We start from the raw sequence: 138,212 nt of genomic DNA, 5'->3' as shown, positions 1-138,212 counted from the left end.
AGGGGAAGACGGGGCAGGAGCTGGGGAGAAGGAGATAGGAGCAGAAGGGGACAGGGAGAGGTGTGGTAGGGGGGAAGGTCTGTAACCACTAGAGAAAACTTCCCTACAAAACCTGGAATAGAACCTAGCATTCCCGAATCTCAGCGGTCTCTGCTGTCCAGCAAACAGCTGTGAAAACAACTGGTAAAGTGTTTGTCTCCATGCTCACAGGCACCGACTTTCTCATTTCCGCAGTGGTCCTCAACCCCCACTCTACTCCACTCCTTCCCCCAAAGCCCCACCCCACCCAGCCTCTTCCCGCCCCATTCTGCCCACTCCCCAAAGCAAGCCCCACCCTCACTCCACCTCTTTCTGCCCCTGCTCCTCCTTCTGCCTGCTGCTGAACAGCAGATCATCAGCAGGTGGGAGGCGCTGGGGGCAGGGGAGGAGCTGATCAGTGGTGCCCGCCGGGGGGGGGGGGTGAGTTGTCACCTATGTCCATGCTCTTCTAGTGGTAGGTCCATGTAGAACAGGCCTGCACAACATGCGGCCCCTGCATGCGGCCCGTGTGGGCTCACTGTGCGGCCCGCGGGGGGTGAATAGGTGGGCTCACTGTGCGGCCCGCGGGGGGTGAGTAGGCAAGCGGCGGGTGAGGGAGGGGGGCTGAGGAGGCGAGCGGGCAGGCAGTGGCGGGGGGGTGAGTAGGCGAGCCGGGAGGGTGGGGGGCTGAGGAGGCGAGCAGGCAGGCAGTGGCGGGGGGTGAGTAGGCGAGCTGGGGGGCTGAGGAGGTGAGCGGGCGGGCAGTAGCAGGGGGCAGGTGAGCCGGCGGCGTGGGAGGGGGGCTGAGGAGGCGAGCGGTGAGTTGGTGGCTGACCTGGTCTACTGATCTGGTTTGGCTCCCATCCCCTCTCCAAGGGTTGCAGCTGTCTGGAGGTGCCTGCCTTCCACGCCTTCCTCATTCACACCTCGTTCATTCAACAGGGCAATTGATTACAAAGTGGGGGGAAGATCTTATTCTACTTCTAGCAAAAAGACATCTTTCTTTTACCTTAATTATACTACCTTAGGGGCCCGCTATAACATATTACAAAGGTTCAATACCGCTGTTTTGGTGGGGCGGCGCTGGGGAAGGAGAGTTTGTTTCGGCGGGCGGCACTGGGGGGGGGTGTTTCGGGGGGGCTGGGCGGCGCTGGGGGGGTGGTGTTTTGGCGGCGTTGGGGGGGGGGTTGTTTCCACAGGGAGGGCGGCGCTGGATGTGTGTGTTGTGTTTCGGGGGGGCTGGGCGGCGCTGGGGGGGCGGTTTCGGCGGGGCCGGGGGGTTTCGGCCCTCAGCTGTTTTCTTTGGAGTAATATGGCCCTCGCCGCTTTACGAGTTGTGCAGGCCTGAATTGTAGAAGATAACAGCTGTCCACTGCTACTGGTTACTCCATTAGCTCACGTGGAAGAAGACTGTGCTGTGGATCTAAAGAGCCCACCCCTGCAGATGACCTGTGTGCGGCGTCAGTATGGTTCCATGTGCTGAAATTTTTGGCTTTTAAATTTTTGTAAGATTTTGTTACAAAATTAGGAAGTTATATCCAAAACATTCTGGGAAAAGACCATGAAGGTTGCAAAGTCCAGCACTCCAACACTAGGAAATAGCAGAATTGAAGATGCCCATTAAACCTTCGTTTGGCCCCTTTGTGTGTCATGCATTATGAAACAGTCTTTAATTACATGAAGAACAGGAGTACTTGTGGCACCTTAGAGACTAACAAATTTATTAGAGCATAAGCTTTCGTGGGCTACAACCCACTTCTTCGGATGCATCCGAAGAAGTGGGTTGTAGCCCACGAAAGCTTATGCTCTAATAAATTTGTTAGTCTCTAAGGTGCCACAAGTACTCCTGTTCTTTTTGCGGATACAGACTAACACAGCTGCTACTCTGAAACCTTTAATTACATGATCACATACTGTTTTTTCCTTAGGAGCCTGCCTCATTCAGTGCACAGGATGGATGGTGCTCCAGGGATGAATCAAGGCTGTGTAGTGAAGGAGGCTGTTGTCTATAGGAGCTCTGCCTCATTTGCTGAGTGGGTTGGAAGGTGTGCCTTGAACGAGGCAGGGGCTGCAGGAAAAGGCAGGATAGTCTCATGGCTAAGGCAGCTGAGTGACACCCTGGGGACGTGGATTATCTCCCTGCTTTTGCCTCTGAGTTCCTGTGGGACACGGGGTGAGTCCCATAAACTAACATTTTCCCAGGAAGCTGCTGTGTGTTTCTCATTTTCTGGGCACCCAACCTGGGACACCTGGGTCTGATTTGCAGAAGTGCTGGGCACTCACAGAAGTCAATGGGAGTTCCTCTCTGAATAAAGTGCTGTACATGCTAAGTACCCTGAACAAGCCCATTGACAGGAATTCCGGGCTCCAGGACCAGGGTCATCCTTGGGGGGAGGTGCGGGGTGGACGTGACGAATCCATCACTTCTGGGACCGACCCCGTGCCAGCCCACAGGGCCCCTCAAAGTGTGGGGCCCGGGCCCAGAGCAGTTGCACGCACCTAGGAGCCCTGCGGCCCACCCAGGAGATTTAAAAGGGCCCGGGGCTCCTTGCCGCCGCTACCACAGCAGCAGCTGAGGGCCCCTGAGCAATTGCCCCCTCCCCGTCGGCGGGCCTGGCCCTGAATAATCAGGCCCTAGGCATTTCAAATTGGGCACCCAAAATTAATTGACACGACCATTTTGGCCTAAACCTCCATGCCTCATTTCCCCTGGTGTAAAACGAGGCTAATCATACCACCTCATGGGGGTGCTGTATAAATAGTACTTTACAGACCTGAATGAACTTAAGGCCCATATCCACAAAGGGACAGGCGCTGCTGTGCTGAGCATGGCGGCGCCTGACTTTTAGGCACCTAGAAAATGCCAGGAACAGCACTGCAATCCACAAAGCCTGAGTTAGGCACCAGGGCTCTTCTACAATGAATGGGGAGAGGCAGGTGCCTAGAATGTGATCCTCAAAAGAGTCAGCATGTTAGGTGGGGAGCTGCCCAAGCTAGCCAACAGGAGATGCCGAGGAGAGGGGGGTGTGCTAAGCCCCACCCCTCTCTTGGAGATAGGCACCTAAATCCAGGCTGTGGGGAGGTGCCTCGCTCACAATCCACAAGTGGGAACCTGCCTCTTGGAGTCAGGTGGTGTAGGGACCTAAGCCGTTCCTTGCAGGAATGGGTTAGGTGCCTGCCTTGCTCCACACAAAATGGCCAGAGAAGGAAGTGATGCTGGTGCCAATGCCCACCTTATACCTTTTAGCTTAGTGGGTAGAGCACTCATCTGGGATGGGGAAGACCCAAGTTCCCCCTCTGCCTGATGGGGGGGGTAAGGATTTGATCATGGGTCTCCCCTCTCAGGTGTGGGCTCTAACCCCAGAGCTATGGGATATTGTGATGTGGGGGTTCCCGCAGTGAGTCCTGGTGAAGCCGTTCCACTGTGGACAGAGGTGAAAGTAAGCCAGTACGGTACAGTACGGCGTACCGGTAAGAGCCAGTACGCCGTGCCGGACTGGACTGGCTTCCCCAGGCTGGCGATTTAAAGGGCCCGGGGCTCCCTGCAACAGCCGGAGCCCCAGGCCCTTTAAATCGCCTCCTGAGCCCCGCTGCCAGAGCCCTGGGTTAGCGGTGGCAAGGCTCCGGTGGTTATTTAAAGGGCCCGGGGGTCCAGCCACTGCGGGGAGCCCCGGGCCCCCGCCGGACACTACCCTGGGGCTCCGGCAGCGGGGCTCGGGCGGCGCTTTAAAGGGCCCGGGGCTCCCCGCAGCGGCCGGAGCCCAAGGCCCTTTAAATCGCCCCAGGGCTCCCAGCCACCTCTGCAGCTGGTAGCTCCAGGGGCGATTTAAAGGCCCTGGGGCTCCCAGCCGCAGCCGGAGCCCCAGGGCCTTTAAATCTTGATTTAAAGGGCCCGGGTATTTAAAGGCCCCACCTCTTCTGGTTGAGGCCACGCCCCCTGCTCAGGACTTCGGAGTACCGGTAAGTCCTTTAAGTTACTTTCACCCCTGACTGTGGATAACTAATAAGAGAATGACTGGAGTAGGGGGACTGGATGCCAGGTCTCCCATGGGGGTGCCCTGACCACTGGGCTACAGAATCTCTCATTATATATATATTAATGCCATTAAAATAATATACATACACACACACACACACACACACAATTGCATAACAGGCAAGGTGACAGCAAATCAAGCCCACAGAATTTAGCACAAATCCAGATTGCACACTAACTGCAGACTGCAACAGATCAAAGATGACATTGTCATACATTATTAACATAGTAGCATTGTCAACTGTTCTGTGTACAGTCCCTTTTTTATGGCCCAACTTTCACCTAACTGGCTTTCCTCTAGTCAAGTCAAATCAGCCCAGTCGATCAACTTAACATAAAACAAATCAATCCGACCTTAAATTCCAGAGTTTGCAATCCACCTCCCTATTGGCTTCCTGGAGATAGCCTGACATGGGGCTGTTTCCACACTATCATCCCAGTCCTTCCTTTCTGCCTTCCTTCCTTGTTCAGTTCTCCTCCTTTTCTAGTTGGGCTTGTTCTCCTTATTGGTCCTAGCTGAGGGTGCTTGTCTCTATAAATGGCGGTTCTGGCAGCTGTGCTGAGGTGTCAGCCTGGTTGCCTATAAGCAGGGAAGGTGTTGGTCTGTGTGTGGTTTGTAATCCCTACTACAAGCAGTATCCCCTCAAACTTCCATGCTTGTTTAGTAGTACTCTTCTGTTGCAGGCTACAGCCACTAGAGGGTAACATGGCCATATCAACTTGTGCAAACCAGATGTTCCAGGCAGTGGTATGCAACATTATGGAAAGACAGACATACAAATGTAGTTTGTAATTTCTCCCCCTAGAAAACAACTTTGAGCTAGATTTAAGGTTGTGGGTAAATGAATATTAATGTCATTAAAATAATATCACCATAGAACATTGTAGTTATAAAATACAAATATTTGAAAGTGAGAACATTCACAACTAAGGTCCCCCAACCTAAACTCTGATGCCCGTAAACTTCCTAATAGATACAGGAATATCGTTACTAGTCCAACAACTTTAGATATGTTTCCTATCATTGATTTCAATGGAGCTACGCTGATTCACACCAGCTGAGGATCTGACCCATTAGCTACAGATGAAAAGGGATGTTCTACAGATGCTGGCTCCCATCTCTCCTCCATGGGAACTAAGAAAGGCCTATCTCTCGGAATAGGATTCTCTGGTGTCTGCAGCCAATCCATGTAGAATGAATGGGAGAAAGGCACATATCGGACCCATATCCAGAGGGAGGGAGTCTCAAAGCCACACTGGGAGGGTGAATGAGAGGGATACCACAGTGGTTACTAGTCCATACACAGAGAAAGCAGCCTTGGCTCTCTAGCTCATTGCTGGATGGTGGGTGGCCTAGGATGTAATTTCTGGACCTTTTAGGAAGGGTATGGCCACTTGCCCATAGCAGCAGCAGCAGCAGACTGGGACTGCAGGAAGATCAAGTCAGGTCTCCAGCCTGCAAATTGAAGGTAAGACAGAGTACAAGAGCTCATAACAGGCGGGCAGACTAGAGGTGGAAGAAAGAATATATTCTGATAGATTTGATTAATAAGTGTGTGTTACAAAACTCTCTGGTCTCGAGCACCTCCTTACAACACAGTAGGGCAGCGGAGCACCTCTGCTTTCATTTCCCCTTGGTCTTCCTGAACTCCACCCAGCCACCAACACCTTTCAGTTGCTTTGGTCACTCCAGCTAAGCCACACTTAGTCCCATCCCTTCCAGGACGCTAGTGTCCACAGGCCTTACACTCAGGCCTGTAAATACTTTTTCCAAGGCACAGCACCTTCCTTCTTCCCCTTGACTTCAGCAGTCAGAGTGTCAGCTTTCCATCTTGGCTGAAAGACAGCACCTCCAGCAGAACAGCATCTCCCCATTTCAAGGCTCTGCTCAGGCACTGGGTCAATACCTAGTGTGAGGGAAGAGCACTGCCTACTGAGCAACTGACACCACTGCCTGAAGATAGCTAGGTTTTATTTGGTGGAGTTTCATCTGAGTACAGATCAAGCCTCCGCCTAACTTAATGGCTGAGAGCTGAGCCCCAATGGAGGTGCAGCGGGGCTCGGGCAGCACTTTAAAGGACCCGGGGCTCAGGCTGCTGGGGGAGCCCCAGGCCCTTTAAAGTGCCACCCAAGCCCCACTGCCGGAACCCCAGGGTAGCGTCCATCGGGGGCCCGGGGCTCCCTGCAGCGGCCGGAGCCCTGGGCCCTTTAAATCACCACCGGAGCCCTGCCGCCGCTAACCCAGGGCTCTGGCAGTGGGGCTTGGGAGGCGATTTAAAGGGCCTGGGGCACCGGCCGTTGCAGGGAGCCCCGGGCCCTTTAAATCGCCAGCCTGGGGAAGCCAGTCCGGTCCGGCACGGCGTACTGGCTCTTGCCGGTACGCCGTACCGTACCATGCCAGCTTACTTTCACCTCTGTCCATAGTGGAACAGCTTCACCAGGACTCACTGAGGGAACCCCCACATCAGACTATCCCATAGCTCTGGGTAGAGGTGCAAGTATGAATAGAGAAGATAACCGGTAACTCAGCCTCCTCACATGGTGTGTCAGCTCTCAGGTTTTGGAGATCTGGCTCCCAAGGTTTTTGTCAGTCCCTCTAATGCAAACTCCTGCTCATGGCCACTCAAGACAGGTTCATGACCCGCTGGTGCCGTTTTGAGATTGGTGATGAAACTGGACACACCGGTTGCACAAAGCCCTCGTATAAATGCTCCCAAATCTTGCTCGAGTGTCACAGTGTTAACAAAAAAATTCAATTTGCTGAAAAAGGAATTTGCTCATATAAGTTCTACGGCTGTGGAAATGTATCTTGCTAAATGTATACGTGGGGCCATTGAAGATCCCACAGTTAGCCCCTGGTCTCGTGATCATAAGAGGAGACATTACTCCTGGTGTCCTGCTCCCCGAACACACAGGCGTCTGGCAGGAGAGTCTCTGTTAACTCTGTAACTGTAGTCACAGCAGAGGCTATAGCTGCCACAAGTTGCAGCCACTAGAGGGTGACGTGATCACAGCACCTGAGCAGGTCAGGCAGCCCATCCAGAAGAGGACAGTATACATGCCCATTACAGCCTATAGCATGTTTCCCTCAAGAGTTTAGGGCTGCAAGCCCAGGGTCTGAGCAGTGAGGCTGGTAAACCCACGTCAGAGACACACCTAGCCCTGCTGTGCTGCAACAGGAGAAGAGGAAGGAGCAGGCACCCGTCCACTCTCCCAAAGCTGCCCAACCCTCCCACATGTACCTTGCTGACTCCCCACCTGAACTCTCACCCAGGTGCCCCTCCACCCCCACCTCCCTGTAGCATGGGCTATGTTTTTGCACTTGGAAAATCTGGTCACCCTAGAGAGGTGGGAGATGCAGCTTCAGGGGAGGGCAGGAGTATCAAGACTCCGCTATGGCACACACGGAAAGGCACAAAGGGGAGAGCGACCTGCCCTCTTTGTGCCAGAGCTCAAACTACCCATGATACAGATGGGGTAAAGCCAAATCTCCTGCCTAGGATGTAAGGCACTGTCTGCAATTAGCCATGGGGTGGACCCCAATCTGCTCTCTCTGAAGAGATCAAAGGGAGCCTACACAATAAACATCTGCACTGCCACCACCGAGCCACAGGGTGGTGTCACCCTCACTCTGCCAGGCACGCGGACAGGAAGGGAGGAGGGAGTGTCCCGCAGGGATGTTGGCTGGCTTGCTGCTAAGTGGCATGGGGAGTTCATGGAGCTGTAGGCAAAAAGGGGAAAGCCTGTGGCAAGCAACGGCTGGTGCAATAGCTTGTGATCTTCGAAGGGAAGAATTTGGATTGCTCATGAAAGCCAGGGCTGGAAAGTGCAGCCTAGTGCTGTGCAAGAGTCTGCCAGTGCCTCTCACTCCTGACCTGCAAAGCCCCCTGTTATTCCAGCCTTGGGCTCTGCATGTGCACACTCACCCACTCCTGACCAGCATCCCTTGCTATCTCTAGGCCCCTCCAGAGGACTGTGTGGCAACTTGTGGAGCCCTAGGCTGAGACCCATCAAACTCATTACACTGCTGACATAAGCCAGAATTGGGGCTCAGGTCTTTCAAGGGGATAAGCCAGTGATTTCACCCCTTACATCCATCTTCCCAGGCCCCCTCCCAACTGGCCCTTGGGAAGTGACCCTAGATAATGCAGGGGTTCTTGAAGCTCTTCTGTCGGCCGCAGAGGCTTAGCTTTGGCGTCCTCATTGCTAACTCGCTGTTATTTGTACAATTCCTTTAAAAATTCTACTCCCACATTCCTGACCATTCCCAAGGTTTCTCATTCCTGTGTCCGGAGCCAATCTATCCACCCCCACCCCGGCCATCCCACAGAGACCAACACCAGCCAAGGACAGAGACAAGATCGCATTCAGCACAGACAAACAAAACGAGACAAATCAAAGCCCCAGCCCCCGGTGTGGCTCCCAAGAATCTAACCCCAAATTCCCCGCATGGGGAGGATTTATGCTCAGCCCCTGGGAATCTAACCCCAGTCTCTGGTGCAGTCAGATCTATGCCACAGTCCCTGGGAAACTAACCCCAGCTTCCCTGCCCCAGTAGGATCTATGCTGAGCCCTGGGCAAGCTAACCCCAGACTCGCTGGCACAGTCAGGTTCATGGCCTTACAAACCAAAGCCCAGTCTCAGCAGTGCAGGACTGCAGCCCTACCCCAGGGATGCAAGCCCCAGTCTGTCTTCCTAGCCACAGACATACCGACAAACCAAGAGCTGTGAGCGCTCCTCCCCTGGCTCCCTCCCTTTTGGGGGGGTCCGTTAGTCACATAAACAGGAAGAGCCTGGCCCTCCCCTCCCCCCCTTCAGAGCTAAACAAGTCCCTGTATTCTGTGTGCATGGCCTCCTGGGGGAGGGCTGTTGGCTGCCCCGACCTCAGTCTCTGCATTTCCCGTGGCTGCTTCAGAGGGAGACTAAGCCCCTTATTCTCGACACAGAGCATGTCTCAGTGTAAAAGAGCCTACGTGAGACAGATGCAGGGAGAAAGGAGGTCACCCCAGGCTCTCCCAACCCATCTCTGTCACCCCCAGCGACCTAGGGGAGAAGGGGGGGCCCTACAACAGTGCATGTGGCCATGGCTGTCCCCAGCCCTGGGGGCAGCATGCCCCGAGCCTCACTTGGGTGCTCCGCCTTAGGAACGGAGGTTGCTGACGCGTAGTGAAAGGGAGCGCGGAGCACAAAAGGGCAAGGGCTCCTCTCCAGCCCCGGGGCCAGAGTCGACTCCAAAGAGCCTCATTTGCTCCCAGGCTTATTTTTAAAAGCTCTGTGGTGTTCCCTCCCAAAACCAAAGGCGTCCGGGCCAGTGCCAGGCCTGGCAGCTGCCGAGGAGGGCGTGCACGGCAGGGCCTGGAGAGCTGCAGAGGGTGCCCTCAAGGGAGGGGCTCGTTTCCTCCTGCTGCCAAGCTGGAGCTGGATTGTCCTTGGCTCTCGCAGACCAAAACTTTTAACCCTTGGCTCGCTGCACCGTGGCGCAGGCAAAGGATTCAGGACTGGGACCAGAAGCTGGGTCTCCTGCATGGCAGCACAGAGTGTTGTCCCTGAAGGTACTAGCCCACACAGCTTCTCCCAGCCCCTGCCAAGCCCCTGCAGAGTGAGACTAGCCTGGGCCCCAGCCCTGGGGAGTAAGACACAAGACTGTGGGTGGAACCTGGGTCTCCCAGTGTGTTAAGGAGGGGGGAGGGATAGCTCAGTGGTTTGAGCATTGGCCTGCTAAACCCAGGGTTGTGAGTTCAATCCTTGAGGGGGCCACTTAGGGAGCTGGGGCAAAAAAAAATCAGTACTTGGTCCTGCTAGTGAAGGCAGGGGGCTGGACTCGATGACCTTTCAAGGTCCCTTCCAGTTCTAGGAGATATAAATATAAAAAAAATTAATTCTTTGGGCACCAGGCCCAATACCCCCACAGGACTCCGAGAGTTGGACTGGGATCTGGGTCTCTCACATGGCAGTGCAGGGCAGAGCACTAACCCTGAGCGGGAAGGAGCAAGCACAGCCCAACCCACCTTGCTGTAGTAACTTCAGCTCATAAGGCAGGGCTCAGTTGAGCCCCCAGCTCTGCAGGTCCAGGGTACCACTCCACAGGTACCATCCCCCCTCCCACAGTGCTCTGTGCCACCCCCAGGGGCTGTGGTGCTCCTCCCTGCCTGTCTGGTGTGGGAAGCAAAGGGGTGGGTCCCTGATCGAAGCCCCCTTGCATTCCTCTCTCCACCCCTTCCCACTCTCCCCAGGAATGCAGCAGCAAGCTGCACGTGGGAAACTGGAATCAGCAGAGACCTTGGATGTGTCAGCTCCCAGCTAAGTAAACAAGAGGCGCTTTGGCGGGCATTCAGCCCCACAGTCAGAGACCTCATGGAGGGGTGGAGAGGGGTTCCCCCCCTGCACATAAGTCTACAAACCTCTCTCCAGGCTCAGGCACTAGCCCCGCACCCTTTTAACCTCATGAGGTCAGGCCCTGAAAGGAGCTGCCAGGGACATATGCTGCACACCCCTGCCATGGCTGGGGGCTGGGGGCCATTTGGCCATTCCAGCTAAGGCCTCTGGGATCTGACCTGGCACAGCCCAGCTCGGGGGACCCCAGTGAGGCCCAGAAGGAAATGCCGAGCAGGATTCTGGGAGAGACTCTGCCACAAGCTGGGGTTAGGGTGCACATGGGGAGAGGAATCCCCGGGACTGGGCATTAGAAGAGAATTTATTGTGCCACCCACCCCCCTGCCCTCCCCAGGGGGCAGTCTGACCAGGCTGTATCGGAGGGAGAAGAACCTGAGCCACCACTCAGCAGAAGAGAAGAACGGACATTTGCCTATGGCTCCAGCCAGGGGCATGCTCAATAGATGTTGGGTACAGGACAGCTTAAGGGGAGTGGAGTCGTCAGCTCTGAGTCTACACAGACTGGAATGGTCTCCTGAGTAGCACTAGGGGGCGCACAGTTTGGGGGAAAGGCTCTATCATCCCCTTACAGACAGTCCTGTTGGGTCCATTCCCATAGGAGAGCTCCCTCTCCCCCCTCACTACATTTCCCACCTTCTGCAGGTGCAGGGAAAGGGGCACCATGTGCCACGGCCCCGCTTGAGGCACTTTCTTGAGCGCCACTGACTGGCCCTGTATGTCGTAACGAGCTGTTTGCCCCTCCCAGAACACTGTCTGGTTTGGGGGCGCCCCTTGGGGGCGGCGGGGTCCAGCGCAGCGTTGCACAAGGCCCTAGGGCAGCTGTTCGTTCATTCCCCCCTTCCCCCCACCGCAGCCCGTGTCCGCCTGCCGGAGAGGCGGTCAAAGGCAGTGCCCGCCTACTGGCCGCCCGCCCGCATCCCTATCGCTGCACCGCAGGCACCGACTGCAGGAGAATGAGCCATTGTTTCCCAGCCTCACGGCCTCTTCCTGTCCTCGTAGGCCTGAGACACAAACAAAGGCAGAGCCAGACAGTTCGGGGAGGAGACCGGGCCTGCTCCTCTCCTCTAGACCCTGCAGCATCCCCGCAGGCAGGCAGACGCCGCCTCGGGGGGTGGGTGGGGAGACCCCTATTTTTAGCTGCCTCCCCCCTTCCCCAGGCCAAAAATACCCAAGCAGGAGGGACAGGCAGAGCAATTAGGATAAAATAGCTGTCCAGTCCCCCGTAGCTGCCTGCCTCCCAGCCTCTTCTGCCTCCTGCACTTCTGCTCCTGTGCCCGTCCCCACACACATCTCCCCCCTCCATCTCACTGCCTTACCTACAGGCGCGCGCTGCCAACCCCACATCTTCCCTTCTGGCACTTTCCCCATAGTCTACCTCCCTTTCACTACCTCTCTCCTCCCCTCCAGTCTTCCGGCTTGGTCTCCCCTTTTCCCCCTTCCTCCCCACTCCCAGGCAGTCTCCTTCTCCCCGCTCTCATCCGCCCCTTAATCTCCCCCTCCCCCCCAAGTCTCCCTCATTCTCTCCCCCTCTCCCCTATCCTTGCAGTCTCCCCCTGCCCCCCCAGCCGTCTCCCCCCCCCCCGCCCCAATCTTCTGCTCAGGGAATGCATGCAGGGGAGGGGAAGTGGACCCAGAAGTGCCCCCCCTCGCTCTGTTGCTACACAGGCTCCTGCAGGAAAGAAAGCTGATATCTGAGCCCCCCTCTGCCCCTCCTGGCCCCCGAAGGGCCTGTGAACAGGAACCGGAGAATTAAGAGGGATTTTTTTGAGGGGGGGGGTTGAGAAGAAGACGAAGAAAAAAATCCTTTCCTGGCGCCTGGAATTCCAGAGGCGTTTCCAGGCCCCCGGCAGCTGTTCCTGATCTCCACTTACTGTCTCTAGTTTATAGTACAGTCCCCCACCCCATGGACACAACCCCACCCTCCCCTCTAGAGGGGGCAAGCAGAGAGTGCCCCTACCCAGGGCTTTCCATTGCCCCTTCCTCTGCACCCCACTCCCTCCAGCCCTCTGAGCCCACCTCTGCCCTCACCACACCCATGCCCAGCCCCCACAGCAGGCACGCCAGCATTGCAGCGCATTCCCCTCCGCCATACAACCAGGGCTGGTAGGAAGCAAGAAGGACGGGTGGGAGAGGAAGAGACAGAGATATAAAGGTTGGGGGAGGGGGGGGGACAGTGAGAGAGGGAGCCTGGGAACTCAGCCCTCCCCTGGCATCTGGCAGACAGCGATGCCTGAGCTCTCAGCGTCTCTCCCCAACTCCCAGGGGAAAGGCGCCTCCTCCCCCACTAACCCCCTGGCCACAAGAGGAACGTGGCCAAAAACTCCGATCACTGGGAAGAGGAAGATGGGGGAATAAAGCCCTGGAATTCCTCTAGCTTCTGCTATTCAATGGCCCCGTGATCTAGAAGCTGAGGGGGTGGGGGGAAGAAGGTCAGAAGTCACCTTCTCCCCCACACAAAAAAAAGCCCTACTGTCACTCAGTGAGACACACAGAGAGGGGGCAAGTGCCCAGTGCCAGAGGCTTAGGATAGGGCCTGACAGACTGGCCCCGGGGGCAGGGGGAGAAGGAAGCTGGATAACCCTAGGCAGGGTGTGGGGAGGAAGGCCCCCTCCCCTCCACTTGTGGCAGGGGACTGTCTCTGCCCAGATGCCTGCAGTTATTCCCAGACCGTGTGGTATGCAACCTCACAGCCGCTGCGAGGAGAATGGAAACATCTGGAAGTCACCCGCAAATGAACGTCGCTCCCAGTTAATGAGGAAACATGAGCCAAGGAGCCTGGGCAGCAACAGGATATCTGCTTCTCGTGTGCTGAACCAGATGCCTGCCCCTGCCCCCACCATCTCTCTTCCTCCCTCCCAAATAACCGTTCAGGGCCCAAGCGCTCAGAGACCCCACTCCGCCTCTGTGTGGATGGAGCCCTGGAGCCCCCAGCACGGCCTGCCCTCAAAGCAGCCAATGAGAGCGGCAAGCCCAAAGATAGGGCATCGCTCGCAGGGAAGGGAAATCCCCTCCAGCCCTGGCCATGCAGAGAGCACTGTCACAACGCCCACTGTCACCTACAGGTGGGCTCCTGGCACACTCCCACAGCCCTCCTTGGCTCACAGATGTGGGTCAGGGAAGGGCCACTGGCCAGACATGGAGAGAGGAAAGGAGACCAGGTGGAAAGACAAGGGGCATCCCAGAGAGGCCAAAGGCCACTAATGAATGAATTTTTCTCTATCATTGGAGAGCACCTTCCAGTGGCCGGGAGCCCAAAGCACTTTACAGACCGCACTGTGGATGGAGAGCAGGCGGATACCCAGCCATTGAAAGGCAATTACCCTTAAGCTGGGCTTCAGCAGCCATCCTGCACCCAGCAGCTCTCTGTGACAGGGAAGAGAAGAATAACTGGAATCTCCTTCCTGATCAGGCCCAGCACCCTGGCCTCCTTCAAAGCCCATCTTGCAACAAGCCCCTCCACCAAACCCTAGGCGCGCGGACACGGCAGACACGAGGAGAGGGAGGAGACGTAGGGCAACAACAACTCAAAGTCAGACGGGGATCTAGCAAGACACACTCTGAGTTCTGCTGCCCAGTCACTTGGCTTTTCATTGCATCCCCACCCCTCACCTGTGCATTAGGTTGTAAACTCCTTGGGGCAGGGACCGTGTCTCCTGGTTTTCTCCATGCTTTCGATGCCACAGAAATCAGAGCTAATAATGACATCTCCTGCTGAAACTGTGGGGTCACTTGGACATCACAATGAGAGACAGGGTAGAAATGCCTATTGATTATTAATTATTAATTAATATTATTATTTATTTGTATTATAGGCGTGCCTGGAGGTGCCAGCTGTGATCAGGGCTCCATTGTGCTAGGTGCTGCACATATCACAGTGAGAGACTGTCCCCACTCCAAAGAGCTTACAGTCTAAATAGGCAAGACAGACAAAGGCAGAGGAAAGGAAGGATTATGTCCGCATTTTCCAGGTGTCTAGAGGTGGAGGGAGGACTGTATGGAGTAAGTAATTACCTACTTTGGAATGGGGCTACCCGGGCTAACACCCCTGTGCTTGTGCCAGGGATCAAATGTCCTGGCTCCCTTTTAAGGCACTTTCCACAGCACAGCACAACACCCCTTCCACTGTGCTGGGCTTGGGTTCAGTTCTGATTCAGAGTGACCCCACTGAATGGCCAGTGCCTGCGTGTTCCTTGGAGGTCTCCTAGCCCAGTTGCACCCCAACCAAATCCTGCTCAGTTGAAGGGATATGAGAATCACAATTCCTGGTCGTTTGTTTGGTTGCAAAACTACCAGCTGGATTTCCACCCACTTTCCTGGAAACATAGTGGATCCTGCTGCCCTGGAACTCAGAGATGCTTAGAGAGTGATGGAGGAGGGGACAGAGAGCAGGAGGAAGAGAGAGTGGACTCCCTGCAGCCCCTCCCTGTGGAGAGTGTTGCCCCCACCCCCATCTGGAAGAGATTTGTTCTGCATTCCCAAGCAGGGATGATTGCCACTCATCTGGAATCAGTGCTCCCCAGCACAGCCAGCACTGGGGAGAGTGGGGGGCCCTTGAGACTACAATGGAGGCACGGAGGTACCCATCCAGCCAAAGCCAACTTTGGCTGAGTGGCTCCAGCTTGGGAGAGATGCAGACTGAAGGGGATGCACCATGACAGGGAATAGGATTCCCAGATCCCTCTGGGGATGAATGAGATCTGATGAAAGGGCCTATCCTGCCCCTCTCCCCACTTCAGATGGCTTCCTTTAGTGGGGCAGCTCCTCTGCCAGGGAGAAAGGGGTGTTTCAGACATCACCTCCTACCCCTCAAATCTGTAGGGCTGGCAGGTTTGCTACCCCAGTAATAAGTATTCCAGGAATGCAGGCTTTGCTTGTTAATATGTTGCCCTAATGAATCTGATCTCCCCTCACCCCCATGAGACAGAAAAAATTATCCTTGTTTTACAGATGGGAAAACTGAGGCTGATTTACCCAGGTCTGTGGCAGAACCAGGAATGGAATCTAACTCTCCACACTGTGTTTTAGCCCCAAGGCTATCCTCCCCCACTAACGCAGGTCTCACTGCCTGTGAGCGTGTACTCACACACAGTGCTATTAGTAGGACTCTCCATCCCATCCCTGGCCCACGATATTACATGGGGCCACAAGTAGCCTATCCAGACTTCATCAAAACCAGCCATAACAGTGAAACTCCCCAGAATCCTATCAATTTTGTGCTGCTGCTTGGAAAAATTCAGAGCAGCTGTAGAGGAATTCTGAGCAGTCTGCAGACTCTGGAAGGTGACACAGCTCCTAACTTCCCCAAGCAGCACTAGCTACTCATGCATTGGAGCTAGTCATGTGGAAAGGGGAACCAAAGAGCAGAGGCCCGGGAAGGGGTGGAGAAGTGGTAGCAGCAGAGGCTCTGGAGGGTGTAAAAGAGATAGACATCTTCCCCTACCAGGAGCTAGAAGAGGATAGAGCTTCAAACTGATCAGACACTTTGTAGACAGAGGCCCATATCAAAGATGGAGTTTCCCAAGCAGAGTCCAGGGACAGCACCCTGGCATAATCTCAGCAGCACCCAGGTGGAGATGCCAAGGGTCTGAGCTTCATTCCCATCTTCCATTTCTCCCTCTGGCTAGCAGCTGTGTAGCAATTTTTTCATGCCTGGCCTACTCAGTGCCAGAGAGCCCCATCTCCCCTCCTCTACCCAAAGGCCCCGCATTGTGCCACCAGTGGGACCCTCCATTCCTTTCTGGCCCAGAGCTCCCACACAGAGCCACAGGATCTCATCCCACCTCTACCTTGTACCTCCTATCAACCAGACACTCCGCCCTACCTCTCCCAGGAGACTCCCCTCATGATAACATTACTGCAACATTCCCTCCCGCAGGATTTTTCACCACACTCCTGTAAAGGGACAAACCCCTGGCGATACCATGTAGCTGATCCATACAGGTGCAGAAACCCTACGCAGTAACCCCAGTAGGATCCTCCATCCCCACCCTACACAGTGCCACCAATGAGACCCTCCAGCCTTACCCTGCACAGGGCCACTAATGAGACCCTCTGTGATGTCCCAGGTCTTGAACTCAGGCCTGGGCCACCCCAGACAGCTGCCACGTCCTGGCCTCCCAAGGTCTGTCAAAACCTGGTGGACTGAGAAGCTAGTAGGACTATAGCCTCAGCCAAGGCACCACCCACAGGGGCCCTGAGTGGAGGATCCCCCGGCTCCACCGATTGGTCCAACCACACTTTTCAAGCCAGAAGGAGGCACAGGAAGTTTGTCTGAGTGACAAGGTGATTTCCTGTTGTGGCAACATTGGACCCTATTTGTGCCTGCCTCTTGCACCCAACCCTGTTCCTGATTCCTGCTTGGTCCTGCCTTTGCTACTGTTTCCACGGTGCTCCTGCTCTGTGCTTGATCCTTGTCTCTTCTCCTATTCCTGCCCTTATGCCTCACCTCCAGCCATCAGTTACCAGTCCTAGCTCTGACTTCTGACTCAACTCTGACTTGGCCCCAGCTCTGGTAACTGGCAGTTGACTCTCATGCAGACTCTTGGCTTTGTTCCCCAACCTGGACTCCTGCTCTGACTACTAGGCAAGATTGCCTACATCCCGCTCCGTAACACCATCTTTCCTGACCCTGCACACTGCTGCCAGTGAAACCCTCCGCCCCCACCCTGATCAGTGCTCCTAAGAGGACCTTCCTTCCAACTCTACCCAGAGACCCTGCCCAATTCTACTAATGGGACCCACCCTCCAAGCCAGCCGGAGCTCTCCCCATCCCTTGCTGGTAAGAAGGGGATGTGTGTGGCAGGGGCAATCCTGGAGTAAAAGTATAGTGGGGGAGGTGAATCTCAGAGCTCTCAAGGACTGGGACACCCTCAGACATGTTCTTAGTGAGGTGTGCATCACACGGCAATTCTTAGCCTTGCTGGCCACACCCAGTCACCTGTGGGCAGTGCTGTCCCACAGCACATACAGGCTGGGGCAAGGGACCGCCGACCCAACTATGGCTTCCTGACAGACAGACTCAACTAGATGTAGGCGTTCTCTGAGGCTGTTCTCTTGATGAGGGTGAAATGCTGCCGACCCAGGCAGAAGGGGTAGTGGGGAGGGAGGGGGCAGAACAGGCGGTCCTGCAATCTTTTCTCCTGGACAGTTGGACTAACTCCCTCTTTTTCTCTGGCCTCCTTTCCCAGACAGCTGGGGATTGGTCAGTAAATGTGGAGATCCCACCCACTGCTCCCACATCCCCTCCCCATTCCCTTCTCCCTCCCTCCACTGGCACCCGTGCTCCTGCACAGCCGCCAAGGAACAGCGCAGAGAAGGGGGAGACTGCTGAGGAGCCAGCCCCCAAGCAGTGGGAAAAGGGGGTCACCTCCCCTGGGAGCGGCAGCAATTTACCAAGAGCCATGGGGAACGTTTGAAACCTCGGAGAACTTTTCTTTTTTAAAACCTATTTTTTTTTCAAAAAGGTAAAAGCTAAAGTTAAGACTTGACGGGCATGGGGGAAAGTTCAGTGGAGCAGAGGGCAAGCAAAGGAAGGCGCGTGTGGGGGGTGTTGGAGAACAGGGGGTTTGAAGGAGGGGGTAGGGAATGGGGGAAAGGGAAATATGGCAGAAGAAGGGGAAGGGAAATGGGGAATGTGGAAGGAGGGGGAGGAGAGGAAGGGGGATATGGCAGAAGAGAGAGGATGGGGGGGTGGAGGAAGGGACGCAGAAGAAGAGGGGGAAGAAGGGGCACTGAGGCAGCAGGAGAGCTGGGAGGGTTGTAGGGTTCCCTCTGCCTTCCTACGCTCAGCTGTGGCCACCCATTCCTGCAGGGTCTGAGAGAGACTTTTTTTTTTTTCCCTAACAGGAAAGGGAGTAGTTTTTTGTTTTGTTTTGTTTTGTTTTGGGGGGGGGAGGGGAATGGCCAAAAAGTGCTGCGTTTGGAATTCCAGCCTCAGCCTCAAAGTGGGTCTGTTCGGAAAAACCCCTACGTGATCTATATATATAGCAGCAGGCGGCCCGGGAGCTGAGCGTTGCTTTATTCCAGCACATGCAGTCTGCATTTCTCCTGCACTCAGAGGAGATGGAGATGGTCCTGTCTAGGCCATTCAGCACTGGGCCGTCCCCTATAGCATCCCCTATAGCATGCTTCAGTCTGGCTCTACATGACCCAAGCAATGGGGCTGCTGTTTCCTCTGGGAGACTCTTCCACAGCTTGATAGACCCTCCCGGCTAGGAATGTTCTCCCAATTTCCAGCCCAAATTTCCCTTCGCTCCTCCCCATCCCGGTGCTCCACAGACCACCCTGGACATCTCTTCTCTCTCCTGGGCCTTTACGCCCTTGGGGCGGGCATGTGGTGGGGGAGTCTGCGTTTGGCAGTCCTGCCCGTCTGGATCACTTTTCCCCTCTCTGCTTTCCTCCCATCCCAGCGGAGACAAATCAATGGAAACCAGCTGAAGTTAGGGAGAGGGGAGGCTGGAGAGGGGGAGAGATGTTGGCAGTCTGATTGTGGCTTGCCTTTTGGGGCCCCTTGGGGAAAGGGGAGACGAGGGGAGGATTAAGGAGAAGGGGAGCTGTTGGAGAGGGAGAGGGCCCAGCCGTTGCAGTGATGGGCTGTAACACAGACACAGTAGGAGGAATAGAACGTCCGCCCTGGCTGACCCTTTGCTCAGAGAATCACGAGTTTCACTTGGATGAAAGAATAACTGGAGTGGAGCTGAAAATGAGAGAGACCAGGTGGGAAGGCAGGGTTCTGAGTGCCTCTGTTGATTTTGGATGGCCACACACCAGCGGGGGCTGACGGGCAAGAAGGAAAGGGGTGACAGGGACAGGCCGGAGACAGAAGGCCTGCCCTGCAGCCTGGGTTTGGCATTGCAGGGGAGGGCAGTGCCAGCTAGAGGCAGTGGGGGCTGCTGAAATCCAGACTGTGGCTGTGGGCTAGTCATTTTTGTGGTAGTGAGGGAAAGAACGAAGGGGAAAAAAGTACCCACCTCCTCCTCCACGGATCCCGCCAAGCAGGGAATGGGCCCACAACCCCTAGCCCGATGGGCCTTTTGCTGAACACCACCTCTCTCCTGCCCCCTTTCCCTCTTCTTTCTGATCTGACCCCTCTGTAGCCGTGAGAATCTGGGCCCCATGTGCCCCAAGTAGCGGGAGACTCCTGGGGGGGGGGGGAATGCAGGGGCACAGCTCATCCCCTCTCCCTGTTCTCTGAGCCTGGCCCAAGGCCAGGGGAGCTGGAGTGCTGGGAACTGTCTCAACCGCCCCATTGCCTGCTCTGCACGGGGGCTTGGCTCTTCCTGGCCCCCGGATAGCTCAGCGAGGCTGCAGGGGGCGGGCAGGGCCCCAGCAAATTCCCCTGCTCTCCCCACCCCCGTCCTTTTCTTGCCTGGCCCAGTGGGTGGAAGCTGTGGATGGGGTGAGGGGTCTTCATGGGGGGAGGGGTGGAGCCAACCCCCCAGCTGGAGGAGGTGGGGAATTCACAAAGCCCAGCCCAGTAGGAGCCCAGCCCAGAGGGGAATCCTGGATCCCCATTGTAGCCAGGCCTGGCTGATCCCCAACCCCCCCCCCCCCCCCCCCCGCCGCACACACACAGACACCACATGCCTGGCAGGTCTCAGCTGGGAAGGGAGAGCTCCCCCAGTTTCTCCATCAGCAAGGAGGCGGGGCCCTGGGAACCATGGGGATAGAGGACCCAGGGAAACAGGCTCCCTGCCCCCCCATCCCCAGGGAAACAGCCAATGGTTGCAGTGGATTTCAAGGGGAGTTTTGTTTTCCATTTGCCTACCTCTACCCCCTGGCAGATAAGAGGGGCCCTGGGTGAGCAAACAAGGCTGGGGTGGGGAAGGACACGTGGCGCCAGTGGTGACGGAGACTCGTGGCCAGCGTTCCCGGAGCATAGCCCTCCCTGGCACCTGCTCCCTGTCAAGGTGACTTGCAGGCGGCAGCACAGGGGCACGTGGCGGGGAGAGGAGCACAGAGCGGGAGGCTGAAATGGGCTAGAAGCGCGGCTGGGGACAGGACAAAGGGTGGCTCTGTTGGGGACAGAGGCCAAGGAGCACTGGAAATGCCACTGGTGGGGGGTATCAGCTGGGTTTATCATTGATCTCCTGGAGTCTATTCTGGCATTCCTCCTCCTCCCCCACCCTACTTCCTCCGCACCATCAACCCCCCTAGTCCCGTGCACACACAGCCACAGAGGGTATCTATGCTCTCCAGCTGCAAGGCAGAACCTCAGGGGCTGGGCTGTAGGTAATCTCACCCCCAGCCCTCCAAGAGTCCTCCAGACCCCAGCCCGGCCAGCAGCCTGTCTGGCTCACTCCTCAAGGCAGCGTGATCTCCCTGCCACTAATCCTGCTGAAAGGACCCAGCCCTGCCCCTCAGTGTAGGAACCAAGGTGTCTTCAGCCTCTGGCCCCAGGGCTGATCTTACCTGGGCAGAGGGGACATGCCAAGGTGCCAGCGGCCTTTGGCCCATTGATTATTCGCCTGCTGTATTGGCAAAGGACTGCTCAGTGGAGGCCTGGAGTGGAGCAGCCTCCAGGGGATTCTGAAATGGCAACACTCCACAGTGCAAAGCTGATCTGAACAGCTACCCTGACCCATTCAGAGCTGGAAAGCAAGACTGGGAGTCTGCTAGGAGAGAAACTTGGCTTAACCTGGGAGTCTGCCTACTTATTTCCAGCATGCCTATCGCTATAATATTTAGGGACAGATCTGTGCACAGACTGAGAGCTGGCTTCCAATCCCAGCTTGGCCAGTGGCTGGTTTGCTGACCTTGGACAAGTCACATTACCTCTCTGTGACTCAGTTTCCCTGCCTCCAGAATGGGGGGGTGCAGGAGCTGATGTTTAATACGGTAGCATTGGTGAAGTGCTTTGTGAACCTTGGAGAGAAGTTGCCATAGAAATGCAAACAACTTCCCTAGTAATCATAATACTTAATGTATTTCTTTCCCCTTCTAGCTACCCCCAGGTTGGGCTCGGGAACAGGTCTGGGGGATACAAGTTCAGCAGTGGGGTCGGACATAGGTCAGGCGCAGGTGCGGGGGTGGGCGGGCATAGGGTCGGGGGTGGGTACAGGTTCAGAGGTGGGGTCAGGGGTGGGGTCGGGTGCAGGTTTGAAGGCAGGTGCAGGGGCGGGGGCGGGCGCAGGTTCGGGGTTGAGCACAGGTTCAGAGGTAAGTGCAGTTGCAGGGGTGGTATCGGGCACAGATCCGGAGTGTCCATTCTTATTTCACCTGGCCCATCCCTCCCAGGCGTTGGCATTACCCATTCCTGGCAGGAACCCCGCGGAGCAACCCGGTAACTCATTCCTGCAGCCAGAACAGTCAGAAAATCTCAGCCTGGGCCATTACCTTTGCTGTTGTCATTTTTAGGCCATCTTACATCAGGATCAAGGAGTTTGCCCTGAGATCCCCCCTTCGGCTGTGACCTGCTGCCCCGTCTGCCAGCCGCTCCCACGCTAGCAGGCGGCGGGGGCGGAAGTGGGGAGACGGAGGATGGCGGATTAACATTAATCCCCAGCTTTGCTTACTTCCAGCCACACGAGAGCTCCAGCGGCAGCAGCCAGGGTGACGACTGACTCCTTGGAGATATCTTTGCCCCAGCCTTGCTGTCCTACCTGCCCAGGGCCAAGCAGGACTCCCCGCACCCACCCTGGGGCTCTTCCTGGAGATATGAGGATCCAGAGGCCTGCACTCAATAGCAGAAGCTGCCAGGGGTGAGCCGTTTTGGAAAAGCCTCCCCTGGGCAGTTTAATGAGTGCTGTGGAGAGCAATTATCCAGAAGGAGTGCCGAACCGGAGAAAAGACAGTCCCACGCTCCCCCCGGCAGCTCTAAGGCATCTCCAAAGATCGGGAGCAGGGGCTGGTCCCGGGAGCAGCTCCCCGGCCCAGGACACGACACGGCTGAAAGGAGGGGATAGCATGAGTGATGGGGAGTCCGGGGGCGTGACAAGCCACTGTGACCCCTCTGGAATTTGTGGCCCCCCACACTGAAGGCCAGTTTCCTGTGTTTTTGGGGAGAGGGTGTGGAGTAACAACGGGGTGTGACATGAGTCTTGGGAAGCTACCGGTGCTCGGCTGGGTGTCGGGCTCCCATGGCAAACGGCGGTTGAAATCGGAGCTGACGCCGGACATGATCAGCCCACCGCTGGGGGATTTCCGGCACACCATGCACGTGGGGCGTGGCGGGGACGTCTTCGGGGACACCTCCTTCCTCAGCAACCACGGCGGCACCGAGACGGCCAAAGCCAACAACTTCTTCACCCGGACCCTGCGGCACGTGCGGAGGACGCCGCTGAGGAACCGGGGCAGCGGGAGCAAGGCCGAAGCCTCGCCCGCCCCCCCAGACATCTCGCCCATCATCAAGAACGCTGTGTCGCTGCCGCAGCTCAACGAGGGGACCTATGGGGGCGGCAGCCCGGCTGGGAAGTTCGCCTTCAAGAGCACTCTAAACAACGTATCCGATGCACACTATGCTTATGGTGAGTAGTCCTGTAGCGGGGGCATGGGCTTCCGAGACTTCAGTGCTATTCCCAGCTGTGTCGCTGAAACCAGGGCAAGTCCCTGCCCCCCCTCCCATGCCTCAGTTTCCCCATCTGTGCAATCTCCATCTCTGGATGGACCGGACTATTGAAGAGCTATGATCAAGGGAGTTCCTGGTCCCGGTGAATCCCAGAATTATCCTTTTCTGAGTTATGCCCTTAGCCCCCAGTTGTTCCTCCCCTGCACCCACTTCCCCTTCGACTTCACCTGTTAAAGGCCCTGCAGAGCTCAGGCCATTATGGGTGGGATATAGTTTCTCACCTCTGATCCACCAGCTCCAGTCCAGTGCTGGGATGGTAGTAACACTAGGTTATTCCCATCCGATGGCCAATTGGTGGCCTGTGGGAAATGAGTCGGGGGGGAGGGGGAGCAGGTCTCGAGCCACCTCCTATGAGAGAAACTTGTTCACAGACAGCAAGGGAGACTCACTGTCCCCCTGGCAGCTTCAGGGTGCGAATGGGCCACAGAGCCTGCGTGCCCCACTGGGAATGGTCCATCCAGTGTGGAGGCGAAGCACCGCGGGAGAGGCTGTGCTGCTGGCGTTCACACAGAAGGGCCGTCTCCAGCCCCACAGTGAAGAAAGGAGTGGGGGGTGATTTAGGTGAACTTCACTGCTCCCGGGAGTAGGCAGCAGGCGATGCCCCCACAGCCAGCCAGCCAGCTCTGCTGACACAGCCCAGTGGGAGGCAGTGGCCTAATGGTTAAAGCACCGGATTGGGAGTCAGGAGACCTGGGCTCTGTCCCTCCCAGCTCTGTCCCTGGCCTGCTGGGTGACCTTGGGCAAGTCACTTCCCTGTCCCGTGCCTCATTTCCCCATCTGTAAAATGGGGAGGATGTAAAACGCTTTAACATCTGCTGAGGAAATGCACTGCATAAGAGCTGGGCATTGTTACTATTTCTGGGCCTGCAGCCCCCCCCGCTTATCCAGTGCCCCCCCTCCATGCCCCCAATGGCTCTGCTGATGCTCCTCCCGGTTGCCCTGTTCCAGCCCTGGCTCCCTGCCCAGGCCCCTCAGTCCTGGCTACGTCTGAGCGACGCTCTGGCGGGTGCCGGGGGCTGGGTTCTTTAGCACAAAGGCCGCGTTCTCCAAACGCAGTGGCCCAGCTCAGCATTTCCCGTGGCGCTAATTCTCAGGTCAGTGTGACCCGTGTGGGAGTGGCTGGGCCTGGGCCAGGGACGGGCAGCGAAGGTGGCATGGTGCAATGCTGCCACCTGCTGGTCACAGGTTATACAGCCATTCCAGTGGAAATAGTTTCCCAGGGCTGATCACCCGTCACCCTCTCGACTCTTGGCAGAGACCAGTTCCAGCACCGTGCTGTTATCTTCCGATTTGGCTGGGCCATGGGTGTCCGGCACCGAGCCGTCCTTAAACAGCGGGACTGATTCCCATCTTCCCTAGCACCGGCTAGTCACGTTACAGTGGAGTGTAACTGGTGCTAGTTTTCACTAGTACAAGCCAGACTTTCCCAATATTGAGCAGGCACTAGATGGTGAAATTGCTCCTAGGCTGTCTAGCAAAGTGATCCATATGAGAGTGATTGATCCCAATATCGCCCAGCTGACATGAGTGTGACTTGTCTATCCCCGTTCACATACAGTCACTGGTCCCAGGCTCCCATAGTACAGCCCAGTCCGTCACCACCCAGTGTGACAGTCGCTGCCTCCCCCTGGCTCTTGCACAGTGCCAGAGGCTTCCCACTCACCAGAGGCTCCTTGTCCTTTCAGGGCTGGAGTCCGGGTTCTGCACCATCCCGCGTGCTCCGCGCTCAGAGAAGGCCCGGGAGAGCTCCTTCCCCGCAGAAGCAGAGCTCCAGCGCTCGGACTCCCTGCTGTCCTTCCGCCTGGACCTCGGGCCCTCCCTCATGAGCGAGCTCCTCCAGGTCATCAGCTTCACAGAAGCCATGGACAGCAGTGACAAGAGGGAGGAAGCCAGGGCCCTGGCTGGCGGCCAGGCTGCGTCGCCCTTTGCCCTGCATGGCGAGTGGGTTGAGGCCGGGGTCCCTCGGGGATCAGGGACACCCAATGCCAGGTGTATAGAGGGCGACATGGCAGAAAGCCTCTGGGGCCGCTCCAGGCAGGGGGCCAGCTCCCCATCGGGACACTTGGTGCATGCCAATGGAGATGCTCGTGCCCTAGAGCATGCTGAGGAGGGGCCTGCCTATGCTGGGAGCAGGCACCAGAGCCCTGCCTGGGGCTCAGCACCTGCAGAGGAGCCGGGGGCGCTCCCGAAAGACAGCCTGTGGCAGGGGCACTGGAATGACTGCAGCATGGAGGCGGGAGAGTTCCACCGGGCTGCCCAGGTCCTGGCTCGCCACTACAGCGCGAGAGGTGCACATGGCAGCCTGGAGGAAGAGGAGGAGGGGCCCCGGGAGAGCCCGGTTGTCGGCTCGTGCGGGGCGGATGAGGCTGGGTGGAGTCACAGCGAGGAGGAGGAGGAGGAGGAGGAGGAAGAGGAGGCTGCGCTCTCAGCTGTGCGGGAGGGGGAGGCCACGGCTGCGGAGGGCCGCAGCGACTCCTTTGAGTACGCCGACGAGGAGGAAGAGGATGATGAAGTGAAGGTCTGAACAGCCACTGTCTCCTGTGGCCTTGGGACTCCCCAGCCCTCCCCCAGAGATGTCAGCTGTCCGGGGGCCAGCACCCCTTGGGAGCTGTGAACCCTCCTGCGGCAGAGGGTTGGTGGGGATGGAGGCAGGGGAAGCAGCTCTTTGATCCGCCCAGCGCCCTGGGCAGGCCCCGCCTTCCCCAAAGAGCAGGTCATGCTAATAGGGAAATTGCAGTGATCGCATGCTCCTTCCCCCCACTCCTTGCTGTCATTGGAAATGAGGCGCCCGCCCCCTGGGAGGCTGGGCTGGTAAGGGAATGCTCCTGTCAGGTCACCGAGCCCCCAGCAAGCACCAAACAGGAGCGGATCAGAGAAAGCACTCCAGCCGCACGGCTCGCTCCCCCACGACCCCCTGAGCTTGAGGCCTGGGGCAGGCTTGCTTTCTGAGCCGGCCACCCCAGGCTGGAGCAACACAGCATTCGCATTCTCCCTCTCCCTCTCCCTGGGGCCTGAGCGCTCTTGGCTGGGGATTGAACCGGGTTCTGCCATGCAGCACCACACAGCACTGTTCGCGAACGGGCTGGGCTACTCTCACACAGCTCCTACCAGCCCTCGCCAGTTCTTTTGCCTTCAGCCAGCGGCCATGCCAGCTGGGCTAGCTAATTCCTGGTTCCCTCCTGCCGAGGCCTGCCCTAGCAAGCCAGTTCAGGGGCCTCCCCTCCCCCCTGAGGCCATTCCAAGGGCACAGCAATCTGGTTCCTCTCCCCATGGAACAGGCAGCAGAGTGGGGAGTCCTTCCACCTGAGTGGGGTGGCCCTCCTTCCTTGAGCTGATGCAGGGCTGGGCTCAGGGAGAAAGGCAGGTGTGGCTCCTATCCTCCAGCAGTACCCTGAGCTGGAGGCTCTGAGGCTGGCTCCAGAGAGCCAGCTGCTCCACTCTACAGATTTGGGGAGGAGCTCCCCCTGCCCCACCCCCCAAGTTCCTGCCACACTGTCCTCAGGGAGGTGCTCAGAGCAGCAATACAGGAGTCTCGGTGGGGGTGGGGGTGCAGCCAGCAATGACTTGGTATCCGAATGCAGCACAGCCGGGGAAATCATGCCATGGCCCTTAACCTGGGCACCAAGGAGCCCTGCCGGAGTCAGGCGCCAAAATTCATGAGATTTTTCAAAGCTGTAACTGGTGGGTTCTTTCCATTTGCCCTCCGGTGCTGGACTGCGCAGAGGGGCCGTTTTCAAGGTTTCCCCCACAACCAGGAGAGCTAGAAACACCCTGTTGTGTAATGAAAGCTGGGAGGCTCAGGCAGTAACTGGCTTTGGCAGCTGGGCCTTCAGGGGAAATACCAAATAGCGCTAGAGTTGGCAATGCTGCGATTCCAGTAATCAGGCAGAATAAAGACGATGCCGGGGTCCCGCTGCCCTTGCCCCGGTAGACCCCTCCATACCCCAGAGGGGACACCCCCAAACTCCAATACTCCCTTTCACCCCCTCTTAGAACAAGAACATTTTCTCTGTGCTATAGCATTCATCCCAGGCAGTTGAAAGGGGGGCTGCCCTTGGTCTGGGCAGCGGTTCCAGGGATGGGTTCCCACTGACACTATTTAGAGGGGTCTAAACTCGCCCCCCTCCAACACACTTCCCCTTTCCGGTGTCCTTTTGCCGGCGGGGGATGGGGGCTGCTCACTGTGCTCCTTGTGTCTCTGGGCAACGCGGCCTCTTTGGAAGGAGCCGCTCCCCACGCTGTCCCGCGTGCGGACACGCTCACACAGAGGGGGTTTTGTGCCACGGCCCGGAGCAGGAATGACTGGGGGGTGAGGTCATTCCACTGGCCCGCACAGCATGCCCATTGTTCGCCCAGGGCCCGTGAGCCTGTGGCCGGAGGGATCCCGTGCCCACGCTCCCGCTGCCCAGTCGCCCCGGGGGGCTGTGTCTGTCAGGGAGCACATGAGAGTATAATAACCAGGCTTTGACGCCGGGGGGGGAGGGGGGCAAGCGTCCTAGGAGCCCGTTCTGCTCCCCACACAGGCCCTGGAGCTGCCAGCTGACTGATCTCATCACACTGCAGGCAGCTGCTCAGCCATGGGGGGAGAGAGGGCTGAAGTGAACGGGAGCTACAAGTGCCCAGCAGGGCTCTAGAGTGTAGAGTCCAGAGCCTGCAACCATTGCTACCCATCACTGCCCCCACCCTGGGAGCCAGGGTCTTTCTCAGGCTCACCCTGCTCATTCAAGCTTGTCACAGAAGCTCCATACCAAAGATCCACCCCCAAGGAACATCCCAGCTGTCTCCCTCCGCAGCCTGTGCACTTATTATTGATCTTATTAAAACAGTTTTTGATACTATTCTCTCCTGTGGTGGTTCTTCCCCATGCCCCAGCCAGCCCCAGGATTTCAGCCTGCAGAACAGCAGCAAATCAGTCCACTCCCTCTGCACTTTCAGACTCCAGGGAGTCATCTCCTCCCAGCTCCAAGTGCCTGAACCCCCTCCCTGCATTGGTATTCTCTGCACTTCCAGTCCTGGGCCTCCTGGGAAAATAGGATTTGCTACCCCATCTCAGATCACTGGACCAGCCATTCTGGTCCCTACGCTCCTGCTGTAACCCATACATGTTGCATCAGAGGAAAGCAAAACCCCAATAATGCTGGCCAGGGTGAGGAGATTCCACCTTGACCTCAGCAGAGATCCATTTACACTTCGCATCTAGAGCCCTGATTACCCTGCTCATAGCCAGCCTGGCTACAAATGTTATCAACCAGCCCTAGCACTTGAGCCTGTAGCAGTGAGTTCCACAGGCCGACAACATATTTTATGAAAGTTATTTGTTCTGCATTTTACTGAATGACCCTCTCAGACACTGGAGCAGGGTGGAAGTAGAAGGGAAGGAGCAGTGTGTGCTCCTTCAGTGGAGTCTCTCTAAATATCAGTCTCTTCCATGCTTGGCCTTTGTCGACTAAATAACCCTAACATTTGCTATCCTTATATCCTGAGCATAGCGTTAGCCATATGCATTGCCAGACTGGATCCAACCTGAGGGCCGTGTAGCCCAGTATCCTATCTCTGACCATGGCCAGCAGCAGATGCTGGAGAGGAAGGGGTAAGAACCCTGCACTAGTCAGCTATGGATGAGCCGTCCCAGTTCTTCCTCACCCCCACTTGTTAGAAGTTGGCTCTTCTCTGAAGCCACTTTAAACCTGGTGAGGCATGTTCCTTTGTGGGGCTGTGGGGGGGTCACATCTAATGTCTGTTTTCCCTCTGCTGGGAACCCCTTGTCCTGTACTGTCAGAGGGTAAGACTGCCCCCTGCTGGTACCAAAGACTGTTCCTATATTTCAGATGTATGGGGTGGAGAGGAGTTACCCATAATGCTTCAAGCCAGTTTTTCTCCAGAGCCATTCCCCCCGTGGCATGTGAACCTCTGGAGTGAGTCACTGTAACTTTAACCAGAGCGGTTTCACCAGACATTAGGTAGTGCCGGCCCATGTGAAGGACTCAAGCTGACACAGGTTTCATTCCCTTGCAATTCCAAAGGGAATTGAGCTGCCCACACTGACTGAGATAAGATATGAGAAAGGCTGGGTAATGGATAACTTGGCTGGAATTTCCCAGCCGATAAGAGACACAGCGATAAGAATGAAGGAGATAGAGGAATATTCTCCTTATCTCTTGCTGGATACAAGCGCTTATTAACACCTGTGCAGTTGCATCCTCAATGCTGTGCCTGGTGCCAGGGGGAGGGTCAAGCCACCTCTCACACCAGCTGGTGGGGAAATTCCATGTTTAGGGACAGCATCCCCTATTAGTACTAAGGAGAGACAATCTCCCCCTGCACTGGTAGTGTTCCCCAGCCTGGAGACAGAGCGCTCTGCAGGTGCAGGACATTACCATCCTCCTACTGAGATAAGCCCTGGGCTTTGTCTCCCACCTGGCCATCAGTTCATCCCAGCCTGCTGAAAGCACAACCCGCAACCTAGCCTTACCAAAGAATCATTTCCTTCCTTTGCACACTCAGGCTTGGGAACTCCTCTGCACTCTGTCAGTGCACCCCAGGGCAGCGCCCCCTTCTGGTGCCCTGGAGACACTTTCATCCCAGCCACTGTCTCCCGCTCCACTAATCACACCCATAGGTGCCTAGAGAAGACGTCCTACCAGAATAGCGGACATCTGCCTCTTCCCAGCAGATGGTGAGCCCGGTTTGGAGCGTTCCCATGAGAACCTTTCCTGTATTGGGTGCTGAAAGGTCATGGCCAAGGACATCACAGGAGCCAGCACAGTTGGGACAAAATGGCCCCTCACCAGGGGTCTTTATTAGAGCAGGGAAGCGGGGCCCATCATTCTTGTTTGAAGGAGAGGACTTTGAACCCGCCCTGCACACTCAGGTAGCTGATCTTGTCGTAGCCGTGCCGGTTGGGGAATTCCACCTCATGCCCGTCCGGCAGCTTCACCTTGAACTTGTCTCCCAGGAAGCTGACGATAAACTGCGAGAGCGGGGAGCAAGGAAAGGACAGGAACGGGGAGGGGAGTTAGCATCAAAAGCAAACAACTGGCTGGCAACAGCAAGCACCTGTCCCTACTGCCTGGGCGGAGAGGCCCCGATTCTGCTGGCCTTAGGCAAGGTGCTGGGAGCTGAGCTCACTAAACGCGTTGCAGGGTTGGGTGCCAGAGGCCCAGATCCTCAAAGGTATTTAGGCACCTAACTCCCATTGAAATCAGAGCAATCAGCTTGTCTCAGGAAGTTGAGCTCTTGCCTAAACCGGGAGACTGGGGGCAACGTCTCCCCCACCGCTGCTAATGCTGGTTCAGCTGCACTGGCGGTGGCAACACAGGGAGCCCTAGTGTAGACATGGCTCCTGCGCCCACCACTGTTTTAAAGCACTGCGTTGCTTAGGCCTGCTCTGGACCGGGTGGGACAGCACATGAAATACCAGTGGCTGCGGGAGCCTTGCCCCACTGGCTCTCCCACTGTTACCCCACCAGTGGATCTGACTTGAGGTTAGCAACAGTGGGGAAATGCCACTTCTAGCCCACAGCGCAGACAGTGCGAGGGGACAGGATGGACCCGAGACTCTTCAAAGAACAAAACTAATAACTGATCACTGGAAATGAATCGTCTCCTTCCCGTGGGCGCTCCCCTGCCCCACCCAGCCCAGCCCGGGGAGCGCTGGGCAAGGAGAAAGAACCGTTTCCAAGCCACAGAGAAACCGGGTGATCTAACTGTGCAATGCTAAGAGGCAAACAAAGAGCTGCCCAAGGAGAAGGGAGCAGGGAGGCCCAAGAATCTCATTCTACAAAGCACTGGAGGGAAGAAAATAAGGGGTGGGAGCAGGGAGAGAATGATGGAGACAGATCCGAGGGGGAAGAGGGATCTGCTCCCTACAGCCCTCTCCCTCCCCCAGTGAAGGCGTGAGCACCTGCTGGGCAGAGGCACGGGGGCTCTCGAAGGCAGGTCACAGGCAGCCTTTAGGAGGCCTCCAGCATGGGCAGGGTTAAATGGCGAGAGAACAGGGTCTGTGGGGATTGGGACTCTGAGCAGGCTGATGAGGAGGGTTCAGGGTCGCAGGAGCCAGGGACGCCGGCAGGGAGAAACAACGCCAGCCAGGAGGGGAAGAAAGGGGGCAGAGTAAGAGCTTGGCAGCTCATCCAGCCACCCCCCCACCCCCCGCGGCCTGCTTTCCCAGGAGCTACCTCACCTTGACCTCCGAGCCCCGGGAGAACGGCAGGTGGTTGTCGCGGTGCTCCGACTGCCAGCAGTTGGCACATCTGGAGTTGCAGATGATGGTGGATTCATTGAAGCGAGGGTTGAAGTGCAGCCCCAGCTCACTAGGGCTCTTGCCAAGGTTAATCACAAAGCTGCGGGGTGGGAGCAGAGTGGGCATTAGAGACTCCCCCCACGGAGCCAGCATTGCTGCTACAGGAGCCCCACCCCTGCCTGAAGGAGGGCAGTTGAATTAGTTACACCCACCTCTCCTTTTACCAATTTCAGGGGGGGCAGAGGGCTCCACCCTGCCAGTTTTAGGGAGAGCTGGGGCTTCCGGCCCAAGCGCCATTTTCTCTGGAGGAAAGTCAGGCCTGTGGCTCAGGCACCGGCCTGGGACTCAGGAGACCTGGCCTCAGCTCCCAGCTCTGCTGCAGACACCTTTGCTGACCACAGGCAAGTCGCTTTAACCTCCGTGCCTCAGTTTCCCCATCCACGCACAGGGCCAGGACATTTGCAGAGCATTCAATTACAAGGTGATGGGGACTATATAAGTACCAAGCCAGAGAGACGGACTAAAGGACTGATCTCTGCATCAGACACGGAAACTGGGGTGCTGCCCCCATCTCTGCAGCCCATGCCCCCCTCGTCTGAGACCGCTCTCTCACACTCACTTCTCAGCATCATTGGCGACCTTGCCCTTTATCTTCAGGGTGCTCCCTGCTTTCACGTCCAGGTTCAAGATTTCAAATTTCTCCTGCGGCAGAGAGACCTGACGTCATGAGACTCCCTGGGTGACCCATGCCCGCCCCCTGCCCCAAATGAAAAGGAACGAAGCTCAGCAATTCCACCTGAGCCGGGAGAGAGGCCAGGAGCAGGTCCCCTGCCCTCCAGTTGTTACCTCATGGCCCTGAGCCAGGACCATCCTGGTACCCCGCACTCCTTCCTTGGCATAGGAGAGGAGTGGAAACCAGAGAGCTGGCAAGGGGAGGGGGAATGAACGACTGAGCAGGTGTGATGACAGCAGACACAAAGGCAGAAAGTGAGAGCCCACCGATACAGGAGACTAGCTGAGAGCAAGAAAAGGAAAGAGCTCACGGCGAAACACCGCAATCCTTACAGACATCCTCCTTGCTGGTGCTGGATAGCCGCGGCTGGGAGCTGCTGAGGATCTGGCGCAGGTACACCTCCCGCAGGAGATCTTATAGGCCTAGCGTCAGAGTTACACATTAACAGCTCTCTCCCACCTCTCCAGGCCATTGAGGAAGGCTGTAAATCAGGAAACTTTGACCCAAAGAATTATCTGCTCCCCAACTTCCTCTGACCAAAGAATTGACGTATCTTGATCAATACCCAGCCCCAGCCCGGTTCCCTGATAAGGGATCAGCACTCTAATGACTCAGGAAAGTTCCTCCAGCTGCCTGTCCCCGAGGGGGTTTAATCACTAAGGGACCTTATCATGGGGGTGCACTCACCACTAGAGGCGCCTCCTCCTGGCCACTCTGGGGATTAGCACTTCCCAGGTGCTGTGCCCTCCTCTGGCAGTCTTTCCACTCATCTATTTCTCTCACCCTGCAGCCCCTCTTGCTCCAGGAGCTGCAGCTTCCTGTTTGTGACTTGGCCCTGCGGCTAGGCCACTACGGTCCTCCACTTCTGGGGTATCAAAGACTTCTGGGGCAAACTGTTCCAGGCAGCCTGCTTTGCACTACCTCATCGGAGCCATTTCCCCCGTGCCTGGGAGGGGAACCCAGGCCTGCCCTCTAGTCCAGGTTCCAGCTCAGGGGCCCTCTCACCAGCAGCCAAGGTCTGACCTATCCCAGACCTTGCTGCCTTTCCCCCAAGCCTCTCCTACCTTGCTGGCTTTCCCCACCTCCCTGGCTTTGCCAGCCCAAACTCCCACCTCCCCGGGAGTAACTGTGGACTACCCTCTGTATTCCCATCCATGCCTCCCTTCTTCCAGGCCGTGACTGCAGCCTACTGCCTTGCAGCCCCTTTCTGCTCCCCACTCTTGGGCTTTATACAGGTGCCTCCTGTTCCTGCCCAGCGGAGTCTCATCTAATTAATCCCTGCTCCCTGGCACCTCCTGCAGGTGCAGCCTGGGGAGTTCATTGGCCCAACTGCCATCTTAACCCCTCCAAGTCTTGTGAGGGGATGGAGACCCCCATGGGCGGCGTGTATAAGAGGCCAGGGGAGGTTAAACCTCCCCCCAAAAAGCTGGCCATGCATAGGGGAAGTGCCACGGCAGCGGGGGTCACCCCTCCGAAGGCACGCTGGCCTGCCACCGCCGTTGGACCACCAGAAGCGAAGCTCCATAGAAGTGGGGAGGAGGCACCGGCACCCGAACCATGACCCCGCCTGCACTCCACCCCGCCCTCACTCCGCCTCTTCCCCCAAGGCCCCGCCCTCACTCCGCCTCTTCCCCCAACCGCCGCTCGCTCATCTCCGCCCCCTCCCCTCCAACGCTCCCCTAAGGCAGGACTCCCATTCTGGGAAGGGGGCAGAGAGGAGCGAGTGGCGGGTGGGAGACCTTGGGGGAAGGGGCGGAGAGGAGCGAGCAGCGGGGGCGGTCTCAGGGGAAGAGGCGGAGAGGAACAAGTGGCAGTGGGCAGGGCCTCAGGGGGAGGGGCAGGAAAAGGCGGAGCGAGGATGGGGCTTCGGGAGGGAGAGGCCAAGCGGAGGTGGGGCCTTGTGGGCAGGGCCACAGTCCAGGTGCCGGTGGCCCCCCACACTTCTAGAGAGCTCCCAATCCCTCACACCAAAAATCACAATATTCAGGTTATTCCCAGTCCCAAAGGACCAGTCACTTACCCCAGGTCAACTGCACTTAAGATCTTATACCAAAGATCACATTTTAATAAATTAACCTATAATAAACTAATTACAAATGTATTAACTAAGAAAAAAGTAGTAAGGGAGTTATTGACAAGGTTAAAGCAGGTAAACACACACGAGTGAATAACGTAGCTGAAGTCGACATACTTAGACCTACTCTCCGCGGAGTCTTCACTGCGATGAGTCAACTGCTGCCGCTCCCCTGTCGACTCTGCCTGCGCCTCTCATGGTGGTGGAGTACAGGAGTCCACGGGAGAGCGCTCGGGGGTCAATTTATCACGTCCAGACTAGACGTGATAAATCGACCCCCCGCTGGATCGATCGCTGCCCACCGATCCGGCAGGTAGTGTAGACGTACCCTAAGATGCAGGGTGTAGTCTCACCTTTAGCTGGAGATCAGGCTGGTGGAGGATCAAGTCTCTGGCCCCAAAAGAAGTCCCAGCACATGATAATCTCGTTCTGGTTCTTTCTGGGTTTGTGAAGGTGAGTCACAGAGGAATTGCCACTGAAGGGCATCTGCAAAGGAGGAAGATGGTCTGTGCAATGAGCGGGGGGGGGGGAAAGAAGGGAGGATGCGAGTGTGTGGGGGAAAGGAGGAAGCAGCTCTAAGGGAAGGGAGGAGGATACCAATTGAGGGTGACCATGTCGGCCACCACAAACCAGGCTGCAGCCCCCAATGGTGGGGATCCAGCAACCCGAGCTGCCCATACACCTATCTCCTGGGCAGCCTCCTCCAGGCCACACCCTTTTGGATGCCTGGTGGAGGGCAATGGGCCTACCACTGGCTGCCCCCTCCTGGTGGTAGGGGGCGTGAATGCCCCCTCCCTGGACACAGAGTGTGCATGCAAACTGCACCCAGGTGCGGGTGAATCCAGCCCCACCCTGTGGGAATCGTGCCTGGAAGGAGGCCCCATGAATGGCAGGAAGCGTTTAACCCACTTGAGCCACAGGAAGCCTATCCTAACCAAATGTGCGCTTTGCAGCTGCAGGTATGGTCACGGACAGCAGAGGGCGCTGTGCAGCGCCATGCAGAGCCCTCGCCCCAGAATGACTAACTGTCACGAGCCGCCAGACACGCCTAGCGAGGATGAGCCAGGCTTTCAACAGGATGTGAGTCTGCAATTCAGCGCAGCTAAAATGGGACAATCAGATGAGAGGTGGGGGACCTAACTGTCATATGGAAAAGAGCATGGGCGTTAATACCATACTAATGACCACAATTTACATTTATAAGTGTTCATCCCAAAGGGCTTTACAAACTGTACATAGGAATCACAACACTGAAAGGCAGCCACCTCTGGGATGGAACAGGGCAGCTGATTAACAATGAATGGCAGCAATAGTTCTGGACAGGAAGGGGAGGAGAATACCATTTCTAAAGAGAAAAGCAGAGAATGCATTTACTAAATTGGAATTTGACCTGGGAACTGAGATTAACATCCCTATAAGATTACCTAACCTCTAGCTTTGAGGAGATCTCTTAGGCCCTTGGGAATGCTGGGGACTGGTTCAGTGCAGACTCAGAGGGAAGAGCGCCCCCTAGTAAATCACCAGCACCATTTCCTCTGCACGGCCTGGTCTACAAACAAACTTGCACTGAAATCACAAAAGTTGTAACTGAAACCTGGTTCCATTATTTCTGTGCCAGGCTGTGTGTGGACCAGGCCTAAGTGCCTGTTCAAGATACTAAAAGAGCTGGAGAGAAGACACACTCTTGCTTGGAGTCGCAGCCATTCATATGACGTTATTTCCTAGTACTTAAAATAATGTTTACTCCATGACAAGATGCTACCCTTTACCCAGCAACTGTTTATTTCCCTGAATAGGCTCTTGGGAAGGATTTCAGCAAGTGATTTTTAAAAGCCCAAATAAAAATCAAGAAGCCACATGATTTAAGCAAGGCCTGGGAGCAAGAAGTCCTCAGCTCTGAGCCTGGCACTAACAGTGATTCCCCGTGATGGCCTTGGGCAAGTCACTTCTCTTCTCCGCAGGAACGGATCTCCACTTAAAATTTAGGTCAACATAGCTTTGGTGTTCAGGGGTGTGAAAAATCCACCCCAACCCCACCCTGAGCACTGTAGCTAAGCCGACCTAACCCCTGGTGTAGACACTGTTAGGTCAGTGGAAGAATGTTTCCATCAACCTAGCTACCATCACTCAGGCTAGGTCTACACTACAGCGGGGGTCCGACCTAAGATACGCAACTTCAGCTACGTGAATACCGTAGCTGAAGTTGCGTATTTTAGGTCGGCTTACCTAGCGGTGAGGACGCGGGAAAGTCGACCGCTGCCGCGCTGCCGCCGACTCCGCTGCCGCCTCCTGCCGAGGTGGATTTCCGGAGTCGACGGCAGAGCGATCAGGGATCGATTTTACCGCGTCTTCACTAGACGCGGTAAGCCGATCCCCGATAAACCGATTGCTACCCGCCGGATCGGCGGGTAGTGAAGACAAAGCCTTAGGGAGGTGAAGTCCCTACTGCAACAGAAAAACCCCTTCCGTCACTGGAGTCCATGTCTACGCTATGGGGTTATCGCGCAATAGCTATGCCGCTATAGCACCCATAGCACAGATGCGGCCTCAGTTTCCCCTAGTATAAAACCGGGACAGTATTGCTCCCTTGTCTCACCAGGGCGTGGTGAGGATTTCAGTGAGGGAGTCCCGGTTTTCAGAAGGGCTAAGCATGCACCACTGCAGCTGAGATCGACGGGAGACGCGTTCAGTCCCTACTAGTCTGTCTAGAATAGATCCTTTCAGGCCGTACTATCTGAGCGCCTGTGCATTAGAATGGGTGAAGCTGGGAAGAGGAAAGGTGCTCTGCAAAGGCTAAAGACAATGCGATTATCTCCCCACCTCATCTAAGATTGTCGTAAGTTCCCCCCCGCCCCCCTTTCACAAAACCTCCCCGAACAGGTAAGACGGGAACAATTTTCCCTTTGCAGAGCAGTATAGGTTTGATTCCAATCAGATTAGATTCCTACCTTCACCCAGCCCAGCCCTAAACCCTACAGATCAGCCAATTTGCTAAAGGAGGGAGGGACGGACAGGGGAGGGCTAGAAGCAAAAAACGTATTTAGATAAGCCAAATGATGGCACGAGCGGGTTGGCTTATCTAAATATATTTGGTTGGCTAACCAGGCCCATGCATCTGGGGGGTGGAGGGGTGAACACCAAGGACAGAAGGGGATCATGCAGGGTGGTAGAACAAGGCCAGGAAACAGCTCTTGCAGGGGAGATTTGTCAGGCTGTGGACCTCAGGGAAGGGGTGCTGGTCCCGTCACCTGGATCATTGGACTAGACAAGGCACTGGAGAGCAGAGTGTAACTGCCAGCCCACCCCCCTCATTCACATTGGCCCTGCTGCTGGGGTGGTACAAGGCCTCTCCAGGGACCGGGTGCAATGGCACGCACGCTGCGAGGTTGGAGGAAAGGGCTGCAGGTGCTCGTCAGCCCCATCCGTGGCCCCACGAAGTCGCGAGACCTCCTCGTCAACCTCCTCCTGGCCCTGGCCAAACTCTCCATCTACACTACCAGGAGGAGGATGCTAGACAAAGGGGTGCTCTGCGACTGTGGGGCCTGTTTCCGTTCCTCCCTAGTTTCACGCATCCGGGCAGAGTTCCACTGGGCAGCATCCGCTGGCTCCCTCGACACCTTTGAGGAGCAGTGGGCGCTGTCCGGGGTTCTCTGCTCGGTGTCCCCATCCGGTACCCTCGTTTTGAACCTATGACCTTCACCTCAGTCCCTGTTTTTCTCATTTGTTGTCCCCCGTACTCATTTGGTCCCTGGGTCCAGTGGTCCCTCCCGCTAGGCTGGGGGAGGGGCCTTTAGAAGTGGGCGGGCGCAAGGGTTTTCCAATAAGACTAGCACCGGGTAGGTTCTCAACAAGGCCCCTCCCAAGGGCCTGGTAAGAGGAATGCTTGTCCTCAGGCCTTCCCACAGGCAAAGGGGAGAATGCACAGGTTGCTCCCTGGCTCTCCGGCTCTGCCTCAGACGGGATGCGACACTGCCAGGCAAAAGGAGGGGAGAAGAAACCTATTCACAGTGCTCCGGGAGGAGGGGAAGCCTTGAGATACCCTGCACTTCCCTAGCACCTTTCATCAGATCTCTGTACAAAAGTAAAGGCACTGTCACCGCAGCCCTGGTGGAAGGGAAATATTAGCCTCCTCTTTAGCAGATGTGGAAACTGAGGCACATGACAACATCAGGCCTACAGTCTGAAAAGTGCCCAGGGATTTTGGGTGTTCCACCTGAGACACACTGGGCCAGATTTTCCAAAGAGCTCAGCCCCCAGCATCTCCCACGTGCTGAGCGGTCTGGTTTTGCAAATCTGCCCTAGGAGCCTAAATGGGAGCCAAACTCTTTGAAAATCTGGCCCAGACAAGCTGGCGTTCAGAGTAGCCGACCACTCCCAACTCCAGTTGAGGCCAACAGGAATTGGAGATGCTCAGTGCCTCTGAAGATCAGTCCCTTGGTGTCTCAAACTGGGCCTCCAAAAACAGAGGCATTCAAAGTTAGTGGCCACTCTTCAAAATTGAGGCCAGGGTCTCAGAGGCCAAACTTCCACTGACTTTGAGGGGAGCATCTCCCGTAGCAAGGACTGCGTAAGGCTGCACGACTGAGCTCAATGCAGTAAAAACAAACCTGCAATTACTGCTTGCTGACGACATTGCTGAGGGGGCTGTGGATTGGACCCCGCCCTAGTGTCCAACCACCTCCACATCCTTCACACTCACCCGAAACGCGATGGTGGTGACAGACAAATCACTGCACGCACATTACATCCAGCCAGATGCGGCCAATGCTGATAGCACATTATCAGTGACTGTGGCTATTCATCACAATGGGACAGCAATGATCCAAGGCAGCCTGGTCAAATCGGAAGTCTCCCAGAAATCCCTAAGACAGGCAGAAAGTGTCTGTCTGAGTCACACATGTGACGGAAATGCCAATGATGTCTCATCAACTGGAAAAAAAGGAGAAGCTTCTAAAGTTCAAATAACACGTTGAGAGAAGCCACAAGAATTCGTAGCTCATGAGCCACCAAGAGGGAGAGCAAACAATGTCTGTTCCCTAGTCATCAAATCGCCAAAGTCCAAGGGGATGGATCCTGCAAGGTGCTGAGAGCATGCAGGAAATTGCCAAGTATCCTTAATTCCCACCAGCTTCAATGGGGTCTGAAGGCACTCAGCGCCTGGCAGGATCCGGGCCTAAATGATGGCTTAGAGAGGATGTCAAGTTTAAACCATATGTTGCTATGAAATTAACTAGAACAAATTCCCTTTGATTGCCTACATAATGAAATGGCAACACCAAACCGGATGGAAACTGAAAATAAAAGCCTCTAGAAAAGGGAACTGAAATCCCCAAATAACTGAGTTTAGTGCTGGGAAACCAGCCTCTAAAAAAGGGAACCTCAATAGCCAAAAGAGAACTAAGAGAAGCCCAGGTCGATGCAATGAGCGTGCTGCCAAGAGAAACGCCAAAAATAAATGAAGCTACTGGGAACAGAGCTGAACCTGAGCTGCAAACACCAGGGGAGAACTAAGGGCTTGTCTACACTTAAAGCACTCTAGTGGCACAGCTGTAGCGCTTCAGTGTAGACTCTACCTACGCTGACAGCAGGGATTCTCCTCTTGGCATAGTTAATCCACCTCCCCGAGAGGCAGTAGCTAGGTCGACGGAAGAATTCTTGCATTGCCTAGCACTGCGTACACCGGGACTTCGGTTGGCTTAACAGCGCTGCTCAGAGATGTGGATTTTTCACACCCCGACCGACATAGTTAACCCGACCTAATTTTCTAGTGCAGACCAGGCCTCAGACGACAACCATATAGTTATCGCAGATTGGAGGGGTGCATATGGCAGATTGCATTCATTACATCCTTCCTGCTCCCCAAGGAAGGACAGGTGACAGCAACTCCCGGTGCACTCCCCCAGGGTTTCCACCAGGGCAGGGCAGCTTTCGAATCCACCAGCAGTCAGTTGGGCCAGGAAACTGCCTAACTGTTCTGACAAGAGCCCTTGTCAGAGCTGCCCCATGCCAGCCTCCCTACAGCAGAGGGATTGGGGCTGCTTTGGCCTGCCACAATTCCCCCCTTCAGTGGGCTTTCTGCCCTACGTGTTACACTGGCGGGAGCCGCTCTGCGCCCCTGGCTGAATCCGGCCTTCCGTCTACGCCTGCCCCCAGGTTTCTTGGGAGAGACAAGCCCCCACAAGCGATCCGTTCCTTCTATTGGATTCAGATTGCTGGCTGGGAAACACTCGTTCTCACAAGAGGGAAAGAGTAATACAAGTTAAATGCCTGAATGCAGATCAGGCCAGACAAGTTTTATCCAGTGCCAGGCTGAACAAGCCAAAACATATTGTCATCCACCCAGGAACAAACAAACTCGCCCAGCCAGGAGATCTGATAAAAGCAGTGGGACAGCTGGCAACACTAACTGCAAGACAGTACCCGTCAGTGCAGAGATAGCCTTATCTCCTCAGCTGCCAAGAAGGGACACGCATCCCCATCTACTATGCAACAGCAGTGCAAGGCCTGTGGAGGCCTGTTGTCTGGTCCTGAGCCTGCTTGGAGCACCTTAGTACAGCACAATTTCTAAGGGGTGTCTCTAGGACTCGCTGCATCTCGTTAAAACAGGGGCGTGAATAGTCACTGAACAGCTCCATGGTACCATCTCCCCGTGGATCAGGGACCAGAAATTACTAAAACACGGTGCCATCTAATCTGGACACAGAGCTAAATGACATCAGCTTACCCCGCTGCAGGAACAGAGCACAGTGGCTACAATAGATTGAAACAGCAGAGGGAGCTCTTGCTGCACCAGCCAAAGGGCAGGGGGAGAGGTGGGGGGAGCCCCTCTGTTTTTAGCAAGGGAGGGGGCTGTGCTGCTCCACTGGCACGCCCCTCATTTTAACCCCTGCCGTAGCACCACCAAGGAAAGGCCCCAGTGGGAAGAAACAAAGCACAAGCTGCAGGGCCTGTTGGGAAAGGAATAAATAGCCCCTGAGCTACTTAGATTGTCAGCTCCTTGGGGCAGGGCCCATCTCTTTGTGCTGTGTTTGCACAGCGCCTGGCACAGTGGGGTTCTGGCCCAGGGCTGGGGCTCCTAGGTGATACAGATAACAAATCAGAACAGGAAGCGTACGGGCTGAAATGATTGCGAGGCTGTGCACAGTACGGTGTCATGGAGATTTTGTGGTGTGAGGGTTTAATTGGCGCAGGGACCATGTTCGTACAGCACCTTGCACAATGGGGTGCAGGCTAGGAGTGGGGCTGCTAGTGACCATGGCAATAAAAATAAATAATAATATTAATCATGGGCCAGATCCTCATCGGCTGTGAACCAGTGTGGCTCCACTGACGGCAGCAGAGTTATGGTACTTTAGCCCAGCTGCGGATCTGGCCCCATGTTTGTGTCTAGGGAGGATTTAGAGTTTGTCATGCTCTTGGGGATCCCCCAGCTTTAGGTGTCACCTGAGATAAAAACCAACGGATTCCATCACTCTCGACCCAACCCCATGCCCAACTCACGGGGGGTACCCCACTATTCATAGTGTCATAGGGCTTAAGGCCAGAAGGGACCACCAGTCATCTAGTGCAACCTCAGCCCACCACCACCACCCAGCACCCGCACACTAGACCCAACAATTATTCACCGATCCCCACTCACCCAGAGTGACCCTTCTGGGGGATTGCTAGGGCAGGTAGGAACAGACACCCCCATGGCACAGCTCACATGGGAGCAGCTGAAGGAATAGCAGCTTACTTGCTGGGAAATACAAAGGGCTTCTAGTTCTGATTGGGCCAGCTGCCAGAGAGCCTACGCAGCAAACACCAGGCACATGGGCACACAAACTACAGCTGCCCCAGAAGGCCTCCACGCGGGATTCACTCAAAGTCCTGCCTGGGGGGTGGAGGGGTCTAGGATTAATATGGCCTACAACAGTTCTCCAAAGGCAGGAAGCTGGGGGCCACCGAACCCCACCTGGAGAGAAGTGTGCACCTATGCAGGTACATTTCAGGTATCTCCTCCTTTAAGGCTTCTCTGCCTTTTTTTTGTGCCCCACGCCCAGCTCTCTTGCATCTCCCAGCTGCTGGGCTGCTTCCTCTTCAGTCAGCAGCCACACCCCCGCTGTCCCTTAGCAGCAGGCAGCTGGGGCTGAAGCTGGCAGCATGTGGCCAATGGAAGGGGGCGAGGCTCTAGCGCAGCCAGGATAGATAGTGCTGACAGCAGTGGAACAGCCTCCTCCAGCTGCTTCCCAGTCCTGACTTAGGCCAGGACTGAAGTTTCTCAGGGAGCCTCGGGCAGGATAGCAGGGATGGGATTTTCAGCTGGGGCCAAGGACTGCCAGTCAAACTCAAACTAGATCGATGCACAGCTCAGACCGTATTCGAGCAATGGGGCATTTAGAGGCGGTAACTCCTAGGACCTCCCTTAGCTCCATGTAAAAGCCAGACTGCATAGGTCTGACTTTCTGAGCTTCCCAGACGGTCGTGGGACTAAGCGTCCCCAAGAGTAGCTCTGCTATTTCACACGTGATTGCCACCGTGACCTACAGAGGTATTTACCATCCAGACCTGGTGATTCGCTGCGCTTGGTTTTCTTATGCTGCTCCGTAACTTCCACCTTGGAGGCTGTACTCTGTGCTAGGGGCAGACTTTGCTCATGAAATATGCTTTTGCAATAGGAATTCCAGCCCCGCCATCATCCTTTATGGTAAAAATGGATAGCAATAAATCAAAGAAATGCATTTAACCTCTCTTCTACTTACCCCGCTCCCCCAATCCCTCCCTCCCCTCTCTGGCAGTGGCATGACTCAAGCCATCTGGTTTCTAACAGAGAATCCATTTACCTTTTCAATAGCCTCCCTCTGCCTTTATCATTTGCAGTGGGCACTTCACCAGCAGAGCATTTGTCCCAACCTGGGCCTCCAATCCTGCAAACTGCTCCATGCTTCAGCAACTTCAGTGAGGCTCCCCCAGCCAGATCCGGGCCTGGCTTTGTACACAGGATTTCCACTCTTAAAAGAGGCTCACTTAGCCCTAATGAACTCCCACGCTTAACCTGACAGAGTTTCACTCTCCCCGTTTCATTTCTGGTTTAGAGGAACACAACCCATCCCTGCTCCTCAGTCTCCAGGCCGAGTCTGTGAGCTGGGCTTTCAACAAGTCTCCTTGCTGTACTCTTCAGCCTGTTACTGGGTATCTTCGTTGCCATGTTAAAGTCTTCCATCCTTCGTAAAGCTCACTAACTCCCGCCCCTCTGCAAGAGCAAATTCAATTGTCCTCTTTCCCACTGTATGCACCATCTTCTCCTAGCGTCCGCGGCTGAGAGGCAGACAGAAAGAGGGGGATTGCCAGGGATTCTTCAAAGGCACCAGGGGACCCCTTGGGCGGATGACTCGGCGGGAGGGTTTGCACAGGAGAGGGGGAGAACGGATGCTGATGTTCACCTCCAAATGCCCATAACATTCACTTCCTCTGCTTCCCTGTCTCCCTGGCCCATCTGCTACTAGATACTACTCTGAAAAGGTTTTCAATCCGGAGAGCTGAAAGCACTTTAAGAAAGGCAGTAAGTGTCATTATCCCATCTAGGCACAGAGAGGGGAAATGGCTTGCCCAAAGTCACCCAGCAGGACAGTGGCAACTCCGGATTCCCAGTCCAGTTCCCCAGCTACTCAGCAGACTCACGCTAGCATGACTGCAGCATGGTTTCCCTGATCACAAGGGACCCATCATCCTACAGTAAAAGAAACCTGCTGCATTAAGAATTTACAGTGTGGAAGAAAAGGGACTGGACAGCTCGTGAACATGCTCCTTATTGCACATCAGTCCCCTAGGAACTGCTGACAGAAACTCCTATTAGACGAACGGGGAAAAGCCTGAAACCTTCAACTCTGTCCCTGGCTCTTAAATAGCAACCCTCCATGGGGGAAAGCATTGAAAACTCTTCCAGAGGTGGGGGATAGCCGAGGTCAGGGAATAGTGAGGCTTCAAATCCAGAAGACTGTGTAAGACGCATGGACAGAGGTGATGTCAGGAGAAGAGATGCTGGCTCTGTTTCAAGGGAAAGTAGCAGCAGCAATTCAGCCAAAAATCCAGGAACTGTCTGCTGCAGTCAGCTAAAGGAGGCACATGGGAAGAGAACAAAGGCACTGCAGTACAGAGTCTGCAAAAGTGAGTGGTACAGCATAACGCATCACAGATCAAGCAGTAACCTAGCTGGGGAAACAGAACCCACCCTTACAGGCTACATCTGAAGATCTAGCACCCAGTATGGTGAAATGCTCGGTAGGAGGTGTCAGAAGATGGCGACAAGCAATACTGCTTGGATCATACATAGACAATTATTCAAAACCAAAAGAGCCTGTGGTGGGGCAGGGTGAGAGGAAGGACTGATGTTCCTGGGGAGATGCACAGAGAACCACAGCTGAGCCCTGGCTGCTAGAACTTTCTTCCACATGATCTTTGGAGTCAGCTGAGGCAATCCCAGATGCAAACATTCTTTCTTTCTGATTACTGTGCATGTAATTCTGTGCGTCTGTGATTCAAGTGCACAGCTTCATAGATCTTTCGAAACTGACGAATATTCAATAGCCTTTCTCCTGCCTTCCCACCACTGCCCTCTGCTGGATGGAAAGCATCAGAGCTGCTCAAACGTGTGCGCACGCCTCCCTCTCTCAGTCCTAACTCTGAAGTATATTCTCTGTTACTAGTAGTGCACAAACAATGAAGTGCTCCAGTTTGCGTGTGGTGACATCCTCAGCTAGCAACCGCAAGCCAATGGTTATACTTGATAATATTAGTATGTAAGAGGGAATGTTTTCTAGGTTGGAGTTAGTAATAATATGGAGCTTTTCAGCTCATCATCAGTTCAAATCTGGTCCAGGAGAGTGTTGGCTGAGAGGCATGGCCGTCCTCCTAACTACCTGTGTAGAGTCAAGTCAGGTTTTCATCCCAGAGGACAATGTCCCACATGACATAAACCACCACTGTAAGCACAGCACAAATGAGCTCCCAGCTGCAAACCAAAGCTCTCTTCATTTTACTGAAGCACATTGATGGGGATAGCATCAGTGTGACGTGGAATGGATTCAAAAGGGGTACAGAGGAAAGGCCCTGTGTTAGGTTTGCGGGAAGGAACAGAAGGTGTTCAGTAGGAGGCCATACGTATAGGTGCTGTGTCTGGGTTCATCCAGCATCTTCACTGGTGATCCAGAAGAAGGCCCAGACAGTGTTATAATTCAATTTGCACATGCTACTAAATTGGGAGGAGCTGCAAACCCTAGGGAGGACAGAAAAAGAACACAACGGGACTCAGAATGACAAGAAATAGGAGCTGAAGTTCAGTGATCCAATCAGGACAATGCAACTGACAATATCTGGTGTGGGGAAGGGAGACAATCTAAACTGGTATTTAATGGGAGATACTTGAGAAAAGCAGTAATGCCAAAATGCTAAAGCTAGAGCCGATCAACAGCTTATTAGATATGGGCTTGAACTGATGTGGTGCCCACACCAAGAGTGTCAGTAAATTTGAGCTGCATACACAGAAGCATCACCTCATGGAGCGGGGAAAGGATACACCCTTTCTATAAAGCTCCAGTGTGACTGTACCTAGAATACCAGGTTCCACTCTGGGTACCATGAAGATGTTAAAGATTCTCAGAAATGCAACAAGAGGCATAAGGGGCCAAAAAGACTGACTCATAAGGAAAGATGTCCATGTGTTTGCATTTGGAAAGGAAGATGATGTCTGTCTGTATCTGTACGAGTTTTTTCATGAAGTTGATGGATTTCCACTCCATACAGCTAAATGCAGTGCCTTGCATCAGACTAACATGGCTGCTACTCTGAAACCTGTCATAAGGAAAGATTACACTAGCTAATGTATAATGTACTGGAACCCAGTTGGGGGAGGATATGGCAGCTGTCACGTATCTGAGAAGGGCATAATAAGGGAGAAAGGGAAATGGCCAGACATGGTACAATGGAGTAATGGGATAAAAGTAAGAAAAGAAATATGAAGGTTGAACACCAAGAACTATTTCCCAGCAATAAGGCAGATTAGTCTCTTTCATGGCTAGAGGCATTTAAGATCAGCCTGACAGAATGTGAGAGAACACACATTGGACAGTGGGGTGAGACACACTAGATGTGACCTAATAGGTCATTTCCCTTTTTTACACCCATGGGCCCAATTCTGCAGGCACTTACACGTGAATAACTCTACCCATCTGTAATCCCATACACATGAGTTCCGTGTGAGCCTGCGGGATTGGACTTTTATGACCGAATGGACCCTGTAGGATTACTGGATTCTTCTTAGTGCTACAGCTGGTCCTTCAAGTCAAGACATGCTGGTGGGCAGAGATGATGCTTGGAGTGCCCCAGCCCATACTGTGCAGTATCCGTTCTACAAATAAGCAGAGGTCTTTAGTTTCCAAAGTTGTCAAGTTGGCACCTTTCACCAGCATTACATTTTTTTTTAAAAGGAACTGTGTAGAGAACACATAATGTTCCCTCCAAGACCACTAGAGCACAGAAAATACAACCAGGGCTTACTAAGTGTCATAATTAGAGCCAGACTGGATTATTGAAGCAGTAAGGAGAAAAAGGACACAATGAATTTGATTTTTTTCCAGGATATTTTCCAGCAGCTGTTCAAATAAGGAGGAAAAGTACATTCCAAATTAAAAGAGAAAGGAATGCTGTTTAATGATGTATCCGGCCACTTTAAAGTAAGGCAGGACGGGAAGCAGCTCACATTCTGGTTTTTATATTTTTAAACCTTCATTTCCTATAACGAGCTCTTACTCTTTACAGTAAATTAAATGCAAGAGAACTGCAGTAAGATTGAAGACCTCACAAAATTCAAAGGGAAAGGGAAACTATCCACTTAAAAAACTGTCTGAAAATCTCATACTTAATATTGTTACAAATAATTTTTGTTAAGGGTAAAGGGGAGGAGAAAAGAATTTCTCCCTCAGTCTGCTTCTTTTACATATTTGGCAGCACTTTGTGGGCAGTCAGTTTCAGTTTTCCCTCTCTATATTCAATCAGTTGTGGATTTAACTTACTTGTGTCTCCACAGCAACAGAAGAAAAACACTGAGATAGGAAAATGTCCTCAGAAAGCCAGTTTCCAGGGGAACTCAGGCAAGTTTAGTAGCTAAAATTACTGCTGACTCATTTTAAATTGATTAGATTTCAGGTTAGTATCCCTTTAAGGTTCCAGCAGCATCTGTGACTCAGCCCCTTGCACATACATTACAGTAGATGTCATTTTACAGCCCTGCCGATGGTGTGAACTTTAATATCTTAATATACAGGCTCAGTGTGGTCAAGCTGGCATTGCTGCTGGAGCGTGTACTTTAAATAAATCAGACGAAGGAAATGCTAAAGTTGCACCTGCATCATTTCAGATCTGTGCAATAAGTAACACAGAATGTTATTGAGCCCAAGAGAGAGGAGGGGGTGCATTAGCTATGAGTGGTTCAACTGGCAGCCTATGGTCCAAATCCAGCCCATGGGATGATTCTGTCCAGCCCCACACGATTTTGCTCTACAGGATGGGATCCTCCATGCAGCATGACCTCACACACACACTGTACTGCATGATTATGCTGTATGGAGGACACCATTTTGTAAACCAAAATGGCATCCTCTGCAAAGCATGACCTCGCACCTTAAGTGTGAGGTCAAGCCACATGGAGGATGCCATTTTGCTTCTCTATGTTGCCTGTGGAAGTGCCACACAACTACGCCTGCGGCCCACATCAGTGAAAAGATTGGCCCACTGGTAGGGTGACCAGACAGCAAGTGCGAAAAATCGGGACAGGGAGTAATAGGAGCCTATATAAAAAAAAAAGACCCAAAAATCAGGACTGTCCCTATAAAATCGGGACATCTGGTCACCCTACCCACCGGCAACCAGAGATATTGAAAACAAATGTTGGAATTGCCCTACAGGATCAAACATGATGTCAAACCACACCAATACCTTGTCTCTAAAATGTCTACCAGAATTCTTAATGAAGCAGTGAAAAAAGGAGAACCAGTTGTCAATTTATTTAGATTTCAGCAAGAGGCCACTAAAGAAGCAAAGCAGTCATGATGTAAGGGGTAAAATATAGTCCTGGTTAAAAAACTGGCTAAGAGCCAGAAAGCAAGGATTAGGATTAAATGATCAGTTTTCATCATGGCAGAAGGTTAGCCATGGGGGCACCTCAAGATTCTGTACTAGGTTCTTTATTGTTTAATATATTTATTGATGGTCTAGAAAGGGGGTGAGTAGTGAGGTAGCAACACTGGCAGATGACAACGTTATTTCAGTTACTCAGGACCAGAGACACCTAACCAAGCTAGATGAACGAGCAAACAAACTCTGGTGTTAAAAGGCACACATTGCAGGGGAAATATACCTCACAGGGTTCTAAATTCACTTATCAACCCAAGAAAGAGACTGGGCATTATCACAGACAACTCAGTGAAAACTTCTGCCTAATGCATAACTGTGGTCAAAAACAGCTAACAGGGTTAATAAGGAATGGGATGGAAAGTATTACCAAAAATCCATTATGATGCCTTTATATAAGTCAATCTCACCTTGACTAGTGCCTGCAGTGCTGGTCACCTTATCTCACAAAGGATAATGCAAAACTAGAAGGGTTTCAGGGAAGAGCAATGAGAATGATCAAAGGCCTGGACAAATTCCATATACAGAGAATGAAAAGCTTCAGGATGTTCTCCTTAGAAAGGAGACATGACAGAAGTATATCAAATAATGAATGGCATAGCAAAGGTATCATCCCTGTTTTATAACACAAGAACAAGGGGCCACTCACTGAAATTAAAACATGGGACATTCAAATGGAAAAGGCAAATACTGATTATCTTTTTTTTTTTTTTTTTTTTTTTTTTTTTTTTTTAAGTACAACCATAGCTTGTGGAACTCACTGCCACATGGCATCACGGAGATCCAAGAACATCATACGAGTCAAGGAGGGGGAGGATATTTATAAGGCGAGCAGGAACATCCTGGTAAAGATGCGAGGCCCTTCCCTGCAGGCAGGGATGGGGCCCCTACCCCCCAACAGCCACAGTCCAGCTAGACCCCAAAGCACAAGAACGTGCAGCCCTATCACCCCGTTGTTTCAGTGTTGGCTCTGGCCAACCCCAGCGCTTGACTCGGATCCGCCTTGCGGCGGGTAGTTCCGCAGACTGGCTCTTCCCGCGGGGGGGGGGGGGGAGTTGCCTTTCACCAGCTCAGAATTCCCCAAGAGCCGCCACCCCCACGCCTGGCCCAGACAGCGCAGGGAGGGGGCGGGAGGAGAAGGAGGGAGGGTCCATTCCCCGACGAGGTTGGGCGGATGGTACCAAGGGCACCCACGGCGCTACAGCACCAGCCCCTACCCCCCAAACGCCCTTTTAAAGGACACGCGCCCCGAGGCGGAAATTCCCCTTCCTCTCCAGTTTCTCGCCACCGGAAATGCCCTTCCTGCCCCAATCACAGGCAGCCAGCCACCCACCGGGACAAAGGCCCTCCCGGAAGTTGGCTCTATGGCGCTGCCCTGTTCCCGACGCTCTAGCGCTGCTACATGATCTCTATGGCACATACGCAACGGCTTCTAGATAGTTCTTCCGCTTCGTCTCTTCTGTTGGCCCGTGCCGCGGCGGACTTGACCCGTCCTGAACTCTATGGTTTTCGGCGCTGACGCGCTAGGGGAGGTGGCAACTCTATTGTTCAGGCGGTGGCGCTCTAGCGGAAGGCTGAGCTGCTTTGTGATTCCCGAGACGCTCTACGCGGACGTGCGGAGCTCCATGGTCTCCGTAGCGGCCCTCTAGACGGTTCTCCCCGATCTCGATGGCTCCGCGCCGCCGGGCCGGGAGGGCGGAAGGGACGTTGCCCTTTTAAGCCAAGGGGCGGCGGGGGCCGCACGAGCCGCCATGGAGCCGGACGCGCTGGAGTCGTGGATCAGTGAGTGAGGCTGGGGGGCAACGGGGCCCTCCGCGCGGACACCCGGATCAACCCCCCACGTCCTCCCGTCAGCGCCACAGTGTGATCCGGATCAACCCCCCCTCACCATCCGTCAGCGCTACAGTGTGATCCGGATCAAACCCCTCCCCCATCCGTCAGCGCCACAGTATGATCCGGATCAACCCCCCTCACCATCCGTCAGCGCCACAGTGTGATCCGGATCAAACCCCCCCCCCATCCGTCAGCGCCACAGTATGATCCGGATCAACCCCCCTCACCATCCGTCAGCGCCACAGTGTGATCCGAATCAACCCCCCTCGTCCTTCCGTCAGCGCCACAGTGTGATCCGGATCAACCCCCCCTCACCATCCGTCAGCGCCACAGTGTGATCCGAATCAACCCCCCTCGTCCTCCCGTCAGCGCCACAGTGTGTTCCGGATCAACCCCCCCTCACCATCCGTCAGCGCTACAGTGTGATCCGGATCAACCCCCCCCCCATCCGTCAGCGCCACAGTATGATCCGGATCAACCCCCCTCACCATCCGTCAGCGCTACAGTGTGATCCGGATCAAACCCCTCCCCCATCCGTCAGCGCCACAGTATGATCCGGATCAACCCCCCTCACCATCCGTCAGCGCCACAGTGTGATCCGGATCAACCCCCCTCACCATCCGTCAGCGCCACAGTGTGATCCGGATCAACCCCCCTCACCATCCGTCAGCGCCACAGTGTGATCCGGATCAACCCCCCCTCACCATCCGTCAGCGCCACAGTGTGATCCGGATCAACCCCCCCTCACCATCCGTCAGCGCCACAGTGTGATCCGAATCTACCCCCCTCGTCCTCCCGTCAGCGCCACAGTGTGTTCCGGATCAACCCCCCTCACCATCCGTCAGCGCCAGTGTGATCCGAATCTACCCCCCTCGTCCTCCCGTCAGCGCCACAGTGTGTTCCGGATCAACCCCCCTCACCATCCGTCAGCGCCACAGTGTGATCCGGATCAACCCCCCCTCACCATCCGTCAGCGCCACAGTGTGATCCGAATCTACCCCCCTCGTCCTCCCGTCAGCGCCACAGTGTGTTCCGGATCTCACTGTGGCGCTGACGGAGGGATGGTGAGGGGGGTGATGCGGATCAAGTCCCCTCATCACTCCCTCGTCAGCGCCAGTGTGATCCGAATCAACCCCCTCCCCTCCCTGATCGCTTCCACAGCACGTTCCAGATCAGCTGGGCCATCCACACCTGGGGATCACCCCTGCCAGACCAGAGAGCCCACCTCACCGCCTGGCCCCCACCCCCCAAATGCACCCACCCCTGCCGTGACCAGTTCCACCCCCAACTCTGATCTGTGGGGTGTCAGTGTCTCTCTCTTTTAGGCTTGTTCTCAAGCCACTGCACCTTCAGATACACAGTTTGTTATCCTGTTGATGTTAACTTGTGCTCCCCCGTCTCTTTGTTGTGTGCACCTGTCGTCTCTCAATCATACATTTTAGATTATAAACTCTTTGGGGCAGGGACTCTCCTTTCATATGTGTGTGCAGTGCCTAGTGCAGTGGGGCCTTGATGTCTGGTTGGGGCCTCAGTACTGCCACAATACAGATCCACCTGCCACCCACACTCTGATCCAGCTCCAGTCCCATCATTCATTTATGCTCTCCTGACAAGTCATTAATGAAGGATAATGGAGTGGACAGTATGCTTATAACATTTGTGGATTACGCCAAACTGGGAGGGGTTCCAAGCACGTTGCAGGACAAGATTAGAATTCAAAAGGACCTTGGCAAAGTAGAGAATTGGTCTGAAATCAACAAGATGAAATACCATAAAGACAAATGCAAAGTACCTCAGGAAGGAAAAATCAAATGCACAACTACAAAATAGGGAGAAACTGACTAGGTGGTAGCACTACTGAAGAGGATCTGGGGGGCTTTAGTGGATCACAAATTGAATATGAGTCAACAATGTGATGCAGTTGTGAAAAGAGCTAATGTCATTTGGGGTGTATGAATAGGAGTGTCGTATGTAAGGCCTTGTCTACGCTACCAGGGGGAGATCGATCTAAGTTACATGAATAACGTAGCTGCAGTTGACGTATTTAGATCTACTTACCACGGGGTCCACGCTACACGATGTCGATGGGAGACACTCTCCCGTCGACTCCCCTTGCGCTTCTTGTTCACTAGACCCGCTAAATTGACCGCTGATGCATCGATCGCCACACATCAGTAAGTGTAGACAAGCCCTTAGACACAGGAGGTAATTGTACTGCTGTACTCTGCACAGGTGAGGCCTCAGCTGGAGTACTGTGTCCAATTTTGGGTGCCATACTTTAGGAAGGATGTAGACCAATTGGATAGCCCCCGGAGGACAGCAACAAAAATTATAAAAGGTTCTGAAAACCTGACCTGTGAGGAAAGGTTAAAAAAACTGGGCATGTTTATACTTGAGAAAAGAAGACTGAGGGAGGACCTGATAATAGTCTTCCAATATATTAAGGGATGTTATAAAGCGGATGGTGACCAATTGTTCTCCATGTCCACTGAAGGTAGGACATGAAGTAATGGGGCTAATCTGCAGCCAGGGAGATTTAGGTTAGATATTAGGAAAAACTTTCTAACTGGAAAGGTAATTAAGCTCTGGAACAGGCCTCCAAGGGTGGTTGTGAAATCCCCACTATTGGAGGTTTAAGCACAGGCTGCACAAACACCTGTCAGGGATGGTCTAGGTTTACTTGGGCCTGCCTCAGTGCAGGGGGCTGAAGTTGATGACTTCTCAAGGTTCCTTCTAGCCCTACATTTCAGTGATTCTCTGTGGGGTGGCTCTGATCCCCTGCCCGACTTCACCTGCAGGTAATGTTTGCAAACTTCCTGCCATGGTATTTCACTAACTTCCATCTCAGTTCCAGTTTTGACTCCTTCGGGGGAGGCATGTGGAGGGTCTGCTCTCCCCCCAGTGTGAACCTCTGTTAATGCAGCTTGTGAAAGGCCAGACTCCCGAGTTAGTGGGTGGTGTTGGTATTACACCCCACCCTTACAATCTGTGTAGCTGATCCTCGCTGGGTGGGAGATTCTCTTTCTGACAGGATACTCTTTTTTCTTCTCTCTCACATCCAGACAGGGCTACGAATCCTCTCAACAAGGATCTGGACTGGGACAGCATCAATGCTTTCTGTGAGCAGCTGAATAAGGAGCTAGAAGGGTGAGTACACTCCTTCTCCTTCCTCCCTCTAATACAGTGGCTCTCAACCTTTCCAGACCACTGTACCCCTTTCAGGAGTCTGATTTGTCTTGGGTACCCACAAGTTACACCTCACTTAAAAACTACTTGCTTACAGAATCAGACATAAAAATACAAAAGTGTCACAGCCACTATTACTGAAAAATTGCTCACTTTCTCATGTTTACCATGTAATTATAAAATAAATCAATTGGAATATAAATGTTGTACTTACATTTCAGTGTATAGTAGATAGAGCAGTATAAACAAGTCATTGTCTGTATGAAATTTTAGTTTGTACTGACTTTGCTAGTGCTCTCTACAGAGCCATCCCTTGGGTATGGCGAATCAGGGCAACCGCTTTGGGGGGCTCCGCGGTCCGGTGCAATTGGCCGGAGTGGTCGGTCCCGGAAGTGACAGATTCGTCACTTCCGCCCCAGGCCCCGTACCGCCCTAGGAAAGGCCCTAGCTCTCTGTGTAGCCTGTTGTAAAACTAGACAAATATCTAGATGAGTTGATGTACCCCTGAAAGATTTCTACGTACCCCTGGTTGAGAAGCACTGCTCTAACAGCTCCAGGTTACACACCTGGATTCCAAATGCACAAACTTGTAAGCTAAGCAGGGTCATTCTGAGTCTGTGCTTGGATCGAGGAGAACCTCTCAGGGAAAAGTCCTTCTGCTTCAGGAAATGGCATAAAAGCCCAGTGGGTGGCATTCTTTCTTCTCTCTGATGCAGTACTGTGCCCTGCTCCTCTTCGGTGATCCTTCAATGCCAAGGGGGTTCATTGGTGGGTTTTTAGGTGGCTCTGGAGCCCAAGTGGTGCCCTGCAGATTTTCCCACAGAAGTGACGGGTGTAATTTTGGAGGAGACATAGTTGTTCTTTCCTCCTTTGTCACTTCTCCGTCTCATGAGTACGTCTGTTCTCCTCAAAGTGAGCTGTGGCTTGGAGTATGGTGTGGCGCCGCTGTGTTCTTTTCTGCGCCGAGTCCTCCCAGTTTGTTGGGTTGATGCCTCCCTTTTTAAGGTGTACTTTCAGTATGTCTTTCAAGCGCTTCCGCTGCCCTCACGTGGTGTTTGGGGGAGGAGAGGGAGGATGTTGCTACTCAAGGAGATGTAAAACTGAGGTCCTGGTTGCTTCTGACCCATGGCTCTTTTTGCGAGAACAGGAGTCCTGGCCAAATTCCTACAAGGATAGTTACATTCTGCCAACCTGAAAGAGCCTTTAAAGTTTCACACTGGGAGATCACTCTTCTCTTCCCCCCCCCCCCCCCTTATGACTTTGCTGTGTAGCTTTGCTTGTGCATTCCACCCCAGAGGCAGCTGCATTAGTGGGGCAGTGAAGGATTCCTACAGAGATTTGTACAGGACTTTGAGATCCTTTGGGATTGGAGATGCTCTAAGGTCCCATCAGTTAATTAATGAAGTTGCCGTGTGCTATTGAAACTAGCCCCTTTGCCCCAAGCACATTGAGGGGCCCCTTAAGGACTTTGTGCATACCCAGTGGTATGAGCAAGAGCTGTGTCCCCTGGAGAGATGCCGGTCCATTTCTCAATAATACCTAGCCCTTGTATAGAGGTATTTCATCAATAGATCTCAAAGTGCTTTACGATGGAAATCAGTATTATTGTCCCCATTTTACAGATGGGGAAACTGAGGCACAGACTGAGGAAGTGACTTCCCCCAAGGTCACCTAGCAGTCCAGTGGCACAACCAGGAAATTAACCCAATCTCCTGAGTCCCGGTCCAGTGCTGTATCCTTTAGGTCACACTGTCTCCCTACAACCACTGTGCTTTTTCCCCTTCCAGTCCCCCGCTTGCCACCCGACTTTTAGCTCACAAGATCCAGTCTCCGCAGGAATGGGAAGCCATCCAGGCCTTAACGGTAAGGGAGAGGCTCTCCAGACGGGTTAGACAGATTAAAGGCCAGGGCGGGGAGTGTCCTGTTTTGCTCTTTGGGCTGTGGGGACTCTCCCGTATTGCTCAGCTAAAGCCCTGGTGCACTCAGGCTGTCGGGAAGGGCTGGTAGAGCGCTGCCCATGGGCTGAAGGTTGTTCCATCTGAGTGAAGTGGGGGATCTTACCCCGGAGGGGATCAGTGGGAGTGGCTTGAATGGGCCTTGGATCAGGCCCCTCATAATCTAGTCCGAGCTAGTGCTGTGAATGCCTCTGCTGTGAGCTCCTGTGTTTTCTGTGTCTCTGATGGATTCTCCTCCCCCCCCCCCCCCCCCCACACACACACTAACGTGAGCACGGGGATTCACTGCCTGTCTCTGGGGTGGGGGAGGGAACCCAGAGGACATTCCCACCAGCTGTTTCTCCCTCCCTGTGGTCTGCTGTGTGTTTCAGGCAACCACTTCTGCCTCTGCACCCACCCTTTGTGGGGACAGGTTGTTCCCCTTAGTCAGAAGGCTGGCACCTGTGATATGGAATAGAAGGGGGGAACCAGCCTGGCTGCAACAGAGGCACCCAGGGGTCCCTCCCCAGTGACCCTGACCCCACGAGCCAGGATGTGGGGCCTGCTCTCCCTTTCCCTCGTGCTGCGGGGTCAGTCCTGCCAAGGGGAGCCAGCTCCTCCGCCTGCTGACCCTGACTCAGCCTCTGCTCTCTCAGGTGCTAGAGACCTGCATGAAGAACTGCGGCAAGCGCTTCCACGACGAGGTGGGCAAGTTCCGCTTCCTCAACGAGCTCATCAAGGTGGTGTCGCCCAAGGTGGGTGCCAGCGCCCCGTTGGCAGGGCGGGGCATCAGGCTGGGAGCAGCCAGTGAGGGACATAGAGAGAGGTGGAGCTGGGGTAGGGATTTCCCCACCCCCCTCCCCAACCTGTGCAGATCTACGTTACCTGCTCTCTGTGTGCTCCCAAAGGAGGCCATTGCTGGGAGTGAATGTACTGGGGGAGGAGGACTCGGTTTGCCTCCCTCTGTGTTCCATTGGGACATAGCAAGGCAGCTTCTTGTTGGCCACTATAAACTCCTCTCTACAGAGGAATCTCCCCATATGCACCTTCCCCCTGCCGGGCAAATGGGACTTAAACTGGCCCTTCATCTCACTGTGTCTGAGGCAGGGCCGGCTCCAGGCACCAGCTTGCCAAGCAGGTGCTTGGGGCGGCCACTCTGGAGAGGGGCGGCACGTCCAGCTATTCGGCGGCAATTCAGCGGACGGTCCCTCACTCCAACTTGGAGCGAAGGACCTCCCGCCGAATAGCCACCGCAGATCGCGATCGCGGCTTTTTTTTTTTTTTTTTTTTTTTTTGCCACTTGGGGCGGCAAAAACCCTGGAGCCGGCCCTGGTCTGAGGGCTGCCCCACACTGGCTGGTACTGCCTGGGATCTCATGTAAACTCTGGCCCTCAGGGCCTCACCCACCCTCCCAGCCCCCCTATGCTGGAGGCCAACCACAGTAAGGGGCATGTTGCAAGGGCCGTTACTCACTTCCTCCTTCCCTTCCATTGTCCGTTGGGAGCCATCTCACTTCTCCCTGAGAAGTTGGCCGTGTGTGGATCAGCTCTGCCCATCTCTCCCCTCAGTATCTAGGCAGCCGGACTCCTGAGAAGGTGAAGTTGAAAATCCTGGAGCTGATGTACAGCTGGACGCTGGGGCTCCCTCAGGAAGTGAAGATCACAGAGGCCTATCAGATGCTGAAGAAACAAGGTGAGAGCCAGGTATCTCCTTTGGGGAAGGGCCTTCCTCTGCTGTGGCAGAAGCTGGGTCCAGGCTGGATTCTGGCCTTCTCTGTGCTCGGGCCTGGTCTAGCAACTTGAACTGTGCAGCCCATACGAGGCTGGAGGGAGCAAATGGGAACTTTAGCAATCCAAGAAAGATGGGGAGAGTCACTGGTGGTCTGACCTCTGTGTGGGGTGAAGGGGGATGTGACATCTGTCTTCCTCACCAACCCCAAGATGTGGCTTCATAAGAGGTGGTGCCATAGGAATAATACGGTTATGGCAGACCAGGACATGTGATGCATGGAATGACTGGGATGATTTCCTGCTAGTGGGGACTTGGAGATGCTGCAGACGATGCACGGCTGGAGCAGGGGGTGGGTGGAGCATGCCCCCCAACCCTGACGCAGAGCTGAATTGGACCAGCCAGAGGGAAAGAAGATGTCCATTGTGTGAGGCCTAGATCAGGGCTTCCTGGAGCGGGGTTAGCAGAAGAGCCCTCTGGTAACCCCAGCACCGCCCCAGTGAGATGAGGGCTGGGCCCGGTGATGTCTCTGCTCCTCTCCCCCGCAGGAATCGTGAAGTGCGACCCGAAGCTGCCGGACGAGGCTCCCTTGCCCCTGCCTCCCCCCCGGCCCAAGAACATCATCTTTGATGACGAGGAGAAGTCCAAGGTGAGGGCTCTGTGGGAGGAGGAGCAGAAGGCCAGGCCTTCCTGCGTCTGTGCTCACTCATCTCCGTCCGTGGGGCTGGCTGGCGCAGCAACAAGACCTGGAGCTCGTTCGCCTGCTGTGTGCTGTGCTCAGGAAGGGGACATGCTTAGGGCGTGATCCAAAGCAAACCACTAGAGAGATTCCCACCGATTTCAGTGGGCTCTGAAGCAGGCCCTTAGAAAGAGAGAGACTTGCTCTTTGACCTATTGAACTAGATGCTGCTGGATACTGATTAGGGCGATAGCATGGGGACTAGTATGACCTAGCATTGACACTCGTTTGAATGAATAGCAGCTGCCATAATATTACCGAGGCGATGGCTCCTCTTGCCACGTGGCATAAACTGATTGCAGCTCAGAGCGCAGGCACTCTTCCTCTCCCTCCCCCCAGGACACGTATGGCCCAATTGGTTAACCCTTCCTTGAACCATCCAGCATCGGCCTCCCTCACAGCTGGGATACCAGACGGATAAGCCACCGCTCTGGCAGTGCTGATGCTCTTAAAATGGGGAAAGCTGGAATGAGGCGTCTCTGGCAGCAACTCCATAGTCAAGGCTGTCCAGCTGTTTCCAGTGGCAGCCAGGTCGGGATCCCAGCTCTTCACTGTGCAGCGCCCTGCACATGAGACTTGGCGGGAGGGTCCAGTGTTGATCGGACAAAGTGTTTGTAGAGAAGCTTCTGGAAAAGTGGCCTTCCCCTTTTCCTGACAGTCTCACCCCTTGTTGAAACAACTCTTTGGTGATGACTCCAAAGGGTGGGTGTGGCTGTGAGGGTGAGTGGATGGGTGTGCGAGGAGCTTTCAGAGTCCCTATAGGAAGGGCACTGGGTCTGAAGCTAACAGAGAGAGCTTTACTCCCAGGGAGTTATTCATTGGCACTAACGAAGGCAACGCATTAACGAGTCTGGGGCATGGCTAAACACACGAGTTGTGGCACTTTGACGATACTGGTAGAATTAAAGCTGAACCCCACCCTCCAGCGTGGACCTAGTTCTACCAGCGTAACTGTGATGTGTGCTGACCTGTATAGCTGTTCTCGTAGGGAATGGGGAATAAGGTAGGCCGGTGTAAGCGCCTTTATCATGGTATAAATGCAACCACTCTAGGGGATTGTGCTGCCATTCCTGGTAGTAGGGAAAAGTCACTCCCCCAGCCAACACAGCTGTACTAGGACCAAAAACTGTGTGTAGACTGGGCCTCAGGGAAAATCCCTTCTGTCAGGTGTCGCTTTTCTCTGTTTAAATTTATGGAGATATCCTGTCTCCTAGATCTGGAAGGGACCTTGAAAGGTCATCGAGTCCAGCCCCTGCCTTCACTAGCAGGACCAAGTACTGATTTTGCTCCAGAGCCCTAAGTGGCCCCCTCAAGGATTGAACTCACAACCCTGGGTTTAGCAGGCCAATGCTCAAACCACTGAGCTATCCCTCCTCCCAATCAGGTTTCACTTCCTCTGTGCCAGGGAAGTCGTTCTCCAGCTCCCCATACCGTCAGACAAGGCCGGAATTTCTAATGTAATAAAACAAGCCGGGAAAAAACGTGTTTGTGTGGAGTGTTGGGGGACCTTTGAGGTTCTTTAGTATGTATCAGAAAGAAGCACACAAACAAAGGCACACGCCCAGTTATGTTTCCCTTTGCCGCTCGCCTTTGAGGTCATTTGTGGCCCTTTAACTGTCCTCTCAAACGTTCAGGGTCTTCCCTGTGCTGAGGGCGGGGATGTTCCGTTTACCAGCGATGCCCCAGCCTTAGTTCTGTGTTAACAGAACAGTCTGCCTGGGAACCATCTGCTTTAGAGTGACCCCTGCTGCCAGCGACCCAGGCTTGGAATTGCCTCCTCTGCCCCAGTCCACGTGCTTCCCTGTCTCTCTTGCAGATGCTGGCTCGCCTGCTGAAAAGCTCCCATTCTGAGGACCTCCGGGCTGCCAACAAGCTCATCAAGGAAATGGTTCAGGAGGTGAATTTCCTCATACAGGCTGTCACCAGGGAAGGGGCGCTGAGGATTTATCCACTGCCACCCCCCAGGGAGGAGAAGCCTGGCACAAGATGCAGAGAGGTCCTGGGATGGGGTGGAGCATATGGCCAGTGTGCTTGCATCCTCGTATTGACCTGGCAAGCAAGGGAGCCCACTTCCCATGACATCACGGGAGGGGCCAATAGGGGGGTGAGGAGAGAGATCCCTGGGATTTGGAAGTAAATTCTGCTCTCCCCAGTCAGGTGGAGGTGGAGGGGGACATGGGACATGGGCACAGAGGGCGTTCTTGGAGCACATACCCTGCTGTGGCGCCCTCTGCTGGTGCAATCCCAGCCCCTGTGCCATGCAGTGGGTGCTGGATGGTCACCAGTGTAAACTGAATCTCTCCACCCAAGCTGCAACCATTCCAGGAGAAGCCCCTCCCTGCCCTGCTCTCTCCAGATGTCATTCGAAGGGGGAAGCCGCTCTGTGCCCGCTGTCGTAGCCGTCCCAGTCCCAACTTGTGGGGAGGGAGGACATCAGACCCCCCTCACCCATCTGCTCCTCCCGCTCCAGGACCAGAAGCGAATGGAGAAGATCTCCAAGCGTACGAACGCCATTGAGGAGGTGAACAACAACGTGAAGCTGCTGACGGAGATGGTAACCAGCTACAGCAAGGGGGAGACGACGGAGAGCAGTGAGGACCTCATGAAGGTGAGGGCGGGGACTGCCCCAGAGTCACTTCCCTCTGTCTCACACACCAGGGTGAGGTAGAGAGGCCCTAGGGTGAAGTGGGTTTTTACTCTGCAGCTCCTGCCATCTCCCTTTCCCCGTCCCCTCCTGAGCGCTTCCCCGCCGCCCACCTCCGCCCCCTTTCTCTCCCCCAGGAGCTGTACCAGCGCTGCGAGCGCATGAGGCCCATGCTCTTCCGGCTCGCCAGCGACACCGAGGACAACGACGAGGCGCTAGGTAAGCTGAGCCGCCCGCCAGCGCAGCACAGCCCCCCTCGCTAACCCCTCTGCCTCCCCTTCAGCTGTGTCCGACGTTGCATTGCTCTGCACCCCGTCCCCACCCTGCCCGCTGTGCCATCCCCCTGGGATGAGGGGGGCTGAGCTGCAAGCGGGTGCTGGGGAAAGCCCAGCTGTGCGTCGTGCGTTGCCAGACAGTGAATCGGGGGAACCTATGTTCACCCCTTAGGAACATGCCATTGAAAGTGCAATGGTGGAGGGGGGTGTGGCAGATTGGAGGAGAACCCGGGCAATGGGCGATTGCTCTGGGGCACGGGGCTGCGATAACAAAGATGTCTTTGCCAAAGCAAAGAGTCAGTTCCCTGGCTCTCCTCTGCCCCAATCTATAGAGGGACAGGGAACGCCAGGGCCTGCACAGGGCACATGGCCAGGCTGCCACTTGACACCCCACCTCCTCTTCTGCCTTCGAATCCCCTGCCCCTTCTATTGCAGCGGAAATCCTGCAGGCTAATGACAACCTGACCCAGGTGATCAACCTGTACAAGCAGCTCGTGAGAGGAGAGGAGATCAATGGAGAGACTGTGGCTGGCCCCCTCCGAGGTGAGGAGCCCTCAAGGGAGGAGGGGAGTTAAGGGGGAGATCCAGCCAGGGGAGGTGGCAGTCAGGTGGGGAGGTGGAAGGGTGCGATTGGGGCCTGGAGCAGGGTAACTGGGAGGCTGAGATGAGGAAGACACTTGATGAGCCAGACGACATGCCGGAGGTGCTTTGGGAGGGGGAGATCAGAGACTGTGGGTGAGGCTGAAGCCAGAAGGGGGAGCAGAGAGGGGCGTGGGGGTAAGAAGGTGGATTGGTGACCGAGCCAGCTCCCAGCAGAGTGAGAAGATTAGGGGAGGGATTCTCTCTTTACAGCTGCTCAGTGATCAAAGCCTCTGTGTCTTCCCTACAGGCAGCACCTCAGCACTCCTGGACCTGTCGGGACTGGACATGCCAGCGCCGGGCCCCTCCTACCCAGCCTTACCCACCCTGTCGGGTGGCTCCATGCTCCCTGTGCCTGACCCAGCCAGTGCCGTCTCCCTGCTGGATGACGAGCTCATGTCTCTCGGTGAGGAGGGAGAAAACGCTCAGCTGTTACTGCGTGGTTTGCAGGCGAGCGGCGCCTTGAGGGGGGATAGCTGCTGGTGGGAGAGGCTGATGGTGTCTTGACGGGGGTATGTCTGCACTGCAGCTGGCAGTGAGCCACCCCACCTGGGCAGGACAGTCAGACTGGCGCTAGCGGGGCTCAAACTATCATGCTGAAAATAGCAGTGGGGACGTTGCGGCTCCGGCGAAGACTCAGGCTGGTGCCCCGAGCTGAGACCCAGGGATCACGTGGGTGTGAGAGCCTGAGCGGCAACATCCACACCGCTACTGTTAGCGCCCGAGCTCGGCCCCACTAGCGCCAGTCTGTCTACCCAGGCTGGGAGTGTAGACACGTCCTGGCAGGCCGAGAGGTTACTGCTCCGTACTGCCCCATGGGAAACCCCCGTTCGCCTCTGAGTCTTCGTGCCTTGCGAGCACCTGGGCCCTTCGCAAGCCGCTCTCGTTTCCTAGAGTGCAATAAACCTCTAGTGCGCAGACACAACATAGCACAGGAGCTAATGGTTATGAGCCCAGAGGGGTGGGGATCTCCGCCCTGGGGCCCCCCACTCCGTCGCTGGGGCTGCTGACGTTGCCCCGGGGAGCTGCCTTGTACAGATATGTTGCCAACAGACGCTGCGGGCTGCCGATGCAGAGTAGATCCCAGGGAATGCAGCTCCCAAGGAGGCTGCTATGGGACATAGGCTCCTAAATCACTTAGGGGCTTTGGAAGATGTTCCCTTTAGTGATTGTCCTCTGTCTGCCTCGGGGGTAGGATTGCTAAGTGACGTTAGCGCTCTCCTTTTGTGGGGCCAGCTTGTGCCATTGACTCTCTTGGGTCCCTGCCTGTCCCCTCTGTGCTGAAGGGCAACTGAGTAGCCTGGAACCAGAGAAAGAAGCTGATGGAGAGTGGGGAGTGACCAGACCTGATGGGGTGGAAACTAGGGGCACTTTGCTTTCTTCCCGGCCCGCCATCCCTGCATGTCTTCTCCACCCCACCTAGCTCCGTTTAGCAGCTGCCCACCTCTCAGGCTGTCAGCCCCCGCTTCAGTTACCCGCAGGGCTCTTTGCTCATGTCGACTCTTTTCTTCTCACAGGGCTGAATGACCCAACCCCCCAGGCTGGGGACAGCAGTGGCTGGAACAGTTTCCAGGTAACGGTCTTAGAGCAGAGGGGCAGTAGTTTGTGAGAGGGAGGAAGAGACTGAAGATGAGGCATCATGGTTACATGGGGCGGTGGTGTATACGCACTGGGAATGGTGGGGCAGCGCGTGGGATAGAGGGGGTGGTGCTGCATGTGTGATGGGGACAGCAGGAGTGTGTGTGACGGGGACGGCACTGTGTGGGGACAAAAGGGGGATGGCGGCGTGTGTGACAGGGACGGCCATGTGGGGGGCAAAAGGGGGATGGGGGTGTGTGGGGCAGAGGGGAGTGCGGCATGTGTGATGGGGACGGCGGTGTGTGGGGCAAAAGGGGGATGGCGGCATGTGTGACGGGGACGGCGGTGTGTGGGGCAAAAGGGGGATGACGGCATGTGTGACGGGGACGGCGGTGTGGGGGGCAAAAGGGGGATGGTGGCGTGTGACGGGGACGGCGGTGTGTGGGGCAAAAGGGGGATGGTGGCGTGTGTCGGGGACGGCGGTGTGGGGGGCAAAAGGGGGATGGCGGGGTGTGTGTCGGGGACGGCGGTGTGTGGGGCAGAGGACCTCTGCAGGGAGCAGAGACCCACAGAGTGCTGGGGAGCAGTGTTGTACAAACCCCAGGCACAGGCTGGCTGTTGAGCCAGGCGTGTCCCTTGCTGTAGTGCCCTCTGGCTGTCATTGCAGGATAGCAATGAGCCCAGCCTGCCCTCCATCCCAGCTGCTCCAGCACTTAAAGCAGAGGCAGGAACACCCGCCCCGGGCCCTTCCCCTGTCACCAGTGGCCTGGATGACCTGGATCTGCTGGGGAAGACTCTGTTACAACAGTCCCTGCCTCCAGAGTCGCAGCAAGTCCGATGGTAAGAGCCAGGGCCAGGATCAGGGGTGAGGAACGGACGGGATCAGCCGGACTTTCCTTTGCCCTCTTCCAAGCATCATGCGCTTGTTCCAATGGCCTGTTCCCTTATCTCTTCCACCCCCAGGGAGAAGCAGCCGGCCCCCCGGCTCACGTTACGGGACCTCCAGAACAAGACAAGCTCTGGCACCTCAGTGACTGCCACCAGCAGCACCCCCACCCTGCTCCGGAACATCTCCTCGAGCCCTGCGGCCCCCCTACCGCCTCCTTTGGAGCAGCCTGCCCCTGCCACGCTTCCGAGAACCACTCCCACGCCAGCCGGAGCTATGCTGCCCCCTCTGGGGCTCCCCGCTCCCACGTCCCCCCAGGAGATCTCGCTGGCGAACATCACAGTGCCTCTGGAGTCCATCAAACCGAGTGAGTGAGGGGGAAGAGACCGCTGGCTGGGGGCAGCCGGGTTATAAGGAATCCTCACCTGACTGGGTGTAGGAGAGGGCCCAGGGGATTGGTTGTCCCGTCTGGGGGTTTCCATCAATCCCATGTCTGTGTAGCATGATAGGCTCCAGCCAGTGCCCATCTCTCTGCTCCTACTGACGCTGTTCTCTGGCCTCCCCTCCCTGCAGGCAGCATCCTGCCGGTGACGGTCTACGACCAGCATGGCTTCCGGGTCCTCTTCCACTTCGCCCGAGACTCTCTGCCCGAGCGGCCTGACGTGCTGGTGGTGGTGATCTCCATGCTCAGCACAGCCCCGCTGCCCATCCGCAACATCGTCTTTCAGTCTGCCGTCCCCAAGGTAGCGAAGGCTGGATCCTCTTGGGGGGTGGGATGGGGGAGGTTCTTACTGCTCCTGACCCAATCTCGGGAGCTTGCAAAGGCTGTGTTTCTGCTTCTCCCCGCCCCTCCCACAGCAATGGGAATGGTCCACATGCTGCTCGTGGTCAGTGAATCAGCCTGTATCTCTCAGAAAGGAGGCTGGACAGGTCACCAACCAAGTGATCTCAGGGCTTGGCTGCTCCAGGGTGGGTGGGCACAAACCCCAGATCCTCCGTCTATTTATGCACGCTGCAGTGAAGGCAGATTTGGGGTGGGGAGGGCTCCAAGCTGGGGGCTGAGTTCATTCCTTCTCTTCTCCCCACCCCACTGCTAATAGCTGTGTTTCTCCGCGCCCAATGGATGGAAATCTCTGGTCCAGGGGCCGAGCATGATCCAGTGAAGAGGGCTAGGAGATCCAGGCTCTAATCCCAGCTCTGCCACTGACCTGCTGGGTGACCTTGGCAAGTCACTTCCCCTCAGCATCTCTCCGTAAAGCAGGGTGACGATGTGTCACTGTCCCCTGGGAAGCGCTTGGAGATCAGCGGGCAGGGAGGGCTGTGGGAGAGCTAGGGCTGGGAATGACTGAGCGCCCTCTGGGGAGTTTCTGACTGGGGTGGCTGGCGTGGGGGTGCCTTCCCTCATGGGGCACAGTCTACGCTCGGGTTTAGACAGCCGGGCCCTATCACCCTCCTCTGGGGGTATCGGACGGTGACGCCCCCGGCCTCTCACCACAGGTGATGAAGGTCAAGTTACAGCCGCCCTCGGGGACAGAGCTCCCGGCGTTTAACCCCATCGTCCACCCGACTGCCATCACCCAAGTCCTGCTGCTCGCCAACCCGCAGAAGGTAAGGGCACCTCGCCTGCTGCACAGAGCCCCCTGGGGCGAGCGTCTCCCTGTGCCGGGTAGCGCTGCTCCGGGATGGGGCTGGCACCTCTCTCCCTGACCTGCAGCTCCCTCTCTCATTCCCATGCTCATGCCAGCTCTCCCGAGCCCCTTCCGCCTTCCTGTGTGTGGGTCTCTCAGACCACATTCCCCAGCCCCACCTCCTGACCACGTTTCCCTTCTCTTCCCAGGAGAAAGTGAGACTACGATACAAGCTGACCTTCACCATGGGGGAGCAAACCTACAATGAAATGGGGGACGTGGACCAGTTCCCCCCTCCAGAGTCCTGGGGCAGCCTCTAGGGCCATGGCTAGGGTGCTTTTCCCGAATCCCAAGGACTCCGCATGCCTGCAGGACTGGAGTCCCCTGGGGCCGGCGCGTGGACTCTGGAACTAGCCACTGTGGGCCAGGGGGCAGCGGCAGTGTGTGTGTGAAGGCTTGTGGATGAGAGCAGAGCCAAGAGAAGGAGGGTGTCGGCTCAGTACAGGGTGGGGGACCGGGATGGAGCAAGAAGCTGCTCTGACCGTCTTCCCTGCTCTTGTAATCCAGCCTCCCCTCCTGCTCCTCTTCTAACCCTGCTTCCCCTTCAGCAGTAGGTATAGTGATCAGCTGAGAGCAACACTAACAAACCCTGGCCTGGGGGCAGAATCCGGGGATCCTCCTTCCTCTTCTGATGTAGGGCCTTTGTTGCTCCTGACCCCCGATCTGCTTCAGACTCCCCATCCAGTCCCTACTCCTAGCAAACTCTGCTCTGGGACCTCTGGGGGTAACTCTTTGGGGGCTCCCCCTTTGCAGCCAGGCCCCAAATCGTCTCTTCTCACCCCGTCATGATTCCCTACCCACAGTGGGATCACCCCGAGATACCGTGTGGAGCAAGGCTGAACGGGCTGGGCGAGGGGCTCTGACCTCCCTTCACCGCAGAGCAGGCATCCGTCCCTGCTGGGGGCAGATTTCCCAGAGTCCTTGGCTCTCGCCCAGGGGCAGAGCAGTGCTGGGGAGGCTGGCTGCTCTGTGACACGGAGGCTGTGAAATGCCAGCAGGGAGGTCTTCAGTTCCATGGCACCCAGGCTGCATCCTGGCTCCCAGCCGCTGACTCAAGCAGGGGGAGGGGGTTCTGGAACTGGCCATGCCCCGTCAGACCATGTCCCATTGCAGCAAGCAGTCAGGGTCATGGTGAGGGCGGGGGCAACATGCCGTATGCGAGAAGGACTAGCAAGAAAGCAGGATGGCCTTGGGCAGCGGTGAGGAAGAGGAGCAGGTATTAAGCATGTCTCCACCCCTGGACTTGAATGAGGCTGTTCCGACCCGCAGGCTCCCCTCCCCTCCCCACCTGTTGCAGGAGCCTGGGGTGAGAAGCAGCTAAAAGCCCTTCCATCGCGCCGTTTGAACTCCTTGGTTTGGGGGGTTTATTCCCTTCCTCTTGTGAGGATGGGCCAGCAGGGGATTCCCCCCCACCTACCCCGCTCACCACCCGGGAGAGTGCAGGCAGCTGCCTGAGGACTTCAAAGGGGGACCCTGCTGGTAGAGCCCCACATGTTGGTACGGGGGAAAGGGAAGGGGGCATTTCTCAGCACTGTTCCGGGAGGAGCTGACTCAGTGCAGGTTAGTGATGAGGGAGCCCAGATTCCAGAGGGCTCTTTGGAGGGAGATGGGAAACCCCTGATGCTCCGTCTGACTGACATAAGGGGCAGGTCTTTCTCCGTGCATCTGGGATTCCAGCAGTTCAATCACTGTGACGCAAAACTGGTATCTGCTGGACCATGATGCTGGTACAGAGGGAAACGGATGGATTAATAGTTGAGCTGCAAGCTACGTCCTTCCCCACTACACCCTCATCTTGCTGATCAGCTTGCAGGCTGCACTAACCCCTCTTCCCCTGCCCACCCCCAGGCAGGTTTCAGGCTCTGTGCTAAGAGGGCTCTGTCTATTTGCAACTGACCTGCATGTCATAGGCAAAACCTCTCCCTGGAGATGCCTTGGAGAGAGGGTGCCGGCATAGGGACCTTGCCCATGAGTGAGGGCTCGATCCAAGTGTCGGAGCCAACCAGTGGGGCTATGCTCCTGTCTTGGGGGAATCAGAATTGCTCTGGGGGGGTAGAGCATGGAGTGGGAGGATGGATTGGAGGGAAGGCCTCTGTGAGGTGGGGCTCTGCTGCGTCTTATTTTCTTTTCTGGTCTCTTTCAGGGTTTTTGTATGGATTTTCTTTGCAGATCTTGTTGGTTCTCGAACAGACTTGTATATATTTTCAGTGCAAATTCTGTACATGGAAAAGGATTTTAAAAACCGCCCGGCGCGAAATCTGCTGTATTTATGGGAAATAAAGAGTGTTCTTTCCTGATGTCTGTGTTTCCTGAGTCAGACTTGGGCAGAGCGCCCCCTGCTGTCACCAGCAAGCCCCACACCTGTAAGCCATGGGAACTCCGCCCCCTGCACTGTCAGTGTCCCTACACCCTCCCAGCTAAGGTGAGTGCCCCCTGTTGGTGCCGGGGAGACACTTCCATCCCTGATGTGGGGATTCTGCTCAGTGCAGCCGGACCTGGGGAGAATGCTGTGCTGGAAGTGTCCCCATTCCCTCTGCCCATGTCAGCACACTGCAGCCTAGACAAATACAGCATGGATCCCCAGTAACGGGGGAGGCAGGGGCTGGATAGTGCCCTCCACCCGCTTTGAGCTCTGTCTACGACAGCCAAACCTGCGTTCACACCCAAACCTGGCCTTGACGCTCACCCTAGCTCAGTTAGCCTCGCCATGAAACTCAGGAGCCTCCCTGGACTTCGTTCACTGCCCTGCGGGAACCAAGTGCCAGTGCAAACGAGAGCAGCGAATCCGCTTGCTGGCTAGTTGGAGCTGTTCTGGATTTCATGGTCTTGGCTCACTGGACTGGGAGCAGCACCTGCTCCTGTTTGGGGCTGGAATGCCCCTCCCTGGTTTCTCAATTCCTTTTTCTGTGCAAGGCTGATGTCAGGAAGAGCTCCCTCCCACTCCTGCTGCTCCCCAGGTTGGAGGAGGATGGAGGGAGGGGACTGCTCTGCAGGGCTGAGCATTTCCACCCTGGAGGGGATTGCTAGGAACTCCTGGCACCGGGGTTAACCCTGACTGTCGAGCCCCCTGACTGAACAGTCTTGGGCCAGGTTCAAGTGCTGTTTGCAGCCAAGCGGCTCGGCTGGCTGCTAGTAACTGTCCCCACTTCCTCTTCCCCTGGGGTTTTCTGTGGGAGCCTCTGCAGCAGCTGCCGCAGCGCGTCTTGTCACACGGTGTGCTGTGAGGCCCCGCTGGCCTCCCAGGGGGCTGGGAAAGATGGTTGGTTTTGGGAAGTAGCAGTAACGGTCGGCTGTAACTTGAGGGTGGGGTTTTCCCATCCCCATCCCTGCTGTAGCCCTGTGTCTCTGAGATAGTGGGGCTGGCCCGAGGGCTGTGTCCCTCCTGCCATCTCCCACCATTAAATGCCAGCTAGGGTGGCTACCAAAGTCCATGGTGCACAGGTGGTTTGGATCCTCATTCCCAGGCCAGGAGTGGCAGGGAGGCCTTGTTAAATGGATCCCATAGCAGGCAGGAGTGCCCCCTGCTGGAGGTTTCCACCCTCTGTGCAACGGCTTCCCCTACTGCCCCTACACCTAGGGCCTCTGAGTGCAGAAGCTCAGCAAGCAGCTTCTTGGGCTTTGGGTTTGATCTCTGTGGAGTCTGGCTAAGGAGTCAGGGGAGGGAAGGGGCAGTCACGATGGTACCACACAGCCACCTCTTGGGGTTGCCTTGCCTTGGTGTCTTTGGCCACTGTTGCCCATAAACCTCACTCTTGCTTGCCTATATTCTAATCCCTGTGGATCAAGTATGGTCTGGGCTCTAGGGCACTGGATTGCAAGCGAGGAACCCTGGGTTCTGCTCCTAGCTCCGCTTTGGGGTACTAAGTGACCACCCCTCAGTTTTCTCATCTGGGAAATGGGGATGACGACACTACTTCAATGAGATCTCTGGGTGCAGAGTACCATATAAGGGCTCAGGGGCGCTGTTTATTTTAGCCCTGGGCCATGCATGGGGATGGTGTCAGATGGGCCACTTCTTCCTGCCTCTCTCCCTCCTTGACAATTATACAGTGTATTTCTTTATATATACACACACACTCTGACCACTTCCCGTCCCAGCTTTTGTGCTTTCTCACTGACCGTGCAGGCTGGCCACAGCTCCTCCCTAGTTCTCTTTCTGGCCAGGCTGCTCCTGGCTGTGGGGGGCTTGGGGATGATCTCGCAGCAGGGAAAGAAATCTCCGGTCTAACAGATTTTATTCGCATGCTAGAGGGAGACAGTCAATGGGAGGGTAAGAGCTGGGCCCGGTTGCCGCAAGTCCTAAAGCCCTGCAGCTGCGGGCTGTGGCTAGGGAGGCTGGGCTCTGCAGAGGAAGGCACCAAGGGAGTTTGCAAAGTTGACAGCTTAAGTGCTGAGCTGCCCACTGCGCTTGGAGCAGGGCGTTTGCAACACTGCGGTCCCCTGGCATTGGTTTGCTGCAGACGTGAGTGGGAGGTGCTGCAGTGCACCTTACAGATAAAGCGGTGGTGAGCCCACTGCCACAGCCTCTCTACAGGGTGCACATGCAACACCTAGGGACCCAGCCTAAGCCTGCAGCACCACTCTTACCACCCTGGGGGTGCAGAATAGAGTCCCCTTGCTGCAATGGCAAGGGGCTTGCAGATCAGGACTGGGGTGGGGGTCTCAGGACAGGAATAGCAGCAGGAGCTAGGGTGACCAGATGTCCTGATTTTATAAGGACAGTCCTGATTTTTGGGTCTTTTTCTTATATAGGCTCCTATTACCCCCCACCCCCTGTCCCGATTTTCCACACTTGCTGTCTGGTCACCCTAGCAGGAGCTGCAGATCAGGCATGAGGTACACTGACATGTGTTGGTAGATCTCCCAGGACTGCAATGGGCTATCATTTATTACTACAGCCGCACCTAGCTGGTGCCTCATTGTGCAAGGTGCTGTACATAGAAAATGACCATCCTTGCCTTGTTAGAGGGGCCGTACAACAGGAGTGAGGAGGGGAGGAGATCATGGCTGCAACAGAAAGGACTGCTGCTGGCCAGGGCGGGGGCGTGTTGGCAGAGTGGGGGTGCTGCAAGGGCAGGACAGGAATAGCAGCTAGTTCAGGGCAGGAGGGCGACGCACCGAAAGACCTGTGGGTGCGGTGTGGGGCTGGACTGGACTAGCAGGAAGTGCAGCAGGTCAGGAGTGGAGCTGGGTGCATAACTGATGTGCTGGTTTGCTGATAGTTTCAGGGGAAATGATGGTTTGGCTTGAATCAAATCTGAAAATTGCAATCACAGGAAAAAGTCAGCAAATTGAAAAATCCATTTGGGGTGAACGACGCACGGTGTTGGACCCAACACGTTTTGGTTCAGGCCTTTAGAAAGCTTCACAAAACAGGAGAAGAAAGTGCACTCCTTATAACTTTCACCCATTTATAACGTTCAGGGATGAGGGCATTTACCTGGGAGGTGAGAAAGCCAGGTTCAATTCCCCCCTCTCCCTAATGTGGAGAAGGGATTTGAATTTGGGTCTCCCATATCCTGCGGGAAGACCCTAACCACCAGATTACAGAGTCATCCTCGCTTGGTATGGCTAGTCATTGTCATTATGAATGACCATGAGTTGACATAATGAATAACAATGGATAGCCATCATGGGGGAGGGAAGAGTGTGGGGGTTAGGGCGCTCATCTAGGTAATGAGAGAACCAAGTCCCTGCTCCGATGGCTAATTATTTATACAAAGTAGAACAGCTTCAATAGGAGAGCTGGAGCAGAGACTACCCCAGATTATCCCATAGCCCTGCAGCAAGGGTGTTCACTTACAGGCTGGGAGCGCTAAGTTTGAATCCTTTCTTCACCTCAGGCTGAGGGGGGGTTGAACCTCCCACATCCCAGGGGAACACCTTGCCCACAGGGCTAGAAGAGGCTGGGGTTCCCCCATTTTATTAATAGCACCTCAGTCTCCAAAAAAAAATGGCCAAAACGATTTGGTGAATTTGTGTCAAATTCACAAATGGTTTGGGGTCAACCAAAACTGCATTTTTTGGCAAATAAACTCTTTGTCTGACCAAAAGCCAGGAACGAAGGGCATTGGCAGAGCTGGCCAGGGATTCCACGGCAGGTACAGCAGGGAGGCTGCGGGTCACGACTGAGGGGCGTTGGCAGAGCTGCTGGGAAGCTAGCGTGCCTCCTGCCCACTCCATCCCTGCCTCTAGCTAGTGGGATCAATCGCCTGTGTCCCCGAGTGCGTTGGACAAGGCGTAGGGAAGGCAGAGTAAGCGCCGGTGGAGAGAGCGTGTGGGAAACGAGAGGGAGAGCGTGTGGGCCCTGCGCTCTGGTTAGGCGGTGGCGGATGCTTGTTCTGCCTTGTTACGTGTTTGCTGTAAAAATATTTCCCCTTTAAGGCTTGGCTGAAGTTATTTATACTTGCGGGGTGGTGACAGGAACAGAGAGCAGCAACAGGAGCACTGACTGTTCTTACCTGCTCAGCAATGACAGGGTGAGGGTGAGGGTGGGAACCAGACCAGAGAGGAAACCGAGGAGAGAATGAGAAGGAAGGAGAAGTGAGAGAAGGAGCTAGAGGAGAAAAGGGAGGCAGGACACCCATGAGCAAGAAGGAGTGAGAGAACCGGAGGAGGGAGGAGAGAAAAGGGCGGGAGTCTGAAGCGAAGTCAGAGCGGAGAGAAAGGGGGAGAGAAAACACCGAGTGGGGAGGGAGGAGAGGAGAGAGGGAAGTAACGAGAAGCGCAGCGAGGAGGAAGAGGCAGCAGGCTCTGGCTCCTCCGATGACAAGTGCAGCTAGCTGGTGCTGAGTGGGGGAAGCCACTCGTGGGGGAGGTCGGTGCTGCGCTCTCTTCTCCACTCCCAAGATGATGAAGAGGCAGTTTAATCGGATGCGGCAGCAGCTCTCCCATCCCAGCATCACAGGACGGTAAGGACCCAGCCCCAAGCCCTTCAGCTCTCCGCTGGCGGGGCTGCCGGAGAGGGCAGGAAGCTGCACCAGAGAGCGTTGCACCACCACCCAGCCTTCCAGCAGGTTGAAGGAAGAAGCTGTGACGACCACCGAGGCACTGCGGTTGAGTGACCGTGGAAGGGGGCCGGGGTTGCTCAGAGCAGCCCCAGTTGTGGGGAAGCTTTAGCTAACCCCCAGGGAGACTTGGTTAACTCGGCCCTCTTGGCTGGGAGAGCCGGAGGGACACAGCAGTGTTGCTCAGTAGCGACTCCCTCTGGTCATTTATAAAGCCAGGTTAACAAAGCGCTGCTGGCTGGCTCCACTTGTCCTGCTGGACCAAGCAGCGGGGCCCCTCCATCCAGTCAGGCCCCGAATTGCCCTGTAAGCTCAGCTTCGATGGTGTGGTTCAGCCGCATGAAAATCAGGCCAGGTGGCGACCCTAAGCCTGACAGTCTAGGCAGGGAGAGCCTGTCGCATTGCGCCCCTCTGTGCGGCAGGATGGCAGCCAGGGGGTGGGGCCAGGGAAGTGCAGAAGTCAGCAGCAGAGGGAATCCCCCAGGCCCCATTGGGGTAAAGAGGAACAGGGATGCAGGAAAAGGAGTAACAAGACGAAAGGAACATTCCCTACCAGGGCTTCTCTCCCTCCTGGGCTGGAGGACCCCTTTGGAGCTGAATCCTCCACATGGTGTCATGGGAGCTTCTTCTTGTATCCCCCAGTGCCTCGGAAAAGCCTGCCTGAGGTGGAGAGAGGAACGGGGAGCGTCTCGGTAGGCTGATGAGAAGGGAGGGGGCTCCGGGCGTATGCCCTGCTCTCCTTTCCTCTCTGGGTCTCTAACTGTATTTCCATTCCTGCCGTTCCCCAGCCCAGTGCCACCTCTGCTTGATTGTTTTTCTCTCTGTCTAATTGTTCCTCTTGCAAAACCTTGAAAAGCCCTGGCAGGGCTGGGCTCTCCCGTCTCAGTTCTCACCCACACACACACACACGTTGTTGTTTTTAATGTCGAGAGACTGAGAATGGCTTAAACTCATCTCACTGTTTGCCTGAGCCCCCAGGCCAGGCGAGTGGGTCTTTCACTGGGAGCAGTAGGTTATGCTGCTGCAGGCTCTTCCCTCCTCCCCTTCCCCTTACCCCAAAGCAGTCCCCTCCCTCAATTCCCCTTCCCCCTGTGTAAGGACTAGGGCACTTGCAGTGCTTCTCTTCTCCCCACATCCTGTGCATTAAAGGGGTCTCCCAGCTGTGCCCAGCCAGGAGATTTCATTAGGACCTGACAGAGCATCAGCTTGTTCAATCCAGCTACAAGGCCCCCTCACAGGCTACAGATTCACCTCAGCGCCTCCCTTCCTCAACCTGCCGTGGGATCCCACTGACTCAGCCCTCTTTAATTAAGGCCACCGCACCCTCCCGCTGCTGCTTCTCCTCTTCACCTGCCCTTCACTCTGGGCACAGTCCCTGAAAGAAGAAGACCCTGGATTGGCTGGACTCTGGGGGCAGACCCTGGTAGGAGGAGGAGGAGGAGAAGAACCAGAACTGGGGCCAAGAGCTGCCCAAGTGCCCAGTGATTTTGGGTGCCCAACCCCGACATGTCTTGTAGGGCCCTGATCACTAGAGAGCAGGAGCTCAGCGCCTCCTGACAATCAAGTGTCTCTGGTGGGGTGCCCCAAATCACTAGACACTTCTGAAAATCTTGGCCTAGATCCCTTATTCAGCTGAGAAGGAGCCAGCGTGGACCTCCAGTGCTATGACTCTGCCCTGTGCCTGAGTCCCAGCCCCCTCTGTTCTCAGGTTGGGAGCCATTCCCATGCCTCACATCCGCTTCCCATGGGCCCACCTGAAAGCTCCTCCTAGTCAAGTTCAGCCTTAGATGGGATGACCCAGGACCCACCATCTCCCATCCCCCTGGACCAACCCAGAGCAGCTGTGGTCCAGTGCCCTCCCTCCTGAGGAGGCTGGCTGGAGGTCACCAAGTGTAATAAGTCTCTCTCTCCCTCCCACGCCCTCTTCCCCAGAGCCCAAGAAACAGCCGAGTTCCTGACTGAAGACTTGCTGCAGGTAAGGCATGGGTTCGGTCCGTGGGCATGTGTGGGCCTGCGCCTGCATGTTGGGCGAACATCTGGTGTGTCTGCGTGTGAGTTACTCTCTCTCTCTGTGTGTTTATATCAAAGTTACAGGGCAACCTCAGCCTGGATTTTTCTGCATCCTGGAACGGTACCTAGGTGCAGCAGTGGGTGATAGGCCTCTGACAAGCCTCCCTGATTACATCAGTGGGGGACAGAGCTAACCTCAAGCCCGAGCCCTGCCTCCCATGCTAGCTCTGCTGCTGAGGCCTTGTCTGCACTATATCTCTAGCCATGTTCGGGACCCCAGTTACAACACAGCCTAGCTGCGCTCGAACATGGGTTGTTTTTTCCTGTGTAGATCAGACAAAACCGTGTTATAACCACATTAAGGATCACAAAATCAAGCGGTGGTAGAACAGGCTCACCATGCAAATGGGCTGTACCTTTTGTGTAGGCAAGGCTTCAGCGTCCAGCCCTCCAGCCCTCTCTGGCGGTGGTGTGGGATGGGGACACAACGCCTCACCAGATCCCGCACACACAGGGGAGGCACCAGAGGGACATGGATGGATATCAATAGGCAGAGGGGGGTCACCTCGTGCCCTCCGGAAGAAGGGAAGTTCTCTTCCCTCAATGCACAGCTACCTTCTCAGCTAGGAAACCCCAGCAGAGAGATCCCAAGGCGACCCTGGAACCTGATACATTGAGGGGTGGCTGGGGAAGGGAATCCCCCAGCCCAGCCCCACCTGCTTCCCAGTCTCTTCCCTCTTTCTAGATTGAGCAGAGAATCGAGCCAGCCAAACGGGCAGCGCACAATGTGTCCAAGAGGCTCCAGGCATGCCTGCAGGGGCAGTGCGGTGCAGACATGGACAAACGAGTGGTAAGTGCCTCTGCCCCACGCTCCGCTCCCTGGCAAGCTGTCTCTTCAGCCTACGCATGAAGAGGATGTCAGCCCCTCCTGCAGCAGCCCTGCCCAGCCGCTCCATGCGAGACTCTGCTGGGTGGAAGATGCTTCAAGGGTGCAAAGTGCCTGAGACCTGAGTGTTACAGCATCACATTTATTCCCCTCCACCGTGGAGGGTCTGGTCTGTGCTCTGGAGAGATTAGGAGGTGGTGGCAATGGGGAAGTGGAACACCAAACTTTCACAGCTAGGTCACTGCTTCTCCTAGAGCCTTGGGGTGAGGCTGGCTGTTACTGGGGGCCGGGAAGGGAATGGAGAACGTTTCTCCTCTAAGTCACTGGTTCTGATCTGCTCCCAGATTGCAACTACAGTGCTTAGGGGGCTGGGGAATGGGATAAAGGACCTTTCTCCTCTAAGTTGCCATGGGTTCTGAGCTGGTTTGGGAGACTGTATGCACAGAGGAATAAGATGCAGAACCTTTCACCTCAGATGTGATGGTATTTTGACCTCCCATGTAGTATGCCTGTCCTAGAGCGAAGGGGTCCTAACCCTGAATAATCACACACCGTCAGGGTAATCTCCTCCTCCATGGTCCAGCTCCCTAGACTCCAGCATTCTGGAGTGGGGCTCACAGATCCGGACTAGCTGTTGGAGGACTCTGCACTAGGTGGACCACCACAGACAGGGTGGGGATTAGGGGGAGAGATAACTCAGTGGTTTGAGCATTGGCCTACTAAACCCAGGGTTGTGAGTTCAAGCCTTGAGGGGGCCACTTAGGGATCTGGGGCAAAAATCAGTACTTGGTCCTGTTAGTGAAGGCAGGGGGCTGGACTTGATGACCTTTCAGGGTCCCTTCCAGTTCTAGGAGATGGGTATATCTCCATATATAATTAGTTGGAGAGAGTGAGGCAGGGTTATGGAGCCTTAAAGACCAGAGTAGCCATTTGCATCATAACCCTCCCATGTATCTCCTTGTTTCTGCTTTGATTCTCATGCTAGTGAGGAGGATTCTGAGGAGGGACTGTGAGGTGGGAACGGATGTGAAATGTGTCCTGTGTGAGGTGGCACTTCCTTGGCTGGCCCTGCCATCAGCAGGTTGTGGTGCTGAAGGTGTCACTCCCACACTGGAGGGAGAGGGAGGATCTGACCTGTCTGCTCATTGTTTCCTTCCCCTCCCCCCCCCCCCACCCCCTCTCTCCTTGGCTCTGTGCAGAAAAAGCTGCCCTTGATGGCTCTTTCCATCACTATGGCTGAGAGCTTCAAAGAACTGGACACCGATTCCAGCCTCGGGTAAGTGCCCACAGGGAAGAGCCCTGAAAAGCATCAGTGCATACGGTACCATCAGCACACACTCCCCAGGGCACTGGTTCAGGGGTTCATGCTCCCAGACTGAGCCTCTGAGCACTTGCGTCAAGGTTAACACTGCCAGCCACAGGGCGGCACCCCGCCTCTGAGCACGTGCGTTGGGGGATTTGTGCTCTCGACCGCCGAGTGCAGCAGGATCTGGGAACTAGTGCTGGGACTGGCACTGCCTGCCTCCCGGGTGCGGGGGGAGAGGGGTAGGGTGTTTTGGGCCTGCTGTGATTCTCCCCTTCCATTCCTGCAGGAGAGCTCTAGAGATGAGCTGCTTCATACAAAGCATGCTGGCCAAAGTCCTGTCTGAGTTTGAAATCACCTTAGAGAGAGACGTCCTACAGCCTCTGAATAAACTGAGTGAGGTAGCCCTGATCTCTCTCTTATCTTTGCTTTCCCCATCCCTTCTTTGCTCACTCTCCCTCCATCTCTCCTGCCTGCTTGTGCTCTCTGGCCCACCTCTGCTCTCTCCCCCACCTTCTCGCCTCTCTCTCTTTGTGATTGCACAAAATGCAGCATAAATGCAGCCATTCCTGGCAGAAGATCCCAGGGGTAGGATCTGTAACTAACTCCCTCATCCAATCTCGGCTAGGAGGAGCTGCCTGTCATCCTGAAACACAAGAAGAATCTTCAGAAGCTGATCTTGGACTGGAACTCCATCAAGAGCAGGTACTGAGCGAGGGGGAGTGTGGTGGGTTGCAGCTGTGATCCAGATGATTGCCCCCTGAGAGTGGGGATTGAGGGGGTGAAGCTGACAGCTGCACCCTCAGATCAGAGAGGGGCTAAGTCCCTGACACGCAAGGATGAGTCCAGGTGCAGTGTGCACTTGTGAAGTCCCTTCCTGTTAAAGACACTGTGGATTCTGCTATACAAGCAGAACAGGCAGTCACCTGGGGCAGCAAAATGCTCAGCCCTTCTTTGTATGGGTGACTCCAGTTGGTGCCTGCATGCCCAACTCCCTAGGACAGGTCCTGGTTCCAGGAGTGGTGGTGGGGGTGTTCTCTATGTTCACACATTCTGAATGAGCAAATCCTGTGCCAGGGGCAGAAATGGAGGGTTCAACCCACAAGTAAATGCTCTGCCAAGGGGAAAGAGAGGGGCAACCCTGCTGCTTCTAGACGATTTACATATCGGCCAGAGTTCTGATGTGGATGGAGGAGAGGGCTGGAGGCTCTGTGCCTCTCCATTTAAAGTGTCAGCATCCCTGGTGTTAAATGCCATCAGGCTTCCAGGGTGTGGGCCTGATTCTTCTTTTGCAACCCAAAGGCTGAACCAAGCTGTCAAGAACTCCAGTAACAGCGCTGGTGCTGGCCCCGGCCCCGGGGGGTCGTCCGCTGCCATCAAACTGGAGAACCTGAAGGAAGAGGAAGAGGAGGTGAAGCGAAGAGTGGAGCAGTGTAAGGCGAGTAGAAAACGAGTCTGCCCTCTTTGGGGAGGGGAAGCTGATGACACCAAGTGGGGGAAAGGAGGCCAGGTCTGGGTTCATTCTCAGAGCTGGGCACCGATCCACTCATCTCCAGCGGTTGTGTCCCGGGAGGCCCCAGGAACCAGTCACTAGTTACAGGCTAGAGCTCTGTCTAGAGTGAGAGAGTTGGTCCAGACACAGCCAGCACCAGTGGTATGCTGGCCTTGGTAAGATGGCTGTGTCCCAGACTCCAGAGGGGGTAGACAGCCGGTGGACTCCAATGGCAGCCCCACATACAGCCCCAGTGTAATAGAGTAGTAAAGGGTTTAGAGCAGCAGTGTGGTGGTCAGAGAGTAAAACCGCTACAGGAGAGCTTGGTGGGGTGCTCACCACAGAACAGAGAAACCTGCAGCAAAGAGGAACATATTGTAGAACAGAAGGTCCGTCTTGTGGCTCAGGCACAGGCCTGGCACTCCGCAGATCAGAATTCAGCTCCCAGTTCTGCCACAGACTCCTTGTGGGACCTTGGGTAAGTCGCTTCAGTTCTCTGTGCCTCTGGTCCCTGGGGGTGACAACCCTGCCTTCCTCCCTGCCTGTGTCTGTCTTGTCGACCCAGACGGTGAGCTCCTCCATGCAAGGACCGTCTCTCATGCAGCACCCAGCACAACGGGACCCTGATATTCGCTGGGGCCTCAACCTCAATCATAATAACAAAGAGGAAGCATAGAGACTTATTTCCTGGGGGGCTGAAGGGAGAATGTGAACACTGACCAGTGTAACCCCAAATCTAACAAGCCAGCTCCTCTGGGGTGCTGTCTTCATTTGCCTCCGCTCCAAACACCAGTAAGACCCCCCTGCATCTCTTGATGTAGCCTGCCGTGTGTTCATGGCCCAGATCTGGCTGTGGGAGCACTGTCTGGGGGACTGGGGGGGTTAATGATGAGGGCTGATGGGGGGCCCCTTCATTGTGGTGGTGCTGAGGAGAAGGTTAATGTTCGCTCTATCCTCTCCAGGATGAGTACATGGCTGACCTCTATCACTTCTCCACCAAGGAGGACAGCTATGCTAACTACTTCATCAAAGTAAGTCCCGCCCCTCCGTGCTGTTCCCTCGCCCCCAGCTCATTCCCATTGTGTGCAAGTCCCCTAGGATCTCCATGTTGCTCTGGCCTCGTCTTGGTCCCATCCCACCGCCCCGCCGCTGCTGGCGAAAGAGGCTTCTCCCCTGCTGCTCCCGCTCCATCTTTGCCACTTTCCTTTGCATCGCACGTCCCATCTGAAAGCACACATCCCTGTCAAATGCCCCGGGACCCGGTGTCTCTGAGAGACGCTGTGCAGAGTAAAGCTCTGTTTGCCTGTGATCTGTCTGGCAGCTGATGGAAATCCAAGCTCAGTACCACCGGAAGTCTCTGGAATCTCTGGACACAGTCTTGGCGGAGCTGAAGGAGACCCACGGCCAGGCAGGTGGGTAGGACAAGCCGGGCCGGGGCAGGGTTTTGTGGCTGGCAGTGCGAGTAGCTACACACGGAATGTAGGCAGAAGGGGTCGATTCTCTCTACTGCTTCCTCAGGGTCTCTCCAAGCTCCCACTTAGCCTGCTTGCTGGGCAGCTCTCTTCCTCACCCCGTTACGCTGGGATTGTACGAACGCAGCAGGGCGAGCTTTGCACACCAAACTGACCCCTGCCAACGTACCTCAGCCCTCACTGGAGAGACCAAAGCTAGGAGTGAGAGGAGAGTTAGTCTCCCACGGCTCATTTGGTCCTCAGCCTCCCTGCTGGGACTGCCAATCAGAGGGCAATTTACAGACAGGCGTAGTGATGGCGGTTTGGTGATATGGAGCCTCTGTCCTGCTAGGAAATGGGCTGACACCTCTCAGCTCATTTACCCCAGAGCTAGTTGTTGGACGGTGATGAGCACTGATCCCTCCCCAGCCTGAGCCTGGCCTAGAACCAGAGGACTAGGCGAGAGACTCCAAGCGCCCTCTCCACTTGGGGTTTGTCCTCCACCCCCTCCTGATCTCTCTCCTCTTTTCCAGAGCCCCCTTTCCCCATAGATACCCCGGTGTCGGGGTATTATGGGGTGCCTTTGGAGACACACCTGAGGATTTTGGGTCGGGAGATCGCCCTCCCCATTGAAGCCTGTGTCATGATGCTGCTGGCGTCGGGCATGAGGGAGGAGGTAGGTGCCACTTGCTGCCCAACTCCTTCCCCCCACCACAGCCAGTCTGTCCTGCTGTCACGCTGTCTCTCACCTCCCTCCTCTAGGGACTCTTCAGGTTGGCAGCAGGGGCCTCGGTGCTGAGGAAGCTGAAGTGCAGCTTGGCCAGCGGGTCCAACGCACTAGAGGAATTCTACTCCGACCCACACGCTGTTGCAGGTACGTGCTGGAGGCCCAAGGTAAGGGCCCCGGAGACATGACTGGACAAGTGGCAGCCCCAGAAGCATGGTGTTATCTTTAAAGCAGCAGTTCTCAAACTGGGGGTGGGGTCATGAGGTTATTATGGGGAGGTAGCAAGCTGTCAGCCCCCACGCATGGACAGGGCTGACAGCCAGAGCCCTTCAGAGCTGGGCGGCCGGAGAGCAGCGGCTGCTGGCCGGGTGCCCAGCTCTGAAGACAGCACAGCCCCCAGCAGCAGTGCAGAAGTAAGGGCGGCATGGTATGGTGGGGTCATCAAACCCTGAAATAATTTCAAAGGGGTTCAGAGCAAAAAAAAGTTTGAGAACCCCTTCTCTAAAGCATGACCCTTTGCCTCCATCTCAGGTGCACTGAAATCCTACCTGCGAGAGCTGCCCCAACCCTTGATGACCTTTGAACTCTACGATGACTGGTTTAAAGTAGCCTGGTAAGAAATAACCAGAGAGATGGACATTCTTAGGCAGGCTAAATTATCAAAAAGGACCCCTCTGATTATGGACTCTTCAGCAGTGGTGTCAAACATAGGGGTCCCCAGGCTAGATCTGGCCTGTATGATGTATTGATAGCGGTCTGCCGAGAGGTACTGGTGACTGCATCAGTCACAAACCTCTCTGAGACTGGGCGGAACGCACTTTTCCATTAACATGACTGCCAGGAGGAGTTAATCTGAAGCCCCCCACCAACACAAACGGGCATTGTGAATCAGCCTCAGGAGTTTGGACTGAGTGGGCAGAGGGCTTTTGCTGAGTATTGTTGTGTTTTGTGCGTGTCTGTGAGGAAAGGAGCAACTGAAAGCACAGTGTCTAGACAGTCTGACCCTGGAAGAAGCCTGGGGAGAGGTTTTTTGGGTCAGGCGGCAGGCTGAAAAGGGTATTCTAGTACGGTGAGCAAAAGGTGCTGTTTCCTGCTATCTGATTCCTTCTGCTTTCAGAGGCACAGGATTTTGTACATTCTTTGTTGTAACTAAACAAAACTACCTCAGAGAAATACTTGACTACCACCAACTTCTGCTCTCAACTGAACCATGCCCAGGGCCTCACATTTGGGGTTGAAAAGGGGCAACACTCATGTCAGGAGTGGGATATGGTTTCCAAGGAGAGAGCTGGTGAGCTTGGAACCATGATGGAACAAATCCCGGAAGGGCTTGCAGAAATCAAAAATGGCCAGCAGGATTTAAAACAAGCTCTCAAACAGGAACTGGAGACGTCCCAAGAGCTGAAGGTTTCCCAGAAAGGGCTCAGAGATGACTTGGAGGCCGAGATGAGATCCCTGTTGGAGCACCAACGATGAAATGCCCGGGCAGGTTGGCAAAACCGGCTGCAACACACCCAGGCTGGAATGAAACAGATTGATGAGGTGACCAACAATCGGACTGCCATAGGCCAGAAGTTTTCCCACAAAACAGCGGAACCAAGCAAGCTTTAGCCAACTGGGAATGGGCTAGCTGAGATGAGCTGCAGCAAGGACTTAAGGAGCTGAAAATTCAGGTCCAGAGGAATTCAAAGGGTTGCTGACCACAGAGGAAGTCCGCCGCCTGAATGAGGAATTGAGCCAGTCAGAGGATGTGGGGAAGGCCGGACATTTACAAGTTTTCTACCCGATTTGTAATCCACAGCGGCCCAGGGGGAAGAGGTTGGTCTGTCCCAACTCAAATGAGGCAAAACCCCCTATCGTTGAGGGAAAAACTCCCTGGGAAGCTTATGTGGTTCAACTCAACATTATAGCGCCAATGAATGGCTGGGAGGAAGGGGTGTTACTCACAACATGGGTGGCCCAGCTCTGATTGTGCTGCGCGCAGTGGCGTAGCCAGGTTCTAAGAGCAGGGGGAGCAAACATAAAAAAGGTGCCCCCCCTTGGCTCCTCCTCTGGCCACGCCCCCCCGGCTCCTCCGGCCACGCCATGCCCCCCCCCCCCCCCTTGGCTGGCTCCTCTGGCCACACTGCGGCCATGCCGCCCCCCCATGGCTGTAGAGGGAGGCTGGCAGAGGACAGGGGGTTTGAGGGAAGGTGGAGGGGAGGGATGTAGAGGGAGGGTGGCAGGGGACAGGGGGTTTGAGGGAAGGTGGAGGGGAGGGATGTAGAGGGAGGGTGGCAGGGGACAGGGGGTTTGAGGGGAGGTGAAGGGGAGGATGTGGAGGGAAGGTGGCAGAGGACAGGGGTACGAGGGGAGGTGAAGAGGAGGATGTGGAGGGAGGGGGACAGGGGGTTTGACTTGAGGGGAGGTGGAGGGGAGGATGTAGGGAGGGTGGCAGAGGATGGGGGTACGAGGGGAGGTGAACGGGAGGGAAAGGCAGGGGCATGGGGTACATGGGAGGGGTACACGGGGTATGGAGCTTGGGGAGGGGTTACCGGGGATGGAAGTGGGCTGGGGTCCCCGGGGCTCTCTGTGCAGAGGGGGCTGGAGCTGCCCCCGGGACCGGGAGAGCCTGGGAGTCCGCTGCCTGCCCTTCCACTGCTTCTTTCCAGGGCCCGGCCGCTAGGCCCGGCCCAGCCAGCAGCAGAGAGCAAACCCCACCATGGCGAATCTCCCGGCAGCCCCGATCACACGGCAAATCAGTAGCCAAGATCGCGCGTGGCTCAGCGACCAGGAGCCGGGGGAGCTGCGAGATGCCGCCTGGCGCCTGGTGGTGGACGGAGACGGGCAGAGGATCCCGTTCGGGGCCCTGTTCCGGGAGCACAGAGCCATCGTGGTGTTCGTGCGGGTGAGGGGGGAGCCGCTTTTTGTGTCATCCCACCCGCTTGTGCAAGCGGCTCTTGCGTAGCGGGACACCGGGGCATCTCCCCACTCAGTTCCGGTCTCCAAACCCACATCTGGGGCGGGGGGAGTAGGCTGGCTGGAAATTGGGTTCCCATGGTGCCCCTCACGCTGTCACTGCCTCGGAGGGGCTCACTGCATGCAGCACCAGCCCAGGCTCAGCGCTGGCCCTACCCTTGGGGGGTGGGGGCAGAAGGCAGCGAGCCCCACCAGGTGCGGTCCGAGCGAGCTGCAGCCCGGCTCGCCCGCTCAGCCTGGGGGCGCTGCCCTGCCTGGGGCTGCTGGCAGAGCCTGGCTGTGGGCGGGTCGCTCTGACAGGCCCGCGGCGGGAGAGGGGAAGCGCTCTCCCCTCCTCGGGGGAGTTTTATTCCGGTGAACCGAGGGCGGCGCCGAGGCTCCTGCTGGGAGTGACCGGCCACGGGTCCGCCCGGTGTGACTGCCGCGAGGAGGCCGGGGAGACCCTCCCTGCCCCGGGAGCGCCCCGGGACCTGGTCAGTGCAGGAGGCGGGGTGGGCACCGAGCCGCCCTCGCAGCGGGCTGTGCGTGGAGCTTGCCATGAGCAGCGCAGAGCCGCGGCGTCTGCTCCTCCACCATGCACGGGCTCTGCCGCTGCCTCTGCTTTGCGGCCGCGCTGGCGGGGCTCTCCTGGGCCAGCAGGAACTGCCTGGACCTGATCGTTGACAGCTGCCTCTGCACCGCGGAACGCTCCAAGGGGCCCGGCCGCCAAACCGTCCGCATCAAAGTTGTCTGCAGCGGGGGGGGGGGGGGGGGGGGGGAGTTGCAGGCCGCCATGCTGCGCCCCCCCCTCGCTCCTCTGGCCGTGCCGCCCCCTCCCCATGGCTCCTCCGGGCGTGCTGCCCTCCCTTGCCTGCAGGAGCCCAGCACCGCCTGGCAGACCAAGCTTCAGAGCAGAGCGTGGGCCCCGCCCGCTGGTGCCATGGTAACCCCTAACTAAGGCGCCACTTTTGGAAAATGTGCTGAGGGGAAGACTGTGTAATCCAGACCTGGTACAAGCCCTTGACATGTGGTTTGGAGCTAGCCATCAACCTGAGCTGGCCAGGGCACAGCTAAGAGCTAGAAAGAGAGGGAAAGAAGAAACCCCATCTGAACTGGCAGAGGGCCTGCAGAGACTTGTGTTCATGGCATATCCAGATAACACCAAGGCCTTTTAGGATAGGCTGGCAATGGACCAATTTATAGATCTTCGGCGGGACTTGGACTTGCAGATCAAGATCAGCAAAAGGAGGCCAAAGACACACTGAGAGGTTGGGGGAATTGGCCGCAGAATTTGAATATTTTCTTGCAGCACTTCACCAGACAAGGAAGGAAGCATCTGCTAGTGAGGAAGAGGGAAACTGCTTGCCATGTGCCCTGTAAGTACAGCTCTGCATCTGATGTGTCTGATGAAAGAGGGGATTTTAATCTGGTTTGTGACCCTATCGAATGATGACAAAAACTGATACATTTGGTTTGTAAAAGAAGAGAAATTGACATGTATGCAAAAATTAAAGGAAACGGTTCAGTTAAACGCTGGTACTGTGACAAAACTGGCCACAAAAAGGATTGTTATAAATGTCAGGCAGACCAACACAGACTGCCACAAGTGGCTAGTGAAAGTCTCTCTCTCGCTCCCAGTTTGGGGAATGGGGATACCCCAAGCTGAAAGGGCAAAGCTTGGTGTAGGTACCAGGATCAGCCCCACCATTTTTGTTTAGATGTGGGCATTTGAACAACGTGGGAGTTTGACTACAGTAGGATCTGCAAAATGCACAGCGGTGATTGACACTGGCTCAGACACAGCCGTTTTGGGAATCAGGGTTCCAAAACCGAACCACCTAACTGGTTTCAAGTGGAGACGGTGACTGGGGCAAGGGCACCTGTCCCAAACTGGGTTTGAAGAATGGACCTCTGGAATTCGAGCAAGAAGTCTGAGTGGCTGACATAGTGCATGAGCTCATAATTGGCTTGGATTTCATTATGGCTAATGCCTGTGGAATCAGTGCCAGGAAAGGTGACTTACGAAGTCAGTCTGTGGAAATTGCCCTTTAAAGATATGGGCCAGGCAGGTGAGACAAATGGTGTGTAGGCAGTTGATTTGCAGTGAGTGAACTGTCCTGCCCCCAGGGGCAGAAACCATTATAACAGGTACATGCTGTAGTAGCTTTCCAGCAAGGGAGTGGTTGAAACCTGTTCTGAGTCTCAGGGAATTCTTAGCTGCTCAAGCTCTTGTGAATCAACAGCCAGGAACTGATTTCTGTTCATTTGCTGAATGTTTCTGACAAGCAGCAAATAGTGAAGAAGGGAAACTGTTTAATTGGCCCTCAGGGTGTGATTTAGCATTTTCAGAGCTGAGAAAGGCTCTGGTGATGACTGCTCCTGTCTTGGCCTATCCATGTTTCAAAACCCCTGTCATGCTGGACACAGATGCTAGTGCTTATGGTATGGGCGACAGAGCTTCAGTTTGGCTCTTCCCACCCTCCCTCCCCCCCAGATCTGAGAATATAGCTGTGGAAGTTGAGGCTGGAAAAGTTGTTACAGAGGTGAATCCCCCATTCAAACAGAATAAGCAGGGGCTGGTTCAGCCAGAAAAGTCCACAAAAACAACAGGCATCCCTTCCGGGGCTGACTGAAAGGGGTCCTCTCCCTGGTTGTTTAAAGAAAGACCATAGTGGAGGGGGGGGTGTGAAAAATCTGAGTGGGATACTGGATGGGAATAAAAAGCAATTTGGACTGGTGATGTGAAAACATCTAGACAGAAGGCCACTGTACCTATATAAATCATTAACCTTGTATCACTTTTAATTTGCTAAACTGTTTATTTGCTTTCTGTTTGGGATGGGTCATACAGGGCGTCACCATTTTGGGGCATCATCAGGATGATGGGCAGAGCTAAAATGGGGGGAGTGTTATGCTGAGGGGTACTGGTGGCTTCCCTCACAAACCTCTTTGAGTGTGAATACGCCCTTCAGTTAACATAACTGTCAGGATGAGTTAATCAGAAGCTCCCCCACAAAAAGGGGTTTGTGAACCCACAAAAGGGGTTTGTGAACCCACCCGGGAGTTTGGACTAAGTGGGTGGAGGACTTTTGGGGGAGGAGGGGCAGGCTGAAAAGAATGTTCTTTGTGCTGTGAGCAAAAGAAGCTATCTGATTCCTTCTGCCTTCAGAGACACAGAACTTTGTACATTCTTTGTAAATAAGCAAAACTGAACCAAATAAATCCCTGTCACCGATTTCTACATGGATGATATTTTCATCCTCTGGACAGACAATTTAAACTCTCTCGCAGATTTCAACCACAACTACAACTACCACCACCCATCCATTAAACTCTCTCTGGGACTCTCCCACACTAGCATCAACATGCTAGACACCACGATCGGCTTCAACAATGGAACCGTACAGACAGCTATATACAAGAAATGCACGGATCGCCACACCTACCTTCATAGATCTAGTAACCACCCCAAACATACCAAGAAAGTTATCTACAGCCAGGCACTCACATACCGCAGAATATGCTCCGGGATATGCACCTTAATACACTCAAAACCGCCTTCACCAAACAAGGACACTCCACCAGAGAAGTAAATCACATCATGGAACAAGCCACCTAAATACCTTGAGAGAACCTGCTTCAATACAGAAATAAAATCCCCTCCCACCACACACCCCTAACTGTCACCCATCACCCCACACTGGAGGAAACCATACAGGGTATCATCAATCAACTATAACCATACTTGATGGAGACCCCATCCTTAAAAAAATCTTTCCTGAACCCCCTCTTCTGGCCTTCAAACAATCCCCCCAACCTCTCCAAGCTCATCATCAGAAGCAAGCGCCCCTCAGACCAGGACGCACCAACTCAAAGTGGTATTAGACCCTGCCAGAACAATAGATGCAAAACCTGCAGACATATCTCCATTGCTACAATGATCAACACCCCTCATAACACACCTATCAAGATCCATGGGTCCTACACATGCCTATCACAACATGTGGTGCACTAACTGCCCCAATAACAATTATGTGGGTGATACCAGACAATCACTACGCTCTGTAATGAACTCACACAGGAAAAGGATAAAAACACCACATCACAGGTGAGTGAACACTTTTCTCAGAGCGGTCACTCAATATCTGACCTTATCAGTCCTCACTCTCAAAGGAAACCTGCCCAACACCTTCAAAAGACAAGCCTGGGAGCTTAAATTCACTACTCTGCTAGACACAAAAAATCATGGACTGAACAGAGACACTGGATTATTGCAACAATCTGGAACCCACTAACAACACACACCCCAGCTGCTTTTTTCTCCCCCCACCCCACCTTCCTTTCCTCCCTGTGACTCGGAGGGGTGCAGTTATGTTATAGCCATGTCAGTCCCAGGATATTAGAGAGACAAGGTGGGAGAGGTAATAGCTTTTATTGGACCAACTTCTGTTGTTGAGAGAGACCAGCTCTCCAGCTTACACAGAGCGCTTCTTCAGGGCTGGGAAACTTACTGACAGGACAGATCCACACTACAGACTTGCACTAGCACAGCTCTGCCATTGGCTTAATAATTCCACCTCCACGAGGCGTCTTTACCAGAAGCACTTCAGCGCCTCACCCACCTTATCCCTCTAATACCCTGGGACTGACAGGGCTGCAACATCACTGCAAACACCAGTTTCTGCTCTCAGCTGGAACGTCCCCGGGGCCCCAAACTTGACTAGCTGCTCAGGTTGAAAGGGGGCAGCACTATATTTCCATTGCCAAAAATCTAAGCTTTCCTTTTAAGAAAGAAAAATATGTTTCTAACCCCCTTGATTGTGGAGAGAATGTTCCATATGTGAACTGAGTTGAAGGCATGCAGTGCTGTCTGCCTGAGTGTGCAGAGAGCCTGAAACAAGGACTCAGGGGGGTGAAATCTGCTGGCCTCTATTCATCTGATTGGAGTATCAATTTTAAAGTCCAGTGATGATGATGCTTTGTCAACATTAGCTATTTAATGGCTGGTCATTTTAGGGGATGGAATGGGGGTAGGGGTGGTGGGAGTGAAGCCAGTTGGGTTGGCATTTGGGAATTGCTGCAGGGAAGGAAATGCAGAGGAAGGAACAGAGGAGATTCACAAAGACAGGGAAGGGAGAGAGAGAGAGAAAGGCGATGGGGAAGGAAGAGAGACAAAGGGCGGGAATAGCGGTGATCTAAATAGAAGCAGATTTTCTCCATAGTGAATGCAACAAGAAGGCATTGAATAAATAATAAACAGCTGGATTCTCCCCTTGATCCCTTTGCAAGCCCCTGCTGACACCAGTGGCCTTTGTGGGGAGCACATTCACATAGGAATAAGTTCAGCCCTCTCCCCAGATGAGTCTGATCCTCTGTTCTTCAGCCTGTACTGGAATGGAGAGGGAAAGGGGGTTCTCGCCTCTCCCTCTGACACTACTCCGTCCTTCCTTTTCTCAGGCCACATTAAATCTCTTCTTTTCCCTCTCCTCTCTCAGTTTCAAGGAGCCAGAGGGCCGTCTACAGAGCCTCCAAGACACCTGCAGCCAGCTCCCCCAGGACAACTACAACAATCTGAGGTAGGGGACAGAGATCCATCAGTCTCTAGGCTTTGCACTCTGCCCAACTCCGTAGTATCGCAGTGCCTCAGCTGGTGAATGATCCCCTGTCTTCTGAGACCAGGGGCTAGAGTCCCCAAAGCACCTTGGCCTCAGCTTCTGCATGGCTCCCAGGCAGCCAGAGACCAGGATGGGGGGTGGGGGAATCCTAAGCTGAAGTTTGGTGTGTTATAGTGCACAATGCCAGCCCCTCAGACAATGGGCGCAGCCTTTGCCGTGCCCCCTGCCAACTCCGGGAGTGGAACCCTGCTCTCTTGCACGCAGTGGTGTAGCCAGGATCCAAGAGCAGGGGGAGCAAACATAAAAAAGGCGCCCCCCCTTGGCTCCTCCTCTGGCCACTCTGCGCCCCCCCCTCCTTGGCTGGCTCCTCCGGCTGTGCCGTCCCCCCTTGGCTGCCGGCCGCCACGCTGCGCCCCCCCCCTTGCTCCTCCGGCCACGGCTGCTGGCTGTGCTGCGGGCCGCCTTGCTACGCCCCCCCTCGCTCTGTCTCCTCCGGCCGTGCCCGCCGCCCCGGCCCATTGGCTGCGGGCCGCCCTGCTGCGCCCCCCCTCGCTCCCCCGGCCGCGGCTGCGGGGCCCGGACCGCCCTGCTGCGCCCCCCCTCGCTCCCCTGGCCGCGGCTGCGGGGCCCAGGCCGCCCTGCTGCGCCCCCCCTTGCTCCCCTGGCCGCGGCTGCGGGGCCCAGACCGCCCTGCTGCGCCCCCCCTCGCTCCCCTGGCTGTGGCTGCGGGGCCCGGGCCGCCCTGCTGCGTCCCCCCTCGCTCCCCCGGCCGCGGCTGCGGGGCCCGGGCGCCCTGCTGCTCCCCCCCTTGCTCCTCCGGCCGCGGTTGCCGGCCACGCTGTGGGCCACCATGCTGCGCCCCCCCCCCCCTCGCTCTGCCTCCTCCGGCCGCCCCCGCCGCCCCCTCATTGGCTGCCGGCCACGCTGCGGGCCGACCTGCTGCGACCCCCCTCGCTCCTCCAGTCGTGCCGCCCCCTCCCCATGGCTCCTCCAGCCGTGCTGCCCCCCCTTGCCTGCAGAAGGTCAGTGCCGGCCAGCACGCCGCTTTTTAAAAACATGCTGAGGGGAAGTGGCTGCTTCCCCTGCACCCCACTAGCTACGCTACTGCTTGCACGGCACTCACACTGAGACCAGGGTCTGGTCTCCACGCTTTTGGCAGCCCCACTTGTTCTGAGGGAGAGAGAGAGAGACCCAGTTGGGAATCCCAGTCTCCCCGTGTGGCGATGCAGAGCACTGATTCCTACGGCCAGGAGGGGCGGCATTCCCCTGATATTTACTAACCCCCTGCCTTTTGCAACAGGTATTTGATCCGGTTTTTAGCTAAGCTGGCTGAACATCAGGAAGTGAATAAAATGACCCCTAGCAACATCGCCATCGTCCTGGGCCCCAACCTGCTGTGGTCACAGCAGAGCACAGGGTAATGCATGAGACTCCCCAGGGGGTGATCCAGGGCAGAACCTCTCCACTGTTGTGAGATGCTACCGGTGTGGTGCTTCTGCTTTCTCCTGTTGATATCACTCGGCTGCGTGCGTGTGTTCCCTCTGTGTGCTGCCCCAGCTCTGCGCAGATAGCTGACACAGCAAACCCGACGAGAACCCCCAATAACCACAGAGTCTAGTAAGATGCAAAATCACGTCGAGTAGGTTTATTGCGACCTCGGACACAATTGCAGTTCCCTATAGGTTTCTGAGCCTAACTCAGGGCATACTACGAGAAAGTGCCTTTTGGCAAGGACCCGGCTCAGTGGCGGGACTTTCCACTGCCCCCGTGGCCGGACAAAGACACCACCCCAGGGATACATTTTTATACACGGGTACAAACAAGTTACACATCACTCCTGACGTATTGAGGTGCAACCCCTTCACGTAGTAAGGTATAACCTCCCTACGTAGTAAGGTGCCGCCTCGCACCTTGTACATGTTGGTTCGATCAAAACAACTCTATCCATCATTTTACCCTTTTGCCCCTGTCATTGGGATGGGTCGGCCTGTTCCATGTTATCTATGAAATGTTCCGGTATAGTGTGTCTTGGTACCATGTTTATACTTTAACTATGCTAGGTGAATATACATTTATGCAACATCAGCCCTTTCCTTGCCAGCTTCTGTGAGCAGGGCCTGCCTCTTGCTCACAGCTTAACTTTGCTTTATGTTAGCAAAGTCCTGACCATTACTTTAGTTCAGGCCTCAGGCCTCATACTGAGCCTTTATCAGGGCCTTCACTTACTACATCCACCACCACCTCTGAATGTTTCCTCTACCAGCCTCCCCACAAAATAAGTGCTGTGGCCGGGAAGCAGCACCAGCCCTGGCTGAGATTTATTAACCATCAAGGGCAGTTTGAGAACTTTTAAAGAAAGGGATTTTTTTTAATACCAATGTTCCATAGAGCTCAGTACTGACTGGCAGCACCTGCTGCTATTCCCATCCAACACTCCACTAATGTACCACACTCCTGATCTCGCCCACACCCCGCTGTTCCAGTCCTAGGCCCTTGCCCCAGCTCTGCAAATGCACCCCAATCCTCACTGGATGCACCTCTTTCTGTTCCAGTCCTGCCCCACCAGCCAGCTGTACTAATGTACCTCACTCCTGGCCTTCATTGTCCTGCCCCCATCCCACACCTCAGCCTCTTCACCTGTCCTGACCTGCAAACACCCCCCGCTGATCAGCCCTCTCTCCCTCAGCTCTACCAATTCAACTCCCTGCTGACCTGCACCCCTCTGCCAAGCCTCGTCCCCCAGCACATAGCTCTGTCAATCCACAGGGGGTTTGTGCAAGGGGGGCAAATGTCTATTGGGGAGTGGCTGAGACCCAGCACGCTCGTGGCACATGTGACCTACGACAGGGCTTGAATCTTGGTTTTTTAAGGTGAAAGGGGCAGTGTGCTCATTGCACACAGCGCCACGTAGCCCCCACCTCAGAGCTGCATCCCTCAGCTGTGCTTTCTGCTGCGAACCCCTGGTGCTAATAGCACCCCACGAGTTTTTGACTAGCAATAAAATGGGATCATCCTGCTGCCTTCCATGATTCCCCTCCAAACAGGCCCCGTGTTCAGCAGACAGACAGTCGCAAGTGCTGTTGCCAGAGGAGAAGCAACAGCTCATTAACTGTCCATTTCTAGCTCCATCCTAACGGCTCCTCTCTCTCTGTCCCTCAGAGACCCGTTGCAGCTAGACATGGCCTCCGTGTCCTCCATCCAGGTGGTGGGCATCGTGGAGGCCCTGATACAGAATGCCGACGCTCTCTTCCCTGGAGGTAAGGCAATGCTGGTCTAGATCCTGGCTTCTCTTAGGGCAAGTCCAGTGGGGCCAGTGCTGTGATGCCAGTGTCGAACAGGTGGGAGAGAGTGCTGTTCAGAATCAGGCCCGGTGTGCTCAGAGTCCGAGATGAGAAGGGTACAAAGCCAAAGGAGTGAGCCACGCTGACATGAAGGGGTGTCCTGTCCAGGGCAGTTCCCTTCTCCTCCCCTGCCCTCGCTGGTAGGCTGGCGGCTGCAGTGCCAAACATGAAGAATGGTTTAAAGCCAGGCAAGTGGGAGATCTCCGAGGCAGTACAGCTGGGCTCCCCACCCAGCCCTCTCTTCAGGCTCACTGGGAAATTTGGGGTCCTGGTTTCAGAATTGGACAGGTGAGAACCAGGAGAAACCCTTGGTAGCCTCATATAGTGACAAAAGGCTGCCAAGGGGCTCCAAGCCGAGCTAACGTAGTGACATTGGTAGTGACCTGTCTTCTGGAGGGTGGCGTCCTTCTCTCACCCACTCCGCACTCAAGGCACCAGCCCCCAGGACCTGCTGTGCATGCTCTTGGGGGGCTGGGGGGCTCTTGGGGAATGATGTTGTGCAGGGTCTGGAGAGTCTATACTGATGGGCACTGTCTGTCTCCAGGCTGCGGGAGGATAAGGGGGTAGCTGTTCTCTGGAAGCTCAGTGTATTGTGATGGGGGCACTGCCTGCTCCCAGACTTGAGGCCAATACACTCGATACTCCTGGGGGATTCTGCGCCAAAAAATTAAAAATTCTGCGCACAATATTTTAAAATTCTGCATATCTTATTTGTCAAAATAACACAATGTAATCACACGTTTCAATTATTTCCGTAATTTGTTTCAAAACACCTGTCAGCCACCCCGCCTTCCCCATCCCCATGTGGCCCTGCACCCCTCTACCAGCTGTCCCCATCTGTCCCAGCACCCCCAATCCCATTCCAGCTCAATGCTGTCACCCTACTAGCTCCTGTGCCCCAGTCCCCTTCTGTCCCCACACTAGCCCTTCTGAACCCCCAATCTATGTGACCCTCCCAGCAGCCCCGTGTGCCCCTCACTGTCCGTCCTCCTGCGCCTTCCCCCCCATATCCTGTGCTTCCTCACCTGGCTCCACAGGCAGGGCACTGTGAGGAAGGCAGCCACTGCCCACTCCCTCTCCATAGCTGGCTGCTCCAGCTCTGAGCCAGCTGGCCTCTCTTCTGGTGTCACAGCAGCCACTGGTGGGCAAAAGGTGTAATTGCAGTGCCTCCCTGGCAAAATGTATTTTCTGCGGGGGACATGAATTCTGCATGGGCGCAGTGTCGCAGAATTCTCCCATGAGTAATTTGAGAAGAAGAGAGTGAGGGGTCCCTGTGGGTAGGTGAGTGGGTTCTGCAGGATGGTCTGTGTTGGCTGTGCTCTCCCAGGACACAATCCAAAGCCCATTGGAGTCAATAGGATTCTCCCAGTGACCTTTGGATCAGGCCCCTAGCACTCTGCATGGGATGGCTTTGCTTTGGGTCTGGGGAGTGTCTGTGCAGACACCAAGGAGGGTGCTTCTGTGCCGCATTAATTCACTTTATTTCTTTATTTTTTAAAGAGATAGACTTCAATGTTTCCGGCATGTTCACTCCCCCCCCGGAGATCAAACCCAGTGAAGCCCCTTCAGTGGAAGAGCCCTCGTCTCAGCCCCTTCCTGCCAGCGCTCCCTCTCTAACACCTGGAGAAGCGTAAGTGTCTGGCAGTGAGTGAGGCTGTGCTGTTCTGTCTGTCCCCTGCCCGCTGCAGAGAGACGGGGTCCCCACATCATAGCCAGTGGCATCTTCTGTAGGCGACTCTAGATACTAACTGAATCTTCCTCCCTTACTTGGAGGTTTGGCACGCACAGCCCCCCACCAGAAGAGAGAATGCTTCACAGTGCCCCGATATGTGCTTCCTCTTGAGGCAGGGCAAGAGGAAGGATGGTCCAGCGTTAGTGTTCTAGCCTGGGATTCAGGAAACGTGGGTTCAATTCTTGGTTCTGCCATAGACTCCCTGTATGACCATGGGCACCTCACTTAATCTGTCTGCAAAATGGGGATAATGGTAGCGCCCTATCTCATAGGGGTGCAGTGAGGCTCAGTACATTGATGATTACAAAGGCACTCAAATGCTATGGTAAAGGAGGTCATATAAATAGGTCCTACGATAGTGATGTTCAGTATCTTCTCCTTTTCTCTCTGTCCCCCTCCCTCAGTGTCCTGGATAAGCTGCACTGCTGACCTATGTTAGTTGTATAGCTGCCTCTGCATCCCACACCATTGTCTCCTAGCTATATCCTACCTGGGTGTCTGAGAGGGGAACCCTTTGCCACCAGTGTCACAAGAGGAGAGCTCCATCTGCTTCCCCAGTGACGTGTGTCTTTAGCACGGTCACCCTGCACCAGTAACTGCTCACCCCATCCCACCTCCCGCTCTGTACGACTCATCCAACCCCAGGCAGCTAACAGCATGATCAGATGCTAGGTGTGTCACCCCATGTGCCGGCCGCATTCACATGATGTCTCTCTGGCAGACACATGTATTTGAGGCCCATAGTTCAGGGTTCCGGCAGATGTGATTACAGAGACCTGACTTGCCCTTTCCCCACAGCAGGAGAGACCCCGAGACGTCCTCTGGACCAGTCTCCCCAAAGGCGACCAGAACTTCTCCTGTGGCTGTGGGCCCCTCGGCTGATGACACCACACGCAAAAGTAAGTCTGGCAGGCTGACACACCTCAGTGCGTACCGTCTGTCTCGCTTCCGGTGCATGGCCCAGGCACCGACATGCTGCCGATGGAGCTGCAGCTCAGTCTGCTGAGGGGTATGCCTCAGCTGGGCGAGGCCCACACTGGGGTACGTTGGTATCAGGGTCCTGCCTGAGTGGCACCACCAGTGCTGGCCCCCATCTCGCCCTGTTCCAAGGTTTGGCTTCCCCTCACCAGCCCTGCTTGTTCTGGGAGTGAAAGGGATACTGGCAGGTGATCAGGGCCGGCTCCAGGCACCAGCGAAGGAAGCAGGTGCCTGGGGCGGCCAATAGAAAGGGGCGGCACTCCGTCCGTTATTGGGGCAGCACGTCCTGGTCTTCGGCAGCAATTTGACAGCAGCTCAATCGGGTTTTTCTTTTTTTTCTTTTTTTCTTTTTTTCACCGCTTGTGGGGGCAAAAAAGCTGGAGCCGGCCCTGCAGGTGATAATGTCGGGGACTGTCTCTAAGCAAGGCTATGACGCAGAGATGTGGGGAAAGGGGCACTGGCCCGGGGACTTGAGCTGGTCCTGGCTGGGCATATTGGGATATAACACGCAATATGGAACTGGGAGCATTTATCGAGCTGGGGCAGGTGAGCTCTGGCTGTTGGGCTTCTCTCCTGCCATAGGACTAGCCTCTGTCATGCCACAGACGTCCCTAAAGCAGTTTGACTTGTGGCCCAACTGGTGCAAACAGAACACCATTGTGGGGCATTAATGACTATAAGCCTCTCAATTTACCCATCCTGCCCCTTCTGTGGAGGCAGCAAGCTCCTCCCCTGGCCGTGGGGAGGGTCTTGGCATTCTGCACTGGTGCCTCTGGCCAAAGCTGCTACAGGCAGTCCCCTAATTATTTGTGGGGTCCCTGTCAGGGATTAGGACCCCATTGGGCTGGGCATTGTACGAATACATCATGGAGAGCTGGATCCTGCCTTGTTCAGTTCAGACTGGCTGGAAGGGGAGGAACTGTGCCATGGGACTTGGGCATGGGAGTACAGGATGGGAGAGCCAGGAGTCAGGCTGCAGACCTGCCATGTAGGGACCGTATGGATGGAAAACAAGCTGGTAAAAGGAGTTTTGTTTCCCTGTTTGCTTTGCAGTGAAGCGAGCTGCCCCAGTCCGACCCGTGGTGCCCCCACCACAGGTGCAGCCTCGAACCCAAACTCCCACACCTCAAAACCCACCTGTGCCTGAGAGCACTGCCATCCCCAAAGTCTTCCCTCGCCGAACGGTGAGTGGGTCTATGCGAGCTCCCGCTGTCCCACCTCCGCTTCCACCCCAGCCTGCCAGACGCCAGAGTCGAGGTGCTCCGCTGTCCCCAAAACCGCCACTGACCCCCAAGTTGCCTCCAGACACCATGAGGGATGAGGGCTCTGCAGCGGGCCAACCTCCTGCACATAGCGACAGTACAGAAACCACTGCAGACTGCACCCCAGAGGTAGAAGAGCCGGAGGAGCCATCATATACAGGAGGGCCAGGCTCTTCAGCCATACCCCAGCCAACGGTCCAGTCCCCAGAAAATGACTGAGACTCACTGGAAGCTTTGAAGGCATCAGTTCTGCCTGCCTGCCAAGGATCCAGGGAGGAGGAGGGAAGTGGGACTGGTGCTCCTCCAGAGTCCAGCACACCACATCCGTCAAAAATCTATCTAGCAGCTCAGGTGGGACCTTGTGGAGATGGACCAGGATGATCCATGAGACTGTTTCCTGGGAAGGTAGTTGACACATCTCCAGCCTTGAAAGTGTTCCCCTCTCCTCCATGTGCTTCCCTTATCTCTCTTCCCAACACTCCCTGCATGTGCGTCTCTGTGCTTTCCAATCTCTCCCTTGAAATAGGGAATCCCACTCTTCCCACTGCTTCCCTAGTCTCCTTATTGGCACCTCATTGCCTATGCCTTCCCAAAAGTACCAGTGAACTTGCTCTTTCCTCTCCAACTACCAGAAACTTTCCATAGGAAGACACAAACTCCAGCTCCTGGAGTTCTAGGATCCTGCCGCAATCTAAGGAGATAGGGGATCATTAGATGCTTATCTAGCATTCCCCTTCTAGCCTTCCCAAATGATTCTGCTTCATTCAACTAATCTCAGGTTTCATAAATCCCCTCTCGCACTTTCAAAGGACCCTGCAGACTCTAGAGAGCAAGGAGTTCACGGCTCTTCCTTCTTTTTAAAGACTGGATTTCAGTTACAGGAATCTCGTCTGTATCCAGAATGGTTTGGAGCCATTCAAAGCATAGCCAGAGAAATGGAGCGTATGCACTGAATTGCAACTGATTCACACAGCAGAGGCCATGACTGAGATGAGTTTCCAATGAATGAGGTTTGGATACACAGGGTTGTTCTGACGTTTTCTACGTATGCAATGCAATAATTCTCTACCTTTGGGACCAACTTTGCCTTCAAATGAGTTCTGATAAACTCCTCCCACTAAGAATCTCTGACATTGACATAGTGAGGTTTGGGGTAGGACTATTTTTTTAACATGTTGCTGATAAGTTATTTAAAGACTTGGGGCCAAATTTATAGTTGGTGTAAGCAAGCACGACTTAACTAACTTCAGTGGGTTGATCAAGTCTGCATTCATCAAGTCTGAATTTGATCCTGGGATTGTACGTGAGAAAACCCAGTAAAATAAATGCAGCTTTCTGTCTGTTGTGTTTTGCGGTATCTCACAGTTTCCTTTGGTAATGTACTTTTACAAATATATATGTACATATATTTTAAAGAAAAAGTCTCAACTTTGTCACACTTAATTCTTGCAGGACTGATCCCTTCCTTCCCTTTGCTTCTCCACCTCTCTTCTCGGAGAATACTAGGAGGTAGGAGACCATCCCAGCACTGAGTTAACAATGGGTTCCCCCATCCCCACCTGCAGTTTTCCCCTGGCCTCTGGGAATACAACAGCATTTAGTTCTCTACAGTGCATGAAAATCACATAAGCTCTGGGTTTTCTCTCCTCCTAGGCAAGCCAGAAATTATTACAACTCTTGGGATAGGCGGGGTGGTGGTGGAAAATCCTGTTTAAAGTGCAGGATACAGGACTGACCCATAAGAATTGGGATGGACAGTGCACCCTAAATATGGTCCTGGAAGGTACCAGCTGGGCAGCTTGGGTAATATTACAGTCACCATGGGTTAGAACTGTTAGATGACTAATGGGGGCAGGTCCCAGCCTCCTGTGACCTCCCATTCCCCACTCCTAACGTTTCTTCCTGCCTTTATGTATATGGGCCAGCGGCCATCACCTCTGAGAGGGCCTATGGTTCTAGGGGGTGGAAAATCACAGTATGTGTGGGTGCTTGGTCCATGGAGGGAGGGGAACAAAAAGGTGAGAGGTGACTGCTTAGTGGGTCCATAAGGGTGGTTAACTGCATCCCTTCTGCGGGGCTACCCGGACTCCCTGGTTTGAGCTCTCTGGCAACACTCAGCCCCCAAAGAGCACTTGTTTCCTTCCGGCTGCTTTTGCTATGTGCCCGGCCAAGGGAACTGGCCAATTTAGTCTATGGATTTTGCCACTTGTGATCGCCCCATCGTGGCCAAGCAGCCGCCCCTGCAGGAGCATATCTAGCTACTTCCAGGGCCTTCCTTGTAGTAGCTCTGAGCACCCTGCGGCCCATTGGGGGCTGTAATGAGCTGGGGTGGGACGGAGGTCACAGCTGCTAGCGTGTAGGACACCCACCCCCTTGCTCTGCTGACTTGGCTATTCCGGGTGCAAGCCTGCGGGGGCAGGGGCTGCCCCCATGCTGTTTGTACAGCGCCTGGCACAGGGGTCCCCTCTCCCGGCCGCCCTGCTGCTTTAGGCGGCTTCTGCGGGCGGTGCCCAGGCGGCAGGTTGCAGACGAGTCGCGGCAGGGCCGCTGAGCTCAAGGAAGCCTCGCACTCCCCGCACAGCACGCGGCCCCGCGCACCGAGCCCAGCCCTATTGGCTGCGGCGGGCCTCTAGCCTCGACTCCCGCTTCGGCCGCGCTGTCCGCCTGCCAATCATCTTCTTTTGCCCCGCCTCTCTATTTTCTCGGGTATTATTAAATTAAACAGGCCTGTCACTCTCTTAGCCCCACCCCATTCAATTTTACGAGCATCTCATTGGCCGCTCGGTCACTGAAAGCCCCACTGGTAGCTGTCGTTTCACCCATTCGCCACCTGCTGAGCATTTTACAATATTTGATAGGCTAATGAGTCTGTCAATCTTTACTGCCCACGCCTTCTCGTTTATCTCCTGCTATTTGAGAGGCTAATGTAGCCGCCATTTTTGTTTTGCCCGCCTCCCTACAGCTTTCTCCCCCTGTAATAGGCTATGGCGGCTGGGGGTTTTCCGGCTTCTCGTTCAGAGAGGCGTGTGGACGGACGCTGATTGGCTCTGAACACCTATCAATTCTTTCCTATCTTCCCTCTCATTGGTCCTCGAGGAAACTCAAACACAATCCCTCCTTGAAAATAACAGGAGTACTTGTGGCACCTTAGAGACTAACAAATTTATTAGAGCATAAGCTTTCGTGGGCTACAACCCACTTCTTCGGATGCATATTCTTTCGGGTTGTAGCCCACGAAAGCTTATGCTCTAATAAATTTGTTAGTCTCTAAGGTGCCACAAGTACTCCTGTTATTTTTGCGGATACAGACTAACACGGCTGCTACTCTGAAATCCCTCCTTGCTGTCCCCGAGTCGCTTTTCCCCTCGCATGGGCGTGGTTACTTCTCCCTGCCCATCAAACCTGTCCGCACTAGTGATTGGACGCTGAAGACTCGCCCCCGATTGCGGTAGGGCTATCGCATTTATCCGTCACGCTTCCCCCACCTCCCGCGGTGATTGGACGGCACTGTCCAGCCCCTTCCAGGTGGGCGGGCCGCGGGCCTGCCCATCAGGCCGAGTGCGCGCGCTGATAGGTGGCGGCGCTTCGCCTAGCGGTGAGGTCATTCCCGCGGGAGAAAGCAGCATGGCGGCCTGCAGGCGGCTGAGCGGGGCGAGCGCGCGGGAGGTGCTGGGCCCGGCGCAGGGGCTGCTGTTCGATTGCGACGGGGTGCTGTGGACCGGCGAGCGGGCGGTGCCCGGCGCGCCCGAGCTGCTGGAGCGGCTGAGCCGCAGCGGGAAGGCCACGTTCTTCGTCAGCAACAACAGCCGGCGCTCGGTCTCCGAGCTGGAGCAGCGCTTCAGCCGCCTGGGCTTCCGCGGCGTGCGGGCCGAGCAGGTCTTCAGCTCCGCGCTCTGCTCCGCGCTCTACCTGCGCCAGCGGCTGCTGGGGGCCGGCGACGACGCCTGCCCCGGGCCCGGCCGGGTCTTCGTGCTGGGCGGGGAGGGGCTGCGCGGGGAGCTGCGGGAGGCCGGGCTGCGCCTGGCCGGGGAGGGCGACCCGGCCGGCGGGAAGGACGAGCCGCCGGTGCGCGCCGTGCTGGTCGGCTACGATGATCAGTTCACCTTCGCTAAGCTGTCCGAGGCCTGCGGCTACCTGCGCGACCCACAGTGCCTACTGGTGGCCACCGACCCCGACCCCTGGCACCTGCTCAGCGACGGGCAGTGCACCCCGGGTGAGAGGCCCGGGGGCTGCGATCTCCAGTTGGGGGGTCTGTGGGTCCCCCCGCTGCGGCCTCCAGGCGCCTAGAGACTCAGGCCTGCCCCCTGCTGGGTCTGGGGACCCCCCTGCCTGGGTGCTGCTCCTTCTCTTGTCACACTGAAGCTGCTGGGCTGAGCCCCAGGGTGTTCCCTGGGCAGATGCAGCTCTGGCAGTTGCCCTGATCGCTGGGGCTAACCCTGTGGGCCAGAAGGGAGTCGGATGGCTCAGTCCCTTCCTGAGAGTGACAGCCAAGGAGGCTTGGTATCTGTGGTGATGGGGCCATGTTACAAAAAAACACCTATCCCACTAGAAACTGCACCAAGAGCTTTAATTCATTTCCGTAGCCGGACTGGGCCTAGGGTGACCAGACAGCAAGTGTGAAAAATCGGGACAGGGGGTGGGGGGTAATAGGAGCCTATGTAAGAAAAAGCTCCAAAAATAGGGACTGTGCCTATAAAATGGGGACATCTGGTCACCCTAACTGGGCCAGGGACCTATATGTGAGAGGTGCCATGCCCCATCCCTAGTAGCCCCTTCAGATGGTGATGACTGACTGTGGTTCTCTCTCTTTATCTAGAAAAGATGCATCTAATCCTTAAACTTCACTGAACCACCAGTGGTGGTTATTTGTTATGGGGGCAGTGCCTAGAAGTGCCATTCATGAACCAAGACCCCATGGTGCTCGGTGGTGCACAAACCCACAATAAAAAGATGGTGCCTGCCCTTGACAATAAGGGCCTATCTCAAATAAGAGGGACAGTGCTACCCCTCAAACTCTGGGTATAAAGTGCACTGAACCTCAAAGAGGCAGGCAGGAGACCTTTGAATTCCACTGACTGGCAGGGATGCTAACTCCCTGTCTGTCCTGGGATAACAAGTGTTTGTTCTGAGTTTCTCCCTCCTGGCTGAGCCCCATAGTAGCTAAAATCTCATATTGATTTGTGAATGCCTGTTTCTCTCCTTCCCAGGGACAGGGAGTCTCATGGCTGCAGTGGAAACAGCCTCAGGGCGCAAGGCGGTGGTGGTGGGGAAGCCGAACACGTATATGTTCGACTGCATTGTAGAGCGCTTTGGTGTGGACCCTTCCAGCACCCTCATGGTGGGCGATCGGCTGGAGACAGATATCCTGTTCGGCAAGAACTGTGGGCTTGCCACGGTCCTGACCCTGACTGGTGTGTCCCGCCTGGAGGAGGCACAGGCCTACATGGCCAGCGAGAGCCCTGCTGCAAAGGACCTGGTGCCCAACTACTATGTGGACAGCATTGCAGACTTGATAGCAGGCCTGGATGAGTAGGGGGTGGGGTGGAGTGTGGGGGGGTTCCCAATCCTAGTCCAGATTTCCACCCATTCCCATTCTTCTCTCCCTTCTTTCTCAATTCCTGGTTCTACCCAGTCCATTATTTATGCATTTATTTTGCAGGGGGGCAGGGTGTGAGTAGTTGTCTTTCCTCCTTTATCCTGCCAAGAACAAAACTTGCCTGATAGAATCCTTCCCCTTCAGTTAAACCTGCTACCACTGACTCTAAAGGAGAACTGGAAGCCTTGTGTTAAAAGCAGGGCGGGGGCATGTGCAAGCCAAACCAGTGTCTGTTTGCTCCCCAGTGGGGTGAGGGCAGGCTGTCTTATTTTTCTTTTGTATATAACCAGTGGCGGCCTTTACTGCTATGCCCTCCACTCTCTGTGGAAGAAAGTGTAGGGAAAAGGCTCTTCTGGCCAGACCAGTGAAGTGTATCAGTAACGAACTGTGTAGCTTTTGCCTGTGTCTGATGGGTTGTGATCCCACTACTACAGTGGGAAAGGGATCAGTGTCCATACCTCACTGCTATTGTGTGGCTGTGCACGAGATAGCGTTGGTATTGTCAGTGCTGTGAACGTGCCACAGCCCTGGAAATCATTCCTTGCTGCTTTGTCTTTTTACAATTTTATTTATGAATTAACTTATTTATGGAAGTGTTTGTATAAATTATTGCTGATTGGCTGTGCCGGGGGTGGGGACGGTGCCTTTGGGCCCCACTCACTGCTTCTGTCCCATATTGTTGTGGTTCTTTGACACTCGCCATTTTTCAGTATATAATAAAGTGCGAGCGTGAGCTGGAATTGGCCTCCTTCATTCCCCCATCTCTGGTGGGCGGAGGGAGAGAAACACGACAAATGTAGGACTGAAATTAGGAGGTCTTAGTCGAGTTTCTAGGGGGCAGGAGTTGTTGGTCCTTCCCCCTTTAAGGACTGCGTGGATTATGCAGCGGGAACCCCTTTCTCGCTCTAAGACATGGGCGGGGGGGCATATTGGAAGCTTATGCTACTGCTGCCTGGCATGATGAAGGCCTCTGGTGGGTGGGGCTATCTGGCACCTTTAATAGCACTGCACCCATGCATGCTAGGTGTCTGAATTAGGCTTGGTTGGCTTGCATCTGAGGGTGGCTACAAGAATACAACCCAACCTCAGTGGATTGGCCATGTGATTCCACTGCCTCTTTCCTTCCCACTCTGGAGAAAGAGCGAAGTCTTGGCCACAGATCTTCAGGGCTCTGGCTGAGGAAGCATGACTCTGCCTCACGTGTGTGGATGCTGTGCCAGCTGCTAGTCAAATGGTTTTGTACCTTTCAGGCATCTGTAGCAACTCATCACGGTCTCCCAAATTGCTCCCGGCTCTTGTGCGCTGAGAGCTAAGATGAATGGAGCATGACTCTGAAGCAGTGCTTCTCAACCTATTTACCATTGTGGGCCGCATGTGCAGCTCTCTCTGTTACGTGGGCTGCATCTACACTATATATACTACCTCTATGGCCCTGAGAATGTCACATGGGCTGCAGTTGTGTGCTGATTGGGCTGCCTACGGATTGAGAACCACTGCTCTGAAGCACTGATCTCTCTCAAGGAAAGACTTAAAGCACCTTTTGAATAAAGCTTTTAACATTTTATGCTTCTCATCCACTCTAAATCTCAAACACTGGAGAGTACATGAAGTGTGAACCTCCATCTCTCCCCTCGAGGGGAGGTGGCCTCTTCAGCATTGTCATAGGATGCCCTGTGTGCTGCACCTCTTCAGTGGATAAACAGGTGTCCAGCATTTAGCCTGCACTCTGCGTTCTTGTAAATGAGAGGGGCAAGGTTGCTGCTAGCAGCAAAGGGAAGGAGGAAACTCAAGGAGTGTAAAGGGAGTGGCTGAAACCCCCTGGAGCTACTGATGTCTCCCTCCCCTGCAGTGACAGGGGTGCCTTGCTCCCAGGTGTGAATATGGCCATTGCCTGTGGTTGCTGGACCACCAGCATATTCCATGGCTTTACCACTACTTTTGATTCACTAAGCAGCCTCTTGCTGTGCAGCTTTTACTCTAAGGATTCTGGGTCAGCGCTTGGGCTGCTGAGGTGATGGGCTAGAGCCAGGCAGGCTGGTGATGCCTTGCACCACTCTCCCAGGGCTCATCACATCTGCTGCACAGTCAGCTACAGTAGGAGGACGTTCCAGTTACCCATCCCCAGGCATTGGCAGCAGCATTGTTGACGCCTTTAGGGACCTGCATTCAGCTTCAGGGCAGGGACATGTGTGGTGGGGAAGGAGGAGATGAGGAATGAAGTAAAGGTTCTCCCAGCTGCATTCAACCCTCAGTTTTGGTGCTTGTTTCTCTGACACCATCTTTCTGTACACAATAAGGGTGACTGTGTCAGACCTTGGTCTCCTATTCTGCCATCGCAGGGGTTTCCACAGGGACAGTTATGTGGGCACATGGAGGATTTACATTTCAGAAGTGACATGAGCTGACAGCTTTGGTGTAGTTCAGAGGTAGGCAAACTACGGCCCGCAGGCCACATCCTGCCTGCGGGACCGTCCTGCCCGGCCCCTGAGCCCCTGGCCCCGGAGGCTAGCCCTAGCCCCTCCCCGCAGCCTCAGCTTGCTCGCTCTGCCGCTGGCGCAATGCTCTGGGCGGTGGGGCTGTGAGCTTCTGGGGCAGTGCCTGACCCAGTCTCTGTGCTGCGTGGTGGCGTTGGTGTGGCTGGCTCCAGCCGTGTGGGGCAGCTGTAGTGCTGCCAGCCACCGGTGCTCCAGGCAGCGCGGTAAGGGGGCACGGAGCGGGGGAGTTAGATAGAGGACAGGGGAGTTTGGGGTGGTGGTCGGGGCAGGGGTGTGGATAGGGGTTGGGGGGGAACGGGGTTGAATGGGGGCAGGGGTCCTGGGGGGGCAGTCAGGAAAGAGGGCGGGGGGTTGGATGGGGCGGTGGGGGGGTGGATGGGGCGGCAGGGGTTTCGGGGGCAGTCGGGACAGGGAGAAGGGGTGGTTGGATGGGGCGGTGGGAATCTGGGGGCGGTTAGGGGACAGGGACCAGGGGTATGTGGAGGGGGCAGGAGTCCCGGGGGTGGAGGTGGGGGCTGGGCCACAACCCCCTCCCCTAACCGGCCCTCCATACAATTTACGAAACCCGATGTGGCCCTCAGGCCAAAAGGTTTGCCCACCCTTGTGCTACAAGAATAAAAGTGAGGGAAAGAAATGTCTTCTCCCTCTGTTTCCTTTCTGCTGAGCCTGACCTCCAGGGGAACACTAGTGTGAGCGGGGTTTGTGTGTCTCCTTATGAACTGGCCTAAGATCCCCATCTCATTACCCTAGTCCAGTAACTGTACCACACTGCTACCCATAGCAGCTGCACACCTTGCAGCAATGCGCTTGATGATGTTACTGCCAGCTGTCATGCAGGCTGATTTCCCTCCGCCTCTCTTCCTTTCCCCAGGGGGAAGTTGCGGGTGGATTTAAAATAACCCATTCTATTAGTCTGAGCTGTGCGTGAGGGTGATGAAAGGCAGGGTTAAAGCAGCAATGCACTTTCTGCTTGGAGGGGAAAGTGCAGAGCCTTGCTAACACCACTCCCCCCTCCTCTCTCCACAATTATCCCCGTGTGAACACAGGAGATAGCAGGAGGATACTGCCTGATGTATCCTCTGCATGGAGAGCCAAAGTACAGGGTACATGTGACCAAATGACCCAATCTCTTATCCATCTTCCCATGCCCCAGCCCGTGGAGACTTGATGCAACTCCCTCAGGGCCTCATCCACCCTGCTCCTTCAGTTGGCCAAAGGAGGGTTTGTCAGTGGAAAGCCACAGGAGGCTCCCCACTCTGCATGCACAGCTCCTGCTGAGCCAGGGGAGCAAACTGGGTTCTTTCACACAGAGCCCCTTTGGGGCCACAGCAAAAGGATGCTTTGCAGATTGCAAACATCAGATACCTCATCTCAACAACAGTGGTCGCAACCACCAGATTTGTGTTTCAAGAATCCCCTCCCTCCTTCAACAGTGGAAAGGCTGCAATGGCCCTGGCCACACCATCCCCATTACTGCAGACCAGCAGAGGGCAGCATGATGCATTGTGTTCCCAGCCTGCTAGTCTTCCCCGGCACTGGAACAAGACAAGCATCCTGCACACACCACCCCTTCGGGTCTGGAACCACCCTTCAGGAAGAGCAAAGAGACCCTTCTCTCTAGGGCACTGGTGGTAGCTTCGGTACTAAGTCTACCAAGAAGAGGACTGCTTAGCACCAAGGAGTACCAGTCCTACTAGCAACTACACCAGGGGCGGACAAACTTTTTGGCCTGAGGGCCGCATTGGGTTTTGTAAATTGTATGGAGGGCCAGTTAGGGGAGGGGGTCGTGGTCCGGCCCCCACCTCCTATCTGCCCACCCCCCAGGACTCCTGCCCCATCCAACCCCCCCTGTTCCCTGATGGACCCCCTGGAACCTCTGCCCCATCCACACACCCCTGTCCCCTGACCTCCCCCGGACCCCTGCCCCCCCATCCAGCCACCTCTTCTCCCTGTCCTCTGACTGCCCCTGAAACCCCTGCCCCTGACTACCCCCTGCCGCCCCATCCAACCCCCCCCGACTGCCCCCCCCAGAACCCCTGCCCCCATTCAACCCCCTGTTCCCCCCCAACTGCCCTGACCCCTATCCACACCCCTGCCCCATGACCACCACCCCGAACTCCCCTGCCCTTTATTCAACCCCCACGCTCCCTGCCTCTTTACCACACTGCCTGGAGCACCAGTGGCTGACGGCGCTACAGCCGCACCGCCCGGCTGGAGCTGGGCCACGCCGCTGCCACCACCGCCGGGCTCTGCAGCTGCGCTGCCTCAGGAGCTCACAGCCCCGCTGCCCAGAGCATTGTGCCGGCGGCGGAGCGAGCGAGCTGAGGCTGCGGGGGAGAGGGAACAGCGGGGGTGGGGCCGGGGGCTAGCCTCCCGGGCCAGGAACTCGGGGGCCGGGCAGGACGGTGCTGCAGGCTGGATGTGGCCGACGGTCCCACGGGCCGTCGTTTGCCCACCTCTGGGCTATGAGGTAGGGGCCTCAATTTTCTCTACGGTGCTGGTGGGGTCTATACATGCAGAGGGTCATGCAGCATCATTTGCAGTAATGCATGCAGACGGCGCACACACATACCTGCACTCAACTGAAGCATCTGGGGAGCAAAATCCAGCCTGTGTTGCATTAAGCCATGGGCATGTACAGGAGAATGAGCTGGGGGATTCTAATCCAATACTCGCCCCTAGAAGCCCATGAGGTGACATTCCTCTGTCTATACAGAGTAAAATGGGATCTTAGGCAGAAATTAGCATTCTTTACTGGGCCATCCGGTTAGTTCCCATGGGGCGGGGGGTATACATGAAGGATCTCAGTCACTGAGACTGCAATGAGCTGTGGCCATTTTAGTGAGACTTGTGCCCTTTAGTAGGTACTAAGGTCCAGATCCTCAAAGGTAGGAAATTCCATGTGAAATCAGTGTGTTAGGCACCTAAATACCTTTGAGGGTCTGGGCCTAACAGGCCCCCTCATTGGCAGCATCCACCACAAAGCCAACAGCAGCATGGGCCATGAAGGGTGAACTCCCTGCTAGTCCAGATGGATGGTTCCTCCAGAACAGGAGTGAGGCACCTTGGCTGGCGGGGGACGGTGTGTGTGGGAAGCTTGCACTGCCACTAACTGTTCTGTGTGTTAACAGAGCCGTCCAGGCAGTCGTGCTGACAGTCTGGCAAGTTTCGTAAGCGCTGAGATCAATGTAGGAGGCTGAGAATCCAGGGTTGATGTGCATTTGCCAAGCTATGCACAAGGGTGGCTAGGAGAGTGCAATCCAGCAAGAGGGTGGGGCCACCTCCTCCCGCTGGGGGTTGTGCTGTCTCCTCTCATTCTGGAGTACCCAGAACACCCTGGCCCCAGGCATGGAGCACTTTCCACTGCTAAAGGAAAGCCAAATGTAGTGGTTATGACAACTGCTGCTGCCTAAAAGATGTTTCAGCTGTTTTCAAATTGCAAAGCATCCTCTCACTGGGGAAGGTGCCTCAAGACAGGCTCTGCTGGACCAGACCCATCTCTCTGTTCTTGCTCAGTGGGAAGGAGCTGGGGTGAGGGGTATGGCAGGGAGAAATCTTGCCTCACTTCCCAGCGACAAGCCCTCCTGAGGAAGCTGTGTCGAGCTTGTCTGTGTGGTTGCAGGAGCATGTGGCAATGGGGTAAAGAAGGGGTCCTGTGGCTGCCCTCACCCCTTGCGGCGGTGTCCTATGTGGAGAATGAATTAGGAAGTGCAGCTTTCCCTCTCTTGCTGCCTCACATTTGCCTCTTTTGTTGTTTGCACTGGACTAGTTGTGGGACCTGATGCACAACCTCTGTTGTCAAGGCTGTCGGTGGTCTCAGTCCGCCTCCAAAGGGTGGCTATGCCACGTAAACCCCATTCACCGGCTAAGGCCAAGATCTGCCAAAGTTATTTGTGATTCTGGGTACCTAACTAGGGACCTGTGGCACCTTAGCAGGGCCCGATTTGCAGAGGCTGAGTGCTCAGCACTTTCTGAAAATCACGTCCCCTAAAGTTGTCTCAAGTTGGGTTCCTCTTAACCAAGGCATGCAAAATCGCTAGTCACTTCTGCAAAAAGAACAGGAGTACTTGTGGCACCTTAGAGACTAACAAATTTATTAGAGCATAAGCTTTCGTGGGCTACAACCCACTTCTTCGGATGCATATAGAGTGAAACATATATTGAGGAGATATATATACACACATACAGAGAGCATGAACAGGTGGGAGTTGTCTTACCAACTCTGAGAGGCCAATTAAGTAAGAGAAAAAAAACTTTTGAAGTGATAATCAAGATCGCTCAGTACAGACAGTTTGATAAGAAGCAAGTGTGAAAATACTTACAAGGGGAGATAGATTCAATGTTTGTAATGGCTCAGCCATTCCCAGTCTTTATTTAATCCTGAGTTGATTGTGTCTAGTTTGCATATCAATTCCAGCTCAGCAGTCTCTCGTTGGAGTCTGTTTTTGAAGTTTTTCTGTTTTAAGATAGCCACCCGCAGGTCTGTATCACTTCAAAAGTTTTTTTTCTCTTACTTAATTGGCCTCTCAGAGTTGGTAAGACAACTCCCACCTGTTCATGCTCTCTGTAGGTGTGTATATATATCTCCTCAATATATGTTTCACTCTATATGCATCCGAAGAAGTGGGCTGTAGCCCACGAAAGCTTATGCTCTAATAAATTTGTTAGTCTCTAAGGTGCCACAAGTACTCCTGTTCTTTTTGCGGATACAGACTAACACGGCTGCTACTCTGAAACTAGTCACTTCTGGAAAACTTGGCCCACTTGCCTCCCTTGGCGACAGTCTGAGCAGAAACGCTAAAGGTGGCTGGAGCTCAAGTGAATTCCCCATTCTAGCCTGTACGTGTCCCCTACAGTGGGGTTGCCAAGGGGTGATATATGGGGGAAGCCAGCAGTTCTGCTGTTTGTCCTGTGCATAGAGAGGACTCTCAAGTCCCCCGGACCACTGAACTGGTGCCTCTTGCCAAGGCCGAGCTCACTATGGAGCCCAGTGTGGGGATGGGGCAGACCTGCCAAAAGCAAGTTGGGGATCTGAGAATACAGCTGGTGGGGACAGGGCAGTCACTGCATCCAGCTGGGCCTCTTGCCATCTCCTCCCGCTGCCTGGCAACAGGGTCACCCTGCCCACAGGTGCTGGGGACTTTCCATTGCTGCAGGAGGCTTCTTCACCCTGCAAATGTAGCTGCTTTGCCACCCAGTGGTCACGTGACTTATCAGCTATTGTTGATCTTAAAAGCATCCTGCAGCTGCTAGAGACTGCACGGAAATTAGATGACATGAGATAAGGCCCCAGTTTGCTGTTCTATGTTGGTGCATTTACCCATCTCTTTCCAATGATGCACTCGCACGCTCACCCTTGACTTAACTGAGGCAGATGCAGGGCTGCATTCAGCTTTTATCGGCTTAGAACAGCTCTGTCTATGGGGCATCGTACGGTTGTGTTCACCCCTTTACTCCCGTGAGGTGCCGCTGCCATTCTCCATCTGTCTGTACATATTAAAGTGCAACCCTGAGCTGGCATTGGCCTTCTTTGGCTCCACTGGTTCAGCTGCTAGGAATGGAGAACTTCAGCTATCAGGGCGGCAATGAGCTGCAATGTTCACGTCCAAGGGAGATTGGTCCAGTGCTCGGCCCCCTTGTCTACATTCCTACCTCCAAAGCCCAGGGCAGAATGGAGCACAGAGGGGGAACTCCAGACTCATCCCAAAGGCCGTTCCTTCGCAGCAGGGCTGAGGCACATGGGCAGGGTGGTGTGCAGGGGAAGCTTGAACTGGCCCTGTTTGTTGTGTGTGTATACAGCAGCACAGGCACTAGGGCAGCACCTTTTACAAGTGCTGAGCTCAATTTAGACCCCTGAGAATGCAGGGCTGGGGTGGGTTTGCCAAGCGATTAGAGAATACGGCCTCCCGAGGAGTAGGCAGCGTCATCCACTGGTCTCTCCCAGGTGTCGAGTGGTCTCCCACACTTTGGTAACCAGGGCAGCCTGGCCATTGGCACTGAAGACAAGCCCTCACTGAAGAAGAGGCGGGACACTTCACACCACAACAGTGGTGGCTGTGACAACATCTGGGCAGATAGTTTTTCAGCATCTTTCAATCTGCATACTACATCCAAAGGGAGTGAAGGGCCCCATGCTGTTCTTCTGGGTTGGGGGTGCTGTGCAGGCAGATCGGGAGTGGCAAGGCTTAGCAACACGTCCCAGGAACACCCTCCCTCTGGCTGATGAAAGGAAGGGTGACATGCAGCCCTCCTTGCCAGACGGAGAGTCCTCCATGGGGGTGGGTGAGAGGGGAACTAGATGGGGTTTGACTAGATGCCTGTAGGGAGGGGCAGGAGGCACATGCAATGTATCTAATGTCCAGGAACCTGAGTGCAGCTATTTCTTGTACAGCCTCCCTTCCATCAGCCTTGCCGAGCCCCTTCCAGGAAAGAACCGTGCAAATCAGCCCTGCCAGGCACCTTCCAGGAAAGAGCAGGGCAAAATCCATCTGTTGAGCAGCTGGGCCCTGACATTTACATCTGTAAACAGCGGTTTTAGAGCTGTGGAGAAAATGAGACACAAATCAGTCCCCTGCCCACGGGAAGTGCCGTCTCCCAGAAGAGGTGCATTTTCAAGAGCGTGTTGTCATCCGCTCTGCCTTGGGGGTGGGAAGGGAGCTCTGCCCGGTGCTGGCTGGGAAGGGCAATGGCACACCCTTTGCTCTCCCAAACACACTGGTCCCAGGCCAGCCCTGGGGGGACACCCTGGAGTCAAGGCGATCACTGAGGAGGCCTGTCTTTTTCTTACACTATGGCAATGCGTGTGTAGCTTGGCATGCTCGTACAGCCTCACTGAATTGGGCCCATTCTTTCCCCAGCCACACTGGGGAACTCATGCCTCTCTCTCTCATTCTCTGGTAACACTGTTTCTATCATTGAGTCTGGCTGATTGTGTCCATGGCATAGAGTCAACCAGGCTCTCCTGCAGCTGCTAATTCAATTTCTATGGGCAGTCATATTCGGATGAGTCACCCCAGGGAGATGCAGCCAGGGACTGATTTTTATCACAGGCATCTGCTGAAAGCTCTGCCATTGGACTCGGTGAATTTGGGGGGGTCAGCAAAGAGGAGCCTGCGACTGAATATAAAAGGCAACAGCATTCCCACCCTTTTGACCCAGGAGTAGCTGATTCTTTCGGGGCTGGGAGTGTCTATTGCCCTGCAGCATGTCCGAGGTCCCCCTGCCCTCCCAAGCAGATCTCCACGTGTGCAGATCTCTGCCAATGCACCACAGCCCTGACCTGCAGCACCCCCACATCTTTGCCAAGGTGCCTCTCTCCTGCACTACAATACCTCCTGCTGTACCAATCCTGCCCTGCACCACACCACAGCTCTGCCCATGCGCCCGATTCCTGACCTGTAGCCCCTCCCGCTATCCCAGTCCTGAGTTCTCCCTCCCAGCTCTGCTGATGATCCTCTGTCCTGAATCGTACTATCAAGGAATTAAATGGACTCTAGAGTTAGTTTTACCCTTGTGGGGGGATGGGAGCCCCACACAGTAAATGGGGGCATGAAGGGCCTCTCAGAGAACAAGCGCATGTGCATTTTGGAGCCTCTCAGCCTGCCTTGTGATTTAGAAACAAAAAAAAAAAGACAAGCAAAGCCGTAAGCCACAAGAGGCAGAGGCTTGGCCCACTGCCTGGATTCACTCTGTTCTTTAGATTTAATTATAGTTGAGCCATTTTGCAATGAAGTAACTTTTTCCAGAGCAACCCTTTCACTCCACAATGAATCACCCTCACATGGACCGAACCCGATGTGGTAAATAACATGCAGAACCTATGGTAATGGTCCATTGTGACTGGGCACAATGCTCCCCCCACTGTCTACTCAGGGGTGGATTTGAAATTCAGGACAGATCTGTACAAGCACTGGGTGCCCCAGAAAGCTTCACCCACCTCACCCCAGAATGGTTGTGGGCATGCACCATGCAGGACAGCTGAGTTGGAGTCACTTGCCTCCCAGCTGTTCCGCCTCTCTGCCCTGAGTGACTTGACAGGGGGCTCTATGGATCTGGGATGTATCAGGTGGTGGGCTGGCTAGTAGTTGGGTGTGCACTGGTGGCCACAATGTCAGGAGCTGAGAATGGAGCTCAGATCCCAAGAATCCTGTCCTAATCCTCTCTGGATAGGCAGAGAAGCTCCCATTTCATTTTGCATGGACCACTTCCAGGTCCCCATGCACCACTTTGGCTCTGGTGCTTCTAGCCACCCTAGGCTGTCTGGAATGAAGGGTCTAGCCCTGCCCCACCCCACCCTGCCAATTCTCATCCAGTTTAACGGTTTGGGATTTTTTTCTTTGAAAATCTTGGATTTTTGTTTAAAACACTCTCATCCTAAAACTATTTTCCATTGGCTCTGTGGCCACTGGAGCAGGATCTGACTCCAATGACTGGCTGGCTGCTTGGGGAAGGTGGGGTTTAGCATCCAGGGGCTGGGGAGAAAGCTCTGCCTTGATAGCTTTTGGGAGGGTGTGACCTATCTTCAAAATTCCACCCCCCCCCCCAATTGCTATTTCTGATTGGCTGAAGGGAGGGGTGACTCAGGGGGTGACTCATCAGCTGCCCAACTATTTAAGGGCATGGGAGCAGCACAGCCCTTGCCCACATCTGTCTGTTAAATCTCAGCAGCTGGAGGGAGAGCTAAAAAAAGCAGCACCATCATGTCTTGTGTGAGTGAATGGGGAGGCTTGTGCTTGGGGTGTTGGCTGCAGGAATAGAGGGGTGAAATCAGTGGTGTGTTGGAAAGGGTGACTGCTGCTTGCAAGCTGGAGGGAGTTGGGGGGGGCTTTGCTGAGGGTTGTTTGTGCTGCCTAGAAGGGATGAAAGGGTGGTGTGATCTGAAGTGGGCTGTGCTGTCCCCTTTTAATGTCCTGTAATCCATGAGAAGAGTGGGGCAGTGAGGTTTTACAAGAATGATCTCCGATGAGAGCAGTGGGGTCTGTCTCTGCTCCCCAGGAATGCTCTTCTCTGCTCCTTTCATGGGGGAAGTTGGGGTTTTTGGGGTGGGGTTTTTTGGGTGGGGAATAGTTTGCAGTTGCTTCAATGCCTAAATGACTCTTCCTCTAGTGACTTCCCCCTTTCCTACCCACAGATGGGATACTGTTGTAACAGCAGCTGGCTCTTTCTGAACATCCTATGCCCAGAATACCTTGCCCCACTACTTGTACTTGCTTGTGGCATGAAGCTGTCAGAAAGTTCTTGATTTTTTTTTTTTTTTTTAAACTGCTTTCAAAGGCGTCTGCTGGGGAGTGAAGGGACCAGCAGGGTGGAGTTGCAACAGGGAGTGGCTGCAAGGGAGTTGCTTGAAGGTGCTAATACCAGAGGGGTTGTTGTACCTACTGGTCTTCCCCCTCCTACCTTAGGGGGAATGACTAGGAAATACCCACTTTCTCTTCCCTAGAGTGGCGGGAGGAGGAATAACTTTAGCCAGTGCAGCCCAGATGCATAGATTGTGCCCAGGGACTCTGTTCCAGCTAGTTGGTATTGTTTGCTCATTGGCTGCTGGGGGCAGAGAGGGGTGTGGGGCTGGGACCCTGGGTATGTTGGAAGCTGCAAAATGAGTCCGCAGCTAGGAGGCTGGGCCTGGGAGTGGGTGAAATGTCTGAGCCACGGTGAAAGTGCCTTGCAGTCCTAATCTGAACCCTGTGGCACCATGTGGTTCTGGAATGGGTGTGGGCATGACTCTCTCCTGCTGAGGCTCTGGTCATTGGCAGGTAGCCCTCTTTCTCCTGTTTCCCTAGTGGTGCAGAGGAGGAAGAGCAGTTCAGAGAAACTCTAGGCTGGTAAAAAGTTGCTGATCTGCGAGCACTGGGAAACTGGGTGGGGCAGAGGGGTTCTGGCCACAGAGCAGGGCTAGCACATTCAGTGGTTACCTTGTGTTCAGACCTTGTCTGGGGGAGCAGTTCTGCAGGAGTGAGTTCAGTTGCACATGCCCACCTCAATCCTAGCTCTGAGGCTGCGACAAGAAGCTCAGTTAATACTATTTGGGTTACCCGGGGGATGCAGACAACACCATTCAGACCACCCCACCATACAAACACACGCTTCACAGTAGCTATCCTGAGACAAAAGTTTCAGCTGCTACCAACCCACAACAGGGCTGCAACCAGTGGTAGGAGTCTGTGCTCATACCTAACCAAAGGGGCTTCTGCTCCAATGCAGCTGGGCTGGTGTGTGAAGACTTGGGAGCTGCTAAGTGAGGGGGGGGTGGGAGTGCGTGGCCAGAGCTGTCTTGCATATGGGGTGTGTAGTTGGGCTTAGATTTCAGGAGCCATTTAGGACTCATGTTTGTGGAGGGAAGCCAGGTGGGGTAAGATTTCCCCCTTGTAGAATAAGTTAGTTTCCATAGGGGAGCAGCTACTATGTTGGGGAAGCAGTGAATGCCCCAACCGTTATAGGTCACTCCTCTAGTGGGTGTAATCTTTGGCACTCCTCCTTGTGTGTGTGGGTGGTGGAGCCTGTCTCTCACTGCCTGAAGTGATGTGCCAACACCGTCTCCTGTCCCCAGCACTTGTCCCCAAAAAGCTCAGTCTCTCACTTCCATACCTATGCCCCATTTCCTACTGCAGGCTGGGTGGGGTGCAGGAGGGGAGCAGCTAACAGAGCCAGAACCCACGGGACTAACATGTTCCTCTCTGGATTCCTCAGGGAATAGTTTGTTCCAACATGGGTCTCAAGGCTGGAAAGCGCATTGGTGTGAAGGGCGAAATCTCTGCAGGTGCCAAGAGGTAAGTCATGCTGGGAGGGAGGGGGAATGTACAGAGGGGTCTAGGGAACATGGCAGGACCTTTTTGACTATGGGGTGGAGGGAAGGATTCCCCCTTGCTGTGGGAGAGGGGAGTGGCTTTGAAAGGGTTAATGCCTAAAGCAGCAATTTCCAGTGAGTCACTACCTAACATACATGGAGGCAACCCTTCCCCCCCCCCCCCCTTCTGCTAAGAGGATAAGTAGAACCAGATGCAAGTCCACCAGTCCCCTCCCCTAGTAGCAACCACATCCCCTGTAGTGCAGAGAGGGGGAAATGGAGTAGCTCTGTGTGAAGAAAGGAGATGGCCTCCCTCGGGGTGTGGTGAGCAGGCAGGTGGGGCTTTTGGTTGGAGGAGGGCAACTGGATCTGAAGGAGCTCCTCCAGCTGCAGACCTGTGGTGCAGCTCTGCCAGGCAGAGGCAGCCTTGATAGAGTTGGTGCCTAGACATACCTCTGGGGGGTCTACTCAGCAAAATAAAAAACCCCACAAATGGCAATCTTTCAGCACCATAGCATGACCCCAAGTCTCTAGCAAGTGTGAAATATCAGAACGGGACGGGGGGTAATAGGAACCTATTTAAGAGACCCAAAAATCAGGACTGTCCCTATAAAATTGGGACATCTGCTCACCCTACTCTAGACCCGGGCTCGGAGATTCACTGCTCTGATTTGTTCTGGGTTGTTGTTTTTTTTTTTTTTGCTGTGTAGACTTGCTCTCTGAGGGCCTCTACTCTCTCCAGCATGTCTGGCCACCAAAGCCCAGCAAGTCTGCGTCCCCTTTGTGTGTGGTTGGCAGGGCTTTCCTGCCTTGTGGGAGTGGAGTTTGGCTCCCACCCTGGGAACAGACCGGCATTCCAAGGAGCAACATGCCCCAACTCTTCCCACTCCCTTTGAAGTGTGATAGCATCTTGCACAGCCTTCTGTGCTGCCTCTCCCTAAACAGTACGCTCTTGTCTGTATGACTGAGAGCCCCAAGGGAGGGAGGAGCCCCATAGGGAAGAATGGCTCTTCCCCTGGAAGATCCTGTGGGATGAGATGGGCTTATTAATAAGTCAGTAATTGCTTCAACTGCCTCTGTGGTGGAAGGTGGCAGCTGATTAACAGGGAACAGCAACAATTACTCGTTTAGGACAGGAAGGGAAGAATGTAGCACCCAACTGAAACCCCAGGGGGACTTCAGGGTGCAGAATGCAATTCTCCAAGCTGGTCAGGGCTAACACCCCACCCTTCCTCTTCTGAAAATTGCTGTGGACACAAGTATTCAGGGCCTTTGTCTCTAGCCAAAAGACCGCACCCTGCTGGGGCAGTGCCTCAGAGGAAAGAGTAGGGACTCACTCCTCAATTCCTCCTGCAGAACCCTAGGGCTTTCTTGAAGGCCTCCTATACAAATTCTGACCTGGTGCTGGTCAGATTGAGGTGACCCCCAAGGCCACAGAGGTAAGAGCATATGGTGCTGCTGCAGTCCAGGCTGCCATGCATGAGGCTGCCATTTTCTCACTAGTTTCTTCTATCTTGCAGCTTTGTGCTGAACCTAGGGAAAGACAAAGCCAACCTAGTGCTGCACTTCAATCCACGTTTTGATGTTCATGGGGATGTCAGGACCATCGTGTGCAACTCCCTGGACAAAGGGGAGTGGGGTGCTGAGCAGAGAGAATCAGCCTTCCCCTTTCAGGAGGGCACCAATGTGGAGGTGAGGCCTGGAATGACCTGGATCTGGGTGGTGTCCCTGTGCATGAGACACACTCAGCTGTGTCCCTGAAAGGGAGGGCTGAAGTATTACACAGAGGGGGCTCAATCTAAAGTTGGGCAGGACCCTGTCTGGGCAGGAGGCCACACCCACCTCTCACATATCCATGCTGGTGAGGCAGAGTCCTGACAACCAGTAAGCAGCTGCTCCAGCCCCATGCTCTAGCTTAAAGATCCTACTACTTGGGCAGGAGGAGAAGATGGGCATCTAGCAGACCCTGGCAGACATGTTCTCTGTTCCTCCCTTGCAGATCTTCATCACTCATGACCCAAGTAATCTAACAATTGCTTTGCCAAACAACCATCAGTTCAAGTTCCCTAACCGGTTGGGTCTCCAGGTCATCGACTTCCTGAATGCAGAAGGTGACTTCATAATCAAATCCATCCAGTTGGAATAACTCCCCACTCCTCACACACCAAAGGGATATTTAAAAGGAAACACAATAAACACCACTGAATTTGGTCTACTAAACCAACTAGCTCTTTCTTGTGTCTTCTGCATTTCCCACAGCACTCCACATCCATTCCTGGGTCTGTCACTTCCTTCTGTCAGATCTGATGGCACCTTGTGTAGCTGAGTGGGATGGGGCCAGCTTTTGGCTTGTTGTTCCCAGAGAGGCTATTGGACACTGGAGGGTGGACTTCCTGAAGGACCAGGATAATGTGACCAAAATATCAATAACAGAAAGTACTTCTATAGCAGGGTGGCTGTGCCTGGCACTAATGAATGCAAGAGCAGGTCTTTGCTCTACTTAGCTTATTGCACTAAAAAATTTTAATATCCGGATCTAGCTTCACACTCATTCAGACTGAAAGGAGTCTGGTAAATGTGTCTAGTCCTGACTCTACACATCACTAAACACTGCAGAACTGCTCAAGAGGTCTAAGACCTTGACTAGAATAACAGTGGTTGCTCTCATGTCAACACTGAATGTGTACAGAGTTGTATGGAGGCACAGGAGTGGGGTGTACTAGATTGTCTCACTTCTACCTACATTTGTTTGTGAAGGCCCATCTCACTCCCACAACACCGACTGTACTGTCTCCCAGGGTTGCTAGCCATCCTGAAGTAGCACTAGTGTAACACCAACAGACCCTGGTCGGCGGTGGGCAGGATTGAACTGGGGCCTTCTGGAGCTTAGTGCATGAGCCTCTACTGCATGAGCTAAAAGCCAAGTGGCTATTAGCTAAGGCTGTAGAGCAGACTCATTTTATATCTCTCTCTAAGTGGTCTCAGTGCCACTAGATGGGACAGAACACCACACCCAGAGGTGCATGGGTTACACTAGGAGCAGTACAGAACTTCTTTGCCAGTCATAGTCTCAAAGATAATTGACCTATTATCCCTGCTTCATGTGCACCGTGCCCATGTTAGACTACACTAGGGTCTCCCTCTACTAGTTTACTTTGAATTCCAAGCATGAAATCTATGTGGCACTTAAGGCTTGTACACATTACCACTTATGCCAATATAGCTATGTTGTTCAGGGGTGTGAATAAGCCACCTGAGCGACGTTAGTTACTGACCTCAGCGTCAGTGTGGACAGCACTATGTCATCAGGAGAGCTGCTCCCACTGACAGCTGCTGCCACTCGTGGAGGTGGTTTTATTATGCTGACGGGAGAGCTCTCGCCTGGTGGCTGGAGAGTCTTCACGAGGTGCGCTGCTGTAGCGCTTCGAGTGTAGACTAGCGCGTCGGGGCTTGCAGACTAATAACTCTGGAGGTGGAAGCAGATTCTAGCATGCTTGCTCCTGCACAGACCCATCAGAGATTGTAGGTGGTAGGGGGAAAATAAGGGGCCACAACAGTGGGCTCTGATTGTTTTGTGGCACCCATAAGAGCCAATCTCTATGCTGCTTTCCTGTGTGCAGATAAGGTAATGCAGTGTGCTGGCTGGGCTACAGCATGATACTTCTACCCCTGCCCACATCTGCCCGTTCCCACAGCAAGATTATACTGCACTGTCAGCAGTGAGTGAGCCACACTCCTACTCCCAGCAGCTTAAAGCCAGGAGCTGCTGCCTATGGCAAGGCATGTAAGCTGTGCTTTTGTTATCCCTGTTAAGGAGCCAGTGACTGTGCGCCTATTTCAGGCTAGTCCTGGGTGGTGTGACTCTCACCACTCCCCGCTCCTTCCATCTTGGGCATGTGATGATGAGGCATGTTACAAACACATGATACATTCCTCCCCCTGCTGTGGGTAAGCCAGTCTGCTGGACTGAGCCTGGCCCTGCCCTCCACCGGGTGCTACCCCCCTCCTGCTGGAGCTGTGCTGCCTCAGAAGCAAGGGCTGGCCATGGGTGGGGAACATGGATAAGTTTCTCTATTAAAATATCTGAGGGGAAAGCCAGGGACTCTGTCCCCATATTCATGCTAATTTCTAAAAAGGGCCAAACTAAGGCAATTCCCAGCCTGCCCCTGTGCCAAAGCTATGCCCCTCTTGGGGGTTTTAGCAGCAGGGACCACCCACAAGAAAACTGTCTACTGGGCTGGCCAGGGGCCTGCTCTTTCGGCCAGGGAGGCTTCACCCTGCTCCCTAGACCATCACTCCCTGTCTTCAGGCAGACAGGTATCTCCAGGAGGAGGTAGGACAGTCTCTCCACCTGTCTGAGCTGGACTCTCTCTGACCCTGCCTGTGAGGGGGTGTTGTTAGCAGGGCTGGCTCCAGGCACGAGCGCAGCAAGCTGGTGCTTGGGGCGGCCCATGGAAGGGGGCAGCACGTCCGGGTCTTCGGCGGCAATTCGGTGGCGGGTCCCTCAGTCCCTCTCGGAGGGAAGGGCCGGACGCCGAATTGCCGCCGAAGGATGAAGCTGCCGAAGTGCAGCTGATTGCAGCTTTTCTTTTCTTTTTTCTTTCTCTTCGCCGCTTGGGGCGGCAAAAAAGCTGGAGCCGGCCCTGGTTGTTAGTGAGGCTCTACCTTCAGATGTCTCTGCTGGGGATTGTTCACAGCTCTCTTCCCCCACCCCAAGCCATGGGGCAGGGATCGGCAACCTTTGGCCTGTGGCCCGCCGGGGTAAAGCCCCCTGGCGGGCCGGGCCGGTTTGTTTACCCGCCGCGTCCGCAGGTTCGGCCGATTGCAGCTCCCATAGGCTGCGGTTCACCGTTCGAGGCCAATGGGGGCTGCGGGAAACGGTGCGGGCCAAGGGATGTGCTGGCCGCCGCTTCCTGTGGCCCCCGTTGGCCTCAGATGGTGAACCGCGGCCTGTGGGAGCTGCGATTGGCCGAACCTGCGGACGCGGCAGGTAAACAAACCGGCCCGGCCCACCAGGAGGCTTACCCTGGCGGGCCGTGTGCCAAAGGTTGCCGATCCCTGCAGTGGGGAATTCAGTCCCTCCCCCATTAAAATGAATGGGAGCTGTTCATACTTCCCCTAGCCCTTGTTTCAGGCCATCTCACGCAAACATCAGCACATTGGTCACACCTGGAACGCCATTTATTTTCCTGAAAGCTGAGATTCCAGGAGCCAGGCCCCTTAGTCCAGCCTTGATGCTAAATTGGGTACTGCTGGAAATGACTCTGCAGTCTAATCTCCCTAGAGCCTGCTGTGACTCATTGCTAGCCAGAGCTCGCTAGGGCTCAGCCTGTTGCCAGAGTGGAGAGAGCAGGCTTCCCTGCTAGAGGCACTAATAGCACATGTGTCTGTGCCCCTGTTTGGAATCAGCTGCTGGGCCTCCTGCTCCCTCCACCTGCTCACTTTTTGGTGAGAGGCCTCCAATGGTGTGTCTAGAAGGGGAAAGCCTAGGGTTGAATTCCCTTTCTCCCACCAGCAGAGGGCCCAGTAAGGATCCAAGAGGATTAGCATTCAGAGGAGCGTCTCTTTCTTGGAGAGCCCTAAGGGCTGGTAGTAGGTTAAGTGGGTGGGAGAGCCGGGGGCTATAATGGACAGTGAATGAGCAGGGGCTCTGAGACATTTGGGAAGGAGAAGGTGCCAGGGCAGAGACCATCACTGCTGCTCGGTAAGAGAACAGGAGACACTGCAGGTAAGTACAGAAGGCAGAACTGGAGATGTATTTAATATTCCTTGGGAGACTACTAAGCATCAGCAGAGAGCTGCATTAAGTCCTGGCTGCAGTTGTTCTTGGAGTTTAATTGCCGGAGGTTCCCCCCTGCCTTCCTTTCCCAAGCCCCCCGCCTGGCAGTCCCTTGGAGGCCATGGGCATGCCTTCTGCTTGGACCCTACCCTGCTTCCCTGTCAGGAAGAGGACCTGCTCCCCTGCCTGCCTCTCCCCGCTATGGGCCAGGTGCTCGCGGTAGTTCCGGGTGAGCAGGGTGTAGAGGAACGGGTTGATGCAGCTGTTGCTGTAGGTCAGGCAGGTCACTCCAAAGTTGAGGTATGCCTGGGTGGTAGGGCTGATCCCCAGGCCCTCACTCCAGTACAGCTTAGCGAGCTGCCAGACCCAGAAGGGTACAAAGCAGGCCCAGTAGGCTGCGATGATGCTGAAGATCCTGGAGAACAGCTTCTGCTTCAAGGTCGGGCCTGTCACCCATGGCTGCATGGCCGCCACTGAGGTCCAGTAGGCTCTGGCAAGGCGGCAGTACAGGAAGCCTAGTATCAGGCCAGGAGCTAGAATGCTGGTGGTGAAGAGCACCGTGAGGTAAATGCGGAAGGCCTCGGGCGTCCAGGTGGGGAAGCAGATCCGCTTGTTGTGGCTGCCACTGTCCCGCAGTTGGATCATGACCATCATGGGCACAGTCAGCAGCAGCGAGAGGAGCCAGAGGGCCAGGCTGGTGAGTTTGCGGCAGCTGTTCCCGGCTTGCCTGGCCCTCAGTGGCCTGGTCACTGCCCAGTACCTCTCCAGGCTCATGGCTGTCAGCAGGAAGATGCTGGCATGCATGGTGAGGAGGTCCAGGCTGAGCAAGAGTCTGCAGCCCACATCCCCAAAGAACCAATCCTGGGCAAAGTATGTGCATACCACGAAGGGGATGGTGGAGAGGTAGAGTAGGTCAGCCAGAGCAAGGTTGACCACATAGACACACAGGGAACCAGCTGAGCGGCCAGACACGCCTCTGGATGTCACCACTAGTGTGTAGACATTCCCTGTCATCCCAAAAAGGCACATGATTGTCAGGATGGTGCCCAAGAGCCCAGTAAGTGGGCTATCCTCTTCTAGGTTAGTACCATCATCTGAGAAATTACCACACTGAGCTTCCTCTCCCGCCTCTGCCATCACTGGCCCAGGGTCACAACACACGTTCTGGTAATGAGAGAAACTACAGCATGCACTGCCAGAGATGCATTTCCCCTTGGTGTGTGGTACTCTTGTAGACTCAATGTGGGGACAGCTGGGGAAGGAAGGAGTGAAAAGAGACCTTGGCTGACCTGACACCAAAACATTCAGGGAGAGTCTATTTCTCACACCAAACAATACAGCTCATTAGGTTGTCCCAATCCTTTACAAGCCCGGCTCAGCAGGATTCCTTACCAGTTGTCAGCCCCATGGAGTTGAGAAGAGGCGTATGCCTTCAGATCCAGGGTAGCCAAATACCCTTCCATGTATGGTGAGGTGCCATCGGCTCTCTTCATCTTCTTCTCCCCTCCCTAGTGTTCACTGGCCCTTGGAGACCAACAGAAATTCCTCCTCAGTGGGCAAGTAATTTGTCTTTCTTCTGGATCTCTCCTTCCTCTTAGCTCAGAGAAAACCACAGGAAAATTGTGATCCCCCCAAAACTATCCCATCATCCCCTCCGGGCGGAGGAACTTGTCTAACTCACAGCTTAACACCCAAGTGTCAATGCTCTCAGAGTTTGTACTGAGCTCTTAGCCACTAGGTGAGGAATTGCATTAGATAAAGTCTGTATGTATTATGTGTGCTGCCAACCCCGACATAACAACATCCCCCCCATACTCTGTATGTTCCCCCAATGATCGACAACTGACTCTTCAAATCTTTTGTACCGTTTATTTTTAAATATTCTCCCCCTCCTCCACCCACTTTCAGATCTTTCTCCTTTTCTTTCCTTTTTCTTTTTCTTTTCACTCTTTTGGTCCTGCCTCTAATTTTCCCCTCTGCAGCTGCTACTTCTTCTTTCACTCCTTTTAAGGAGGCTTTAGGCGTAGGATGACACTCCTACTCCCTTGGCTGGCTGAGAGCCTCAGGGAAAGTCATTGCATCCCAGAGTCAGACTAGAAATGCCAGGGTCAGTGTTGGAAATGTGTTAATAGGGAACAAGTTGTCAGGGCAGCCAACACACTGTTTTTCTGCCCCTAACCTGGAAGGGGATGGGAAAAGAGGCATACGTGCTGCTTCCTTCTCCAAGGGGGTCCTGGGTGGACTGGACACACTGTGGAGTGGCATTGGGGGTTGAATCAATGAAGTAGGTGCTTTGCATTGTAAAGCCCCACATATGCCCCATCAATAGTCATACATTGGTGCAAGATTTCCCACTGCTGCTGACGGGGCTGCAGTCCACCACTTGTCCCATTTTCAATAGTACTTCATGGGGTGTGAGCACCACTCTTAGACACCCAAAGGGCTGGTATCTTTAGACCCCCAAAGTGTGATACCCTGTCCCCTACCCCTCAACCCAGTGTACCTACAATGGGGTGTCTATGTTTGCATCACTGCCCCCTAGTGGAATATGAGGGACCTGCCTTTCTAGAGGGTAGCTTCCCTTTGCTAGAGTAGCTATTGGAGCTGCTCCTTCCTTTAGATATGGGATGAACTGGATTGTGCTTGTCCACACACTCTACTACGTCTTACTGCCCTTCCCACATCCATCCCCTTTGCCCAGACATATGCCATGTTAGCTATCCAGTTGGGGACAGCCATGCTTTGAGGCTGGGGTTACATAAGCAAAGCCTATGTTTGCATAGTATAGACCTACATGTAACCCAGACTTATCAAATGTACCATTGTGTGTATATTGGGGAGGCTTCTTGGGAGCCTCCTGATCCACTGGATTCCATCCTCAGTATTGTTGCTTGTCTGCGCTGAAGCCAAATCCCTGATTGTATCTAGTTATTGGCAGTATCGCAGGGATTAGAGTGTACAACAGCAGGCGGGGGAAGCAGTCTGTACAGGGTCTATAATGCCCTCACCACTGTAGTATCTGAGTGCCATCCCAGGATTCACTAAGCGCTATGACCAATATGTGTCCCATTTGGTGCATTCTCTCGCGCTCATCCTCTCCCCAGGGGGAGAATTAAGTGTGCAGTGGAGTGTTTTGTTTTGGTAAGGTTTTGTTTCGGGGGGGGGGGGTTCTTTTTAATGTACACACTGCTCTGTTTTTAGTGGAGGGCAAAGAAACGCACCTTGCACTTACAGAGGAAGGGGTGGGGTTTGTGTTGGTCCTTAGTTCCTGGGGGAGTTCATGCCACAATCTCAGACCAGCCCCTGAGAGAGCTCTGGCTCCTGCACAGATGAGCTTTACCCTCATGGAAGAAAGTGCCATCGTGCCAGGGGAGCAAGGCGGTTGACCACCGTCTTCATCCCTGAATGTGAGGTGATCGCCCGTCAGAAGATGGAAAGTCCCTCCGATCATGGTGGTTCCAGGCCAAAAGGCAGAAAGGGATCCCCCCCAACAGGGGCAGAGAAGGAAAGTGAAGCTGGCTACATTCATGCTTTGTAGGGTGTAACTTGACTCTGATGGAAATAGTCATGGCCCTCTCTGCTCACTGTAGAAAAATACAGACTCTGCCCCCTTTATTCTGCTATCATGTTATTCATGTTTCCTCCAAGAACAAGTCCTTTGGGTTAACTTTTAACAGAACAGGAGTTCACCTAACCAACAATAAACTACAATGAGATTTTTTATTCATTTCTTTCTGAGCTTATTACATTACTGAGTGCACCATTAACTCCAGTTAGCCCCTGTTAATAGACACTATGTACATACACATGCTGCTTGTATAATAAACCATGGAGACATCAGAAGGGGTTGAACCTGCAACTTCCAGGATCCAAAACACAGGTCTCTACTGCTTGAGCTAATGAAGAACTCCTTTAATTATGTATAAGTAGCAGGCTGTTATACTTGTTGGGGCCAGGCACTAATAGGAGAACATGAACCCACATGCCAATCCAGTGTATTACACTTCTATGGAGGCAGTGTTGCCTAGTGGATAGAACATTGAACTAGAAATCAGGAAACCTGGGTTCTGTTTTCAGCTCTGTCATGGTCTTCTGGGTGACCTTGAGCAAGTTACTTCACCTCCCTGTGCCTCAGTTTCTCCATCTGTAAACTGGAGATAATTATACTTGTTCCTTTGTAAAGTGCTTTGAGGTCTATTGCTAAAAAGCGCTAGATAAGAGCTAGGTATTATTATCATGGAACGCACACAACTGTTAAAATGTACAGCTCAGAATGAAAACAGTCTCTGCCATACTGTCGATAGTCATATAGTGTCTTTCCCATACTTGTATCAGTGATTCCCTAATTTATATATGCACATACACACCAGTTCTTTAATCTTTGCAGCAAAATTTTGGAGGAAGGTCGCCTGTGAATATGTGACTTGATAGTTGTTGAATTGGGTTATTGTGTGCAGCTGGCATGGTCAATGAAAAAGAAGGTGCCAGCCCTGGCTGTAGAACTAATTTTCTAAACGTCCTTCCTGGATTTATGATGGTAAAATGTTAAACGTCATTATATTTCCAGAAAAATTCAATTCTCCCTAAGCAACTGAGAAGCCGTTTCCTTGTAATGTTATAATTGCTTCTAGACTACGCTCCCTGCCAGAGCTGCACGCCACCCTGCAAACCACCCATGTTGAATGAGTGCTTAACTGTTTCCACTTTTATGGTAGCTTCCCCTTTTCCAGTAAGGTGCGATAACGGAAGTTTAAAAGACAACACCCCCTCCCCCACCCTTCACCACTCCTGGTACTCAAACCTTCAAAGCCTGATTGGATGACAGACCCTTCCAGTCTTCAGTTCGATCACAACATTGCTTAGGAGTGGTCTCAGTGACTGGTTGCTTTGAATGTTCAGTCTTGAAATGTCTTCCATTTAAAGGGGTACAGCCTAATTTGCCCCCCTGCAACAAAGGGAGGTTGGTTGATCTGTTTAAGAAAAAGTGCTCCAAACCATGAGGTACTGGGAGAGTCTAGATTCTCTGGTGCACAGCTCCTCTTCTCTCCCATAGCACCCTCCCAAAGGGCTAAGGCAGAGTAGAGCTGCAGTCCAGTTCTCCGGGGGGTTCCTAGGAGCTGAGCTTGAAGTAGGCTTCAACTGTAGGGAAGGCAAATAGAGGGTATATCAGAGCAGGGAGACAGGCCAGCCTCAGTTCTCTCTGTTATGAGGCTGGTGGGCAGGCGCAGGAGGAGAGAAGTGAACACCATCCTGGCACTTACTTGCATACTCCTGGGGGGTCATGGGCTGTTCAATGACCCGACTGAAGGCCGCGATCCAGTCCTGCTGGTCACTCTCTGTCTCGCAGGTGAAGAGATACTCCCGGTCGGGGGTAACGATGGTGAGGCCGTACTGCCAGGAGAAGCTGCCCTGAGCCCCCGCTGGCAGCCCTTGCTTGACGCTGTATCCATGCTCCCTACTGCCCACGAACACCTCGCCTTTAGCAAATGCATCCTGCACAGCAGGAGGGAAAGGCAGATGTGTCATGGGGAGGGATTCACTGGCATCCAAACAGACATGGCCCAGAAGCGCCTGAGCTAGGGAAGTTTGGGAGACGGGGCAGAGCAGATGAGTGCAAAAGGTCTAAGGAGGGGTGACAACAAACGGGATAAAGGGAACTGGTGGTTCAGAACACCAGGGGAGTTATACTCAGAGGAAGCAACTAAGAGGGGATGGGATTTGGGAAGGGGGGTGGGGGGATGAGCAATGATCTTTGGAACAAGAGACCAAAGAATATGGCGGGAGGAACTGGAGGCTCTAGAAGGGCATTAAGGGGGATTACGCAGAGGGTGGCTGAATAAGAAGGGTCTCCTGTCCCCTTCCTGCTATCTTGAGATAGCGTCACTTCCACCATATCGTTATTATAACCCAGTTCCCATTGCTTGCAGGACTGATGCAAGCACAGGGCTTGGAATGACTGGGTGGTGGGGGAGAGATGTGTGTGGAATGGGGAGGCCAAGCATCTGTTGATGGACATTTGGGGAGTTGTGTCTCGCCTCCACCCCACTAGGGAAAGGGACCCTTCGGCTGTTCCTCGCCCCAGAGCACAGCACAATAGAGCTGGATGCAATCCAAGTTCTGACTTACCAATAGGGTGACCAGATGTCCCGATTTTATAGGGACAGTCACGATTTTTGGGTCTTTTTCTTATATAGGCTCCTATTACCGCCCACCCCCGTCCCGATTTTTCAACACTTGCTGTCTGGTCACCCTACTTACCAATGGATCCTTGAAGTACATGAGTCTGCGGTGATCCAGTGTGAACCAGCGCTTCTTGAAGGCCTCTCTCTGCTGTGGAGGTGAAGAGGGGACATTTATAGGAGGAGAGTGCCCTCTGCGGGGGAGAGAGGGGAATTGCTACCGCATTTCATTTAAATCCGGGGCTTCATCTAGACCAGGGGTTGGCAACCTTTCAGAAGTGGTGTGCCAAGTCTTCATTTATTCACTCTAATTTAAGGTTTCACGTGCCAGTAATACATTTTAACATTTTTGGAAGGTCTCTTTCTATAAGTCTATAATATATAACTAAACTATTGTTGTATGTAAAGAAAATAAGGTTTTTAAAATGTTTAAGAAGCTTCATTTAAAATTAAATTAAAATGCAGAACCCCCCGGACCGGTGGCCAGGACCCAGGCAATGTGAGTGCCACTGAAAATCAGCTCACGTGCCGCCTTCAGCACGCGTGCCATAGGTTGTCCACCCCTGATCTAGACCAGGGGTGGGCAAACTTTTTGGCCTGAGGGCCGCATCGGGTTTCGTAAATTGTATAGAAGGCCGGTTAGGGGAGGGGGTCGTGGCCTGGCCCACACCTCCTATCTGCCCCCCCCGGGACTCCTGCCCCATCCAACCCCCCTGTTCCCTGACAGCCCCCCTGGGACCCCTGCCCCATCCACACACCCCCGCTCCCTGTCCCCTGACCACCCCTGGACCCCCGCCGTTCCATCCAACCCCTCCTCTCATTCCTGACGCGCCCCCCCCCCCCCCCCCCCCCCCGGGACCCCTGCCCCATCCAACTATCCCTTCTCCCTGTCCCGACTGCCCCCGGAACCCCTGCCCCTGACTGCCTCCTGCTGCCCCACCCAACCCCCCCTCCTTACTGACTGCCCCCCCGGCACCCCTGCCCCCATTCAACCCCCTGTTCCCCGCCCTAACCCCTATCCATACCCTCGCCCCCTGACCACCACCCCAAACTCCCCTGCCCTCTATCCAGCCCCCCCCTGCTCCGTGCCCCCTTACCGCGCTGCCTGGAGCACCGGTGGCTGGCGGCACTACAGCCACACTGCCCGGCTAGAGCCGGGCCACGCCGCCGCCACCGCGCAGCACAGAGACCGGGTCAGGCCGGGCTCTGCAGCTGCGCTGCCCCAAGAGCTCACAGCCCCGCTGCCCAGAGCACTGCGCTGGTGGCGGAGCGAACGAGCTGAGGCTGTGGGGGAGGGGGGACAGCAGGGGAGGGGCCGAGGCTAGCCTCCCGGGCCAGGAGCTCGGGGGCTGGACAGGACAGTCCCGAGGGCCGGATGTGGCCCGTGGGCCGTAGTTTGACCACCTCTGATCTAGACACACAAACTGGTTTCAAAATCCCTGCCCTGGAGGGAGCCCACTTCTGCTGAGGTGAGAAGGGGATTCAGCACCCATGTTCTTTCAATCCTGAGTGTCTCCACCAACATACAGATTTCTCACCCAAAGGGCCCCTGAGCTCAGGTGACAGGGAAGGTCAGTCTCCAAGGTCCACATGCACGCACGTACATACACTTAATAAACCCACTCTTGTGGGATGAGTGAGGAATTCAGCCTCCATCTTCATCTAATTTTGCATCTCCTCATTGCCACCCTCACTGCTCCCCAATGAGACCCCAGCTGTGCCCTAGCTGAGGCACAGAGCAGCATTGCCGCGGATCTTTGAGAAGTCTGGGGATATGAAGAATGCTGAAATGAACCCGGGCAGGTCAGGAACCCTAGTGTCTCAGTTAGATTCCTTGTGCCATCCCATCTTACCCTGGGACCAGTCTTCTCCATGTACCCCTCCTTCAGGAATTTCTGCATTAGTCGGCTTTTGATCTGCATAAAAGGAGAATGGTATATCCCAGCACATCTTTCACTTTAGCTGGTTCTTCTTGTTCACTCACCTCCCTTTCAGCCTGCCCTCAGCGCTCCAACTCCTCTCTTCTCCCTCCTTCTCATGATCTTAATCCCCTTCTAAGTTCCATCTACTAATGTCACCTTCCCTGCTTTGTCAGGGGAGAGGGCTGTCTCCGGGGGATATGTCAGAGAGCAGCTCTTCTCTGCCCATCTCAGGCCCCTCTAACCGCACCACTGTTAGCTTGGCATCCTAAGTTCCCTCTAAGCCGTGCGGCTGCGCAGCAGGCTATCAAGGGCCACGCAGGCACACAGCGGGGAGAGGTGTCTCTCCGCCGGCCCCAGAGCTGCCACGGTAGGGAGAGGCACCTCTCCCCCAGCCCCGGCCCCAGAGCTGCCATGGCCGGAAAGAGGCACTCTCCCCCAGCCCTGGGTTGCTGTAGTGAGAGAGGGCTGGGGGGAGTCCTCTTTCCCCACCACAGCCCTGGGGCAACCTGCACCCCAAACCCCTCATCCCTGTCCCCACCCCAGAGCCCGCAACCCCAGCCAGATCCCTCACCCCCCCTGCACCCCAACCCTCTGCCCTAACCCTGAGTCCCCTCCCGCACCCCAAACCCATCATCCCCAGCCCCACACTAGAGCCCGCACCCCCAGCCAGAGCCCTCATCCCCACACACACCCCAACCCTCTGCCCCAGCCCTGAGCCCCCTCCTTCACCTCAAACCCCTCATCCCCGGCCCCACACTAGAGCCTGCACCCCCAGCCAGAGCCCTCATCCCCACACACACCCGAACTCCCTGCCCCAGCTCTGAGCCCCCTCCCACACTCTGAACCCCCGCCACACATCACTTCCATATTGGTGCACATCGCAAAATTCATTCCACACATGGATGTAAAAAATTAGAGGGAACATTAGCCAAGCCACAATAGTGAGTTCTTCCCCGGAGGACTCTGAGAGAACAGATAAATTCCTCTATCTGGGTGGTGTTAGATACCGATACCAGCAGGGGGGCTGGTTATTACTGTCAGGTGATCTCTTACCTCATTGTCACTGGCCATGGGAAATGCCACCTTCAGGTAATGAACCTGCACTGCGCGTATCGCATTGAACCAGTCCACTATCTCCTGGGGAGGGAAGCAGCACAGGAGAGAGAGCTTCAGAGTGACCAGTGCTGACCCACCCAACCCACCCCTCCAAACAGCTCCTTGGGAATATGTATGAGCTCCTCCCGTGGCCCACACTCTCACAGCATTCCTCAGTGTCAACCCAAAAGCCTATATACCAGTCTCTACAGTTGCTCCTAAATTATACAGCAACTCATCCCCCAGCCAATCCTCCTGCCCCTTTCCCTCCAGTGACACCCCTCCCACACACACATGCAGCACTCCCACAACATGTAGTACAGTGATTCTGCCAGCATTTTCCTACACCATTCCCTCCAGCACCTGCTACTGCTAAAGGCTGGGATTTCTGTCTCGGGCTAGGACAGGCCCCTGTACCTTTCCATCCTCATGGTAGAGGAAGATATTGCGGGTCTTGTTATCCTTGAGGTAGCTGATCTGCAGGCCATTGGGGTTCCTGATCTTTACTGGCTGGAATGTGGCATTGATGGTGTCAATTTTAATATTTATTTTGGGCTCTTTTGCCTGAGAAAGGAAATGGAATCGGTGAGATCTGGCCCTAAAGATACAGATGGGATAGAAACCATTGGCTAGAGACTGAGAGGCACTGACAAGGCAGGCGGAGAGGAGTCCTCCGGGCAGAGAGAGTGGAAAGGCTTTCCTAGCATCAGCAGAGGGAGTGTGTCAGAGGTTTGGATGCATTGACTGTAAAGGGGAGAAGAGTAATGTCTCCGTGGCACGAGGTAGGGGCTCTCTCCCCAGTTTGGGCTTTGTTGGCAGCACTAAGGGAGAATCCCTCTGGGAATGTAGCGAATGGAAATGATCTCCCTTTTACCAGTAAGGGACGCTGTATCCCAGCGTGGGGGACTCTGAGGGTGCAAGGGGAGACCTCAGTACTATGTGGAGAGAATAGAAATGTCTCCCTGGCACCAGCAGGGGGCACTCTCCCCAGGTTGGGGTGCACTGCAAGGCAGGAGCTGCCCTCCAAGTAGACCATACTCACGTCCGGTTTGGCAAAATACTTGAGACACCCATCTCGCTCAGACAAGAGAAACTTGCGGGGTAAGAACTGCCCGTTATCCCGGCCCCGTTTCCATAGGATCCCTTCCTTCAGCCCTAGGAACAGAGAGGCCAGTCTGTGTGAGAGAGCTCGCTCTCTGCATGTACGCCTCAGCCTCCCAGCCCGCCACACGTAGGCACTTGGCAGTGACCCAGAGCTCTGCCTGCTTCGTTCTGCACGCCCTCGGGTGCAGGAGTTTGCTTTACTGCATTGACAGGAGAACTTCAAATATGACCACTGTCGTCGTTGGGAGTGGGATGGAGGAAGACCGTGATTCCTTAGCCTGGGGCACTGGCCAGACCAGCACTGTGAACTCCATCACATCAGTGCCAGCTGGGACACTAGTGCTGTGAGCTTCCTTGTGGCAGTGCCCAGCCAAGATGCCAGCACCATGAGCTTCCTCAAAATAATGCCCTGTAAGTACAAGCCAGCATGTGAGCTTCTTCACAGTAGTGCTGACAGGGCCAGCGGAGATGTCAGTGCTGCGAGCTTTCTCATGACAGTGCCCTGTCAACACCCAGCCAGGGCTGGGGCAGTATAAATGTGAGGGATAAATCCATGCCGTGCTCTTACCGTTGGAATACGGCAGCTGTTTCCCTGGCTCGGTGAATTCCTTGCGCTCATACTTGGCCCGTATCCACTGCTCCCTCAGGACTCTGTGGAGTGACACAATGTGGGGCTTAGTGACAGACTGAAGGATCCCAGAAGTGTCCACCCTCTCTTAAGTAATCATTCTTACTGGCAGTCGGCGTGGGTTGGCTGGTAATAGTAAATGGGGATGTGAGCCTCGTACGTGGCTTTAGCCACCGCGTTCCCATGCTGCTCCAGGAACTGCAAAATAAGACAAGAGAGTCAGTGCCTTCCCTTTGATGCAAATTGCACTGTGGGCCTTTCCCACCCCCCTACACGCAGGGTGTAGCTATCTAAGCAGATCCCCTTTCCCATCCACTGAAATGTCCCTGGATGAGTGACTACACAAGGGTTGGTGTCTATCAAGTCTCAAAGGCCTGGTCTGACTTAGACTTACATCGATTGTACTGAACCCAATGTAATTATCGCAAAAGTGGTTAACGTGGGGGCAGTGCACACACACTTGGCGTGTGTACATTTGTTTAGTGCTCTTGCTGTTCCATCCCGTGTATTGTGGCAGCAGCAAAGCCTTTTGGGAACATATCCCAGAGTACTCAGCTCCTCTCCAAAGAGTGGTGTTATACGGATGATTTTGCATGGCTGTCTGGGAGACCTGGTGAGTGCCCAGGGGGACAGTGGGCGGAGAAGTCAAGTTCCCATAGATCCCATTGGATCCAGCACTATTTGGAGGCTTTTCCCAGAGCGCCGTGGAGTCTTCCAAGGTGGAGGTGGAAGGGGTGCCATGCTTGGACTATTGAGTCCTGCATAAGACCTAGGGCCTGGTCTCCATGGTGTTGGCTGGTGGGGAATCAGTTGTGTGCAGCCAAGGGGATCCTGGGTCTTGGCAGGGTATGTTTCAAGCAGACTTCCACCCTAGTCATAAAATAACATGACGTAGGAATAATGCAGAGCCATTGCCTTCACTCTGCCCACCAAAGGGTAAGTGCATCATCGTCCATCAAGTTGGGGGAGGGATGGGTTGGGAGGAATCCTCTCTACTGGGGTATTAAAACCCTTCTACTAGCAAAGAGGCTAGTTATGAAATGAAAATGAATGTCCAACAGCATGACTCAAAAGGCCTGATCATGTGGTTTCACTTTCCCAGGACCCAAGAAATTGAGTGTTCTGGACAAAGAACCCCGACTTGAGTTGCACTGCAGCAGGGATGCAGGTAAGAAGACTCTCACCTGCACCTGGGCCTCGTCCCAGTGGTCCATCCTCAAGGATTTAACTTTGCTAATGTTAGGGATATTGCGGTGGATACCTGAGCAGCTCAGGCAGATAAAGACACCCAAAGTATGAGATGCCCAGTCAGGATCTGAGGGTAAATAAAAAGGGGATCAGTGGCAGGTACTCAAGGGAGATATGCCATGACTGAGAAATGTGCTGTCAAGGCCCCCAGGGAAACAGATGAGGAGGGCTGTATAGCCTCAATTTCATGTGAGCTGAGTTAGTCACCTGCTGGGGAATAGACACCAGCTAATAAAATACATCACTATCGTTCTATCCTTCCTGCTGTTCCAAGCAGTAGGATAATGATCTTATATCTAGGTTGTGCCTTTTATTTTGAAGGATCCCCAAAAAATGTACAGACTCTCTTTCTCTCTCTCTCAGAATCATTCACCCAATACAGAAATGCAGCCACCTTTGGGGTGGAATATGGCAGCTATTTAACAACGCATAGCAACACACATCACTGTTCAACTGTTCAAGGAAGTGAAGAACAACACTGAATTCAATTGAAACGAGTAGGAATTTAGGAAGGTAAAATGTGATTAATTACCAAAAATTGAATTTGGGGCTAACGCCCTCATTTTGCTGAAAGTGCCATGGGGTCTTTTAACCTTCCTCCAGGATTAGGATCTTGGATTTCTATTCCTTTCAAAAGATGGCACTTCTAGTAGAACAATATCTCCATGGCAGGACATTGGTTCAGTGCTGGCTCTAAGGAGAGGATGGCTTTCTGAATCACTCACACCACTTTCTGCAGCATCTGCAATTTCTTTAGAAGCTTTTCTGTCAAGTCCTGACTGGGCCTGACCCCAAGTAATTACTCAGCTCTGACATGACAGCAGCCCAAGGTGGTGTGGTTGCAAAATCTCCCCATCTTTCTGCACTTCAAGCGGTGGGATGTCCCTGTTCTTCCTCCACTGCGCACAGTAGGGTCTCTTCTACCCAGGTACCATCTCCACACACAAAAAACAAATCCCTGCACCTAGTGTCCAGCTAGGCCAATGACTCTCCCACCATACCTTCCCCCTCCATGGAGGAGAAACTCCTCCAGACAGCCCATATCAAACCACCACAACCTGACACACTGCTCCCCCAAGGCTAGACAGTTTCTGACACCTACTCCTCCGCTTCATCCCCAAAACTGGCTACTCCAGCTGCCCCTCCCATGGAACTGTCTCCCCAACACCAAGCCCCAATTTGGATCCATCTCTGCTAAGTGTCCCCTTCTCTCCGCTGCAGCCTCTTCCCCAACCCGGGTTACTGAGACCCCAGAGACTCACCTGGCTTCCCACAGTCTGCGCACAAGGCATTCTCAGCTCTCCTCCACACCTCTTTTAGGGCTTTCAAATTCTTGTCATCCTTTTCAGCCATTGTCTCCAATAGCTGCCCTTGGGCAGTGCAGGGTCAGGAAGGCAGCTACCTGTGATCAAGCCCACTGGCTCGCCCAAGGGAGAAGGGGCTTGGGGCAGGGGATCAGTAGGGTTAATAAAATCGGAGAGCAAACCCTATTGGATTGACAGAGTGCAGCAGAGGGAAAGAGACAGAGGTGTGTGCAGGCTGAGGAGGAGGAGAAGGCCGACTGTGTGGGCGTGAAGGGAAGTGCAGCAATTAACCACAGAACCGGTTTTTCCGCATTTCTGCTGGTAAAAGGACAAGCTCCAGGAAAAGAACACAAGCTGCAGGCAAGTTGCTAAAGGCAACACAGCCACGGCTCAGAGGCGACACCCAGTGTCAGGAGTAATGGCCACCAGGCCGCCTCATAATTAATAATGTGCCACGGTTCATCAGAGGATCTCAAAGCACTTTATAAGCATTACTGAAGCCTCACAAGCTCCCTGAAAAGTAGATATTATCCCCATTTTACAGATGGGGACAGTGAGGCAGAGAAAGGTTAAGTGGCTTGCCTTAGGTCATACAACAAGTCAGTGGCAAAGTTGGGAGTCCTAATGCCCACTCCCCTGCTGTTACCACCAGACCACACTGTCTACATTGGATATTTCAGGGAGTCCTGCAGCTTGTGTCTTGAGGCACACTGACATGACTGAAAACAACCACAGCACCCACCCTGTAACTAACAGAACAGCCTGTGTCCTGCTCCCACCAACATGGACTAAACTGCAGCTCCTTAAATTAAAGGAAGTCTGGAGATTTGTTGCATGGACTGATGGAAGAGAAGCGGTCAGAATGTGTGACTTGATCTGTAGCTGTGAGTGAGGGGGACACAGCTAGTTCATGCGACCCGATCTCTGTGAGGACAGAAGAGGCGGATGTGGGACCTGACTGCCAGAGGGGGTCATAAGATATCATGTTATACACATCTAGGGCCTTGCACACCAGCAGCCGCTTTTAAACACCACAGTAGAAAGTGAACTTCAGCCTGAGCTGAGAAAGTCCCACCCCTGCCTGAACCTGATTGGGAGGGAGAGGCTCCAATCAGGAACTTTTAATCTTGGAGTCGAAAGGTTCCACAAGGTTCTGTGGCAGTTGAGGTTTGGCATGGGCTTTTAGCCCCACCCCCAGCCTGAGGAAGCTGACTGGAGTAGAGGCGAGAGTGACAGAAGATTTCAGCCAATGGGGCTTTGAGGCGGGAAAGCGAGTGCTGAGAGGAGTGGAGCTCCTGGGATGATTGCCCTGCGGGTCCCCACTGTAGAGGTGCCTTGGGTTTAGGTCCTGGAACTAGAGGTGTCAGGGGTGCTGCCGCACCCCCTGGTTTGAAGTGGTTCCCATCATATTAATGGTTCCCAATCCTGCTGGAAAGGCATAACGAGTGGGGTTCCGCAGGGGTCTGTTTTGGGACCGGCTCTGTTCAATATCTTCATTAACGACTTAGTTATTGGCATAGAAAGTACGCTTATTAAGTTTGCGGATGATACCAAACTGGGAGGGATTGCAACTGCTTTGGAGGACAGGGTCATAATTCAAAATGATCTGGACAAATTGGAGAAATGGTCCGAGTTAAACAGGATGAAGTTTAACAAAGACAAATGCAAAGTGCTCCACTTAGGAAGAAAAAATCAGTTTCACACATACAGAATGGGAAGAGACTGTCTAGGAAGGAGTACGGCAGAAAGGGATCTAGGGGTTATAGTGGATCACAAGCTAAATATGAGTCAACAGTGTGATGCTGTTGCAAAAAAAGCAAACATGATTCTGGGATATATTAACAGGTGTGTTGTGAGCAAGACACGAGAAGTCATTCTTCCGCTCTACTCTGCTCTGGTTAGGCCTCAGCTGGAGTATTGTGTCCAGTTCTGGGCACCGCATTTCAGGAAAGATGTGGAGAAATTGGAGAGGGTCCAGAGAAGAGCAGCAAGAATGATTAAAGGTCTTGAGAACATGACCTATGAAAGAAGGCTGAAAGAATTGGGTTTGTTTAGTTTGGAAAAGAGAAGACTGAGAGGGGACATGATAGCAGTTTTCAGGTATCTAAAAGGATGTCATAAGGAGGAGGGAGAAAACTTGTTCACCTTAGCCTCTAAGGATAGAACAAGAAGCAATGGGCTTAAACTGCAGCAAGGGAGGTCTAGGTTGGACATTAGGAAAAAGTTCCTAACTGTCAGGGTGGTTAAACACTGGAATAAATTGCCTAGGGAGGTTGTGGAATCTCCATCTCTGGAGATATTTAAGAGTAGGTTAGATAAATGTCTATCAGGGATGGTCTAGACAGTATTTGGTCCTGCCATGCGGGCAGGGGACTGGACTCGATGACCTCTCGAGGTCCCTTCCAGTCCTAGAATCTATGAATCTATGAATCTATATCCAGGGTTTACAGTTTGGTTCAGTGGCTCTCAGCACCCCTACTATGCAAATTGTTCCAGCGCCCCTGCTGGGGCACATGAGCGCAGCACGTTCTGGAGGGCCATGTCCGTTGGGGCTGCGTGTGCACCCTGCCCGTTCCTCATGCCCCGTCCCCCACGCCCCTGAGAGCATAAAAGGAGGTGCTGATCCAACAACCACTCCGTTCCTTCAAACCACTGTAGGCAGCGAGTCGGCACTGACAGGACATGCCACTTCCTTTTTGATCCTTGCTTTTCCCCCTCAGGAGAATTTGCTCTTTTTCTGTATGCAGCTGCTTGTTTTAAATAGAGTTAGAGACAGAGTCTGTGTTAGATTCCTGATCCACTGGGCACTTAACAGCCTCCTTAGCCTCTATCAAGTGTTTCCAATGCTGACGTGCACACCCTTTCAATGGTCAAAGCCAAGACAACTGACTTCAACCTTGTCTTTTGTTTGGTAGTTTAACGTCCATCACAGATGACCACATGAGATCCCTCTTCCATTAAGGAAAAGGGCATGTTCCAGGCCAGGGCCCAATTTGTAAATCCTTTAGTTCTCAGACTGTCAAACCCTAGATACCTGCCTTAATTACATCTTTTACAGAGAATCATAAAGGCAACATCCTCAAGGGCAGAAATACCAGAGAAAGCCACACTGAGATCTCCGTCTCACATGGTTGAATCAGGATGCAGGACCACTGGTTCCCCAATGGACAGAGACACAGACCCCCAATCCCCAAACCCCTGGAATCCATGCCAAGGATATTGTGAAATCATCCTTTCAGAGCCAATCAACCTGACTGTTCTCTTCTCCAAAGCCAAGTGTCATGGGCAATAAGGAATCAGCTCCTTCTACAAGCGCTACCTCTACCTCTGTGTCCAGCTCTTGAAGCAGGCCCAAAGACTGCTTCCCATTACAGTATCAGGGTTCTCCCTCACTGGTGAAGACAAAAATGTAAAGAAGCCCCAGGCATATTACTCTTTCAATATTACTCTAGCCATACGTCAGCCATGTCCTTGACAGCAGAGCAGCCCATCCCACTCCCTCAGTGCCAAGTGCTGCAGCCTCTTCTACCTTGGCTACTTCAGCATCAGGACCCTCTGCATCGACTGTTGCATCTGTGTCTTCCTGGGACCTTTCAGCACTGAAGAGGTCCACACCTCCCTTCAGCTTGGCCCTTACTACTACTTCCTCAGCACAAAATAAAGAAGCCCCCACTTGCCCCTTTCTATTGTCCCTGGCATGCTATCTATGTGCAGCAGGTTTTGGAGCCAGAGCACCCCAGAGTTAACCTTGTTGTTGTCAGGAACAGGACCAAGGTTCATCCTTGGATCTTTCACTTCCAGCATCTTCATTTTGGTGAGGCTCCTTTTACCTCTTGGATGCCTCCTGCTTCCTGGGTTCCTCCTGGCGTATCACCTCCATAGCCTTATGGCTCAGTGATATCGTAGCCTCACGGGCCCATGTGGGTTCCATTGCCTGTACCTGAAAGGGGTTGAACATCCAAGAAGGCAGAAAAGAGGCCA

At 54.6% G+C, this 138,212-nt stretch overlaps 7 protein-coding genes across 9 annotated transcripts; 4 read left to right on the top strand and 3 right to left on the bottom strand.

The window, feature by feature from the left end:
- The first annotated feature begins 22,478 nt into the window (after nucleotides 1–22,478).
- On the top strand, nucleotides 22,479–25,536 carry CDC42EP1 (CDC42 effector protein 1). Its single transcript, XM_065421043.1, has 2 exons — nucleotides 22,479–22,911; nucleotides 24,698–25,536. The coding sequence occupies exons 1-2, from the start codon at nucleotides 22,479–22,481 to the stop codon at nucleotides 25,534–25,536; spliced, it is 1,272 nt and encodes a 423-aa protein (XP_065277115.1).
- Nucleotides 25,537–29,792: 4,256 nt separating this feature from the next.
- LGALS2 (galectin 2) lies at nucleotides 29,793–43,263 on the bottom strand. Its single transcript, XM_065417755.1, has 5 exons — nucleotides 43,215–43,263; nucleotides 34,415–34,500; nucleotides 31,874–31,956; nucleotides 31,195–31,354; nucleotides 29,793–29,982 (listed from the first exon to the last, which is right to left on the bottom strand). The coding sequence occupies exons 1-5, from the start codon at nucleotides 43,261–43,263 to the stop codon at nucleotides 29,836–29,838; spliced, it is 525 nt and encodes a 174-aa protein (XP_065273827.1). The 3' UTR covers nucleotides 29,793–29,835.
- Nucleotides 43,264–49,834: 6,571 nt separating this feature from the next.
- GGA1 (golgi associated, gamma adaptin ear containing, ARF binding protein 1) lies at nucleotides 49,835–67,654 on the top strand. Of its 2 annotated transcripts, XR_010561313.1 has the most exons (18): nucleotides 49,835–50,009; nucleotides 53,123–53,207; nucleotides 55,034–55,109; nucleotides 55,837–55,935; nucleotides 56,749–56,872; nucleotides 57,457–57,557; nucleotides 59,464–59,544; nucleotides 60,118–60,255; nucleotides 60,429–60,510; nucleotides 61,002–61,109; nucleotides 61,456–61,611; nucleotides 62,723–62,778; nucleotides 63,451–63,623; nucleotides 63,747–64,036; nucleotides 64,243–64,412; nucleotides 65,167–65,277; nucleotides 65,507–65,911; nucleotides 67,501–67,654. XR_010561313.1 is itself a non-coding variant. In XM_065402107.1 (17 exons), exons 1-17 carry the CDS (start codon nucleotides 49,979–49,981, stop codon nucleotides 65,615–65,617), a joined length of 1,992 nt encoding a protein of 663 aa, XP_065258179.1. In that variant the 5' UTR covers nucleotides 49,835–49,978; the 3' UTR covers nucleotides 65,618–67,654. The 2 variants fall into 2 exon arrangements, 1 of the variants encoding a protein (XP_065258179.1); XM_065402107.1 differs by having other exon boundaries at nucleotides 65,507–67,654.
- A 4,552-nt stretch (nucleotides 67,655–72,206) lies between these two features.
- SH3BP1 (SH3 domain binding protein 1) lies at nucleotides 72,207–102,434 on the top strand. Its single transcript, XM_065417674.1, has 20 exons — nucleotides 72,207–72,268; nucleotides 74,297–74,339; nucleotides 75,120–75,224; nucleotides 76,460–76,536; nucleotides 76,853–76,964; nucleotides 77,192–77,268; nucleotides 77,866–78,001; nucleotides 79,018–79,086; nucleotides 79,377–79,467; nucleotides 80,040–80,182; nucleotides 80,269–80,380; nucleotides 80,765–80,846; nucleotides 88,666–88,746; nucleotides 90,086–90,202; nucleotides 91,945–92,042; nucleotides 93,627–93,756; nucleotides 94,657–94,757; nucleotides 95,890–96,020; nucleotides 99,624–100,311; nucleotides 101,306–102,434. The coding sequence occupies exons 1-20, from the start codon at nucleotides 72,207–72,209 to the stop codon at nucleotides 101,629–101,631; spliced, it is 2,781 nt and encodes a 926-aa protein (XP_065273746.1). The 3' UTR covers nucleotides 101,632–102,434.
- Nucleotides 102,435–112,827: 10,393 nt separating this feature from the next.
- LGALS1 (galectin 1) lies at nucleotides 112,828–117,186 on the top strand. Its single transcript, XM_065417471.1, has 4 exons — nucleotides 112,828–112,897; nucleotides 114,876–114,955; nucleotides 116,493–116,664; nucleotides 116,972–117,186. The coding sequence occupies exons 1-4, from the start codon at nucleotides 112,889–112,891 to the stop codon at nucleotides 117,116–117,118; spliced, it is 408 nt and encodes a 135-aa protein (XP_065273543.1). The 5' UTR covers nucleotides 112,828–112,888; the 3' UTR covers nucleotides 117,119–117,186.
- Nucleotides 117,187–120,805: 3,619 nt separating this feature from the next.
- LOC135895242 (urotensin-2 receptor-like) lies at nucleotides 120,806–121,888 on the bottom strand. Its single transcript, XM_065423319.1, has one exon. It carries the CDS (start codon nucleotides 121,886–121,888, stop codon nucleotides 120,806–120,808), a length of 1,083 nt encoding a protein of 360 aa, XP_065279391.1.
- Nucleotides 121,889–125,646: 3,758 nt separating this feature from the next.
- On the bottom strand, nucleotides 125,647–134,280 carry LOC135888486 (arf-GAP with dual PH domain-containing protein 1-like). 2 transcript variants are annotated; one of them, XM_065416294.1, is made up of 11 exons: nucleotides 134,190–134,280; nucleotides 132,864–132,994; nucleotides 131,786–131,877; nucleotides 131,620–131,702; nucleotides 130,990–131,102; nucleotides 130,365–130,511; nucleotides 129,906–129,989; nucleotides 128,784–128,846; nucleotides 127,010–127,081; nucleotides 126,013–126,244; nucleotides 125,647–125,696 (listed from the first exon to the last, which is right to left on the bottom strand). In XM_065416294.1, the coding sequence occupies exons 1-11, from the start codon at nucleotides 134,278–134,280 to the stop codon at nucleotides 125,647–125,649; spliced, it is 1,158 nt and encodes a 385-aa protein (XP_065272366.1). The 2 variants fall into 2 exon arrangements, with proteins under 2 accessions (XP_065272366.1, XP_065272375.1); XM_065416303.1 differs by lacking the exon at nucleotides 125,647–125,696 and adding an exon at nucleotides 125,862–125,890.
- Between the last annotated feature and the right edge of the window lie 3,932 nt (nucleotides 134,281–138,212).

Source organism: Emys orbicularis, chromosome 1, assembly GCF_028017835.1.
Source record: "Emys orbicularis isolate rEmyOrb1 chromosome 1, rEmyOrb1.hap1, whole genome shotgun sequence".
In the NCBI taxonomy this organism is placed as follows: Eukaryota; Metazoa; Chordata; order Testudines; family Emydidae; genus Emys; species Emys orbicularis.
Note: the sequence above shows the minus strand (reverse complement) of the source record. Positions and strands in the feature narration are given on the sequence as shown.

Coding starts and splice junctions, on each gene's coding strand:
- CDC42EP1 (XM_065421043.1), top strand. CDS start 22,479: ATGAGTCTTGGGAAGCTACCGGTGCTCGGCTGGGTGTCGGGCTCCCAT. Junction 22,912..24,697: donor CGATGCACACTATGCTTATG/GTGAGTAGTCCT, acceptor TTGTCCTTTCAG/GGCTGGAGTCCGGGTTCTGC.
- LGALS2 (XM_065417755.1), bottom strand. CDS start 43,263: ATGGAAGACTTTAACATGGCAACGAAGATACCCAGTAACAGGCTGAAG. Junction 34,501..43,214: donor ACCCAGTAACAGGCTGAAGA/GTACAGCAAGGA, acceptor TCACAAACCCAG/AAAGAACCAGAACGAGATTA. Junction 31,355..31,873: donor GTCGCCAATGATGCTGAGAA/GTGAGTGTGAGA, acceptor CCCACCCCGCAG/CTTTGTGATTAACCTTGGCA.
- GGA1 (XM_065402107.1), top strand. CDS start 49,979: ATGGAGCCGGACGCGCTGGAGTCGTGGATCA. Junction 50,010..53,122: donor CGCGCTGGAGTCGTGGATCA/GTGAGTGAGGCT, acceptor TCTCACATCCAG/ACAGGGCTACGAATCCTCTC. Junction 60,511..61,001: donor GGACAACGACGAGGCGCTAG/GTAAGCTGAGCC, acceptor CTTCTATTGCAG/CGGAAATCCTGCAGGCTAAT.
- SH3BP1 (XM_065417674.1), top strand. CDS start 72,207: ATGATGAAGAGGCAGTTTAATCGGATGCGGCAGCAGCTCTCCCATCCC. Junction 72,269..74,296: donor CATCCCAGCATCACAGGACG/GTAAGGACCCAG, acceptor CCTCTTCCCCAG/AGCCCAAGAAACAGCCGAGT. Junction 79,087..79,376: donor ATGCTAACTACTTCATCAAA/GTAAGTCCCGCC, acceptor TCTGTCTGGCAG/CTGATGGAAATCCAAGCTCA.
- LGALS1 (XM_065417471.1), top strand. Junction 114,956..116,492: donor ATCTCTGCAGGTGCCAAGAG/GTAAGTCATGCT, acceptor TCTATCTTGCAG/CTTTGTGCTGAACCTAGGGA. Junction 116,665..116,971: donor AGGAGGGCACCAATGTGGAG/GTGAGGCCTGGA, acceptor CCTCCCTTGCAG/ATCTTCATCACTCATGACCC.
- LOC135895242 (XM_065423319.1), bottom strand. CDS start 121,888: ATGGCAGAGGCGGGAGAGGAAGCTCAGTGTGGTAATTTCTCAGATGAT.
- LOC135888486 (XM_065416294.1), bottom strand. CDS start 134,280: ATGGCTGAAAAGGATGACAAGAATTTGAAAGCCCTAAAAGAGGTGTGG. Junction 131,703..131,785: donor CCAACCCACGCCGACTGCCA/GTAAGAATGATT, acceptor GTCACTCCACAG/AGTCCTGAGGGAGCAGTGGA. Junction 130,512..130,989: donor AGTATTTTGCCAAACCGGAC/GTGAGTATGGTC, acceptor TTCCTTTCTCAG/GCAAAAGAGCCCAAAATAAA.